This window comes from Anguilla anguilla, chromosome 9 (assembly GCF_013347855.1).
Source record: "Anguilla anguilla isolate fAngAng1 chromosome 9, fAngAng1.pri, whole genome shotgun sequence".
Lineage (NCBI taxonomy): Eukaryota > Metazoa > Chordata > Actinopteri > Anguilliformes > Anguillidae > Anguilla > Anguilla anguilla.
Genome location: NC_049209.1, coordinates 5,588,000 through 5,710,621, shown reverse-complemented (window position 1 = coordinate 5,710,621; position 122,622 = coordinate 5,588,000). Strand labels below are relative to the sequence as shown.

At 41.0% G+C, this 122,622-nt stretch overlaps 1 protein-coding gene across 1 annotated transcript; it reads right to left on the bottom strand.

Moving 5' to 3' along the window:
* Window positions 1–8,445: 8,445 nt before the first annotated feature.
* Window positions 8,446–103,497, bottom strand: LOC118235740 (double C2-like domain-containing protein beta). The gene is made up of 9 exons (XM_035433477.1): window positions 102,746–103,497; window positions 69,695–69,774; window positions 45,535–45,609; window positions 41,717–41,826; window positions 31,838–31,964; window positions 24,070–24,227; window positions 17,723–17,804; window positions 13,679–13,775; window positions 8,446–12,776 (listed from the first exon to the last, which is right to left on the bottom strand). The coding sequence occupies exons 1-9, from the start codon at window positions 103,065–103,067 to the stop codon at window positions 12,640–12,642; spliced, it is 1,188 nt and encodes a 395-aa protein (XP_035289368.1). The 5' UTR covers window positions 103,068–103,497; the 3' UTR covers window positions 8,446–12,639.
* Window positions 103,498–122,622: the final 19,125 nt, after the last annotated feature.

Genomic DNA, 122,622 nt, shown 5'->3' with positions numbered 1-122,622 from the left:
TCACCAGAGGGCGATTGACTGGTCGTTTTCCAGGGAGTCTTCTTGGGGTTGCATGGACTCGCCAAACTGGGAGTCAAGAAGATGGCCATAGTTGTCCAAGTCACCAAAGAAATCCATTACTGTGTGTTCAGCCGAAGTCGGCAGGGGGATAGAGCGGTCAGGTGTCTGTGAAGCCAGCAGTCGCTGGACAGAAGTGGCCCAGTCCATGTCCTCCAGTGTGTCCTCCTCAGTCTGAGCACCGTCTCCCCCTCCCGGTCCTGGGACTGCACCAGTCTGCTCCTCCACTGCACCGCTCGGAGTCATTTCAGCCTCGGTATCGCACTGGAATATCCTCATAGCGTCAGCCAGGGAGAGTACCTCAGGAAAGACAAAGGCGGGCCCGTCTCCAAACGCCTGCAGGCTGGGAGAGGTGGGCAGAGCACCGCGGAACTCGGATACATTTGTGCTGTCATTCTGCGGTAAATTGGCAGGGCTGGAGCCTTCTGGAGCCCGAGCTGTACCAGACGTGGTCAGGTGGGTTTGGCTGCCCGTCTGTGGGAGGAGACCTGGGCCGTTCCACAGGGACATGCCAGGGAGAACATGAAAACCAAATGGGGCATATGGGCAGTGGAGAGAAACACAGGGTGCTTGGAGATGGTTAGGCTGTAGTGGAGCACCCTGAGCCCCAGCATTCCTGGTCCTTCCCACTAGCGGAGCACCAGGAAGCAGAGGTACAAAAGGCAGATGTTGCCCATCTTTGGGCGACGTCCCCTGTGTCTGGGAGACAGTGCAGATATACTGTGGCACAGTGTAGGCTGACTGGGCCTGAAACGGGAGCTGAACCCACTGGATGAACCTGTGAGAGCTCTGCTGGTTCTGACCTGCCATGCACTGACTCTGTGGGAGAACACCGTGCTGCATGGCCTGAGGAGGCATCAGGCTCTCAGCACTGTGTGAGCCTACAAAAACCAGCCAGAAAAGCAAACAATATTGCATAGTCTTACAAAATATTTATTGATAAAGCTTATTAAAAAATTTTCCCAGAAATTTGTTCTCATGTGTTACCATGCCCAATTACATGCAATTAAATAGGTAAAATGCAAACTTACAAAGAAGATGCTCTTTTCTGTGACATAAATTATCTTTACATGGAATGCAAATTACATTATTTTACTTTGTCTCCTGAACAAAATTTAAATGTTCAAAACTTTAACAAAACATTAAGCATTACAAAGAAAATACTTTTTAAACAAAATATGTAAACAGACTCGTTGTAATTTGCAGATATCAGATCAAAATACAATGAGTGGCTCAGCTATTTAATCTGTCCATCTGAGAGAAGATCCTCACCAGGTGAAAGGAACACAGGTGACCTGCAGCTTAAGATGGCCTGGTAGTGTGAAGCTGGCAGTGGGAACCTGCGTTCACACATTGAGATGGCAAATTCATTATTTTCTGAGATTTCCTGAGACATGGTGCCTTTTTCTTATACAAATAACAAATGTCTCTGTTTTCATCCTTTTGTTTTCCTCTAAAAGTTTCCCCAACATTCTATTTTCTGTGTTCCCATGGAGAAGTTTGCATGTTTGCATTCTAAAGGATGAAGGGAAAATTCTAAGGATTCTAAATGTTTTTCACACATTTAATACATCTATTTGTGATGATAAAGTCCTGTAATTGTTGTACTGTAAGCTTAACAAGAGTTGTCCATACTTAAGGCTCTTCTTTGATTGTCAGTGCTTTCAAGTATACCTTTTTGTACTGTACAATGATATCTATTTAGCAACAACAGATTTTGGAAATTTATGAAAATAATGTATTCACTTAAACAAATTATAATTATTGTTGAAGCATGATTTGCTCACCAAAACTAATTTATTATCATTATAGCTTGCTGAAGCAGAGCGCACTGATGTCCCTTCCCAAATCTTGACCCAGTGACCTCCTGGATGTAACGCCAGGGTTTTCATAATGCTCCAAACATTACTGAGTTGCATCAGTGCAACCATGCAATCTGAGTAGTTCAGGGAGAAAAAGAACACTGTTATAGATCTAGCAAAACAGGTCTAACAAGAATCAAACTCATGTCTTTGAAGGCTGGTGCATGCTGTTACTTGCAGAGATTACCCTGCAGCCACAATGTCGGTGGTGCACTGAAGCAGCAAAGAATTGCCAGATTTATGACTTGATATGTAAATGAAACGGCTTATGCCTGATCTCATGGAAAGTTACTGGTGGTCAAAGTAGGGAGGGTCCTATTGTGGGCTAGATGGGGATTATGATAACCTGCACATATGTTATGTATATGTATACAATTTCTGTACTTCCTATCAAAAATCCTTTTTTGAGGGGGAGTGCGGATAATACAATAATATATTATTGTATTGTATAATATAAGATTGTCGTCTGTGCCTTTTTTCTGAAAGCATGTTCTATCATTACTTAGAGAAGCCATTTTTCTTGGATATGATAAATGCCTTTACTAGAATTTTCCATTAAAGAAAATACAATAGTGTTTTTTTTAAACCTGTGACAACAACCAAACCTCCTACACTGCCAGATAGTACTTTGAAAGGTTTTACTCTGACAAGGCTATATTATTTACTTTTGAAAATTTGCGGCTATGCTTTTAGGTGTTTGAAAACTCCAACTTGGAAAAACTAATTTAAACATGTTTCAAGTAACTGCTGGCTATGTAGTAATTGCGGAGCCTTTATTTTACCCCCACAATCACCCAAATCTGTGACAAAAGAAATCTGCCAAGAGGGTTTGGATTAAAACATGAAAAGTTATATCTGTATGGCCATAAATTCTCCAGTTATACTGCAACCCATAAAATATAAATAGATAAAGGATAAAATAGTAGAATGCTGAGTGATCATTACTGTCCTGATTGTGATTATATGTATACTGCTGCACCACACACACACACACACACACGCACACACGTACACACACACACACACTTACCCATTTTTAATTTCTATTTTGATATTGTTTTCTTCCCAGCTACTATCTCAGTCTATTTGTAGATCTTTCCTTTTCCTCCTAAGGATCAGAAATCAAGAACTGACATGTTTAAGTTCTTAGCCGCTTGTCACGAGGCATTAGCTGCAAGATCGGGCTTGACTTTTCATCTGAAGTTTTTTAAAATTCTTTTTTTTTCTTTTTTTAAACAACTGTGCAGGCTCATGGTAGGTTTCCTGTACTCCATCTGCTGGTAGAAAACTGTTGTTGCATGTTTTAATCTAGGAATTTTGTATGCCGCAATCAGGATCACATAACATTCTTAATTAACCTGATAAATGAATGGGCTGTTATATTTCAGGGTAACCAGCATAAATGATTTATGCAGTTCAACTGCTATAATAATTCCATCAGATGTGTTGTATCCAGTATATTTTAAAAGTAGTATTTTTGTGCAATGAACAAAAAATGCAACATAATGCTGGACCCACACTCTTAATAGTCACTAGATTACAATGAATGTAGGTCCCTAACCGGAAATTGCCCATTGCACTATAGCTTACGGCCACAGTCGTCACTGGCATGGTCCGGATTCAATCCGAGTCTGTGAGACTCATCCATGCTCCACAGTGTGATGCCTTAAAGAGATGAGCTATCCACCCACTAGTAGGGTCAATTCTTGGGTAGTTCAACCGTGGCTACTGAAGACCTTTGACTCATAGAGTGTAGTATCTTCTGCATCCTGTAATTTAATTAGTCTAATCTGTTTTTCATAACACATTTCCTGTCATAATGCCCTCCTCTGCTACGGCCTCACTGTAAGGTCCAGATACAAATCTAGGTTAGGCTCTGTGACTGAACTTTCAAAACCAATCCCAAATAGTCCCCTCATCACAACATCCACTATTCTAAATCTGTGAACACACTTTAATTCTACTCTCTATTTTTAAAGCCAAAAATAACCTCATATAGACTGTCAGCAATCTGCTACCATTACATTTACACTCAAGACAATTCAGATTTACCTGTTCAGGAATATGCAAAGCAGGTACAACAGCAGTTACAGGTAATCAGTTAGGGTTAGGGTTAGGGACTACAAAAAAACAGCTATAAGGAATGACTTACACAACCTATACGGAAATCTGAAACACCATCCCAATGCATTTCAAAGCTTTTCAATCCTTCGGTACTGAACACTGTAATCACTAGCTCTGCTTAACCTACCACTGTAGTGCCGATTTGCAAAATGATGTCAAACCAACAGTTGAAATGTATCATTTTGGTTCCTGTGATGTATTTAAGCGACTACAGTATAAGCGACAAAATGTAAGACTGTGCAAAAAAAATGCCTGGAATTCAGCCAAAAAACTGAGAAACAAAACAAACATTACTATTATCTTTGACATGCAGAGGCTTTTATTGATGATACCACAGTGCCATCCTATGTTGAAAGTTGGAATTTTTCATAGAACATGATTAGATTACAACTAATAAAAGCTGTGTACGGTGTACCCCATTGCATGTTAAAACGATATCAAGGAAATATTCTAACACATACATACATATACACACACACACACACACACACACACACACCCATATATAATTATGTTTGCCAACAGGTGTCCGTACCTTCTGCAAAGACTTCTCTTCTCAAAAAATATAAATCCTCTAATACAAAAAAGCTTTTCAAATGAGCTCTGCTGAGCATTAACCAAACTCTCAGGGAAAGAGAATATAGAGTAATAGAAGGTAAATGTTACATCTAAATCAAAATTGTATGCCACTAACACTGTTCACTGGCCCTATATATGTATGTATATATGTATGTATGTATATATATTATGGCTGTTAAGTCACTACTAAACTGCATGTATGTTGTGTAATATTGTGGAGTCTTTGCATGTCATCATGTGATGCATCGTTTTGTGCTTTTTTATGCTTTAATACTTTCTGTATGTGCTTGTTTTGTGCTATATATGCTTGCCTTATGTGCTCCATTGTTCCTTCGCATGTGCCTGCTTCTATGTTGCTCATTTCTGCTTACAAGCTCTGTGTGTCTGTTTTCATATGCTTTTAATGTTGTACTATGGCTTCTAGTCTGGTCTGTTTGTTATTATTGTGTTAACATCAGCCTGCCCAGGGACAACAGATGCAAATGAGCGATCTGGCTAAATCTGGCACATTTACATCACAGAATAGTGATGTTGATCAATGTGTATTGTCCCGGTCAAGTAAATAAATAAATGATAAAATTCCATACAAGGTAAAGTCATATAAGGTCGAATAAGTTTATCATACATTAAGACATTTGAGATTAAATTCATATGTCATAATCCATGTCACAGTTAGCAGAGGCTTTTGGTACCAATATCTCTAGTCATTATAACAGCTTTACTTCTGAAAAACATTCCCAACAAGGATTTGTAATAGGTAAGTACCTTTGTAGGATGTAAGACCATTCATCCATCCATTTTCTAACCACTTAGTCCAAGTCAGGGTCACAGAGGCAATAGAGCAAGCAGAGCAGCCCAGACATCCCTCTCCCCAGTGACTTCCCCTAACTCTCTCAGTCGTGAACAAGACCCAAAGATACCTGAACTCCCCCACCTGGGGCAGTTGCTCCCCACTCACATGAAGGGAATAAGCCGTCTTTTTCCAGGAGAGGACCTTAGCCACAGACTTGGAGGTGCTGACCCTCATCCAAACTGCATCACAGTATGATAAGACCGAAAGGACGACAGACAGCAGAGATGCCACCCCTATGACCCTAAACCAGACACACTCCATATCTCGGCTGCACCTTGAGATCCTGACCATGAATACCAGGAACAAAAGTGGAGACAGGGCACATCCTTGGCAGAGTCTGACAAGAATGTGAGCGCAGCTCTCGCTCCAAGTGCACAGGGACCGAATGGCTCACAGTAGTGACCCTGGTATCCCAAAATCTTGCAGCACCACAAGATACCTTGAGAAACATGGTTATATACCTTGTCCAAATCCACAAATGGTAAATGGACTGCATTTATATAGAGCTTTTATCCAAAGCGCTTTACAATTAATGCCTCTCATTCACCCATTCATTCACACACACACACTCAGACACACCAACGGTGAAAGGCTGCCATGCAAGGTACCAATCAGCTCGTTGGGAGCAATTAGGGGTTAGGTGTCCTGCTCAGGGACACTTCGACACGCCCAGGGTGGGGGATTGAACCGGCAACCCTCCGACTGCCAGACAACTGCTCTTACCTCCTCAGCTATGTCGCCCACACATGTAGACTGGATGAGCAAATTCCCATGCCCGCCCAAACATCTGCAAGAGGGTAAAAAGCTGTTCCGCTGTTCTGTTGTTCCGCGGCCTGGATGAAACCTGCAATGTTCCCCATTAAAGGAGTACCATGGTGATTTTCACACTTTCTCGGTTTTATGTGCTATTTGCACAAGAGGCATTGAAGAAACACAATGAGTAAAGTATTAAATATGTCCGTTCTGTATTTTTGGAGAAATATGCGTTTTAAATTTATCGTCCTATTTTCAACCGGTTGAGAAAGTTGTCAACTTGGTGCGTCACGAACACAGTAACCACTCCCCTTTCCACGCCCCGTAAACCCATGGATAACTCGAGACCCATAGTTTGCGCCGCTGGCTTACAGGCAAGACAATGCAAATATTTGACTAACGTTAGGTTCACTTAAATTAGAGTGCCTTTTAAGGACTATTAGATTATTTCTGGTTATATTCACTTTAGCTTTCATTGCCTTATGAAAGCAAACTACCTAGCTAGCTAACGTTAGCTAGCTAGGTAGTTTGCTTTCATAAGGCAATGTTACCGATAACGTTAGCTAGCTAGTTTGCTTTTATGCGGACGTTATAGTTGTGCTTTTATCTTAGCTTGGCTAGCTAGATAGCAAAAATTATAATTGGATATAAGTCAACGTCCTTACCTTAACTATCTATCGATACTTGATATACTACTAAGCTAGCTAGCTTGTGATAAGTGTCTCAAAAAGAGCACGTATCATGAGGGTAGCTATGGTAACGGGGCACGGTCTGTCAATCATAGCTAACTGACAGTTCTCATTACCACGCCCAGACGGTTCGGGGAAATTTAGGCTTAGAAAAATACGTTTTAAAGTACATTGAAATGACTGAATAATAATTTAAAAAATGCACATTTGTTTTTTTGTTGCCTAAAGACAACTGGGAAGTGTCACGTTCAACCACCATGTTACTCCTTTAATCTGTTATTTATGAAATGGAGGATACAATGATCGCAGGTAAAAGTTACCAGGGTGATACACCGACAGCTGCCAGTGCTTAACCATGCTCATTCAGTTTAACCAAAATGATTAATCACATAAAACACCCATTTTCTAACAAGCTCATCAAAACTGATGATGTGACAGGCTGGAGACAGGGGAGTGACATGTCACAAACCCCCCCTTTTTGCCAATCCCCCCCCCCCCCACTGCCCACCTTTTCTTCAGCATGTCTGATCGACTGTCTTGTCACAGTCCTGAGATGTGAGGAAAGTTGATAACAATCCAGAAGACATTGGTCCAATAGTTACCCATACTCTGTAAGAAATGGAATCGACAACATGTTGCTGCCTTTCATTTCTCACTATCCATTTCAGAGTTCACATACTCGGTAGCAAATCAGAGCTTACCTCAGGACTCCCTGTAGATTGTTGAATTTGTAAGATTACTAATGTTCTAACTCATTACACAGTATAAAAACCAAAGACATCGCAGTCAAAATATTCTGCTTTAAGTGAGAATAAGAGCAGACAATAACAAAAAGCAGTGGAATTGAAATAAGAGCAACATGACACTCTTGATCGACCTATTCCGTGACAATTCTTTCAAACACACACCTTTCAAAATGGTACCATACAGCAGGTGTCTTCAGAGCAGATAAAATGTGCTCACTAACCAGCAGGCCATGGGTTAGGTCTCTGGAGTCACATGCATTCAGCTAGTGATGATCACAGATGTAGGTTTAACACAAGAATCCCCTGTTATGAATTTCCTTGTAGTAACATGTAGGTGGTCCAGGCAGACTACAGGTGCTCCTGAGCTATAAATTAGGGAATACGCTACTGACTGAAACCTGCCTGCCTACCACTGACATGGTAACAGTGAACCATTGCTTCGGCTAGACACACCCCCATCTTAAACCCTGCCTGCCCAATTATTCCTCACCCCAAAACACCCACACACAGATGACACTGACATGGTAATAGAGAACCATTGCTTCAGCTAGACACACACATCTTATATGTATATATATATATATATATATATATATATATATATATATATATATATATACTACCCCCATCTCATAGCTTTATGCTATATTGTCAAAATATATATTTCATTCCTATTTGCAGAGCATTAGGCTACTGCAAGTCTTAGACAGTGAAGTTGATTGTAATCTACTGGCAAGTTGAAATGCAGAGAGATGGCTGTGCTTGATTTTCAAAAGCATTAATCCATTTCATTTCTTTATTTCAAAAGTTATTCTCAATGACACAAAAGATTATGGTAAATTCATGTTCCTTACATCAATGTGCATCTGGAAAGAGGCATTCACGTTATGAATACTACCACCACTAGTGATGTAGGTTGACATGTGAGCCATTAAATAACTGACAGTTCACTGGTAGGAAATGAAACCTACCAAGGTGAGTTCTCTACTTTATTGAACGCGGATTTCCAGTTTTATACAATACAAATAGCACACCATTCGCCATAGTAAAAAACACACTTTGGATATAATACTCAAACATTAAAAAAGTAAACAAAACAAAGCAAAATTCCGGTTTCTGATAGTGCATATTTGCACTTCCATTTTTGACAATAACACAACAGGACTTGAATATATAAATAATCTGAAACTGGGCACCAGTAAGCATGTGATGAAATGAAAATTAAACTTACATTCCCATAAAGTTTGATGTAAAGAGAGGGATACATGCACATAACCTCTTTACAACCTCAAATGGCTGACAATCTCCATTGAGCACAATCTTTATCCTGAACAGTGATAGCAAATTAATCATAAATACACTAAAAACAATAAACACTTTCCACATCACTTTAATAAATTAATTTAAATGGCTGGAGATCCATTAGAGCAAAAAAAAAAAAACCTCTGCACTTACCATTACTGAGTGTGCTTCCTTTTATTGTTTGGATGGATCTGATAATGGAATAAAATTTGTTTAGTCAGCTAGTTCTGCTATCGAATATTCAAGGAAATGAAGCCCAGAGAATGACAGTCACTTTCAGTAAGTCTTCTTATTCTCCCCATATCTGGACTTGGGCTCTGGCTGACTGAAACTCTGGTCACAACTATTATTGACCACAAGGTGAAAATACTTAAAACAAAATATGCACAAATTCAAAACCTTTCTTGTGCACTTCTAAGCTACTTCTACGTGACTTTTGAACAATCTAAATAAGCATGACACCAGCAGATTGTAAACTTTGACGGCCATGTTGATGGCAGACTGGCATATCTGTCACGAATTTCCATGCAGCCATCTTGTTGCCGTCCCGCTTGCCCCTACCAGAAACCGGGATCTGCTTTTTTTTCTTGCCTCTCCTCACCTGGGACAGCCTTTCACCTCAGCCTTGCACTCCTGCCTTCACCATCACACAGCACAACCACACACTGGCCATGTGTCACCAAGTGGGAGGTACTCACAATTCAAACTACAATATTGGACAATAACGTACTGACAGGAGTATAAATCTGCCAAATGAATCATTTAGATAACAAAAGCTAATATTGATTGAGGGAACTTGGTAAAGTGAGCGGTGCGAAAAATACAGTTACAAAAGAAAAGGCACGATAATTCGGCCGTTTGGTGCAAGAGTCAGGTGAAACACTGGTATACTTTATTTTCTGTTTTGGAGAACCACCAAAATATGCAATCAATTGCCTGAGTGTTGAAAAACAAAATGGAGACAGAATTTTTGACATGCAGTCACATCTCCAGTCAATACAGCAACCTGACGGGCAATGCGATAGCGTTCAGAGGTACAAAAAGTTTTCTCCTAGAAGAAAGACTGACATTCTTGTAGCATCCAGAGTAGGTTTTTTTTCACAGAAAAAACAGCAGTATCAAACATATAGCAAAGTCAGTTCATGACAAACCGAGAACATCCGCATGCATTTTTTTTTTTCATAAATATAGAGGTTGAGTACAAAGGCAAACAGATTGCAAAAAAATTCACAAACGTGGCAGCGAGAGAGAAAGCCTGCCTAGGTGAGGTGGCCTGAATGACATCTCCTGCAAGAAAGGGGCAGGGCTGAAGGAAAGGGTAGGGCAGGATAGAGTTCCTGACCACAGTGATTGGCAGAGAAGAAAAGGTTGGGCACCCAATATGCCCACTGACAAATCACCTTCTCAACAAGCAGTCTCACCACAGTCCTGGTATAAGAGAGCAGGGAAAATCTCAGGTTTTCATAAAACAAATATGACAATTCTTGGAGGTGACAAGGAAAATATAGTGAATGTCTATTATGTCCTGTGGTGTTGATACATACAGAATGAGGTTCAGGGCTCTATCTTACACCCGGCGCAAAGCGGCGCCAAGCGCAACGCAAGTGTCTTTGTGAGTTTCAGACCGACGCAGTTGTCATTTTCCCCTCCAGCGCCCACGTTGTTTAAATAGCAAATGTACTTGCACCCATCTGAGCGCCCAGAGGCGTGTTGGTCTTAAAATGAGGTGTGGTCAGGCGCATTGTTGGCGCATTGCTATCTTGAGGCAGCGGAAAGTGATTGCGCGATTGACCAACAAAAACCTGATCTTAAGTCAATGGCGCAGTATTTTACTGTTATTTACTGTTATTTTAAGGGCGCGTTATTTAGATAATACTTCTTTCACTTCACTTCGCTTTCACTTTGCGCATGAGCAGATCCGTTCTTTCCTACTACTTGGCAAATTCGCCATTATAATAGCAATCCGCCAAGGTGCAAGTGCACCTGGCTTTTAAAGGGAATGGGAGATGACACTCTGATTTGTTTATTTCATGTTATGCCCAAAACACATCTATGATTAATTAAGAGACTAAGTACAATCCCTTTGAACCTCACGCCTTACTTTGCACTCAGATTATCCGCCATTAAACTAGCAAAAGTGGATTTGGCCCGAAATGCACTTGCACCATGCGCTTTAGACCGTGCGCTTAGATCGTTAAAATATAGCCCTTAAACTTCAATTAAAAGCCAATGACGCCAAACATAAAAGATTGTAGTATATTCAATTAATGAGAGAAACTGAATTATTTATGTGATAATAAGAGTCTATCTTTCATTACAAAAGTTTACACAAGGGCCAATAAATTATTAGGCAATGGAAGTGAAAGGGTGTTGAAGAATGGAAAAAAAACTTGTGATAAATCTGTGAGCACTGTTGATGAACATTTAAAGTGCCAATTAAATTCCTTGCTTGTAACAATTTTTCCAAGTTTACAGATTATTGGATATGATAAAACAACAACAACAAAAAAAACTATCTTTAATGATCTCTTCAGACAGCAGGGTTGTTGTTGTTCCAAAGCATCACAGGAAGCCATTAACATTTTGTTTAAAGGTTATTCCCCCTTTCGCCCCATACTGTACTTACCACTTAAATGTCGATCGGCTTTTCACATACCCTGAAATGGCTAACTTTTATGGAACATTGTTTGTTAGCACAGCACTTAGGTGGACATTCTTAGAAACGTTCCCCTGAAGTGACTTGTCAATAATGCACATTCATTTGATGAACTGGCTGGGGTGTTTTACACAATACACTAGTCAGAAAAAATTTGAAACGTATAAACAACAAGATAGAACGTGATTTTTAAAAGCTTTGAAGCGGCTTGATTATTTGACCTCCAAATAGTGTGATGTGCCTATGGAATTAAAGGCCATACAAAACTAGCACAACTTAATTTCTCAGTCTTGTGTGCGTGCGTGTTCTTGCGTGCGTGTGTGTGTCTAGGTCTTTTGGGAGTGCATAAATGAGTGCTGACTCACATCCCACAACGACTTGCGTGTAAAGCTACAGATTGCGAAATTATGTCTGTTTTGTTATCTTTGTGATTTTAGATGTACTACTCACAAGCTCAGCAAGACATCAAAAATAAACTGATCTTCCCATTTTTACCCATTCATTTTAATCTAATTGTTTTTGTAGTCTTGCATTTTGATTTAGTTTTACAGAAGCATAATTTCACTTGATAATGCGCACATTTGTGGATTGTGGCAGAAAAAATGACATTATATTTTACATGGAAAGCATTGTGGGATATGCTGCCAGCACTCTCTGCTCAGAAAGTTGTTATTCTTTGATCTTGAAACACACTGAATAAATCCCCTTCCACTCTTTTCCCAGATTCATTTTCTCATTGACCCATAAGCTACATCGCGTTATGAAAATGAATCTCAAATGAAAAAATGAATTCTCATTAGAGCTCAACACCAATAACAGATACAGACAAAACCTTGAGAGAGTGAAGAGGCAGATCTGGTACCCGTCTCTAAAATGAGAATCATGAGCAGGAATGCAATTGTCAATCAAGGCTGAGCCACACCCAGATCAGGCCAGAGGGCGATTTAGCCACAAAGGTTGGGAGTAGGGGATTGGAGGTTGGGGGCTGGGGAACAGAGGTGGTGTAACGGGGGTGCCTTCAGTCACTGAACACAGATCCAGGCAGTTCATTGGTCAGTGTGTGCCAGCGCTCAATTTTTTTGTCCTTATTTTTGAGACAGTCAAACCAGTGTTTCAGCCTCTCTCCATTGGCATTAATCCCCAGGGAAACTCCGCCTGCATGGGGTAGGGGGGGAGGGAGGAGTGGATGAGACAAATTCTCAGGTGAGAAAGATATCTAATGTGGAGCATGGTTTGGCTCAAGATAAGCCTAAGGAACCTCTGGACCAGCTTTTATAATCCACGTGTCTGCACTGCTGGAGGGACACACTGGGCAGGAGGAGGTATGATAATGCATGGAACACTGACCCTCCACCACCAGGGGGATGGTGTACTCAATCCTTTCTATCCCTTTACTTTGATTAATTGGTGCTTCCCAATGTCACAGTCAACCTAAAGGCCCTCCAATCATGTGATGCAGTGGTGTGTTTCAGCTCAAATCCAGAGGGGCTGCCTTTAGAAGCTGGGCTGGTCATGAGAGAATGCTACATGTAATTAAAGAGTAATACAGACAGGGACTAACCTACGTGATACATATGACTGAGAAAGAGGAAGCCACACCCGCCTGGTTGGGGGTGGGGTGTAGGGGGATCAACATGTTCAACAGCATGTCACGCATGCCCTTGTGGCGGGTGCTTGCACAAAGAGGCAGTCCAGACAGGAAGTGTAACGTCATCTTCCTGTCAGTGGACAGACTGTGGGCAAAGGGATAGATGGAAGCTGCCTGTGTGGTTTGTGGTGGTGCAAACAGAACTGTCTGGAGAAGAGAGGCTTCATTTAAATAACCATGTAGGCATCAGCGGGGAGCAGAGGCCATACTAGGCTTGTCAACCCCTGCAATGGTTGGCTACTTTCTACCAAATGTGATATTGCATGCCCGAAAAATGCCAACTAGTATAAGTGGATGAATTGCATCTATTTTGCCAGTGGCCTTCAAAGGGGACATGATAGGGCCATGATGTAGACTACATTCACAGTCACAGGTTCACATGAGCAGACAGACACTGAAGAAAGCCCACCTATGAAGTCATTGGACTTTCCAATGTCATAATCCCACACTGTCACCTCCAGGGTCTTCTTACTGAGCTCGGCATACTTGATTTCATAGAAGAACTCCTGCAACAGGGGAGAGCCAACAAAAAACAGATCAGGGGCCAGGGAATAAAGGAATAAAGAAAAGTTCCTGGACACTGTTACTGAATTTCTTCCAAAATAACCTTGTGTTAATACAGCTAGTTTACTGTATGTAAACACAACCCCGATGCTCTGAGTGCTGTATGTTTGGTTATCTAATGGTTCAAGCAACTGCAAGAAAAACAGGCAAATTATGTGGTCTTAGCATTTGAAATCATTTGCCTGCGTAGGATAATTACATATCTAACCATATATCTCAACAATAGAGCATATAATACAGTGCTGTGGAAAAGTATTATATATACCATACATGATGTTATAGACTTTGATTAAACATATTTCCCGGAGGGCAGATTTATTAGTGACAGTATCTGACACCCAGAACTTTTAGATTATCATGATAAAGTTATAGTGTTATGAAAAAGTATTTGCCCCTTCCTGATATCCAACGTTCCTCACCTGATTCCTGGTATAGTAAGTTAGAGACCCAAGTGAAGTGACAAATGTTTCTCTTTGGGCCTTTGCGCTAACACCTCCCAGAGGTAGGTTAAGAAGGACTGGTCCGAGAATTGATCCCTGAGGGACACCACATATGACATAAAAACTCTCAGAAGTGTGCCTGCTCAGGTTAAGAGTAAAGGAATGGTCTGTAAGATAGGTCTTAAACCAGTTAAGAGCAGTGCCCGTGATACTCACCCATTTTTCTAGTTTGTCTAAGAGGATGGTGTGGTCAACAGTGTCAAAGGCACAGCAACTCCAAAGATGGGACGGACAATGCCCAAAACTAATTTTATTGGAAAAACAAACCCCCGTATCAAACTTTCCACCAGACAGAAACATAAAAAGCAAGGGGGTCTCTTATTAATATCCCACAAACTCCAATATCTACTCAAATAATATTCTCAAACTCCCCTCCTGGCTTGAGCTAGAACAGCAGTCATGGAACCCAGTACAACTACTAGTAGAATCTCCTGTTCCCTGGTAGTACTGCTAAAAAAACTGGCCAGCTTCAAAAATTCATGTATCTCATCCAAAATAGAATCTTGGCTCAAAATACATAGAATTCATAATCAAAAAATTACATTTTGCTCCTCCACCCCCATTTGGCACAACCCTGATTTGACAATCAATAAAAAACCTGTGTATTTTCCAGTGTGGAAGGTAAGAGGCATTGATTGACATTCATATGTCTTAACGCATTTAACCGTTCTTCCAACCCCAGAACACAACTCATTCCATATAACATGCTGCATAGAATGCACTGCACTCAAAAGAAACAATTTCTCATGGGACTTCCCAACACTGAAACTTGTCTACATTGCACTGAAGGATTATATGACGATCATACACAAATTTTTTAAATGCACTTGTGTTTTACAATTTTGGACTGAATTCACATCAACTCCATTCACAGTCCTAGGCCAGGTCATTCCACTTGACCCTGTATTGTGCCTGATTGGGGATCTTAGTAAGCTCAAAAGCACCATACACTCCAGTAAATTGGTACTACTCTCAATGACCATAACGAAAATAAATTCATATTACTAAACTGGAAAAACAAAAACATAATCTCTCTGATACAGGGGATATCTTGGATGTTTGACAACCTACAATTATAACAATTTACTATGACCATTATTAACCAAGCAACACAATTTCAAGAACTCATTTATCACATTCTTCAGCCTGGGAAGCATTGATGCCTGATCATTCACTATGTTCTCAATAGCTCCTTCTTTCCCCTACGGCACCATTACAGAGCTATTCTGACCCCTGCACAGACACAGACACACACACAAACACAATACTACTGCTCTCTTCTGCCTGCAATATGCTGACAGAAACCTAATTAAGAATTCAATATTATCAATATTATTATCATTTTCTCACTGTTTAACCCTTATGTCCTTGTCTGTAATTTGTTTCCAGATCCTTATATTTTGTAAGTATTTTTTGCAATTAAAAAGAGAAAATGTGACTTAAAATGTATGCTTTCCATTGAACAGAGATCCAAAAAGACACAGGTGTGTGCCCCGATGATTGTTACTCTACACTCCAGCCCACTGAGCTGAGAGAGTCCCTTCACACTGAAAGTGCTTTTAAAAGAGCTGCTTGATAAAGTTCAGCGTATCTAACTCACCCGCATGTCGGCTCACTAGAGTGACAGACGCTGGCAGGAAGTCTGTCTTCCCACGGAGTAAGGATGTGATACAGACAGTCTGTCTTGCTACAGGGACAATTCAGGTGAAATACCTCCCACAGAGATAGAAAGTGAGATAGGATGGGAGATAGGATAAAAGATAGGAAGTGAGATAGTACAGGGGATAATATAGAAGATAGGATGGCAGATAGAGAGGAGATAGTATAGTTGAGATAGGACAGGAGATAGGAGCAGAGATAGAAAGTGAGATAGGATGGTAGATAGGAGAGGAGATAGAAAGTGAGATAGGATGGTAGATAGGAGGAGATAGAAAGTGAGATAGGATGGGAGATAGGAGAGGAGACATAAAGTGAGATAGGATGGTAGATAGGAGAGGAGACAGAAAGTGAGATAGGATGGTAGATAGGAGAGGAGATAGAAAGTGAGATAGGAGAGGAGACAGTAGTTGAGATTGGACAGGAGATAGGTCAGGAGATAGAAAGTGAGGTAGGATGGTAGATAGGAGAGGAGATAGAAAGTGAGGTAGGATGAGAGATAGGAGAGGAGATAGATTATGAGATAGACAGTTAGATGGGATGGTAGATAGAAGAGGAGATAGTAAGATGTCAAGCATCTATTTTTACCATGTGATGATACAGACTGATATAGCCTTTAGCTATATAGCTTTTGGTGGTGAAATTTAATTCGTGTAAGGTATTAGGCATAATTCAATCAGACAATTTTGGTTGTGAAATTTAAACATAGCTAGTTAGCTAGTGAGGACGACAGCAAAGAGGAGTCCTAGCTAGGGTTGCAAAATTTTTGGGAATATTCAGGAGCGGAAACTTTCCATAGGAATTAATGGTAATATATGGGAATTAATGGAAATAAAAGGAAAATGTGTGAGATTTTAGGCAGCATGTACCATGTCATATGCATTTAAAAGCATACATCTTTTACCTTATCATAACCTACTAATATAAATCAAATCCCTCTAAACACGAAAAGCACCTTCAGTAATTAAAAAAAAAAAATAGCAGCTTGTTAAAATTATGGGATTTCGATTATGGATGGAATAAAAATTCCATACACGGGGGGGGGGGGGGGGGGTTTCCCATTGTGGAACACCATCTCATGACGCCTACCTTCAGTGAGCTGTAGTGCCTTTTTGCAAATTCTGCAAATAGTTTTACAGAAATTAATTTTCATTGACTTATTGTTGGTTTTTTTAATTTCAAATGACTGAAAATCACTATCAAGCTCCAATTTGATATTTGTATTGAATGATAGCCACAAGGCCAGGTATTGACCATTTATCATCAAAGAAATGCCTGCTGTTTTTCTTTTGTCTTATGAGCATACCATAATTAACCTTAGTCTGGGAGAGTACAGAGGTACAGTAGAACTACAACTAATAACAACAGGCTGGTAGATTAGTCATGGAGACACTACTATATTACGCAGAGACAGAACAGGTTTGGCCAGAGAAACCATACTGGGAGAAACAGGGAGTCCCAAGGGCATTCTGGGGAAATAAAAGGTTAGAAGATGACTGTGACTAAACCGTCTGTGTCTGGCTCTAACAGACTGTATCCTCTGGAATCATGTTTCAGCATTGCCACCACAAGGGATTGCAGCACATACAGAATGAAATGACTTTGAACAAAGTGAGAGAGGAAGAGAGGAAAATAGGAAAAGAAAACAGAAAAAAGAACAGGGAGTGAGAGAGGCAGGAAACAGAGATATAGAAGGAGATATAGAAATAGAGAGAGTGAGAGAGATACCTTACCTCATTAAACTCAGGGTTGAGAGTCTTCTTCTTGACGGCAGTCTTGTGCTTTGACTTCTTGTTTTCATCAGGTTTCAGGTACCTGCAGACATGCAGCATACAGGTCAGACTACCACAGACCCAGGGATCTCCTGGCTAATGATTCACCTTTACCTGTGCATGGCCTTCAGTCACATCATCCTTTAGTAAAAACCTGCTCTATGCAAATCCTTTAGGACATTTCTGAATTACATCAAATTAAACGTTTTGCTGATTTGAAAACATTACAATTTGAAATTCTTAAGCAGGCACTAATTAATGATTTATTGCAGTGACTAAACAGAGCATTTCAATTGCAATGAAGGGAAGACACTCTGCCGACTCAAATTTATTTTATATAGACAATATAACTTGCTCTTGTTACAGTTTAAGCAGACTGATGTAAGACTTAATCACATGTAACTAATATGTCTTTAATCTCTCAGAATTTGAAGTTTAAGCACGGGCAGCCTCCACCCTTACGACACCACAGAATGCCACAACTTCATCATCTAATTGTAAAATGCAATTTTAACCTTGACTGTGACATAATAATTACTGCTGAAGAAACTGACATGGCGACACGTTTCTGAATGCCTTTTACATGTACCGGAGGATGAAATGTGTCAAGCTCTGTTCATCTGTGAGAACGAAATTCAGACTGCAGTTCAAATGTCAGTGGCTGCTTAGCTTACAAAGTCGTAAACAAAACAGACAGCATAATTCAAACTAGGCTAGTCGCGTCTTATAGGCAACAGGCACATCTTGAACACTTCCATTAGCTCAGGGAAGTCATGAAGGGGTGAAGCTGTGCCTGATGGGGATCGACAGCAGAAATGTGGCTGACATGCCAACAGTAAAGATCAACAGGAGACAGTACAGAGCTCCCCAGAGACACGATCTACCAAAGAAAGAACAGGGACACAGCTTCCCCAACAGTCTCTCAGTCTCTCTGACCCCACCCTGCACGGGGGAAAAGTAGCCATGTTCTCTGTCCGTGGGCTGCTGGCTGGGACGAAACAGGACCGAGCCAGAAGGTTCCTGGACGTCACCAGGGAGGAGGCAGAGGATTTCTGATGACAGCACCGCAGGGTGCAGGTTTTTCTCTCATCGCGAATGATTTGTGGGAGTGAGAGAAGAAAAAAAAAAAACTGACATCCACTTATCTCCGGTCTTTGATGGATGCAACCAAATGAAAGTGTCAAATCTGGATAAAAAAACCTGTCGAACAGACACCGGAAATAGAGACTGAAGTCAAGCATCTATCTGCATGCTCTGGAGAAGATATCACTGCTCGATGTTCAGGCAGATCATAATCACTGGGCGTCTATGGCTGTTTCAGTGCCTCTATGTGGACAACCGCAGACTGACCAAAAAAAAAGACATTATACAGTGATAAGATTTTTGTCAGACTGCATTTACTTTTGGGTGCAGCTAAACAACAGACTGAAAACTGAAATCTCTGAAACGTTTTAGTCCGCACACCTATGAAATGGAAACGAGGGCTGAAAAAAGAAAGAAAAACAACTACAGGAATGTCTAATGATCTTTATTTTTTGTAGCACCACTTACAATCAAGTAATCAAGCAGAGCTTCACAGTGGGAATCAGAAAACAAGAGCTCATTTAAGCCATTGTATGAAAAACAAGAAAATTATTCCTTGACCACTTAGGTGCTCAAAAAAAAAGCGAAAAACAGTTCTATACATAGATGACGAATAGCAAATTAAGACCCTTAATGTGACCTTTCCCCCTAACACAAACAGGGGATAGGTCAGCTCTTTTAAAAGGTCACTGTGTGACTCAGGTCTACTAATTGCCAGGGTATCATTTTCAAAAACAATGTTTATGAAGGCTATTAAAATAGTACAATTCAGGGCTGTCATGGTATTCCAGACATGTGTTAACTATTTAAGCCAGCAGGAATTTACTGAAAAAATGCAACATGTCTCTCAGACCACGGCCACTGATCTGAAGTAGTCGAACTGCAGTCGCATCCAGAAAAAAAAACCTGATTTATATGGGATAGCAGCATTTCTTGACTGGTGGTCTCACCCCTATTAGCTAGCTGATGATAGCTAGCAAGCCCATATGAGCCGAAAAGTGAATTGGAATCTTATTATCCAGCTTTAAGTTGTTACTTTGTAAAATCAGACACACGGAAAATTCTCAGGTCATCATGGCCAGCCAGTCAATGTTGCCAAGCATAACTGAATTTAGCCAATAACGACAGCTGCCAAACATGACCAAAATACTGGCCAGCCACATGGTTAGCATTAGGTTAGACACCAAGGAAACACTATCTCTCTAGCACTAACCCAGCTGAAAATGCACCATTCAAGAGCCAGATCCATACACGTTTCATCCCCTCCTTCTTCTTCTATTGGCTGCATTCTTTTCAGATACCGCCCCCAAATAAACAAAAAGGTTCAGACCCAGAAACATATTTTAGAATAACAAATACAGGCAGACAAGCAAGGACTGGGCAGAAGTGCACACAGATACAAATTGCCCGTGCATCTGAGTAATGACTGAGCGCTGTTGTTTTATAATATGTTCAAGGTGAAAATCCTGCATAGTATGCCTTTAACATTGGGAGAGGTTTTTCCAAACCAAATTCCAACTTGTGCCTTGATATTCCTGTTCATGATTAAACTATCATGCTGTCACCAGCATTGCAGCTTATTAGACAGGCCTGAGCTCACTGCTTACATGAATGGCGATGAGAATAACCAAATCCTGTGAGCTCAACACACTTTCTACAAGTCCACATGGGATTCTGCTGAGCCCATAACAAGCCTACCAGTAACAACATCAACAACAACAACAATAATAATGTTATTAATATGCATTGTCCCTGACAAATTAACTAATTGAACTAAATTTAAAAGAAGACTGTATTTATATAGTACTTTTCATTTTACAAAAGGCTGAATTTCAAGACTACTCCAGACTCCGATGCTGCATTTGAGAATTGATAGGAACAGTTCTAAGCTCAGTCCAAAATCTTAAATTGCTTGTCAATATCAATTCTGGTGAATAAAAATAAACAAACCACCTGCCTACTAATAGAAACAAGCAGTCATTCTCTATAAGATAGCTATTTTTAAATTTGTTTTAATTAATCTAAAAAATATTTTGCAAAACAAAAGCAGCTGTGAAATTGCAGTCTTTGCGAATTTCTCCATGTAAAAATATGTATTGCTATTGCTATTTTGTGCAAGAATTGACTCTTCATGCCTGAAATGGACTAAAAATATATAATACAAAGGATTGTGGATTAACTTTTAGGAATTGACTCCGACCACCTCTGTTCATTCATACTTCTACAGCTGGACCTACAGAAGGGCATAACTTGTTCTGATGTCAGATCAATGTTGCATACTTTCTCTAAATCACTCTTTGATGGCCGTCTGTAAACCTGCATCTTCTCTGGTGCACGAATCCCATTTGCAGCTGTGATTACTATTCTGCATATTCCCATTATTTTTTATCTTTTTGCTAATTAAATGAACAGTGGATGAATGAGTTCTGTGTCAATTGATTAATTAGAATGACCCTTCCAATATGTAAAGTAGCCAAGGCATTTTCACATTTTCCAATTGCAAATTATTTTTTTTCTGAGTTCCCAAAGAGACGAGTACATAAATGATGTAATTAAATGGATTTTGCAATAATTTCAGTTCATTAAATGAATGCCCAAAGACAGTCCGTAATGACCTATTAAAAATGGCTAAGTCACTGATAGAAAATGCTTGTCTTACTTGTACTGGTCTTCGAATTGGACCATTTAACAATCCAAGCTGGAAGGGTCCAGGAGGTACAATGAATATTGGAGAAATAATGAGATAACATTCACAATTGTCCCAATGAATGCAAAGTTGAACCCTCGGGCAAGTCAGTAACTGCTGATGAGATTTCAATTTAAAAAGCATTTGTATTTGGACTGACACAATTCATAAATGAGGAAAATGTCACATTTCCTTTAGCCAAAACAATCTCAGCTAATGGATGCCTATTAGTTATGTAACATATTAAATAATTAAACCTGTTATATATTCTTATGTTTGAATTTCTAAGGTGCCATGATTGAGTTCCAATATTTAGAGATAAATAGCTTACGTGGTTTGAATGTAAAACAATTAAACAACTGAAAATGCATACGTCTTTAAAACCACTACATATTGACATAAACACATTCAGCTAATCATAATTGTAAAAACCAACAATTTTTATCGGACCGAAAAACAAAACTCAGCCTTATACAACAGGGATACTGAATTAGTAAAATCAGCATGGCACTGATTTCACATGGATAACATGGTCATCTTTGTATTGATGCTGTATGAAAACTAATAATTTTTGTGCAAATGAATTTGTCTGTGGACAGTGCTGACACATTGTTGACTCACGTGTGTGTGGTTGTGTGAGTAAGAATGTGTCCACTTGTACATATTTCAGTGTATGTGTCCACATCCAACACAAACATAGGAAACAAACAGCCACATTACATTAGGGCGATTGGAATGTTGGTAGATGGAAGGTTGGAACATTGAAAATATTCTGACGTTTGTTTGCTAATAAGGCAAAGGCATTACCTTTGCCTTATTAGCAAACAAACATCAGAATATTTTCAATGAAAATGAATATTTTCAAAGAAAAAAATATATATATAAAAAAGGAGAAAGTCTCATTGCTTTTGGATACTATGCAACGTGAGTAGTGCAACTCAGCCCTTGGCAAACATGGGGAGGAAATATGGTTGCAAATAAATTTTAAACTATTTGTGGGTGCTGGGGATTCATTTGCAGAAGAAGAAAAAAATAGCAAGACATCCAAATAAATTCAAACGTGTAACTGTACTGATGCTGAAGTTTTTCCTCGCACAAACCGTGACCTATAAATAAACCATAAAAGCATACTCAAACACATACACAACAGAAAACCTGAGATATTAACTGGTAACAATGAGCACTACTACTACATGGAGATCAACACTGAACTACCTGCTTCATTCAAGCCCAGTTAGAGTAAGGCAGGGACAGACTGGCTAAACTGGCTTACAACATGAGAGTGATTAGCATTTGTGTGATGAGCATAGAGCACATTCCTTTGTTAAGACCCTGCACCTGATTCTCGGTCATAAAACAAGAAAAAACTTAGGAAAATCTGTGTTTCGGAAAAGTAACAATCTGCATCAGAGTATACAGCAAATGAAACACTTAAAATGTATCGATCCAGACAGTTAGCTTGACACTCTCAGCCACGTGGCAGGTCTAAATACAAGTATGACACTTGACTCTCTGTTTGTGTGTGTGTGTGTGTGTGTGTGTGTGCACTTTTTTGGGGTTCAGTCAACACGCTGCAATTGACTGTCATAATACACATAGGGCTAGATATGAGACACGAAAAGACAACCATGAACTTATGTTACATGTTGGTGACAATGGCATAATCCATCCATCCATCCATTATCTATACCCGCTTATCCTGAGCAGGGTCGCGGGGGGTGCTGGAGCCTATCCCAGCGTGCATTTGGCGAGAGGCAGGAATACACCCTGGATAGGCCGCCAATCTATCGCAGGGCACACACACCATTCACTTACACACTGATACCTATGGGAAATTTAGGGTCACCAATTTTTGTGGATCCAATTTTGGATTTTTGTGGGAGAAAACCGGAGTACCCTGAGGAAACCCACGCGGACACGGGGAGAACATGCAAACTCCATACAGAAAGGCCCCAAGCCGAGATTCGAACCCACAACCTTCTTGCTGTGAGGCGACAGTGCTACCCACTGCACCACCGTGCCCCCCACAATGGCATAATTTGACAGATAAAAAAGAAGATGAATAGTTTCTGGCCACAATTCTGGAAGCTATGTTCTTTAAAACCTTTGCCGAGGGATTCCATGAACCTGCTAATGAATTCCAGTGCCTGAGATTCTTTTGGGATAGGATCTAAGTTGCCACAAAGGCACAAAGGCTGCAATTATAGAATAGTTTCGAGAACAGACACCGTAATTACTATCCAAGTGCGGGATATAAATCCACTGCAAATTCGTGTCTCACTGGAGATCAACAAGGTTCAACTTCTGTACTATGTGCTCTGGGCTGACACTACTATGTGCAGCCAACACTAATTTAGGAAGTTCAGGATATTTGATGGAGCGGCTATGAACTGGTTTGTTGGCTACTGGGAGAGCAAAGCAACTACAAATGCTTGACCAGGTCCAAATAAAACTGGGGTTATTCAGAGTCGAGCACGGATGATCTGAGCACTATCTAGCAATCATTGAAGTGCTAATGGGCACAGACAGCTATACTCACGTTTTGACGTAAGGGTCAGAGAAGCCATTTGCGTCCATGGCGGCCAAGTGGGCACAACGAACAATGCCCACGACCAGACCAGATTTCTGGGAGCTGTACTTGAGGGAGATCATGATGCGGCCACGCTCCTCCAAAGACTTGTCATCAGTCTTGTCAATCTGTTAGGGGGAAGGGGAGGCAGAAACAGTCAGTCAAGAGGGACGTTAGGATACCTTCCTGTGTTGGATGCCACACCCCCCTCATTTCTCACATCACTGAGTGAGAGAGAAGGAGAGGGAGAGAGAGACAGAGAGCATATGATGGGAGTGAGAGAATGAGAGAGTGAGAGATGCAAAGAGGGAAAGAGGGAACATGTGAAAGACAGATAAATCCACACGAGGGAATGCAGGTTATATACCTCTTTCAGCATTAGGATGGCAGACATGAAATACAAAATTAATCACAATCTGTGTTTTAAGGGATATGTTCACTGAAAGCCTGTTTTCGATCTTCGAGGAGAATGGAAATCCCCGATCCAATGTTTTTCTTTCTACTGCTTTTTCCTGCCGATTACATTATCACAAATTCTCCAGTGCATCCGCCAATAACAACATTGCATCTTGAAAGAGGCCAACTGCTGGCAGGATACTCGGATACACACTCAAATTGTACATAAGGAAGTGCCCACATTTTAAAAAACTTTTCAGTTGCCATTTTTGGTTTGTGTGGAAGCTACCTTGCTTGCAAGTTAATAATAGACAAAAAAAATTAACTATTGCTTTTACAGCTGTATAATCTTTGTGGGAAAACCAAACTTTGTGGGGTTATATTTCTGAAATTCATTCTCATTTCACACACAAACCCCACATAATATCATTTCATGACATGGTATTGTTTAGATTTTGATAATGCTCGTGCTCAAACTTTTGAAATGGTAAGGTGCCTGAAGGTAGTCTGGCTAGTGGCTACCTTTAAAATAATGAGCAAGCGGCAGAAAAACATCTTTTTTTGCATTGTTTGAAACCTACATACAGCAAAACTTTAGTCAGTCAGCTAGCAATCGGAACTTACATCGGACCAGGGGGTCATTGGCACACAAATTCAGTACTAACTATGGGTAAATTTCTCCCGTTACTTGAACCAGACATTACAAGCCCTTAGCTTGCTAACTAAACTAACATCTATAGATAGCAAACTGAATGTATCTTTTCACTTTGCTGTATCTATACTCAAAAAAATAAATAGTTGGATAGTGCTTGGATGCAATATTATTAAGTAGGCTGTGACAAAATTATTAGGACGTCACATTGCCTATACTTAATTGCAATCACTGTTAATAATTTTATTAAGTAAATCCAACATTTTTTTAAATAAATCCAATGATTTATGTTATGAGTCTACTTACTACAACAGCATGCAACCACTTCTCAACATTTTTTAGAGTAGTAGTGTTCTAATTTATAGTTCGATCTAGAGTTGAATTGTAGAGTTGAAAAATCAAGTAGAATTGTTGGCCTACCTGCATTGGCATAAAAGTAATGTCAAAATCGCTACACCAGTATCATATCTAAACAAACAGACATCCCGGTTTTAGATTTAAAGCACCATTATCCATCAGATATTGAAAGCAAAATTCCCTGCCGAAATGGACCATAATAGACCCTCCTGCTCTGCGATTTAGGAGACACCACTATGAGGGTGGCCTGCACCCTGCCAGTTCACGCCCATTATTTAATTTGTATGCAACCTGTGAATTTTCTACTTCCAGCTGTGTGCCACCTCTCTTTTGGCAGGACACCTCCTCTTCTCCTGATGGAACCTAACATGCTGTTCAATCCCAAACACAGTACGGCTTGCTGATAATCCCTGCGGTACTGCATGGCCACGGTCTCATGACCCCAGGTCTCCTGATTTCACACAGTGGGCTTCAAAGGGACTGTTTGGACACTGCACTGAGCTGGCAAGCATGGCACAGGAAAAAAGCAGAAACGGCACTGCGACGGGGAGATCGAGCAGATGAAAACAGCCTCTGTGCCACTCCAGAAGCAATGTTTTAGAAAACCAAGAACAAAACCGTTTGTATGGTACAGGAGTAGAAGGAATGCTCCATGAGGCAATTTCAAATATCACCACGAGATTTGGTGTACGGGGCGGGGAGTGGGGAGTGAGAGGGGGCTGCCATTCCCAACCAAATATTTTCTGGTACTCTTCAGTGGGCTGCTAGCATCTGACAGTTGCCTAAATTGCCACTGCATTTTCAGTGTGTAGGTGTGTTCAGTAGTCCTCAGAAAACTAAAAAAAAAAAAAAAGTAAACACCACAGCACTACCTATTCATCCATCAAAACAGCACAGCAACAAATAAAAAGAGCTCAGTGCTTCTGCACTTGTCATGGCTTTGAGTAGACATCAGAGGAAAACAAGTGCATGCGTGCGTGCATTCATGCGTCTGTGTAGAGTGCAGACATAAACTGGCCTTCACTAAAAAGTGAAAAGATTTTTTTCAGCCCCAGCAGAAGTTTTTTTTCTTCTTTGGCCTCATATTCTGCCACATCTACTGCCTGGTTCCATTGCAGACATAAATCCATTGTCGGGTTGGGCCACCTGCCCGCTCAACCAAAGATCAAGGTAAATTTTGCCACTGCTCTTCACGGGAAATTTATGGCCCCTTTTTCGGTTGAAAAACCAAGCAATTTGCAGACCGAAATTCCAATTTCACTGTCACCTGGTTTACCTCCGGAATCTTGACCCCCACCTCCACCCAACTGTGGCTGCATTGCAGCTAGCTATAATTGCAGACACTGATCCGTGACCCCTGTCCCGTACCCAGGAAGATATTAATTACTTCAACCATCTCTCACCTCATACAGCAGGGTTGGCAACTTGCAAGTTTGGCCTCAGGCTTGAATGTCATCATTAACATTTACGGTTTTAATACATTTATTATGAAAGGTTTTCTTTTGTTCCAAAAATGAAATAATAAAAACCATAAAACCTTCAGCGATATGGGGTGCCGCAACCCTACTTCTCAGTAGGCCTACATACATGTTTTTATACTTTTTTTGCATTCACGAACGGGGTAAAAATATTTTTAAATGATTATTGGCAAAAAAAAGAAGAAGAAAACATAGAAAGGTTTGTGCTGAGGTTGGCATTCTTTCCACCTTGGTGAGACAGCAGGTTTTCAGTGGATGGGGTTAGCTGGTATCCTTCCTAAAATTCTGCCTTCAAAGAATAAATAATAAACTGTCATTTCCTGTGGGTTCTGCTCATACAAGGAACCCTCCGTCCCTCGGTTCAGTGTTAGCACTTGCAGAGGAGAGCGTTATGGCCCTCTGATAAACTGCCATCCTGTCAAAGAAAGTATACTTTACCAGTGTTTCCTGTACATTGACTTTTTTGGCAGCCTGCCCAAATAGATTTGCCCACACCAAAAGTAAAAAAAAAAAAAAAAAGAATTATATAGACTCATCCGAACACAAAGTTTGTGGTGTTAGTAACACTGTGAGATAATAAGGTATTCTGAACACAGGGGAAGTAGTGGAGTAGTTTGTCCTTTTCTCCACAATTTATTGGTCCAATTCACATCTCATCAAAGTGTTTTTCTGTCTCTGAGAGCCAATAAGCAACCACGATCGTGAACACCGTTCATCAGGAGAAAAACTGCTGTACACGGGATGCCGGTTTCTGCAGGCAGCGGTCACCTCACCCCTCCCCCCCCCGTTTTGTTTGGAGCACCTTGAGTCTACATTTGTTGCTTATTATTTTTTCTTTTAAAACATCAAAGTGACTTACAGCTGACTGTCATTCCACTGTGAGTGCTGCCCGTTCCCTCTTCCCTCCAATGTTGCTAAGTCTTTGGGCTTCTTTTTTTAAAGTTGCTGTTTTAAAGTAATAGAGTCGGTTGCAATTTTTATGGGCTTGTTTTAGTTTGGGTACGCTTATTTATGGGCTCTTTTATTGTTTGGCGATTTGAGATAAAAAAATTAAAGGTACACTACGCAAAATACCACCGCGTTTTCGAAATAGGCCAGATCTCCCCCTCCCCTCACAGTACTAAAATACTGTGCAGATAACGTGAGCCACAAGGAGTGTGCTGCACACAATTCCCCCCCTCAACACAACCACCCCCCCCCCCCCACCCTGCCAATTCACAATCGTTTGCACCCCTCTGCAAACACACCACAAATAAACTCAACCTGTGGGAAACACTGTCTTCACTGTACATCCGACAGCCTTCCCAGCACAGAGGTTTGGATAAGCCCCGGCTATATTAGCCATCCATGGCTGGACACAGCATCCACTAACTAAGTGACTGGTAGAGAAATGCTTTACAGGCAGTGGTAATTAAACGATAAAAGAAAATGTCTACTTCTGGAGCTTGTGCAATGCATGCATGGACGGGTAATCTCCTGGCACTGGGAAAAAGCAACATTGCTGACAAGAAAATCTATTGCCTCTGTTAAGCTCTGTTTTGGTTTTTGAAAAATTCCCTTTGGCATAAGACCAAAAGAAAAAAAAAAAAAAAAAAAAATGAATCAACAGTAGAAAAAAAAAAAACTTCAACTAAGCCTGATGGTTTTATAAGCCTTTAAAAGCTTGGCAGCATAAAAGAACAGATAAAAAGAAGGAAAAGCGACTGCAGCAGATATGACAGAGACATTGCTCCTATTAGTCTTGCTCGTTTACTTTTGAATAAAAACCCTTCAAAGCACTGTCCCACAAATCAAACTCTGAGGCTTTCTTTATCGCTTTCATTTGCGCTCATTCCTCATTCGGCACTGGAACGTGGTCGATGCAAGACGGCATCGTCATACTCCAGATTGATTAAATTTGTAATGTCACATAGAATTCAGCCACTCAAAAATTCAGTCAATCTCATTTGACTAGCTGGGAAAAAATAATGTCCTATTGCCTCGGTTTAGGCAAGGTGTACTATTGCACAAAGTTGGCAATCATTACTTCATGCTTTAGTTTTTTTTTTTCGGGTGGGGGGGGGGGCATACTGTAGATAATGATTTAGTGGATTTCAGCACTGCACTTTCACCTCTTCTCAAGTATCTTTTTAATGTTTCGGATCACCTTAGTATTTCTCACTCGTCTCTTTCCAGTTATTGTCTTCTGTTCTGGGTGTCTATGTCTTTCGCCTCAATCTTAATTTTCCAGTATGACCTGTCCTCACAAAACATTTGTGTTACAAGGCATCTTATTTGCTACACTCCTGTACAAAATGGCAAATGTGCAAGAACAATAATCTACAACACTTACTGCAGTCATACAAAAATATTAGCCAGCAGATCAAACGACTGAATAATTGACACTTCAATAGATGCCAGATTATGCAGCGGTAAAAATGTCATTGTATCATAAAGCAATAAGACAAGGGGCACTATGGTTGCAGCCACAGTGTTTTTGACAGATGATGAATCGATCACAGTTACATCATGGCAGTCATTTATACATTCAGAGCTCCCATCATAAAGCTGCTAATAAACAATATCCTCTATCCATGACTCGGCTATAACCTTGAAGGATTTCTTCAGAAAGCTAAGAGAATAAATTACTCATTTTGCTTTGCTGATGTTTTATTTATGTTAGTTCGAAAATGAAAGGTCAGCTGGTTAAATAAAATAAAAGTAAATGTTACATTTAGCAGATGCTCTACAGTGCCCTCCATAATGCTTGGGCCAAAGAAACATTTTTTTTTCTTGATTTTGCTCTGTACTGTACAATTTGTAATCAAACAATTCACAATTAAAGTGTAGATTCTCCGCTTTTATTATAGGGTATTTATATACATTTTGGGTTCACCGTGTAGAAATTACAGCACTATTTATACATACCCCCCCCCATTTGAGGGCACCATAATGTTAGGGATAAATGGCTTCAAAGGTGTTTCTCATTATTCAGGTGTGTTCAATTGCTTCCTTAGGGTAGCGTGTCATACAACTCCCAGTCCCAAGCCTTTGTTCTAGGCTTTGGATTGCCTTAGGAGTCAATTATTGGTGTTTGCCAACATGAGAACCAGAGTTGTGCCAATGAAAGTCAAGAAACCCCTAATGAGGCTGAGAATTAAGAAAAAATAGGCCAAAGAGATATAGGCCAAACCTTATCCTTATCAAAATCCTTATCCTTACATATCCTAACCTCAGTAATTGCAAAGGGTCTAGTAGGCCAAGAAAGATCTCTACAGTTGATAAGCAAAGAATTCTCGCCATAACGACAAAAAATCACCAAACTCTTGTCTGACAGATCAGAAAGGCATGGATCTGTCAGCGATTACTGTAGGTAGAGGACCACAAATGTAAATTCGCTATATATTCAATTCTGGTGCATCAACTATGTTGTGCAAGGTCCCTGTTAAACTAATAAACTAAAGAACACAAACAGAACTAACAGGCTACACTGCAATATGCAGACCACTAGCCACCAAAAACAGGATTGCCAAGTTACAGTTTGCTAAAAAAGTACCAAAAAGAACCTGCAGAGTTCTGGAGAAAGGTCTTGTGGACAGATGAGACCAAGATTCACTTGTATCAATGGCAAGAGTAAAGAGTGCAGGAAAAAATGAACTCACCATCCCAGTTCCCCGACCATTGTACTACACTACTTTAATTTTTATTTCCATTAATTTAGATACACTATACCAACCACAGACAAGATTGCATTAAAGAAGGGTGCAAAGTCTTGGGCTGTGTTTCAACCACAATCTCTTGAGATTTTCAATCAGTGAGGGTCAGAGAGCACTCAGAAAACACTTGTCATGGTGTGTTGCCCACTGACCTGTGATGACCTAAGAGCAGAACAATGATTGTGTGTGAAACATCATCAACTAAAAGTAAGGCCAAAATAAGTTTATGAAACCAAAAGCTGTGTGGTGACTAAATGATTTGAACCGATCATTGCATTCAGCTGTGGATAGCCAAAACTGTATATACCAGCTCAATGGCTGACAGTTCATTGCACACCACACATGAAACCTCACTCTGCCATCACTCCTTCAAAACAAAAAAAAAAACAGACACCTTCCCTAAGAAAGTAAAAAGGTGTTTATCTCACTGGGTTGCTGAGGATACCTGAGAAAGGGCACATCCCTATGGATCCTTTCATCCCTGATAGATTTAGCTTAATTTCCCACAAGCCAGTGGAACATAAACCGAGCAAGAATGTAAAGGAGAGTGAATGTATGTCTTTTTGCAGAACAAAATCATGTCCTGCTGAGGATAAAAATCTTAGAAGTGGCTATCCATTAGTGCAGTTTTCTAGAGACCAGCTTTTAAATGATGTCTGTGTTCTGAGGACCATAGGTTAAATATAACTGCACACACATCAAGTGTTCTGGTAGGTTCAGTACAATTAAAGGAGAGCAGAAGTAAAATCCCTACATTTGTTGTATTCCCATTTCATTGATTTTTTTGTTGTTGCCATGAACATGGGAACGTGGGACTTTCTATCAGGATAACACAATAATCCTGGTTTGTATTGACATTGTCCTGTATATGTGCTGAAATTATTTGCATTATTTATTTGCTTAGCAGATGCCCTCACCTGGAGAACCTTACACAGCTTTCTGTTTAATCAAACTATCCATTTATACAGGTCTATATTTTCACGGAAGAAATTCAGGCTTCGTAACTTACTCAAAAGGTAAAACGGGTGAGACTTGAACCAACAACCTTTTAGTTACAAGCTATTGAATTTTCCCTTTCAGTTCTCATTCAGTTTCAGTTCAGATTTATTTATCAGTGATTACTCCATCACCACACCCTTCCTGCAAGGCCAGACACTTACAGGCAGCTGTTTCTCCAGGCAGTTATAGAAGTTCTTAGTTTGGTTGGGCTTGAGTTTCTTCAGCGGGATCCGAGTCTCTCCGATGAACTCATTGTGGCGGAACTTGTCCTCATCACACACTGAAATCCTGGGAGGGTGAGAGAGGAAGAAAGATGGCGGAACATACAGTGAGTAAGATAGAGGACAAGACAGAGCAGAAGTTTGATCAATTGGTTAGATATGGGAGGGGAGGAGAAAGTACAAAAAAAAAGGCTGGTGGCCTGAGAGCAATAAAGCGGTAGGATAGTGGGGTAAAGGCCACATGGGAAAGGCCAGCATGAGAGATAGACTGAAAATAAATCATTTGATAAGCAGCTGCACAAGCAGTTTGGCACTTCTGGGTTTTAGGTCCAAAGGAACATTTTTCCTTGAGCTCCTGTTCTGGTCTCCAAACCCTCTGTGTTAGCACTTTGAAATGCTCTCTGGTGAAAGGCTGAGGTCAAGGTGGGAACTGAAACACCATACACCAAACATATACACTCACTGGTACACCTGTTCAACTGCTCGTTACCGCAAATATCTAATCAGCCAATCACGCGGCAGCAACTCAATGCATTCAGGCATGTAGACATGGTCAAGACGATCTGCTGAAGTTCAAACTAAGCATCAGAATGGGGGAGGAAAGTTGATTTAAGTGACTTTGAATGTGGCATGGTTGTTGGAGCCAGACGGGCTGGTTTGAGTATTTCAAAAACTGCTGATCTACTGGAATTTTCACGCACAACCATCTCTAGGGTTTACAGAGAATGGTCTGAAAAAGAGAAAATATCCAGTGAGCGGCAGTTCTCTGGGCAAAAATGCCTTGTTGATGGCAGAGGTCAGAGGAGAATGGCCAGACTGGTTCGAGCTGATAGAAAGGCAACAGCAACTCAAATAACCCCTCGTAACAATCGAGGTACGCAGAAGAGCATCTCTGAACGCACAACACGTCGAACCTTGAAGCAGATGGGCTACAGCAGCAGAAGACAACCCAGTACTACTAAGGTGCACCTAATAAAGTGGCCAGTGAGTGTATATGGTTCCAGTGCCAAAGGCTGCGAAGAAAGACCTATTTCTCCTATAGAGACTTCAGCTCAAGTCTTACAATCTCTCAACTGCACTGACTCACCAAATCCTATGCCTTTCAGGCCATTATACGTATTACTATTATTTTTAACCACGTAAAATTTCATTTAGTTTATGAAGAGACATGATTTTGTGCAAAAGAAAAAAAACATTTAAATTGCTCCTTTGACAGAGATGTGCACTGAATAGAGTTTCCTCTTAATACATGTTCTATACAACTGAGAAATGCATAATCATTCATATAATGAAATAGATACATTTCAATCAGTAATTTTTGCATTGATTTACAGTGGTACACATTATCATCAAAATATTAATAAAATTGTTACTTTTCATTCGTAGAATGTGTTTTAATCAAAGGACTGGCCTCAAGTAAATCAAATAGTCATCTGCTGATTTGCTAATTAAATGTCCAAATTGCCCAAATATGTGATGGACAAATACATGCCTATCACAATGGTACATGTGATCAATATTCACACTAAAAAAGACCACACAAAGCTCAGCTGTGATTGGTAGAACTCATTTCCCTCTGGGCTATAATGCCAGACTTTTGTTCAATCTGCGCAACATAGATTGTCGCAGAAATGATGCACAGTACTGTCTACAATCTCAAAGCCATACATTTTATTATTCCTGCTAAAATAATATATTTTCTGGTCTGATGTGGTATTATTTATTTCCAAATTTTTCTGGAGACAAATATTCTGTATTGCACTACTGATACAACAAGACCAGGTCAAAACCTAGTATATGGCTGGACCTAACATGCTTCATCCGGCCGACCAGTGGTGTAACTTTATACCTTGGCCGACCAATGCTGTAACTTCATCACTCACTCACTCACCCAGGCACAGACATTCGCGTTTGTAGGGCTGGCCCTGCTGTTGGGGTCCAGCCAAAAATACGATATTATTTTATTACAGATTACTTTATAATCTTTTCAGAGCCAAATTCCACAGTTCAGAGCACATATTTGCTCAGCTGTAGTGAAAAAAAACTCACTTCACTGTGCTTATGTAATGATAACTGCAAATTAATGCAATTGTATCATCACATCCTCAATATTTCTCTGAATTATACGGTGCTCCTGACTTAACCTGGCCTGTTAAAGCAATACAAACAGGGACCTACGCTGCAGTTCACCATTATACTGTAGCTCAGTAGCTAACCAATATGCAGTGCTTTTCAGATTTCGATCAATGATTTTAGACTGGATTCCGAAGAGACAAAAGGAGACCACATCACGAATCTCAAGGGCAGCGTGTGTGTAGCTTTTAATCAGCATGGAAGCACATTCATTTTTCATGCTTGGTCAATGTGAAGGTCAGAAGGCAGAAAGCTTCTGAGTCATGGCCAAATTTGAAAGTGCCCTTAACACAGCAGCCGCTGGTTTCCTGGAATAAGAGGTGGAAAGTCCAGGGGTTAGTCAGTAAAAGCCCTGTCATGCGTTTCTTCCATCCATGAACTCAGCCAGCTGATTTCACTAAATAGTTCTACCTCCTGGTTGAAGACGTATGCCAATTAGCATATTTAGGATTATTGGAACAAAATACCGGGGAGGATTTTACTTTCTGAACCTGGATTTTCCATCTCTGCCTGGAACACGTGGAGCTGGGTGAAGCCCTGCCGGGCTCTGCTGGCCTTTGTGTACCATGTTTTCTTGGACTGAATCAAAGCCTTAGGCTACTTTAACCTGACATTAAGGGTGGCTTGATTTTTAAAAATATAAAACCAACAACAGGTTAAACAGTTGCTATCACTGTATTATCTGTCTCATTGCTGGATTTGGTCAAAGGTATAATGCTCTGTAACCTGACTGATGCCTCTATCAGAAAGTACTGTAGGCAGCCTGGAAGGGCCAGTGCAGAGCCAGCAGGAATGATCCAGTTATCACTCGCAGCTATCCTCGGGGCCTCCGCTTCTCCCAATGACAGGCTAAGCAGCCACTGTTCTTTCTCTCCCAGCCTGCCTGTTCCTCACTGCATGCCCAATCCGTCTCCTTTATGCACCGATGGGTGCAATGGACAGTTAAGGAAGCACGGCTACCGGATCCAGACAAGAGCCCAATGGTGTCAGTCAGTCACCTGCTCTGCAGCAGCTGGGAATCTTCAACAGCCCTCTACCAAACACTACAGGTGGAAACATGTAGTTTCCCTGAGTTTTTACCTTTTTATCAAGTTCAGTTTTATGGCCAAATGGTTAAGGTTAGCACTGGGTGTGTATTACTGATTCGGGAACCAGTGTTTTGGGATGGGGGGGGGGGGGGGGGGGGGGGGGGTCATATTTTGATCACACCTGGAGAAAAATTAGAGCCTGCTAACTAGCCGATCTATGCTTTCTGCCAGCGCTGGTCTATATGAGTTGGCTTTGTCTCGCAGGCAGAATGTATGTACAGTAAATCCTTGTCCTGTAAAGCCTCATCTCAAACATAATAATACATTGGCACTGTTACATGTGCCTTCACAATGCAATCTCTCACCCTCTGATTCAACAGAGGATTGCAGTGCTAGTCTCTGCTGCAGCAATACATATAATAAACACCACCCCCTCTTCCCCATCTCTCTGTCCAGCGTTGCTCAGACCGCGAAGAGAGGCTCTTCTTTGTGCTATCTGGTATTTTGGATAAAGCTTTGGTTAGAAAAAGGCAGTTGGCTAACAGATGGGCACGGCCAAGGGGCAGCACTGATCTGCACATGCTCCAGGAGGATTTCGTATGGTCCGAGATTGCGGAAAGTTCATTACATTTGATTAAACTGAAGTGAAGTTCCATGAGTAAAATGACTTTGTGCATGGACGCAGTACTTTAGGTATACTCCACTGGTCATATAATATGTGTGTGCTCACATAAGTAACAACAAGGCCATAGAATATATGTACTTAGTTAAATGGTGCAAACTGCATGTCCCATTAAGCAACAGGGGTCCATTCTCTTGGCAATAAGACAAAAAGTACATTTAATTAAATATGAGTTACGCCTCTCTTTGAGAAATGGCCCACACATACAGTGCACATACCCAGGCACTCAAATGCCTGTATTTCAGTCTGTTCCCCAGTTAATGGCCAATCAAATTAAGTGATTTTCACCGTGTGTCAATCTAATAAAAAAAATATGATCATTAAATGAATCAGAAGGTGCGGAGTAGGAGTTGTTCCCAAGTAACGCTGGACTACAGGTTTCTAAACTTTTCTGACAAGTTAATATGCTAGACTTCCGATCCAAAAACATTTGTTAATAAAAACATATATTTTCAAACAGTTACAGTCATATCTCAACGACTACCTGTAAATCACAGTTTTAGGATTTTCAATCGTAGCTCTCCTGCTGAACAATGACTAAACTTTGCCTGGATTTTTCAGTGACATCATGCATAACCCACAGGTACCTTTTTCCAGATACAAAAGAGATGTCTGTGCAAGGACGGAAAAGGAGGCAACTTCAATTATGCTGTCAATCTAGGACTGGAAGAAAAACATTATTGAATGATAAACAGATTTCTCTAATCTGTATTGTACAGTATAGATGGCTTTTATATTCGCAGCACTTTCCTGAAATTCCCATTTCAAAAATATGCTTATCTTTATAAAACAATTAATATGCAAATGAATCATAAATATAATCATAATGAATGAATCATAGGAGGAACTAGGGGTCACAGCAGCTACTCAAATCCCGGGCATGAGCTACCAAGCAAAAGATAATTACAATTTGTTACAAGTCAAACAGACCTGACTGGCTCTCTCTTGGGATAAGGGTATAAACCTGGCCTATTCCCTTTGTTCTTCATATAGCCTGCTCCAGTGCCAAATGTTTCTTTTTAATTAATGAATTAATGCGACTTCAATTACTGGACCAGTATGTAAAGGAACCTATTTCCATGTCCAAACTACACTCGAGTAAACACATGAATTATGCATTGCAATTTGGTTTAAAGGTTGGGCAACGAGGAGGTTCAAGTGTGCGGCCACGTAGGGTGTGTGGTGCCTACCTGATTACACAACGCCCACATGGCGGATTAAAGGACGTCTTTTCCATGCAGTGCCCGGACCAGACGGACCAGTCATTATGAGACAGCGGAGGCACTGAGGCATTGCTTGTTACTGAATTTTTTTTCCTCACTGCTCAAAAATTTCACATTCATCGTTAATTATTTATGCATTGTGAGTGCCCCTGTGGAGCTCATAGTTAAGTTTACATTGTGATGTTTACTTGTCACGCTCACGGCGCTACGGTGAAGTGGACAGTTTTGTACTGAAGGACATCGCAGAATGACTCTGGATGATGAATTTGGCTAACTAAGTGGTTGGATAAAGACTCTCTCCAAGTTGGATGCACTGCCCTGCCCCCCTGTATGTGAACACGCTTGTTATGAACAAACATAGTACACAAGCCTTCATTTGAACTTTCCACTTTACCTGCTAGATTCAAATGTAACCAGCTCAACACTTTTGGTTCTTTGCTGTGATTGATCTCTTATTACATTTCTGTTACTACCCATTCTACCTCTACTTTACACCCGGCTGGCCAGTGGAGGATGGGCTCCCCAATTCTAGTCAAGTTCCTTGTGGGAACTTATTCCCATCAGGGAGTGTTTTCTTGCCACTGCTTGAGTTATGTATCCATCATCTGAGCAAAGGAATATTTTGTGATGAAATAACTGTGACAGCAACACTACCTAGCTTTTAAAGGGATAGTTAGTTTGACATCTAGCTTGATTTCAGACTCATGATGATGTCGTCGATCGAAACAGTCCAGTCTTCGCGTCATACTGGACATGCAGCTCCTGCTAATGAGCTGCAAGTTATAATGGAAGTGAAGGGGGTAACCTTCATGCAGCTCCAAAACCACTTGGACATATTACACAGTTTACCTTTAAAACATAATCACCCAGCCGTTGTGATAATGTTGAAGTCTTCCCTATGGCGACAACCATTGAACAACTCCAGTCCAAATATGAGGGTTGAAAAAACCAGGGCAGACATAAGAATCTAAAAATCACCGGTCTGCCCGAGGATTTGGAGACCCCCACAGCTCTGACTACGTATCTCTGTAATACGTTACCAGAATGGGTGGACCTCGAAGAGGGCTGCTCTCTCAACACTGAATGAGCGCACAGATTGCTGGCTCCAATGCCAGGACTCGGCAGTCCCCCAAGGAGTGTACTGGTACACATTTAAAAATAACCAGAAAGAGAAGCTGTTTTGAGAGCAGCTATAGTAAAAATATCTGTCCGTTTCAACGGAGCCAAGCTACGGTTGTACCCGAATCTCTCGGCGACAAGGGATGGAGACGCGGGTTTGTTTCGGTATGGAAGGCCTTTGCCAGCCAAAGCATGTATTGTGGTTTTGCCTGCCCTGAAAACTTTGTTATGTACAGCAGGGAAAACTTATTATTATTACTTACTTATTATCGTTATTTGACAACCCGGAGTCTGCAAGTAGCCTACATTTATCAAAGATCTTGGGGACTTACTCACAAACTGGTGTTCAATAAAGAACTTACATGGTGATGGATGAGGTGGTCATTCTTTTAAAATTCTGCTGTTCATTGGAGGGAATATGTTTGGCCCTGACCTGAGCCCCCTTGCATTCGAGCGATGACACGGCTGTGTGTTCCTGATAATCAGGTACTCAAGGTACGGTGCAGCTCACTCCAGGGAAGCCAGCCAACTGTTCTTTTGCTATTGACATTCTCGGGGCTCCATTCTCCTTATTTCATATTTCTTTAAACAAAAAGAGTCAATCAAACAGGCGATCAGTTGGAGAGCTCCATTTATTATTGTTATTAGTATTATTATTATGGTCCCTTTGGGATTATGGAGCTCAGCAGTGCTCTCATTCTTCCTAATTACGTTCCAAATAGTTGATTTTGCTGCAATGCCTCCCATCGAATTGAACCCTTGATTCTTTGATCCAGCCTGAATGAAGAAGACTGAATTTGGCAAGGTAAAGACTGGGGCCAAAACATAAATTCTCCCTCAATAAAGACATCAAAAAAGGGGTCCCTAAGGGAAGGGGAGCGATCTGTCCTATCTGTATCTGATTCTGTCTGTTGCTGCTCTGCCGTTCCGCCTTTCATGCTCCCTTCTCTTTTATTTTCCAATCTGCTCAGATGGAATCGCTATAAAGTCAAAAGATCTGTTGGTTTGATGGTGGGAGCCAGACGTAGTAATCCTTTCTTTATCACTTTTATATCAGCACAGACATGAGAGGGATTTCAGAGCTGTGTACAGGTTTGTTGGGGCTGGCGCCAATATTCCAGTGTGTGCTGGTTCTTCAATAAAAAATTAAGCCCTCCTTGGTTACAACCACTTGGGATACTTATTTTGTTAGGTATTTATTTGCATGGATGATAGGAATTGTTCTGAAGGCAAGGTCTGCAAAGGAGATTTCTGTTTCCATGGAAACTGGCAAAGACACTCTAAAGAAAATCTCCAGCGCAAACTGCCTGTGAATCATCAGGTGGGCTCACCCTAAACAACACACAGATGCATGAAAACGCACACACACATGCTGCCACAGACACACCTGAACACACACACAACACACACCCACTATAGGTACCTGTACTCCCATTTGCACACACATATGCATGAACACACACACCTGTTGACACATGCGCACACACACACACACACAAACATCTCATACTAACGCTTCTGTGAATTTAATTTTCTTTTGTCTGTGAACTCACTTTGGAAACTAAATCAAATTATTACAGCCAAACAGTTAAAAACACATACAGTACAAAACAATCACACCGATTCTGTAGATTTTGATCATGTCAGAGAGCCAACAGCAAACTGTGATGTTTTTCATCATAGGTGGCCAAATAAGCAACAAAACCATGGCTCACTGTCTGCACAACTGTCCTCCAGACATATGTAAGCAGCCATTATCATTCACTGCTAAAAACAGTCAGTTCAGCTTGTTGTCCTGTATTATGCTCACATACTTCTCTTTGTCCTCTGAAGGGACAAAGAGAATAAAGCAATGACTAACACATTTATGACAAGTTAGATTACAGTGTAATGTCTCAATGGCAATTCAGTTTCATACTTTTTAATCTCATTTCACAGTGAAGGAAGCCTGTGCATTCCAGTCATAGTTATTGGAAACTGTTCTTCTGTATTACAAACACCTGAAACTCTTAATTACAGAGCAAGAGAGAGAGAGAGAGAGAGAGATGGAGAGAGAGAGAGAGAGAGAGAGAGAGAGAGACCCACAATCAGTGATCTGTCTGCATTGTCGGTGTTGGCGATTCCACCTGACAAGTGGTAATGGGGTCAGCAGCCGTGGCTTCCTGCTTGGTCTCTATGCAAATAAATGCAGATGCAAGAGGCACAAAACTAAAGAACCAAATCTTTTCAGACTGACTGCTTTCTGTCTGCCTCTATCTGCTTCGATTTAAAGAGCCGACTGCGTCTGGTTGACTTTGTCTCACTAGCTTCCGCCCACCCAGGTGAGAGGGAAAGGAGAGCAGAGCAATGAAGGGTCCACGTTTCTGTGGACCAGATAAGTCATTCGTTGGCCAGGCATTACAGCTCCACCCAATAATGGCTCATGAAGGCTCACCTTGGGGTCCAGAATGCATGGACAATGTTTGAAACCAGCCCAAGCCTCCTGTAGCACTAAAATGGACTTTCCTTTTTTTCCCCCCCTCATTTTACCCAGTAGGTTTTCCCAGTCACTTTCTGGACTGTGTAGCAAACACACAGTTTACTTCCCCTAGCTGGTGTGGGCTAGCGGGGGCTGTAAGGGTTCATCTCTACTACTCTGTCAGAACTTGAATGGTAGCACCTGCACAATAAAGTTACATTTTCAAAGCAACATGTCACGTCAATAGCTGTCTTGCTGACAGGGGTGGGCCTAGGGAAAATGACAATTGCAGCATCTTCCTCTGCATGCCATTTCTGAAAGCCTCTGTGTTTTGTTAAAAGCCTGTCACTGGAAAGGCTGTGTGGAGCAGTCCACAGGGCAGCCAACTCTCAACCCAAGACACATGCACTATAGAGAGGTTTTGAGACGATGACAATCATCATAATTAAAACCAGGGCACCCGTGCTAAAAAAGGTTAAGCACCCAACACCAACCAAGCTCCTCAAATGGTTTCACTTCACTCATCATTAAAGAGAGAATGACTAGTATTCAGGTAGGTAGAGAGTGTAGCAGCATGAGCATACTCTTGTAGGATGTGAATAAATGTATCTGTTGGTTTCACCTTCGTTTGACCACATGTGTGTCTCTCAATAAAAGAGGTGTAAATAGAGATGACAGTTCATGTTTTTTGTAAACAGTAACAATGGAAGAGGATGGACATCCAGGTACTTTCCTCAAATGCTCATGAAGAGTCAATGGGTGACATCACAGACACTTTGTCCATATTTCTCTACAGTCTGTGAGTGAAACACAGCTGAATTGCACATTATTTCAACTACAAACGATCGGCATTTGACACAAAGTTTGAATGAGAAAACACAGGGCCAAAGTATATTAAATAAGTTAGGAAACAGCATAGGTAGCATCGCTTTGGAATAAAGCTTGTTTAATTTGTGTGAGCTAAGGTACCCAATATTGTTTGTTGTAACTTGGCCTCATTTAGCTTTCAATACGTCTAACAGCAGGCATGTAGATTTAACAGGTTTTAATTAATGACTTATAGACAATGCTTTTTGAACAGTGAAAACATTTTTTTTTTTTAGATAATACTGTACATATAGAACAGCTGCTGAGTAATGGCCATGTGATTGAATGTAAATGTGCCAGATGGAGTACCTGAGTGTTTTTCGAACCATATCTTCATCAGTGATGCCATAGTATGTCAAGGTCTCACTCCAGACAGGGTTTAGGGTGTTGCGCAAGGTCTTTGTGCGGAGTTTGTTGGCCTGAGACAATGAAGAAAAAGAAGAAGGAAAGTCAAAAAGAAAGAAAAGAAAAAAAAGACATAGAAAGAAGAAGAGAGACAGAGATGGCTGTTACCATTTGAGTGAGTGGTATGAGAAATCACTTAGATGTGTTATTATTATTTTTTATTTTTTTTGCAATGCAACCAACGTTTAATAATACAAATACAAATGTTCAAACCGTATAAGGATGTGATGGAGCCAAAGCCCCTACCTTCTTGTGAAGATACCTCACAACCCTGTAATGCCATGCCATGTTCTAAACATAAAACACAAAAAAAGTCATAACCTCTGAAACCACAGTACAGTAGCCCAAGCTAGGACAACTGCATATTTTCTATTCTATCCCCCCACCAGAGTCACTGGCTGAATCAATCCCACGGCTCTCTGTGCCGGTAAATGATTTCACGCCAGCCTGTTCACACCACTGTGTCACTGACGCGATCGCAGGGCCACAGGCGGGCAAGGCTTCCGCAATGTCTGCTCAGTAGGAGAGATGCCTCTTGACGCATGTGGAGAGGATGGGTGAAATCAGAGTTCATAAGAAGAGAGAGTACATCCGCACACTGTTTTTCTGCTCCCAAAAGTGATTTAATGGTACAGTATAACTTTTCGACCTCAAAGGTCTTTGTCAGGTACATCAACCAGAACATGTGATTGATGTACCTGACGAAGACCTTCGAGGTCGAAATGTTGTACCATTAAATCACTTTGGGAGCTGAAAAAACTGTGTGCGGATAAACTCTCTTTTCTTACTAACTATTTTTTTATCCTGCACCTGTTGGAATATTTCGAATGTACGTGCATTCCCCCGGACTGCATCTGAAATCTGCAATGCCTGCTCAGTAGGAGAGCTGGCTCTTGACGCATGTGGAGAGGATGGGTGAAATCAGAGTTCATAAGAAGAGAGAGTACATCCGCACACTGTTTTTTCTGCTCCCAAAGTGATTCAATCGTACAGTACAACGTTTCGACCTCAAAGGTCTTCGTCAGGTACATCAACCAGAACATGTGATTGATGTACCTGACGAAGACCTTCGAGGTCGAAATGTTGTACCATTAAATCAATTTGGGAGCTGAAAAAACTGTGTGCGGATAAACTCTCTCTTCTTACTAACTATTTTTTTATCCTGCACCTGTTGGAATATTTCGAATGTACGTGCATTCCCCCGGACTGCATCTGAAATCAGAGTTCAGCCATTAAGTCCTTATGCTCCAAAGAGTTGTGTCCAAAAGGAAGCCTGAAGCAAGAAACCGACTTGCTGATTAACGACAAACTTTACAATGACTGATGTGGGCTGAATATGTCACAGAAGCACAGGGGGCAGTTCCTACACTACGGGGTTTGCCCTAAGTGGTTAATCGTTTCTGTTAGTGAAAAAGAGTGCGATACAGAAAAGTATTGTAAGGTGCTTGGTAGCAAGCTTTACTGGAATACTAGCAAGCTAAGCCAGCTGATAGCAAGTGTCTGCATATGTGGTCAGCTAAAAGCTATTATGTTTTGTTTGCAGTGAAAAAGAAGAACTGCTTCTTTTCATTAAAATATGAGGCACCGGAAGATTTGTCGTCATTCTGCGAGTGCAACATAGGCATGTCTCTTACAGCCTACATTTATATATGAATGATTATTATCACTTACTCATTACGAACACAGTTCAAAAGGAAATGATATCTCATGAAAAACAAGTTTTCAACGTATTATTGATATCAAAATGACGCCAAGTTACTGTACTACAAACAGTGTAGACTTCAAATTTGGTGTTTAGCCTATCAATTTATTCTAAATTAATTCAGATTGTAACAATATGTTGCCTAGAATGCTGAGCCAAACTAAAATATTTCTTACTCTGACAGTCTAAAATCTCACAGATATTTCATCTAGGACAATGGGCAGGCAACCTTTGTCAGCTTGTCTATTCAAACCTTTCCCGTTTGAAGACTCCTGTGTCATATGACCCAGGCGGCACCCAGACTTATTTCAAGCCCACGGAATGGTCGGGCACTCCTGGTGCTAAATTAAAGGCAAAAAGCATGCTCTTTCTTTCCATGATGGACCCAGGGCCGGCCCGTGGCATAAACGCTTTATGCGATTGTTTAGGGCCACAACCGCTAGGGGGGGGCCACACGATCACGAGGGGGGGCCACACGATCCAATGTTTATCTAAGGTAAATAACGTTATTTTCGTAATTACGGTATTCATCCCCTATCGCGGAACTAGCGGTATAAATTTTAAACGGAATGGCAACAGAACCAATGTAATGTAAGAATGATTTTACCAAGCGAACGACCCCCCAACAGCAGCCAATCCCCCCCCCCCCACCCGCTCGAACGTAGCCCACAGGTTTGGACCTAATTAAGTGTGTAAATTCACCAGAAATGTATGTCACTCATAGCCATAGCTCCTAGCCACCAGGCAACTGCCCATTGATTTCTTTCCCACGGCTCCCACTCACTCACTCACCCACGCACCCACTCACTCACTCACTCACTCACTCACTCACCCACGCACCCACTCACTCACTCACTCACTCACTCACTCACCCACGCACCCACTCACTCACTCACTCACCCACGCACCCACTCACTCACTCACTCACTCACTCACTCACCCACGCACCCACTCACTCACTCACTCACTCACTCACTCACTCACTTACTCACCCACGCACCGACTCACTCACCCACCCACCCACGCACCCACTCACTCACTCACCCACGCACCCACTCACTCACTCACTCACTCACTCACTCACTCACGGACGACCTTTGGAGATGCACCGTGGGTCTGGACGGTTTCGTGCTTGTTTTTACTTCAAGCCCTTGTTACTGCTATAGTTGCACTTGTTATTTTAATTGTTTCTCACGCATGCCATCTATAAATTAATTTAATAAATAAACATTTATTTTTAAACTCATTATTTCTTCCACTTTTTAAGTTTTTTTTTTTGTTGTGATTTTCAACAACTTTGCAGTGGCTGCTCCACAAATTCAACCAATATTTTATGTGATAAACACCCAGCCTCAGAATTCAGCAGAAAAGATCATTTCACTGCTGTTCTTTTAAAAGAATTCTTCTGAGGGGGCATGCCACCAGACTCCTCTACAGGGGGGCTATAGGCTATGCATTTCAATGCCCCCCTCACCCCCCAATATTCTAACTAAAGTTATGCCCTTGGTAGTGACAGTGAGGACAAATGCTTATGAATTACAATAAGAGACACTACAATCATTTTTGGTTTGGGAGTGGACAGACAGGGGAAGGAGCTTTTATGGCCTGGGGGGACTATACAGAGATTTTATTTATAGTCAGACCTCTTGAAATGCACCGACAAGACAAATCACCAGCAAACTACTACTTCAGGTCAGAATGGCATAAGCCAGAACAGGAGGAAGACATGAGGCACAGGTGAACAATAAACACCAGTCACACATGCATACATCAAACCACCAATTACCCAATTGAGTAATCCAACATAGAGATCAACCAAATAAACAACCAATTAATCAATAATTCAAGCCAATCAAATTATAATTACTACAATATATCCTCTTTATGGATGAGATTCAGTAAAGTCCTCAAAACATGACTGGAAGACATTTTCATATATGTACCCAGCACTTGTATGAGCCCAGCCAGAGCTAACCAGAATCATCAGCAAACATTTGATTCCACAGAAGGAAATATTTACCTTACTGGCTCCAGGCAGCAGGTGCAGTTTAACATAAGGATCTGAGAGTCCATTGTGATCCATTGGTTTGAGCCCCTGTTGGCAAAAAAAGAAAAAAAAGAAACAGGAGTTTTAATGCATTTTGGAATGTCTAAAAGAACTGTAGTGAAAATAGCAAGTGCTGGGAATATGTAGCCTGTGGTGCTGAAAAGCCCATTCACCGCTTCAATACCAAACACAGTTCACAGCTTGTGCAGTCAGACAAAGCAGCTTGCCTGCAAAACACATTGGTCTTTGAAAACCATTGTAACTCAACTCTCTCTCTCCTGACAGTTTGTCCTCTATTCCTGGCAGTGTAACCCAGTGCACACAGTACACAGAAGAGACAGGTTGAGATACATTCTTCTGCTCCACAGAAGGCTAGGTTAACATTCTTGCTGACTTCATGAAGAACAACAGGACATTTAGATGGTCTGATTTTGATATGATGCGATTCTGATAGATTGCGGTGCAGATGCATGGCATTTCTATTCTTTCTTCAATGTAATGAAATATTTTTTTTCTTGGTCAGGGAAACTCGTTGACGAAAGGTTGATCAAATTTATATCATGCTGATTTATGTCTGACTCAAATCAAATTTATAATGCTGAGAACATGAGTAAGTAATTGGCAAATCTGACCTGGCATTTTACCAAATAGTCATTAAACAAACACACACATATGCGCACCCTTGCCTGCTCACACAAACACACCCATACACACATAAAATAATATCAAGTGTAATGCAGACATCAAAATTCTTCTAAGCTTTCATTCTTGATAAATGGTTTGTTCACAGACAACCTTTAAGACATGCCAGAGGTGAATGTGCCATTGACGCAAACACTGCATGCTGTCAAACTCAAGTGTGTTTGATAATGGCATACTATACCTGCACTGATTTATTAAGTGCACAACAAAGTCAAGGGAGTACTAAAAGACAAACATTTTAAACAAAGCCTAATTATAACTTCTGGGAACACTGGCATCTGAAGAAAGAGGATGAAACACTGATTATTTTGTGCCAGCCCAAAGATACAATGCTTGAGCAAGCTTTTTACAATGCCAATTAATAGAGGTTTCAACTCTGCTGGTGGGCTTATTGGTGTCTTATCTCAATAAACAACAGACTAACAATACTAAAGTGACATGTGCTGCACCTGACCCACGCTTTGTACTTCCCACTACTCTGACACCATCTGTGAAAGGACAGGGGTGACTTACTGAGGTTTTTGCAAGCATGTGTATAGCCTCTTGCTAAGAAAATGTTGTGTTGGCCCTGGGGACTTATTTCATATTACATTTTATGTGTCATTTGCTGGCACCTGATGTCAAAACAATTTGCACTGAACTCTCATTTTGAACAATAATCCATAAAAAGATCTGCCAATGCCCAGCCTATGGTGTACCATTTCACCACTTCTATGACTGTTTTTCTCTGTTTTTCTCTGATTTCTAATGCCTGTTCCCACTAAATTGCCAATCTGGCTCTCTCAAACTTGCCACCTAATTATCCCCTGATTTAATTGGCAAAAAAAAAAAACAAATGTTATGACCCTCTGTCATGGTTTTGGCTGATACCACCATTTCTTTTCCTTCCTGCGCCTTTTCTTCAGTTATTACGGCCATTGGTTTTTTTATGTGCCTTTTCTTCAGTTATTACGGCCATTGAGTTCTCCATTTTGTTGATTGAATTATACACATGCAAATTTCTTTTTACAATTTGCACCTGTTGGCGTTCTATTTAAACCTCGAGCAAGCCGATAAGCTTTGCTTCAGTGTCACTTATGTTGCACGAGAGCCGGTAATCTATCAAGCGAGGTAAAAGGTAAAAGGTAAAAGGTAAAAGGTAAAAGGTAAAAGGTAAAAGGTAAAAGGTAAAAGGTAAAAGGTAAAAGGTAAAAGGTAAAAGGATTGAGAGTTGCGATACTGGATTGTTGTGGCTATAAAATTAGCACAACAGTCTTTAGCTAATAGGTTGTTGGTAACAAGTTAGTGCCACAACCTAAACTCAGAATTCTTTCTTTAGGGTGTTACTTTTCAGCCTCGGTTCGAGGTCTGTTTTCTTTGAGTTGCTCCGTTTTCTGCTCAGGCAGTTTTTATTTTCAGAAAGTTCATACTCCTTAAGCTTTAGTTTTTTACCCAGTACGTGGGTTGTTGAGCTTTTCTTTGGGATACTCTCCCTTAGGTGTATTGTTTTCCTTTCCGTTATTTTTCCGCTGTCCTTTTGTCTCTTGAGACTTTGTGGTTATTCTATCTTTTGGTGAATAGCTTAAAGAACCCCCCTGTTAAGTCGTGGTTGGTCTCCCAAAACCCCCACTCCCGCTCACCCCTCACCCTCTCCACCTTAGCTAATGTGTGGTGAGCGTTCTGGCGCAAAATGGCTGCCGTGCATCACCCAGGTGGGTGCTACACAATGGTCGTGGGTGAGGGGAGTTCCCACTCATCACTGTAAAGCACTTTGAGCATTCGAAAACATGCTATATAAATGCAATGATTCATTCATTCATTCCCTATCACAAATCTGAGTGCTCCAGCAGGATTGTCTTAGTCACCTGCCAATTTATACCAGGAAAAACCTGCGGTACAATCATTCATGGTCTTCACTGAACCAAATCAATCACCTTTCACAACTCCTATGTCTTGCTGTCATCAAAGATTGCAGTGGAAACGCTTTGGCATTAAACAGAGGGTGACGACTCGCCCATATCTGATACACACATCATTCTGCAGGATCTACACAGCAAGACCCAGCTTTGCTTTCACCATGGGGTCCCTCGGTGGGAAGATTGTAATATTCCTAAAGGCTAGGCCTTCTTGCAATTTATTTCCGTACAATTCAGAGAGCCTGTGCAATTGTGGCAGCAATCGGTAAATCATCATTTTTATATGTACTTATATGTACTGGTGTAGTTCCGAGACTTCGGTTAGCAAATTCAGGAAGGATTCACAGTGGGCATATCTGATAGAGAACAGACAGAATCGCATTCGCTGATTCAATAGTTACTGCAGGTTACCACAGTCAGAACTACAGAATTTGACAGCATTCAGGGCATTATTTGGAAGCATCGGCAGAGGTATGTAATAATGCCACTTCTGCCATTTGTGTCTGTGCTTTAGCAGCAGTCATTGCAGAACTATTGCAACATCACTCGCAGGGTGACGAAAAACTGCCAAAAGTATAAAAGGGGAAAAAAATGTCCGCAACATGTTCTTGGTCGGCCTTTATTGGTTTTGGCAGTCAGCCTTTTTTCATTTCAGTTTGATACCAAAGAAACAAAATAATTTTGAATCCGATGGACACTCCATGGGTTTGTGGTGGAAATTCTATCTGCATCCACCATTGGTGATAAGAGTCAAGAGACTCACAATATTCAGTTCAAGCTTTAATGTTTGCAAACAAAAGCATACATGAGAACACTCTTACCCAGTGTCCCGAGTTGCAGCTCAGGGACTTTCTTTTACCGGGGTTTGGGTCTTGTAATTTGAAGCTGATAAGCAAAAAGGCCCTCTAAAGCCCTATTCGCACGGGACTAGTATTACCAGGGGACCTCTAGTAACTTGTAATAATTGCGGAGATCGTCTGTGACCTTAATCCCGTGCGAATCTGCCATGTCCGTAATTTGTAAAGTAAAAATTCCACCGCAAATTACCTACCATATTTTGCCAAATACAGAGGTCATGTGATGATATTAGTCCCGTGCGAATCGGCATCTCAGTGATTTGGGGTTGTATTTTACTGTTACACAGAGCAGAGCCTTGACATTTTCAATCATATCCGGGGAGATAATGTCAGTAAATTCGAGTAAAATACAGACTTCGCTTATCCCATGCGAATGCGCCGCACGAAACACAGACGTGGGAGGTAATTTCTAAATCACATGAGGTCCCTAGGTAATACTAGTCCCGTGTGAGTAGGGCTTAAGACGTTGCAGCTGTGTGCATCAAGGATCTTGTGGTTGGGGGGTACAACCCTGGGTGGCTGAGGAGGGACAGACAAACACGTCCTGAGGCACACAAGGTTCTGCACCTGTTCTTCTCTCCCAACCAATTTTTCATTAATATATATATATACACAAGTATAATTTTTCTATCACAGGGGCCGGCTTCTTGCTTTGACACCCACACAATATCGAAGCTGCACTGTGTGCAGCTGTTATCATCATAGTAGCAGTAATCAAACTACATGGAATGGCTCTCTGGGTAATTCTGAGCAGAATTGTGCTTATTGATGGGGGTATTGCATCCTTCAACATATTTGTTGTGGCTGTCTACTGAAGTGCAGGCATCGATGTGTCAACTGCATGTGCATTAGTGTTTAATTGGAAGAAAATAGTATGCAGATAATGTGTATTTAAAACATAAACAATTCTACAGTCTTTTTGCAGTCATGTACCCACATGGGTAACCTGTGCCTTCTCCCACATCCATTGCTGTTCCTAGGTTACATTGACTGCCACAGACATTCATTTGTGCTTTTGTGTTTGTAGATGTAAATGTCACAAGTGCTTGCATTTCACTGTGTAAATAACAGTTCAGTTTTCTCCCCAGAGCTTCTTAATTCTCTTACCGACACTTTAGTAATCAAACTTTCAAGTCTCATTCCAGAATACCTTCAGCTACTAAGGTGAATTGCCCCCCGGTTCACACAGAGGAGGTTTCTGTTCAATACAGTTATTTTTTACTCTTGTCTGTGTGCCGCAGATTCATTCTGTTACTAATTTTTTCTGTCCTTCTAATTGCGTTGTCTACAGATTGTGCTTCAGACCTGGGTCAAATACATATTTAAAGTATTTTAATTACTTTAAAATACGTTTTTAGAAATTATTTGAAATACAGCATTTAGAAATACTAAGCATTTCAATTACAAAATGTATTTGGAAACGCATTTAAGGAGCATTTGCATGTATTTGCAATTACTTTCAAATATGTCTTTAAAAAAAAAAAAACATTTAAAATACTGAATTTTATAATCCAATTATAAAATCCAATAATAAGTGTTTGATTTAATGGAATTATTTGAAAATACTTTCACAACGTAAGACCAGTGGTGCAACATGCGCAATTGCATCAAGCTGTTGAAAGACTTGAAAAGCACTGGATATGTGGGAACATCAGCTCTGAAAGCTGAGCATTTTTTCTAATTGGAGGACAGTATTTTGATGAGAGTGCGTCAAGTGGCTGCTGACAGCAGTCCAGTTGTACCGATTTCCATTGTTAACTGGTAGCTGAATTTTATTTTATCAGTGCCTAACCTTGCAAAATATAAAAGATGAAACTGTACATATGGGTATGGAACGCTCTGACAACAGAACTAACTATTCATTCAACTGGTGCAATTGAACAAGAGGATAGCCTTGATGCTTCCTCTAAGGCACTAACATAATAAAGAAGTATTGTAAAAATTACAGGTATTGAATCTAGAGGCACTGCATTCCAACATCATTCAGATTCTTTTTTCACTCTATTTTACTATTTCCATGATTGTTAACTGTGCCTGATAACAGTATGCCAGTCTAAAAAGCAGGCTGTCCCTAAATGAGCAAAAAGAGTAGGCCCAAGCAAACTACTAATTATATTCATATTCTACCCCCCCGAGAATATTTTCTCCTGTTTATCGTTGGCAGCTCAAAGCTTGCACTCGTCTCCCCCCGGTTAATTTTTTTCTTTTTCCAGAGTGTGTATACGTCTGCAGCGCCTTTCCATCCTGTTTGCTCATTCATGTGTGGGATGAGGTTTTTTTTTTTTTTTTTTTTTTTTCTCACACTGTCAGAGAGGGCTGTGGCTTCCCCACAGGACACAGAGACCACTTGTCAGAACAACAATCATAACGAACAATCTTCCGCTCCCATACGCCATGGTTTGGTGGGGAGGGAGGGAAGAGAGGGCTGGAAGCTGGTCACCAGTGTTTCTATGAGGAAGTAGCTTTTTCTGTTTCTGCGAGTGCGTAAGTAAGCGCCGTGCTTTGTTTTTCAATCTGTTCACCAATGAAAACTGCAGGGGACACTCAACGATGACAACTTTTGGTGTTGAGCAGAAGGTGCTTCCTGCTTCAAAGGCCATCTGCTCTTAGGAGTATTCGTTCTGCCTCAAGCTCCATTTTAGAATCGCTCTGCCCGTTTCTGCTTCGCTTTAAGAACAAAAAGCACTGTCCCACCTCACATTCAAAGGTGGTTTAGGCTATGTTTACACCGCCAGGTAAGAGTGACCCAATTATGATTTTTTGCTTGCACGTGGCACAGATCAAGATTTACATTATGAGCATGTAAACAGGAAAAAAAGCACATGGGATTGGATATTTTCAGGTCTGTTTCGATCCACGTTCATATGGAAATAAATCAGAGAGGAAACTGAAATATGCCAATTGAACAGTCCTATAAATGCACAGAATTTCATGGTCATTGCGATTTGCACATTGTTTAAAATGTGATTCTCCTACTTTTTTTCACATTTTAATGACATGGGATACTAGGGATGCACTGATATGAAAATTTCTGACCAATTCTGATTCTGATTATGTGTGGGAACATCGGCTGATACCGATAACGATTGTTTGGTGGTTCTGCTTCCATAATTTTTATGAACAACAATTTAAAACCTTGCCCATCTATAAAGCACCACAACAAACATTTAATTCTAATAACATTTCTTTACATTCATCCAACTTAAAATGCATTCTTCCAACTGAAAGTGCATTCCTGAAATATCTGTTTCCCTAGACTTTTTCACGGGCCTGGTGGTACGCACTGAAATACCCCATAAGTGGCACACAGGGTGGCGCATTGACGTGGACGGATAGTGCAGCAGGCATTCTGCTATTTATATTTGCTTTCAAATTTCTGTTTGCTCTGTATATTCAAAGTTTTAAATTATCACAAGGAAAGGATAACTTAATACACTGCGTTTATTGTATTCATAAAATTGTGCCAGGGAGTTGCTGGCACTGTCCTAAAATTTCTTCTTACCGAGAAGAGTGCCTGACCAGCAAGCGTAGGAAATGTGTTACCATGGTGGCACAATTATTTTGAAAAATACCATTTTGGAAAAAATATATGGCTATATGCTGTCACTGTATTTAGATCAAACCTTTCGGCGCTGCTTGTGTCGAAAGAGCTGCGAGGGGTAACAGTGATAGATTTACTTGCAGTCACGTCTGTCCAGAATGTAAACAAGTCAGGGATTTTTCACCGAATAAAGAAATATTACAACAACCTTCAACCATACCAACACAATGCAGTAACATTAGATTGACAGCGCAAACAAGAGACATAACAGTGAAATTGCAATTCTGTGAGAAAATATTAAATATCAGAAACTTACTTTCACTTTGGTGATTAGGGATAAGAAAAGGGACTGGCCACAGTTCAGTGGGACTGACAGCAGCATAGAACACAATGAACTGTATAAGAACAGGTTCATTGATAAAACACTGCAGTGACACTTATCGTGTCAAGTTTCCCAGGCAACAACACAAAGGTTGACTCATATCCCAAGCCAAATGATTATTTATTTCCAAACAGACAGATATTTGGCGTTATCTTCAGCATTATTTTGCCTGGCAGCCCACCAGGTCTATACAATTATAGCAGAAACACTGAATATGGAAAATGAAGTGCAATTATTTTGTATCTGACAGGCAAATGAAAACCCCCTTTTGAATTATAAATAAACAATAGACTATTTTTTAGACTGACAGGACATAATCAGTTGACTATCAGTTGTTTTCAAACTATCGGCTGATGGACGCAGTATTATCGGCTGATAATGATCGGTGGCCGATTACTCTGTGGATCTTTATGCATAACCACTCTCCGCTAGTAACGTTAAATGTTTAAAAGAAATTAAATGGAGGATGAAGACTCAGGCTAGTTGATGAATAGCGAGGTTACAAGCCTGTGGGGCGAAGAGTCGGTATAGGCCAAATACAGGGAATGTTTGTTGTAGACCTACGATGCTTCAAAAAGCAATAGCTTGAATTATCATTATTGTCTCGTTTTGTGTCTATTGCAGATGGCGATATGGCTGTGGCAATGTGGTGGTTTACTTTTGTATCGGTGACCAAACCCCAGTGTATGCATGGCAGCAAGGACATGCCCTTTTTCAGGTTAGAGCAACAGCCCCTAAAAATGTTTGTGCATGTCCCTGCATGGCAGGTTATTCCATGTAAACAATGGTAACACAGGTTTTGGAGTAGATATAAACAGGATATAGGCAAAAAATCAGAACTAGGCATCAAGACCTGCAGTGTAAACGTAGCCTTAGAATGGGGATGTAAACGGCACATATTTCAGACCTTCGAATAGTAGCTGTCTGAAAAGGGCCATTACCAACTAGTTGTTTTAACTGTTAGATGTAGGATACTGCAAAAAAAAAAAAAAAAACACACATCACTATTGCAGATCACAAGATTATTACGCATTGTTTTATTTTTTTTCCAGAAAGCATGGATGCTTCTTCACTCACTGCACTGGTTAGCACATGACCTAATCTTCAATAAACTGGCAAGTTATAAGGCACATAAGACTCCGTAGTTAGCGCTGTACACACATAGATGGCAACAGTACATCGCACAGGAGTAACCTATATTTGGGCTCAACAAATGGCAGTCACAAAACCTTACACTCTCTACCATGCTTATATTCTTTGTTACCATTTCAGCTATTAAATCTGTTGTGGTTTTAGCTGGACAGCTGTCACGCTGACAGGGTTTCACCACAAAGTTAGATGCCTCTTTGCTATGATCCCTTGGCCTCAGATGTTTGGACCTTAGGTGGGTCAACAGGATAAATGTTAACATAGGCTATACGAATTTGGCAGCACACATTTTACATGTATTGTTTTCATTGAGCTTTTCGAAATCATTCCACACAGCACTCTGGCTCTGACTCTTTGCAAATTGGCCATCTTTTTTTTACTGACTGTAAGTAAAGTGAATGACAACAAGCCACCTCCACCCCCTCTGTAATTATATTACTGAGAGCAGTGGCCTAGGCAACATTTGGTAATCTTTTATTTTTAACGGGTTGAGAATTTTAAAAACAAAACAACCAAAAAAACTATTTTGATTATTTAATATTCAACAGGCATGCTCTGGAATCAACAAATCTACAAATTGTTCACATTTGCCTCTAGTTTGATCTAGTAGTGCCGGCAGATGTGTGTGTGAGAACAACAGATGGCCATTCTCTTTGATAGCACTCAATGCTCAACTTCTGAGGTCTTCTGAGCAGGTGCGTGTGTGTGTTTGCGTCAAAGCTTGTCCATGTGTGTGTCAACATGATCTGGAAGTAAAATGAGATTCACAAAAAACTGTCCAATTATATAAGTTATATATATGCATTATATGTATTATGTATTATCTCCTCCAACATGATTCATCCATTTTCACTGCCATCACAATCAGATCAATCAGCAAACTTCAATTAGTCCAAAATGCTGCAGGAAGAAACCTGATCCACACAAAATCGCATGATCACATCTCTCCAATCCTGTACGAACTATATTGGCTGTCGGTAAAATACTGTATACAATTCAAAATCATCCTGCTAACACACAGTTCACTCCATTGTTTAACTCCAGCCTATCTATGTAAGGTGACCTTGAGTGTATTAATATTCTTATTATTATTATGAATCTAAGTCATTCACTCAAGATGAAATTATCTGTATATAGCAGATATGCATGTGTGCTGCATCTCTGACAGGCTCTGGTTCGGTAAAGTGGAATTTACTGAAGATGTCCTGCATTTTCAAGACTTTTGGAATGTGGGATCTGCGGGGAAAGGTCCTTTTGTGACTGAATTAGGGCAAATTTATGTACATAGCAAGCACACAGTGTTTCAGAAACATTCTTCATGTACGGTTCCCCAGAAACAACATAAGAAACAGTACTGGTGTCTAAAATATGTCAGCAAGTCCAATTCAAGTCCAAGATAAGGAGCCAGATAAAGACCAACTGAGCTGAAAAGAACAGACGTCACCCATAAGTTGATTCTAACCAGCATAGCAACCACAGTCAAACACCTTTTCAGTCGAACAGCAACCTTTTCTCTGCAGGCATTCACGCCCACGTATCTGAATATTGAGGTTGTGAAACATTGCAGAACCTTTCATTACATTTTTTTTATTTTTTATTTCACCTTTATTTCACCAGGCAAGTCATTGAGAACAAATTCTTATTTACATTGGCGGCCTGGCAAGCGACAAAAGCCACTTAAGGGAAGGGGAGGTGGGCGATACATACATTATATCAACGAGGTTTCATCATCAACTCTGTGTTTTTTGGACTTATTTCGGGCCCACTACTTTTCTAGTCTCTGAAACAGCGTAACGACAGAGGGAGCAGAGACTCGGCCTTTTTTTCTGGGGTGGGCGGGGTGCGCCTTCTCTCTTTCACCAGGAGCAACACCCCTTGCCTCAGAGGAAGAAGGCTCCAATTTGGGGGCTGGGAGGAGCTGGACGAACACGCACGGGGCTTTAATGCTCCCCTGATTGCCGTGTTGCTCGTGAATAGGCAGTTGATCATAATTATGAAGGAAGGCGAAGCGTCTGGCGCGGGAGGCAGATGGGCACCGCGCATCACAAGATCTATGCGCCGCGTCGCGCACCTACTCATTCATACCAATTTATGACCCTCGCCGCTTCCTCCCCTTACGCTCGCCGCCTCTGGGCACTCTCTGATAAAGGAAGAAAATTGAGTTAAATCCTCTCCTGCTCTGAAATCACCCCCACCCTTCCCCCCCCTTTTTTCCTTACAACCTGCAATGCAGAACACAGGGCGGAGGAATGGTGGTCGAAATGCCGCTGTGGGGTACGGGATGTTCTTGTGGAAAACGGTAGCGCTCCCACAACTGCAGCGCTGGGTTCTGTTTAGATCCCGACTTGCTGACAATCAGCGTATGGAAGTGCATATGGACACGGTGAAATAAATTCAATTTCCAGCTGATTTTTGAGGAGCTGTGTGGCATAATGGGAACAGGCAGAACAGATTCATATCGTAAAGTTACATCAGTTGCTGATTCATTCAAACTCAGATTTGATTTGATTTGGGATATTGTGGGAGTCCTTGTGAGGAATCTCAGCCTCAAACTCAAAAGGGTGATCAGCCTACTTGGTCCATACCAAACATAAATACAGTGTGCTCAGAGAGATATGGAATTCAGTTTATGGATAGAAATAATTAGGCATATTATTTGGCCAAATCTGATTCCTGGTCTAGGATAGCCCATGTCAGCCAAAAATATTCTGTGATCAGAAGCTGAATGACCTACGGCAGTGTAACAAAGCTGAACACATGCATCCAGTACAATCTTGCATATTCAGTGTTCATACTGAATACGTGCTTGACCTGGTAACTGAGAAGTAGAATATTGCGAGGTTACTCCTCCACAGTTTCTCACAAAGGTTTCTCACAAAGGTAAGTGAGGAGGAGTGAAACATCACTCACTAATGGTGTGGATGAGGGAAAGAATAAGGAGGGTAAAGTTCCTCTTCTGTGGGGACCAGGTACCCAGGGCAAATGCGTGTGTGTTTGTGTGTGTGTGTGTGTGTGTGTATGTATAATTGGGGGAAGAGGGATTAATCTCACATGGCTGTGGCCTGCCTTAATCTCCAACATATGATGGTTGAGGAAGCAATGATAAATTGCCATGTTCAGCAGTAATGAAATATTCTGGAATGAATATGTGCAGTGCAAAAGTATTGCTATGCCCCCCATGAGCGTGTATGTCTGTGTCAATTTAGATATTGAATGCATGGATATCAGCAAATGAATAGCAACATCTCATATTGAGTGTCACATGCTGTCAATATGTATGCCCACTGGGGCAGAATTCAGAAAAATTGACACAGTAAGCAGTTGTAGTTTTTGTACATATTAAAATAGAATAAATTGTCTTGTATCATTAATGTTGCCACATTCTCATGCATGCTGACAGCACAGTTTGTTTTTAAAAAACAGGTTGATAAATTATACTGCACTAAAATTAATTCCATGTAGAAATGTGATGTGTTTCTCTCCAAACACACACACACACACACACACACACACACACACACACACACTAATGCATCCTGCAGAATAAAGGAAGATATGATTCTGTAACATACAGGGACAGTGGCCATTGCCTCTAACCCATAGTTGGAACACCGAATAGATGTGATTCTACGCAAAGAGTAGTTTTGGACAATGGAAGACTTCTCACCCTTAAATTCTACATGCTCAGGAAGCAGAAAAAATCTGATGCAGGAATTCCATATTCACTGAAACCAACCCCTTAATCACCCACAAGCACTGTACAAACCATAGCCAGTGTACACAACACCTTCATACACATGGTAACAAAACAAATTCTGACTATTTCTTGTGTATGATGGTAATTGTGCATGTGCACACACGTATATGTATTTATGTGAGTATCATTAATGCACGCACACACACGTATATGTATTTATGTGAGTATCATTAATGCACGCACACACACGTATATGTATTTATGTGAGTATCATTAATGCACGCACACACACGTATATGTATTTATGTGAGTATCATTAATGCACGCACACACACGTATATGTATTTATGTGAGTATCATTAATGCACGCACACACACGTATATGTGTTTATGTGAGTATCATTAATGCACGCAAACACACGTATATGTATTTATGTGTGTGTTCATCTGTCCCATTTATTTACCACAAAGTCTTCCTTATGGTACTGTAAGTATTTTATTTATAATGGTCTTAAAAGTATTCATACTTCATATCAATTGTATTAGTACTGAAATCAGCCTTCATCTGTTGATCAGTGACAATTTTTCAGGAATACAGATTTATTTAGTTGTCTCCACTTTCTTATTTGAATTGAAAGTCACTTGATACACTACTGTTTGCAAGCATTTGTTGGGACAGAAAGGAAATAAAAAAAATGCTGAGTTTTCTCTCCATAATTAAAGCATACACTTCACACTGCATTTTGAGCATTCTGGCTGAAATTCAGTGTGTGGGTTTGAAAGCAAAATAGGCAGGTTTTAAAAGGGGAAACGAATTAAAAGCAGGACTCAAAAAGCACTCCTACACATAGCAAAAGTTTTGGTTAAAAAGGGTGATGGTTCTTACTGACAATTTAAAGTCTGTAACTTTGACCCACTTTAAGGGGGGGGCACAGGGACTATGCCACCATAAGAGAAGCCTGAATAAAAGCAACGGAGAGACTAGTGTCATGGAAATAACTGGAAGCCAGTTTTATGACAGAGAATTCTCTCTGAATCCTGCTGAGTTTCAGAGAGACATGATGAGTGCATGTGAGTCCATCATCCATGATGAGTTCAGCGATGTGCTCCTCTAAGGTTGTCGAACGATGGATTGATATTCAAATGTTATTAGAATTGTTAAAAATAGACATTTGAGCTGGAAAGTGAACATTGAAAATGCAGTGTGTCTACTGCAGTTGTCTTTCTTTCAACTTGGGTTGTGTTAACCTCTTTGTGCAAGCCCCCTAGTGGCCAGGATGCTGGCATCCTGAGATTGCTAGACATTCAGTGCTCCTGCAATCAAACCATGAGTGGAGACAAAAAGCTCTGTATTTTAGCTTTATTAGAAGATGATACAGATAGCTATGAATAATAGCATAATTGGCATAATTGACAATTGTTTTACGTATGTAAGTGACAGTATAGGCTTTCCAATGAAGTATGACATAAGATGTATGTCTAATTTTACTTTTGGAATAGCGACTTATATCCCAGCGTGACCAAAGGTTTTGTCTCATCATCACCGCATTATGCCTTCAGCCTCTGCGATAGCAATAAAAGACACACACCAAGAACACCATAGGAAAGCTTGAAAATATGTTCCACACATCATCTATAACATCTGAGAGGAAAAACATTGACAGGTATAAAACAATAAGGGATAGTGGAGGTTTAATATACAGGAGTTGATCCCAGGTCAAGGTGTGAGGGCAGGGTAGGTTGTTGGTGAAGGGGTGAGGAGGCACATTGGATACTGAAGGAGGTCATGTCAATCGCAGGAGACTGGCCTTCTTACCTTCTTATACCTGGGGATGGGGAGCTATACTCCAGTGTGATTGGACAGCATCATGCAGTGAGGAGGAGTGCATGCAAGACAGCGAAGTCAGCAGAACGAGAGAAGGAAAAGAAAAACAAAACAGAAAACATCATTGAGGGAAATAAAAAGAAGCTCACAGAAAGACAGAAAGAGGAAGGGATGTGCAAAATAGGGGTCTATAGCCCAGCTTCCCAAGGCTGTGGGATGCAGACTAGCATGCTCATGCATACACAGAACACACAGGAAAACATGACATGACTCACAAAAGGCAACCTCGACATTCATTCACTGTAAACAACTTCAAATCCAGTCATCCTAAAATAGAGGAACATAAATGAGAACTTTGGTTGTTCATTCAAATGGTTTCACATGACCATTATATAAGTTCATCCATCCATTGTCTGTACCCACTTATCCTGGTCAGGGCCACGAGGGGTGCAGGTGTGCATTGGGGCGAGAGGCAGGAATATACCCCGGACAGGTCGCCAATCGATTGCAGGGCACCATTATATAAAAAAGCATAAAAGGCTGCATATAAAACACATTTTGAAATAAAGCCCCTTGGAATACATTTAGCAAGCTATATTGTGTTTTTGAAGTAAAAGCTACTTATTTTTTTTAAAGGTCAGTGTGAAAAATCTGCAACAATAGAGTAAATCAGGAAGTATGTAGGCACTGTGTGCAGCAAAATGTCGACAATATTATCAGATCAGCCATACATTGTCACACAAAATGACCAATAAAGGACATCAATATATTGAATCTTTATATTTGTTAAGTCTTTTGTTATATTAGGGCAATTTTTGTAAAAACAGGCAGGAATGTAACTGTGGATAGAATGTGGATTCTGAGCATATGGGTCATGGAGTCAAATCCCTATGGGAATTTTAGTGCAATGTCCTTGAGAAAGGGACGTTGAGGATATGCTGGTGTAGTCTTCTCTTTATTTTAGTCTTTGACACGTCTATGCTTACATCCTGGAGTGTTCTTGTTCTGTTCAACAGGTGAAAAGGGGGGTTTCTTCACAGTTTAAAGTATTTAAAGTATGCACTACCATAGTCTTCTGTGGTTCACCAGGTCAGGGTTAGCTGACTTGCTTCTTAACATTGTACAAAACAGTTGACTTTGACACAACCAATGTTTTTACACTATGCATCCGATCCATTTATTCTGATTTTTCAGCCTCATGATGACCAGCATTACTGGCATTATCTCAGTTGATCCAGTAATGTTCCATTCGTACTAACAGCCATAACACACGTTAAACATATTAAAGTGAATGTTTGCCTGGATGAGATCATCCGTAAAGCACATTAGCAAAAATGAATTGTTCTGAATGGCAGCAAACCAAAGTAAGACTACTTTCCACTGAATAAGAATGAATTCAACTGACGGTTTACTATTTGCATGTCATTGTCAGTATTTATCTTTCTTATGAGGATGCTTCATTATTTGTAATAAAACTTTGAAATTTAATATGTTATCTATCTTGGATGTAAAACTTCTAAATGAAGGCCATGGTCAAAAATGGAAGTATGACCCATTCCAGATATAAAGTGTAACATTTAATGATAAGACCAAAGGCAAAATAAATAATGAACATATGACAAAAAAGGTTTTAAAAAATTAATAAAAGCTTTAATTCCATAAAGGTTTATTGCATTAATATGACGCCTGGAGGTACAATCAAACATCAATTATCTAAGCTTAATATTTCATTAATGAGCTTGTTAAGTATAGAACTCAACATTTATTGTCTCAGAAGTTCCTTTCAAACGAAAAAATGCTGCCATGGAAAAACATTTCCCACTGACCCTCATTCAGGATGCTGATCTTTGTCCAGTGATTGCTAGAAAGATGCAATTCATTTTTGTGTTATTAGATTTGAGCATCATATTTACTGTTTTCAAACAGGACCATGATTATTGGTTAATTATGATTAAGAGAAATCATTGGTTAATTACAATTAAGAGAAATCCCAATGGTTTGGCCTCAGAGTTGGCTCATAATGTAGCCTGGACCTGAGAATAGAACTTACGACTGTCTTGTCTGGCCAATGACATAGCCCAAGCAAGGTCTAAATCTGCTCAGGAGATCCTTCATCACACATGACACAGACCATCTCTCTACACCAATCCAAAACCTAAACCCCCCCCCCCCCCCCAAATAACAATAAAAAGCAAAATCTTGAGGATTTCTGATGTTATTATTTCATTATGCCATTCTATATATTTATATATTTATTTGGAAGCCACTAGAGAGTTCTTTTTTTATATGCCAATAGCTGCACAACTGTCTTATCTGGGTTTCACAAAGTGGCTTGGTTGTGGATTTGCTAGGAATATGAATGCAATGTAAATGTCTGCTAGGTCTGTGTTCATGTACAGTGACATCTTAGTTCAGTCAAATGTCTGACGTGCACTCTGCTTGCCTATTCATTAATGACACTGAATGAGTGACTATGTGATGGTGGCACACGTGTAAATCATCCATGGAATCAACAAACACAGAAAGTCTGCAGAATATGTTCAAGTGATTTTTTCAATCACCCATTCAATCTTTATTTTTTATAGTGACAACTGCAAACATGGTTGCTGCACAGTGCTTCAGAAAATCAGGGAAAAAAGCGTACATTTGGATTGGAACTGAAATATGATTCCTCAACCCTTTTAAAAACCTGGAAAATAGGTAGGATTTGGAGGATAGTTCAAAGAACACAAATACACTGGGTGAAAACTGGCCAATATATTCAAGGATGACAAGTGAAATCAGGTCCCGGGATGGCCAGCTCTATGTACAAGAATGATGCTAATGAACTGTGATGATGCAGTCTATTCAGCAATCTGATTGGATCCCTGGATACAGTACAAGGTCCTCCGGACTCGTACAGCTTAAGCAGCTGCAAGAAGGACATCCGTTCCCATTATTAGTGCAAAAGTAGGGTGAACCTCAATCCTAATTTCCAAAATTGGCATTCTTATTGAAAAATGTATGGCATGGTGGTGGTCCACAAAATGAAAAACTGAGCGCTCAGCCCGTGTGTGCAATCTGTAACTGCGGTGTATCTCATCTCAGTACAGCAAACACATCAATAGGTAGGGTACTCATGCACAGTATTAGTCACATTTATATAGAATCATCATACATAAAAATGCTTTTAGCAATGCGTTAGTGTGTACTCTCTTAATCATAAGTGGCTCACCATGTCCTAGTGAAAATCTTTTCACTCCCAGGGCCCTTATAGGTCATGTTTTGAGACTGTAGCTGCTAAAAGCAGGACTTTCTATCTCATTCCTTCCTTTTATGGTCTATTAAGACAGTCCAGTGTTTTGATTGGTGCATTTAAAGGTCAAGGAGAAAATCTGTGTGTATATATAGCACTACCTGGACATTATGAACATCTCTGAGAATCCACTCATTAGATCAATGTATATTTGAAGCATATGTAGATGTAGTCGCACCAGCCAAAAGTGGGTTTATCTGCATTCATTCTGTTTTTTTAAGGTGAAATATTTAACTAATCTGGTCACACGATACACCACTTGAAAGGGTTAAAACTCATGGTTCAATTTGAAGACTCCTTTTGGAGTCTTTGGAATCCACTGTGTTTAAGCTTCTGTTACTTTTTTTCAGCAATATTTAGAGTACTCTAAATATTATTGAAACAGAATAGAAATTCCCAAGGGTCACCTTTCAGAAAAGACCAGGATTATGCTTATGCCTGTATCCAAAAAGGTTCAAAAATAGTAAACATTTCATTTTGGGTATGTCATTTTCAGGCTTTAAAAAAGGGGGCAATACATAAGGGGTTAACTCAATCCTCTGATTACTCATAGACATACTAATGATGAGAGAAAAAGACTATTCAAAGATTCAAAATAGGCAAAATGATGTATTCCTGTAAGTTAGCAATTATATGGTAATTACAGCTGTTGTTGACAAAAAAAAAACAGCACAAACCTACACAAGCTCTACAATTATGCTGCACTAAAAAAAAATGTGTCTACTATGAGGAGGATGTGAAATCGAAATGTAACTTTCCTGTCTTTCTATTGATTAAAACCTGAGTGTAAGAACAACTTTGTTCTGCTTTTGTTTTAAGAGTGCTGAACCTTTTCCGGGAATCAGTCCACTTTGGAAGTCCTTCATGGATTTCTTTTTGCCTAAATATGTAACACTATTTAATATCCCCCCCCCCCCCCCCCCCCCATCGCTTAATTCACGAAGCTCCCGCTGTGTCATTTGCCATACCTCGACCCGGGGCATATGCTAAATGCAGTGGTGTAAATGTATTTGACTCTATAGGACTGAGAGCCTGCAAAGAGTGAAATTCAGCTTTTTCAAATCAATGTTCCGAGAATATGTAGGCTTTAGAAGTGGAAAAACTTGCTGTACTCTGACTGTGTGATTTCTAGTTCACCACTATTATACTTTGGTGGCAACAACACTGACTCTCCTTGGAGGAGAGTATTATCTTTGGCCAATGAATGTTTCCTGTATACAACAAAAAAAACAAAACACATTTCTATAGCCCGCCTTTTGAACGCAAGCAGTCATCCCGTAACTCCTATTAAGACATAATGCCTTCTCATTTGTCCCTGCCATCTTCCCACGATCCTCGTCCCAGTTATTTAATTAAGTGATGGAAGAAAATAGCACGGGCTACTAAAATTAGTCAATTTATGGCCTTTTGAATTCATGGCAAATTGATTTGAACGGGCACATGTGCTGGGCCCCTGCACCAAGCACCAGGACTGAAATAGAGTTTCTCGGCATCGGAGGGTGCCGTGTCCTACGCAGGAACTGTACTGAAACTGTACCTTTTTTCCCGTCATCTACACAACTTTCACCATGGCAACTGACCCCATTGGAGATTATCAGAAAGGGCCATTGACATGAACATGCTGCATATCTCTGTGCAAGACATGAGGCATGAACTGGGGGCAGGGATCGAATTGTCGTTGAACGCAGGGGAGCGCCGTCCCCCTTGTTAACCAGCCATCCCCCTTGTTACGATAGGCAATTCTGTACAACAAAACATATTGACTCAACGAAAATAAATTTTCTTGCCTGAAAAAAACCGATGCCCTAATGTTCAATGTCATATCAGCAGCTTGGAGTTGAAGGGCGGGTGGGTGCGGGGGGGTTAAGTATAAAATGTTACTGTCTGGGATTTGCCAATTGCCAGCATGCATGCTACATGCAGTGGCCGATATCAAGTGTGCGTCAATCCCCGTTGTGATGGGTTATGCAGTGTTTCCCATTAACTAAACAGTGATGGCTGGTCACAATTAAATTCATCCCACCAGTTTCAAAATGAGGCAAAAAAATATTTTTGCTCATAATAAACATAAAAGTTTACAATGTGCTTTCTACACCATTGCTTCAGCAAAGCACTTTTCACTCGCAGCCATGTCCTAATGTGCAAGCCCTGCTTTTCAACTTAGACGAACCCATCAGTCCAGAACGCATTCTGAGGAGACAGTACTGCTTCAGTTAATTACCTATTCTCTACCAACATCGATTTGAATGTGGTTACTATGGTTTAATACATTATTTCCAACATCGAGTTAGCAAACGTGATGCCCAACCGTGATGCCCGATCTTATGCTAATAACGTGAGGGAATAATCCTGCACATATTTGCACAGTGATATTATTAACGGCTGGTCAAGTTTGATAGTAGCTGATTCTCAGAGGTAGCCTACTCTAGCTACATTTACATCTATATGAACAAAGTGGTTACAATGGTCTGTCAAGTTAAAACAACAACTACACACTTATACTGTTCTAGTCTACATTATTTCCAGCATCAATTTGGCAAAGCTATATCCTCACTGTGATTTGTGACATTATGTTGATTATGTAAATGTATTCAAAGTTGTTGAATGTTAATGAAGTTCAAATGCTATTTAAGCTGAATGTTGACACCAGATGTAGTGGGAATATCCTCCTACAGAAAAAAATATTAGAAAATAGGTATTTTTTGATGTAGAAATGATTTCCTTAATCTAATAACCAGATTAAGATTTTAGTTGAATGTGATTTATAAATCTGATGTGCCATATTTTTACTGCAACATTAGAGTGTGAATCCAAACACTTAAAATAGACTAATACAACGTGACAACTTTTACATAATTCCAAAGATGGCTCAAGTGTAGGCTCAAACATCTGAAAAGGTGATAGAACTGCATGGGTTTCAGATTTCAAAATTTCAAAATTCTTCACAGATCTAGCCTTTTAATTTTCCTCTTAGCATGAATCAGTGATACATTTAATTGTTAAAATGTACTAACATTCTCACTGTTCATTCACAACACTGTAAAATAGCACCATATTTACAGACGGTAAAGTGTACTTTATTAACTTATATTTTAGCAGGGGGACGACAGGATCCTTTGGCACAATTTTGAAGGAAAAAAAAGACCATGTTTGTGTGTGGATGCTGTGTGATTGTTGAGAAGAACGACTGACATGCATCTGATAGCCCTGCATCAGTAATCTGTCATGTGCTGTTGTCATTGGCTGCCCCACATAGATGTGCTATTGATGGTGAGCTCCCTTGTTCAGACGGCAGGAATCAATGGCTGGCTCTGAATAGCCACGACAAGCCCAGACAGACAGACCCCCACCACATGACTGACAGCTGCTATGATTGCCATTGTATTTCAGCGAACACAGTTCAATCTGCTCCCAATGCGAATGGAACAAAAGCGTATCTGTGCATTCACGTGCACGTGTGTGTACATGCGTACATGCATGCACACACACAGAGAGTTTACGTGTGCTTGTGTACTGAGATACGTACTAAACAAAAGACAAGAAATTTCCCAGATGACTGCAGTAAACATCCAGCAGTACACTGAAGACATACGCATGCACACACGCAAACACACACACACATTAACACACACAAATCCTCAGGTGCCACTCTTCATTGGATGCACAAAGACAGCCCTCCATCTTTCTGTACCTCTATCTGGTCAAAAAACAAAACACCTCATCAAGCTGACAGCCTCAGTACCTATCCTTTCTTCTCCCCAGCTCCCTGAAAACCATGTTATCTCTCTCCTCCAGGAGCCTCTGCACCTCCAAGCATTACCATCTCAGGAATCTCATCTTTCCAGAACCACTGTCATGGACTTGCCCTGGCTGCTAGAGATCACTGGAGTAATTAGGTCTCATCCAAACAGTTCAACTGAAATGCTGATGGGAAGGGCTGCGCTTGCAGACTGTGTCCTGACCCATTCAGATTGGTCGCCAAAGGGAACGCATTTCTCATGGATCTTTCCTGTCACCCTGCTTGGTTTTAGGTTGCGTGAGGTATCCCAGCAGGGGTGGGAACTTCAGGAACGTATGAAGTGCTATGTACGCACCCAAAGCTGCAGTCCTCAGTCTGCCACTGAATACTGACTGCTGTTGGAAAGCAGCAGCTACGGGGGTTGACTCGCAAGGTCCTCCAGCTAAATTCCTTCAGGGGAGAGGAGTGTCACCAGGCTGGTGCATTGCTCAGGGGGTGCATGGCATTGGAAGAAAATTACGCTGTCAAGATTTTACCATTAATTCCTGGGAATGCCCTTGTTCACTGAAGACATGATGCTTTGTTAGAAGCGCTACTGTGCTGCCAATGTCATTCACATGGAGCTTTTGTTTATTATGACAAGGGGGTGACAAGACCAGTTCCTTACCCATTATACTATACTGTCGCGTTCATATCCTTACATACAATCAGATAAGTGTTAACCCCCCCAACTGGCTGCCATTTTGGAACATCTTTAAACCCCTGTATCTGTTAGTTAAACTATGCATGATGCCATGTCTAAAATTATGTTACGAACATTTTAATACACAAAGACTGCCTGAAGGAATTATGAGGAACATTTGAAACATAAGCTCATAAAATGCCTAAATCCTGGTTGAATTTTGACGGAGAGACCCAAAAGCATTTGGTTGAACGTGCCATGCCTTTATAAGCCTGCTTTGTAAAAGGGCAATGGTAAGTCATATGGTTTATTTATGCCCAGTTATTAACCATAAACATAAAATTAATGAGATCTAATTACATACTGCACATGGCTAAGGCAACGTCATATTTTTCAGAGAACGGCCTCAGGCCCCTTCAAGAAATTAAAGACCAAATGAGACCATCTCAAATGGCCTTTCTGACCTCATCATCTGAATCACGAGTGTGCAGTCCTGGCTTTGCCTGCACCAACAGATGAGAGCAATTATTTTCCTACTGATTACCATACACCAACAAATGATTGCTGTGACAGCCTTTTATATTCGGGCGAGCCGACCTGCATTTCCATGCATTCTGGGCTTTGAGATTGGGGTGTAATCAGTGTCCAGAGCAAACCATTCGATTGCACTTTACGCCGGTGTTGTTTTTGCTTACGTACAGTAGCATTGGTGCCTGACTGCAGCATCCATGAGCCACAGAGACAAACACAAACACAAACTCACTCTACCAATATAGACTGCAATGAGGCGGATAAGGGGGCTAACAGGGAACACATGTAAAGATTTTTAAAGCCATAACGGTTACTGAATGACTGCTGTATTGAGTTGAATTGAATCCTCTGGAAACTGAGCTCGTGTACCACTCCCAGCTTTCCCTCAAACTTGTCACACCCCTGGTGAGGGGCGGAAGCCCGCTTTTGAGCTTGAGTGCAGACTGCGGGGCGGACGCTCCCCAGGACAGACCGGTTGAGTCAGAGCCGTACTCAGAGTGAACCAGACGGAAGCAGATGGTGCCAACAGCTCGAAGTCAGGGTAGATGCATTTCACGGGAAGAGGTAAAAAAAAAAAAAAAATTTTAAAGTGCGCTATTAAAGCTAGGCTCCGAGCTATGGGTACCCTTGCATGTTGAGCTGCGAAAACTTGTTTCTACAAAACCAGATCCTGCGGTGATTCATGCTGCCTGACTGAACTGCGGAGAAAAATAACCGTGTCATCTGTAAAGCCCTGGAAAAACCATCTGACGATTACGAATCTAAAATTATTGGAGCACAGAGCCTAATCAAGAAAAAAATATCTCACATTTTCTGGTTGATTTTGGTAAGCCTGATAATGGCTGGTCCTTATGTTGGCACAACTCTGGTCCTTATGTTGACAGATGCCAATAACAGACACCAAAGCCAATCAAAAGTCTAGAATCAAGACTAGGTGCTGAAAGCTCTTATATTTCCACTAAATAAGCAATTGAACACACCTGACAAGTCAGAAACACATGCGAAGCCATTTATCCCAAACATTACGGCATCCTGCAATGTGGGGGCTATGTATAACAGGTACTGTTATTTATACATGATGAAATCAGAATGTAGAAAAATGCCCTTTCATAAAAGCTGAAAATTTGCACTTTAATCACATGCACAATTTTTAATCCCAAATCTACTGAGCCAAATCTAGAAAAAAAAATATGTTTTTGCCCCAAACATTATGGAGCTATATATATATATATATATATATATATATATATATATATAGGAGCAGTATTCTTTGTTTACAAACACAGAATCTACAAGGGCTGTAAAATTCTACATAGTATGCTTTAAGACACCCTCAACAAAAATCCATGTGCAGTGGTTGCTGCTTTATTGCAAAAAAATATGTGTTACAAGCCAAGAATATATTTCACTGATCTAAAACCAAAGCCATATGCTGGAAATCCAGTGTAGTGCCGGTGAACTTTAAGCCCTGAGCATTATAAACACTGGCCGACAATGCCAACATCATCCAGATACGATGTGATATCGCCCATGTGAGCTGCCCGACGGCACACTTAAATGCAGTCATACAGATTGTCTGACATACACCGCATAACACTCATTTTCACTGATGGGTATTTACAGTGGACCATTGCTGCATATAGAAATTAGTAACTCATTGTTACTAATGCAGAAACTTTCATCAGTGTAGGCAGCTGAACACTCAAAAATATGCAGTAGAGAATATCTAAGAATTTCAGAGAGAGAAAGTATACTAAAGGAGGGCTAAGCAGCACAAGCTAAATGCATGATCACATGGCTTTTCTGTGACTACAAATTAAAATGGTACAAGCCTATACCTTAGCTTTGTTGATGGTGCAGTGGAGGGCATTGTTCTCCTGGTCGTACAGAAGGCTAAAGTCCAAGGTTCCCAGTGTAGCTGTAGAACACAAAGAGGCAGAAACTCAGAAATCAAGTTGACACCCCACACTGTTCAAAGCCAACAGGCACACCACAGAACAGACTGTTTCGGTCTTATGCTAAAAACACAAAAGATAACTGCACTACAGTTGGTTTCTACCCTTTAGGAGACCTTGTACTGTAGCTACAGGGGCTATTTCTGAACCTCTCCCTCTCAAATTAGTTTAGAAGAGAACCCAGCTGGTCTGAAAACTTTCCAGACCAATGGACCACGTGGGCCAAGGTTGCTCAGAAGCACGGAGTCATCAACGTGTAGTGTACATTCCATCTGGTGTGAAGCAGCCTTCTCCTTAGCTTCTAATTACACTTACATAATCCTTCTAATGAACCTCTGATCTGAGCCAATTAAGACTATGGGGGGTCTTAGATTATACTGTTCTTTCAGCGGATACCACAGGCTTGACATATCAGTTTAATTCATTGTTTTGCATTGCATCGGTGTGAGCTCCAAAAAGTAATTTCGTGCGATTATTATATTATTTGACAAAGTCACATGACAAAGGGAATTCCTATGTTAAAGACTAATTTCTGGCAGAAGTCTCAGTCAAGACCTTACAGTTCCTATAGCACAACAGAGCTAATGCAGTATTGAGGGATTGAGTTGGCTGGGGCAGACATGCGTGCATCGGCAACATCGGTACACAGTGCATTTATTCAGCCGTGGAACAGGGAGATGTATTAATTTATCGAATATATCGGGATGGCGGATGTGTGACTCGGGGGTGGCACTCAGGAGAGGCCTGCGCTCTGAAGGCCAGCGGAAAATTACTCTGAGATTAAAGCGGGTTTGTTTTCAAATAACTAGACTAGGGTGGGAGCCGTAACTTCAATCTTTAATACATTTGTGAGATGCCGGGCAGGGATGACAGTCAGCCATGTTCTCTGCAGAGTATCAGCTCTGCAAAATTGTTTTTCTTACCCCTACAGGGCACTGATGCTTTAGCTGGCCCATGTCAGTGTTTGGAAAAAATCAAACCCATTACTCTGCGCTATACGGTTAGTTTATATGCTCAGAAAAACAAACGTAACCCCGCTATTTTTAGTAGAAATCATGGAGAGGACACCCCAGATAAATACTTCAGTCCAATTCAGTACCCAAAACAGCTTGTACAGTAGTTATTAACGGCACTGAAAAGTGAAAAACAGACCCCCCCCCCCCCCCCCCAAACATACGCAATTGCCGCATATTGCTTTGAAAATCATTCTGAAGGGTTTTGCCTTCTGAGCACTATACTCTTGGCGGTATCTCTTTTTTTAATGTATAGCATCTCTGAGTGCATGGAAGAGATGGGACCCATCTCTTACCATGCCACCAACCCTCCCCTTACTTATGTGACACCATAGCCGTAGATTTGGGGGGGGGGGGGGGGCAGGGGATACGTCCCCCTCAATATTTAGAACACGTGCACTTGTCCCCCCCCCCCAATAAAAACATGAAAGAAGCATTTCCACCATAAATTGATGCAGAAAAGGCACAAATTGGTGCATAAAAATTCACCAGAATGCAGGAAATGAAGTGTTTGATGCTCAAAATTTCCTGGGGGAGGACCGCCAGACCCTACGCTTAATGTGCCCCCCCAATGTTCAAACGAAACCTACGCCACTGTGACACTAGCAAATGAGGTGGAACAAGTGCATTCCAGTTGTACCTAGTTATTCTGCTTGATCTTTATGTTTCTCCAGTCTGTATTATCAAACTGTCAGTCAGAAGGCTGAGGATATTAATGTTGCTGATTTTATTTTCATTTTCTTTTTTATTTCACCACGTCACTCTCACTGAGATTAAATCCATTTTGTAAAAGTGGCCTAGCAAGATAAGATGAGGTATGGGTTACACAACTAGCCTAGTAAAGGTAGTACAAACACCAAAATGTAAAATTCAAAATGAGAAATGTCAGAAACACTTGCATCCCACACAATGGAAATTTAACAGGTCTCATGATTGAGAGGTGACATCAATGGATACAATGCATAATGCATTTCTGTTTCACCTATTGCAACTGCCAGGGATATTAAAATATCACAAACATATAACCACATAGTATAAGCCATAGTTTCTCTCTCTTTCTCTCTGTGCCTCTGTATGCGTGTATGTGTGTGTGAGAGAGGGGGGGGGGGACTCAGACAGAGAGAAAGGAATGTGGTAGACAAAGGTTCAAACATTGAAATACAAATTAGACAACCTGGGTAACTGTACTTTAGCACAAGATTGGTCCTGTAAATCTCAGCACCCAACACTTCCATGCACATTACACTGGCAACACATATGTTTTTACACGCAGTAGGGAAATATTAATCATATCGGAATGTTGTATGTTAAACATTCTTTATGATATATTCATACATGTATTTAGGATCACTCCTGCTTCTGCTATATTTGCTAGTAGACCAGGCAATAGAATAGGGTTTCCGGCAGCAGGTGGTAATTGCAGGCTCTGGACCTACAATGGTTTCTGGTGCTAGTTGGAGAAGAGCTTTATGAAAAGCCATCCATGCACTGCGTGACACTAATTTGCTTCTTCTTGTAATGTAAATGCCTTTTGGTTTGTACGGTTGCTAATATTCAGGTTGCACACATTATAATCTGTGGAGAAACGGCAACAAAGAGTGTGGGAGCAAGGGAAAAGTGCTTCCACCTCCCACCAACCAAAGTCAATGAGGGATGATTATGTCAACATTATTCACACGGTCCCACCTGGGAGCACTGCAGAACAATCAACGCTCTTTGCATCTACTCCAATTAAAGTGCACCGGAGAAAACCTAATTAAAACACAATATCCCATTAGTGGTCCTCTTTCAGCCACTAGATACATCTTATGTGATCATAGCTGCTGACATCACATACATAATCTCATTTTTTTATGCCCCCCATCACCTTCTGCCCCCCAAAAAATGTCAATGTAAAATCCCCCGTTTTCCATGTAGTCACCATAGGATATTTTATGGTTACTTGTCGGACAACAGATATATATATATATACACTTACACGCACACACACAAGCAGCATGTGAAATGTCAAAACGACGATGCCCTAGAGGAAGTCCATATATGGAATTAGCTGTCATTGGGGCAATCAAACTGCCACCTCTCCCATGTGTATTATCAAAAGTAGAAATCAATTCTACTGAGCAGCTGCAATATCATGGTGTCTTGAGGACAGCAATAGAGATTAAAAACCTGGCTGCACCACCTACGTGCCGATAGGAATCCCCCAGCAGCAGCACTCCACAGTGGTACATTAGGATCGATGACTAGCTCCCGTGGGCAGAACAGAGGGAAGAACTTTTCTTCAGGAAAAACAGCCAACATTGAACTAAAAGGTGACCATTCATTTTGATCTGTAATGAAACTCCATGCAAGTTTTCAGTTTGACTGATACACAGTCAGCACTCAGATGACATGATTTTTTAAATTTATTTCTGGAGCATTCAATTCTGGTTCAGTTTGAGTCGGTTGTCATATATGCATTTTAATGGTTATTATAATGGTTTAGCAGAGATTAAAATGACATGGCTGTCAAGAAGCCAGTCTAGGTTTCTTTAGAAACAGGTTAGTGAACTGAGCGGATGCTGCTGGCTGATGGCACCCCTGATATGTACTCTTCATTGGATAGAACCTCCCTGTAGGGGCACAAACAGGCTGCATTCAATGGCCTAATTTAACCAATTAAACCTTTTGATTATAAAATGAGTAAGTCACAGACAGCCAAAACAGCAAGAAGTATTTCCCCATTCTGGAATCCCACACACTCATGGTGTTCCATACACGACCACAATGCCTTATTATCTATTTATATGAGTTAGCTGCTCTCTATAACATGAAGATAACTTGTATAAAAAGAACTGGCTACACAAGGTCTATGTTACACTTCATTTATATTACATTTATGTCCAAACTTACTTTTGTAATAAATGCACATATAATAGCAATGATCCCTCAGCCACAACCAGGCTTTGCTTGCCCACGAGATGGGATTTATAAAGTACGGTACATCGAGAAGTGGTGCTTGAGGACAAAATAAGATAAACATGTTCTAATTACCTGTCTGTGGTCTAGTACTACAAGCTTCAATCAGTTACGTTCACTGCTTAGTGCTTGAACTGGCTCTCTAGACTTTTCCCATTGTAAATACAAATGAGGAAATAGCTTATTCGAATTTGTTTCATGCACTCTATTTGTGTCTGTCAATGTTGCAATATTCCCATTCCCATATGTGTTACGTAACTGCCAAACAGCATAAAGGGCTGACCCCAAAACATCTCTGAAAAGTAAAATAAAAAATGCTAAATGTCTATTTCAGTACGTTAGACGCAACACATGGAATCCCTTTTTTCTTTTAAAATGTTGAAAATGACAATGGTTCAGAATAGTGAGAAAATGTAAAGGCGGCCAGAACATCGGGTCAAAATATCTCTGGGTCCTTGAATTATACCATAGGTGGAGAAGCTGTGTCCAGTTACACACACGTCAGGTGGGTGGTACACTAACCTGAATAGGGTTTGGACCTGGAACGGCTCAACCTGCTATGCGTTGGAAATGCTATTTCCATTTCTGGAAGGCACCTCAGGAGTGCATTAGTGGTGATTTTTTTTTAAAAGTTAACTAAGTTGTTATAATTTATTGTTTGACTCAGAGTGTACCAAAGGGTATGCTTCAGATATGGACCCTATGTAGGTTTAACAAAGAAGTCTTCAAAGAAACGACAAACCACAAAACGGGAAATAAAATGGATTTCAGTAAAATTAAATGTTTTCCTGAACAAGACTGCTGCATGCTGAATGTTGATAGACTAATAGAATATTCCTCAATTTTTCTTCCAAATGGAGAAAATATCTACCAAGATTGACAGACCTCCAGGTTCCCTCAACATATTGCGCCCTGCCTCAACATGAAATTTGGATTGGGCTTTGGGATGAATGCACTTTCATTCCTAGATCTTCTCTCCCTGTGAATGTGCACAAGGAAGGCTGCTCCGAGGAAATTCATGTCTAGCATCTGAAACCTACATCCTGCAATAATGGATATTTGGTTTGTGCTTTGATAAATCATACCTTACAAATACTGCCTTAATACTAAAATAACTTAATTTACTGTAATGGCCCCTTGCTAATGAATGATGGAGATTATGTTTCTCAGGTTAAGTCTGCTGAAGAATCCATGCTTGTCAAACAATTCAGTTGATGGGAAAATGTGTAGGTTTGGTGAGAGAACCCAGAGATAAAGAACCATGATAAATGGAAGAAACATTTTTTGAGATACTGGACAATAGCAATACTAAAACTGGCAGATACCTATTGCCTGAGGTAACTAACAACGGATGCTACCTGTGCAATAAACAAAACAACACTGGCACAACCCTGACCCTGCCTGTAGATGTACTGTTAACAACAAAGAAATCCTTCACTATAATACCGAGCTGGACCAGCTCTGTCCTGTTTCCTCCTCCTGAGCAACATGCTCCCGGCCCACATCAGGTCATATGGCCATATGAACATTTTTGAGACTGAATATAAGTGATAAGAAAAACCCACAAATATTTCAAGAGATGCTTTATACTTTCTCAACATGACTCCTGCACTACGCGTAATACAGTCCTCGATGCAACGATGTCACCGAAAGAAATAACACTTGTCATGGGTAACAGCTTCAGCATGTTTTACTATAGAAAGGGCATCGATAGTACACCAGTTTGGCGTGATGCTAACCAGGTTATGATGACACCTAGACTGGCTCAAACTGTTAAGCAGTAGTGATATTTAAGTCCCTGCAATGCAGCGGCATGCACCTTTCTTATGACAGCTGCCCCAAAAATACATGCGTTCAGACCATGGGCATGCAAATCCATTCATGCCAGTGACATGAAATCAATATACAGTGAGATGGATCAACTAAATGTCAGACTGTGGATGTGGCTGTTAGTGCTCATGTATACAAGTCATAAATCACATACACCTGCAGCTGACAAAACACAGTGTGAATTACATCACCAATCTAACAGGGCATTTTCAGGTCTACTCAGATATGCTATCCCACCAAGTGGAGGGTAAGCAAAATGCACAAATTGCTATGTATGCTTGCTAACTGATCTCACATCACACACACTCCACTTTCTAATGCTAATTAACCTCATATCAAAAGCTTTATTATGATAACAATAAATGTTATTCAGAACACCATGCATAGAAAATCTGTGGGGAATTCCACCCAGAGGGATGTAATAATTCTCTTTAGCTTCCCCTACAATAAGAAACCTTGGCCTGGATTACATTTGCAACAGTTCACTATGAAAGGGAATGTCATTGTTTTTCTTTACAAAGACAGCATGGTGAATTCCACAATCACCAAAATTAACATTACAAACTGTTTGGAATTTAAAAATAAAGAAATTATTGCAATTAATTTTGATCAAATCCAGGTCCATGTCTCCATTGTGTGTTGAGGGTAGAGCAGACACGTGGTATCAGACAACGGCAATTTCTATATGGAATAACAAATATGATGTTATAAGTTGTCACTTATAGCTTATCACTAGTATAAGCCATCTTGGATTTCGTACCTCTCCAGCCCTGCCCCTTGTCTGATTTCTTTTTAGAACTTGTGTGAAAATTAAAAAAAAAAAAGAATAAATGGCTATATAGCCAATGAATCCTGGTGCTGTGATGGAATGTGGATCTGATTAAACATAAGCCTTTTAAACCATTGACAACACAACACATAACAAAACATAAAAATACCTGACAACAGTTGCTGAGTCAGTGATGAGAGGGCAAGCTCACGTCAACACAACCATAGATTATGGCACACACAGCTAAATGAACAGTTCCAGATGACTGTTTTTCAAAAACAGCTCTGTGAAGTAAACATTATGCAGATCTGTATGAAAACAACAGGAAATTAAGACCTCTAATGTGACTGGTGATTTCACACCAGTTTGCAGTAAAACATTGTGTTTCAAGTATTTCACGATGGTATGATTAAGGTTTGTTGAAATAGGAGCAGAGATCACTGAATAAAACAGGCTTGGTTCCCCAAAAATAATTCACATACAACATTACATTACATTACAGGCATTTGGCAGACGCTCTTATCCAGAGCGACGTACAACAAAGTGTATAACCAGCATAGAAGAGCATTCAAGAAGTAAATATGATCAGTCCCGACACTGAACATTTCTGGAAACATGCTCAGCTCAATTACCTGTTGGGAAAGTTCATATAATTAGAGCACTCATTATATACCCTCTGGCAGACTTCAGGGAATTAAAAATTGATCAGATTTCCTGAAACACCCTATATGTTGGATTCCAATTATAACTCTTACAAACATGCCACCAGACCTGGGTCAAATACAAATATGTATCTGTATTTCAAAATGTAAGTAAATACATATTTGAAGTATTCTCAAATACATTTACACATGAAATACTCTGTATTTGATTTATTTTAATTCTATTAATGGGAAACCAAATTCTTTCACATATAGTATTTAAAAAATACATTCCTTTTAAATTCCTAAGAAACCAAATGCTATTTAGAGCTTTTTAAAAATACATTAAAATATCAATACAATTTTAAAATATTTTGAAATATTTCAGTGATAGACAACAGAAATGACCAAGCCAGCAAGTGGCCCTCAATGTGATCCGTCACTGCGTTTACATGCACAGTTGAAATCGATCTATATTAATAGCTCGATTTGGCCAAAGATGAGATTTAATTGGATTATTGTAGTTGTCCCAATATACATGACTCGGAAAAAATCGATTTATTGAGGTGTGTCTGACGAAGGCTTCTTATAAATCCTGCTTCCTCCAATTTTGTCACAACTTTTTTGAATAGTTCGCCATTTCGCGTTTTTCTTCCATCCATGTATTTTAGGATATTTAGCTCCTTTAGTTGCGATAGCATGACGTTGGTCTCCTCGTCCGTCCAGAAATGTGTTTTTTTCGCCATGATAAGAGGGAGGGCAAAATGAAGCTTTAGAATGTCGCCAGCAGTGTATGCACGTGAGCTCGACAATGCATTTCTCACAGAAAAGGTTGTTTGTCCCAGTAGAAGATTGAATTAAATCTTTTAAAGTTATATATTTTCTGAAACGTTATCGATTCTGCTTGGCCACAGTAGTCGCTATGTAAATTACGGAACATGCGCAGAACGCCTAGGCCAAGTTTTGGCCTATTGAAGCGTATACATGTCATAGTAAAACCCAACCGCATTATCTAGGTATGTTAATCCGACTTCGAAAAATTTGAATTAGTACGATTTCAGTCGGACTGAAAGGTCTAGTGCTTTTTTCGTTCAAGGAAAGGGACCCCAAGCCCATGTAAAAATATCTCATAACACCCCCCCCCCCCCCCTCCCCCATCAAGGTGGTCTAGAAGGGGGACTGATTGATAAGTGTTGCATTGACTGTGGGACTGATGGCTGAAGTTTGACACATACAGTAGACCTGGGAATGGCAGAAGAGATCCAACACTAAAAAGCTGAATTACATGAGGAATAACGGAGACTCATCCATGGCTTTGATCTTGCTAAAACCAGAGAACCGTTGGCTGAAATGGCTGGAGGAGCTTCGGGAGTGGTGTTCTGTTAATTGGGTGGCCTGAGAGAGCTCAACTCCATGACCTTCTAGCCGTGTGTCACTTGGCCCCTCGGCACTTCAGCACTCTAATTAAGGTTACACCCGCAGAGCCAGTCACTGTCACTGATGAGTGTGGCAATGCGTCATTATGAAGCAAACAAACGTAACCAACAATCAACATTCAAAAATAAAGAATTGCATTTTTATTCAAATGTAAAAATATAATACCTAGCTTAGAACATATATCTATTGGCACTGTCACCTACATTTTTAATTTTTATACCATGCATATATTCTACTCTAAATAATGTAAAAATGTATTTGAGTGCATAAAAAAGGAAATAACTAGTATATTTGCTAACAATATATGCCAAATAACTTGACACATATGATTACACAATGCAATTACATACTAGAATTTCTCAAGTGGGGGATGCCTGCATTCACACAAAAACAACTAAATGATGGGAGGCCAGGCAAGAAACATCACAGGGTGAAGGTGGTGCTACTGCATGGTGGATCCCCCTGGGTTGTTATTTCTGCTCTGATATGCACCAAGCACACAGAGGAGGGCTAGTGTAATAAGGAGATGCACTGAACCTGGCCGGGGCAGGACCCTGGGCAGCTCTGACTCTCTGAGGACAGCGCTGTTCTGGGTAAGCACCCAAACATAGGCTAATGCCTGTTGGGAATCCGGACCGGTACTCCATGGTTGGTGACCCCCAAGTGATCAGTTCATCTGTGGGGTGTGTTAGGGAAACATGTCAACAAACCCTGTAAGGACGGAGGATATATAGAAGTGTGCGTGCATGTGTGTGTGTGTGTGTGTACATATATACGAACACACACAACTCTGAATGAAAAAATAAATATCAGTGCATTACATGAAATATGACAAAGCGTACACTGAAGCCAGAGCAAAACGATTTATCATATGGCTGGGTTGCATCATTCATCATCTGAATATAAAGAGAGATTTATTTCTTAATATCTTCTGTGACATATTCCTTGTGTCTGGGGATATTTATGGACAAAAACGGGCAAGATTAGATGACACTATAAAAGCGCTGCCACATGCAGTACCACACTAAAGCAAATTATGATACATGAGCAGCTGAATCCTAAGAGAGGGGCAAGAGAGAGTTAAGCGCTTCTCTAAAAGCCATCAGCAAAGCGGTGTCTCATGGTCTCATGGGGGTGGAGACGTGGAGGGGGGGGGGGGGGGGGGGTGGGGTGGTTAGTAAAACTGCAAGAGTGAGCCCAGCAGCATGAAAAAGCCCTAGATTCACAGGCAGGATTAAGAGTCAAGCTGGGCATTCTGGGTGTGGCCTCAAAGCAGCAGGTGAAGTTCAGGACATCTGCTGAAATTTTACTGGTACTGTAAGCTGGCAATTCCAGGATGAAGCCAGGGAAGCATCCCACGTGACAATTGGGGAATAAAGGACAATCGCAGTGCCATCTGTTGGGATGGCAATACAACACTGGTATGTTGTCCAGAATGGCATTGTAAGCCTGTTTGTGTGCACCACTTGAAAGGACAGATGGGTGATCTGTTACTAGACTGATGCTCCTATTTAGGAGCCACTATTTACTATGGAACTACTTTCTGTCTTTCACTGGGGGAATCCAAACCATGGAGTTGACAAACAGTCATGACATTATTTTTTACTGTGTTTATGGTAATACCCATGTTCACTGTCAGTAAATCGGATGGCTTGCTCTGTTTTCTTTTTTCTGTGAGAGGTTTTAATCAAATTTTGAGGTACAGATATGTCTTAGTTTTTGCTTCTTAGTGTTTCCAAATGTGTCATTAACTTCAGTCACTTCTAAGCTATCGTAAAATAATGTCAAACAGGACAAGGCATATTGCAAGTCAGAGTGAATCTGGGCCTTGCTTTATTATTGGAAGTCCTTCCCCTTATCACGCTGGTTTTGATACCCTGTCTCACCCATTATCCCCCCCACTCCCCCCCGCCCCCATCCTACCTTACTAAAAAGAGAAGGCTTTTCCCCTCTGACAGGCCTGGTTTGCTTTGAAAACCGATTCAAAGCAAACAATTGTCCATTGTCACCAGCAAAAAAAAAACAGATAGGATGGGAAACTGGGAGAAAATAAAAAAGTTGTGCTGGAGTAGCACCTCTCCCACACCAAGGATCAGCTTTTAGAATCCCACATCCCATTGACAAAAAATGATTCTGTCACTAATGGGTTTAGAGAAAGTGATATGAACTTCACCAGACCCAGGGCTCCCTGGTGCTCTGTAATTGCACTCACTGCCAGCAAGACCTCGTTACTTTACCCTCCCACAAGCTGCCAGCCAGTACTTACCCAAATAAGTCTGAAGGGAGAAGCAAACCATATAATGAACAGGCTAATGGATGATCAGATTTATACAAACCAAACACACAATTTGTGGGCTTTGAGAGCTGCCCCTCCCAGTCTCACTTGGGCTGTTGCTTTCACCCATTAGTCACATATGCAGCATCTGTTGTTTGTTCCCCTAATACACAGTTGCTTATGGAAGCCTTTATTTGATAATCTTTGGCCTCTGTCTCACAAAGAACTGTAGATGCTCTCCTCCAAATTTCAATCTTGCGCAGACATGCCAGTGAAGCTCTCCTGACTGACTGAGAAGGTGGAGCAGCTCACATGAATAGGGGCTCTTCATAATTGTTTTTGCTTCTTTGAGAGGGGTGAAGAAGGTCAAGAGTGAGAGGTGCCTCTGAGAGCAAGGGACCAAAATACAGAGGGCTAGTAGACTAATCTTAGACAAATAATGATGTGATCTTCCACATATACTGCCCAGTATATCATACAAAATGGATAAGCAGGTCAATGAGGAAAAAGTACCACCACTTTGTCATGTGAGACACTTGTGCTATGTTTCCCCCATTGCTGATTGGTTTGCCCAACCTGTCTCAATCATGGGTACCCTGGGGAGAAACATAATTCTACTTACAATTGCCTATTTCAGTGGCAGGGAGCCATTGGTCACCTTTATCACTGAGAAGCACAGGAGTCAGAGCCGGAGGCCCCAACACGGGTCAGAGGGTACCTGCCCACCCCATAAGAGGGCCACGCTCTTCACTGGGCTACAGGTAGAGCCACAGATTGTCCAGGCACTAGACTGCCCTGCAGCACAGGATAAAAATGTCAAAGCAAAATCTTCAGAAAGAAGAACTGGAGCATGTGTAGCCTATTTTTTTTGTGTATACCAAGCTTTCAATACTGTATGTTCCAGTGCTGGAAGCTGATAATAAAAAGAAGAAAATTCTGTAAAGCTATTTTATTTATTTATTTGTTTTTTTTTTTTACTGTGGAGACTCTCATGATGCAGACCGTGTTGTTCAGCTGTGGGGCTGAATGTCAAACTCAAATCAGGCACAGTTTTCATCAGGCAGGAGAGGCAACCCACCCCTTCATCTTCTGTCTGAAACAGACATTCAAGATCTGTGTAACTGTCTATTGGGGGGGCTGGGGGGGGGGGGATAAATCTTTATGCAGCACGCATGCTGCTGAAATGAATTCACATGACAAAGAATGCGAAAAAATAAATGATATGGACAAGCCCCTGTTCCTGTCGGTTGTGCTGTCAAATGTCTGCAGAGCCTGCTTTTAACTGATTCAGCATTTTGGGGTGAGTTGGCTGTGCCTGTCTGACACTTTGTGAGTGATCCCCTCACCCCTGGAGCCAGCCTTGATTGTATTTCCTCCATGTGGACATATCTGGAATAACTCCATGCGGTTGCTAGGCTGCTACATGTAGATGGGGCTTATTCGTCAAGAAACAGTACCTATTTCGGCTGCCACACCTCACACGCTATCTTTACACAAAAGAGTAGGCTTAGAAGAGAGATGGTATAAATCAAGAATTGTCTTCAGCAACATCCCTCAGGACCAGTCTCAGTTGTCCTGGAGTGAATTACAGTATGTTGTAAGATTTGCCTTTACTGTACAAGCTCATCATAATTAGAAAGACTTAATAGATCTACTATAAAAGAGACACAAGGCTAATTATGAGATTCTTGCAGAGATTACATCATCTTCCATACCCAGGTGGGAAAGCTAGGTTAAGTAGGTACAATGCTGAAGAAGTAGAAAGAGAATGTGGAAATATTCTCCCCATTACAAAAGAGCCCACCTGATGTGTGGATGAAAAGAGGTCCAAATCCCCACAGGGTGCATTTGAGTTTTTGAAGCCTACGGTATACTTTGCCAGCAGGGCAGTATGTAATCTGCAGTTCTGATCGAATTGAAGCATCTGGTCCAGAGAAATTCATGTCTTTTCAACCCCATGGAGCCACATTCTGTTGTTTCTTGCACCATATTCCAGATCACTCCTTCCAGGCTTCCCTATGATCAGAATCTCACACAGAATTATTATTTTTTTGTCTCACAGGACTACAGTGTAGCAAAATATTCATAATTTGTGGAAAGACCTTTCATACCAGACATCTCCATGCAAATCATTTGCTTACAGTGATGTAGAATTAAAGTTTGCCATTTTTTTTCAAAAATGGCTAACATTTGTGAAAAGTAGGGCTGGCGGTATAGTACAGCCCTGTCTGCTTTGACTAAAAAACTTGACATGATGTTGCAAACAGGACTTGCAGAGAAGTTTGTGGAAACACATAATGGAGTTGCAGCAAAGTGACCAAGATGAAACCTTTCAGGCTCCCCTGCATCTGGCTGCACTTTTAAATTATTAAGGAACAGCGCTGGGTGATGAACCATATTGATGATTATCAAATGGCTTTTAAAGTGTTCTAACAATATGTATTTTTTTGGTTTTCTGTGATCATGTGATGTGTCTTTTTTCCAAGAAGCAAGGGGCGACATAGCTCAGGAGGTAAGAGCGGTTGTCTGGCAGTCGGAGGGTTGCCGGTTCGATCCCCCGTCCTGGGCGTGTCGAAGTGTCCCTGAGCAAGACACCTAACCCCTAATTGCTCCCAACGAGCTGATTGGTACCTTGACAGCCTTTCACTGTTGGTGTGTGAGTATGTGGGTGAATGAGAGGCATCAGTTGTAAAGCGCTATATAAACGCAGTCCAAATTCATTTCTCATAATTCTTTTTGGGACCATGATGTTGTGGACCAAAACCAATAACAATCAGGAGTTGACGCTATAAACTCTGTTTAGTAGTATTGTTCTTTTTTCCAAGACGCATTTACATGGTATCTGATGTTTGAATGTTTAATCCCACATCCCACAGGTATGATTAAAGGGCAAAAATCCAAAATAAAGCCAATAAGCTGTACGACAGCGATGATTGTTATCACACTTAAACCCTCCGCCCAGTTCCCAGTTGCATCCCCATGCATTGAAAACAAACACACCGAGTCCAGTGCAAAAACACACACACACACACACACATACACACAGAGCGCACATCAAAATACAATCAGCCAAAATCTAAGGTAAAAATAGGCTTTCATTGGCTAGGCGCTATCTTCCTCGCTTCATGGCAAGTATATGTCAGCTTCAGTAATTACATGTACCATTGTCAGCATATCCAAGCTGCTGAGTGATCCCAAGTTGTATATTTTCCTTCACCCCCATGTTCAGGTAATCATCCCACTTTTTATCACATAAAACCAGATGTTGGGACACAACAATTGATGTAAACTCAGACTATAACTGCAGACAAATCAAAGGATCAAACAAAATGCAGTAGTTATTATGTGATTTCACTATTTTTATTTGCAATGTGAACACTGAACAGTGTGAAATATTGAAAATGTGATAAGTAAACATGTGCAACTTGTTAGGCTACTACACAAAATATTGAAGCAAAATAAAACATTTATTTTAAATCCAGGCTTATAGGTTGATAATGAAATAGGCTGACCAGATGTCCTCTTTTTTACCAGACATTTCTTCTTTGTAGGGCCAAAAATATCCATCCAGGGATTTCGAAATTCAGAAAAATGTACGATTAAGTTTAGCGTGTTCTATAGACTGTATATGAACAAACAAATAGCCAAGTTTTATGTTCATAATGCCCATCCATCCCATCCCTATTTTTTGAAGTCCAATACATGGTTATTCTAAATTAAGTGGAAAAAAATCATATTGACGATTAGCCTATTGAATGTTTTTTTTTTTTTTTTAATTGCTTCATTTGTGTTCAGCTGGTTCAACTGATGCATTAATTAGTTTAATCAAGAACTTCAGTCAGGCTCAGTAGGAAGCTTTCTGACAGAAAATATACTCCAGCCCTCAAGGAAAATCATTTGGTTGCCATACTAAATCCAGAACTGGCTGATGTGTCAGATAAAACACCAAACTTTATAAGGCATAAATTAGAGGAAAAGGACCAAAGGCCATTGGTAGAACCCAACCCTGCTAGTTACCCCTTAGAGAGATGAAGAGAAAAAGGAGACCCCAGAAACCCCAAAAGTGACTATAGTTTCTCCATGAGACCCGGCCATTGCGAGAGAAACCGCTACTCAGTTAGAAGGGAGACAGCCAATATATGTATGTACCAGCTGTTTACCAAGCATGAATAAGCAAGACCTAATGACAGAAGTTCAAGGCAGGGCTGTTTGGGTATTGCTGTAAAGCTGCGGTCTGACAGTCAACAACTCTGCAGGGGAGGGAGGGCACAGCACGTACTGTCAAACACTTAGAGTCCTCTGACAGCCCCCATCAAGGACACAAGAAGTAAAGCTGAGATCGATAGCAAGCCAACTGAACAAAGAATGTTCATTTCAGTTTGGACTCCAAATTTAATTGAGTTAATCCGGCAGAACTGAAACAGGTCTGAAAATAGGCACTTGCATTCACTTTGTAGCCTGGGGTAATTGCTTATAATTAGATGATAAACCCAAATAAGAAGCTAAGCATTGAGAAGGAAGAAATGCACCATGTTTTTAATGCGCCATGTGCATTTAGGTATTATTTTACGGCAGTATTTACCTGGAATACCCTGTCAGCTTTTTTGTTTGTCACTCATACTGTAAATAAGAACACACATTTTTCTTCCGAGATTATAATAATAATAATTTGATGGCAGTTGAATTTGATCTTGAAATAGCTGAAATAACAGCTTTTTCCTCCATGTTGCAGTTAGTTATGTTCCTCTTGTCACAGGTAGGTGGTAGATTATTATCACTCTAAAGCCTGTGGTTGCTCAGATCTCATCATCAAAAAAAGTAGGATGATAGTTCTGTCACATGACAATCTCTGGATCCAGTGAAGCCTAAAGCATATCATCTGACACTCAGTTAAAAAAAAACACCAGAACTGTCCACCAGTGAACATCTGTACCATTTCACTGCCCTCGTGTTTGTTCTTTCGAAAAGACTACTAATTCATATTCTATACTCCATTTAGAGCTCATATAATCAGGCATATTAAAAAATCTGGGCATTGAGAATAATTGAATTGATATCTAGGTTTTGCCTGAGAATATGACACACATCAACTTCTAAAATTCTTCTACCAGCAACAAAACGTAGCAGGACAAAAATAAATATATTAAATATGACCACTAGTGGTAATTAACGGAGACCAAGCAACATGCAGCAATTATACATTTTTAACCTGTAAGGACACATTAGATGAATGGTGCAAAAATCTCTGTCCCAAAATTTGCTCATGGTATTCCCTTGTTCCCATGGTATCTTAGAGGTAAACATACATAAAAAGCCTTTCATATGCCTACTGACAACCGATTGGCTGATAGCAGCCATATTTTCTCAGATATGATCTTATCATTGTACGTATTTAGGTAAATAATCAACTTGATCGGTGATGCAATTGAGGAGTTATAGGTATTTTCATTTATTTTCCTCCTACAGTGCCAGCTTTTGGTGAAAGGCCACCAAAATTAGCAAGCTGCCTCAGAGGAAATCACTGTTTTCGTAAAAAAAAAAGAAGACCACATCCACAACTGTTTATTTTGCATATGGTGGCCATATTGTTCAACTTTTTTTGATAATTATTCCATTTTTTTAGACTCCGCAGGTTCTTTCATGCCTAATTGTGTGACGTTCAGTTTAATGGCCTAGGAGTGGTTTGCAAAAGTAGGTTATATGAATTTCAATTAACCATTGTCAAATATATGCTCTTTGAAAACCTGCATATTTACTATAGTCCTCTAATGGCCAACTGATCCCACATTTTACAAGGTAGTGCCAAGTGAAGAGGTCAATATATTGCCTATATATATATATATATATTTATATATATATATATATATATATATATATATATATATATATATATATATATATATATATATATATATAAAGTTTAATACTGATCAGCTATTGTTAAGCCTGTCAAATGGCTGCTAAAATCTGATTGGCTGAGATTTTAAAAATACATCTGTTAGTCATTGGGGAAAAATGGTAGGGTCGGAGACATACCATACAAAATGTCAGCCAGATTGGTAAGATGGTTGAAGAGTTATACGCATTTAAAGTTATTTGGTTCTAACGGAGCCACCTACTGGCTGCAAAATTTGGTGTGTTCTTCCTCAGAATCACGTGCTGTACTCGCCTGCCAAATTCTGCGACGATCAGACGTAGCGTTCAAGTTACAGCTGTTTTAGTAAGAATAGCCACGCCCACAACAGTTTATTGACATATGGTGGTCATAATGTTTAAAAAAGTCATCATTCTTTGATAATTATCGAGGTTCGAAGCCCACAGATTATTTCGAGCCTAATTTAGTACTGATAGGCTAAACGGCTCCAGACTAATTTGCAAAAGTAGGCTTTACAAAAATTTTTTTAATTTCAAATCAATAGAGAATTCACCATTTGGCCCTTTGGCCGTGGAATCAGGAGAAAAATGATTTTTTATTCTGCACCACATGGTTCCGGAGTTATGGGCTAAAATTTAAATGTTGCATTACAGCGCCACCATCTGGCCTCAAGCCATCATTGCAATAATCTGGGTAGTGGCGGGGGCGTAGGTTTTTGCTTCCCACTCTGTTTTAGAAAAGAATAATAATAAAAAAATAAATAAATAAACAGAACAAAAACAAGATGGTTCCAGCAGCTTCGCTGTTTGAACCCCGAATAAATGAATTCGAATAAGTAAATGTCTGGTACCGCGTGCATTAAGAATGAACGACAAATAAATTCAAAGAGTGCAGGTGTGCAATCTGGAAGAAATTAAAAGAACTCACAGCGTAACAAGGTGAACACTAAGGGGAGCAATAAAGTTCTGCACTGATTTGACATATTTACACCTTGCATATGAAAACTGCCACAGGAGGTAAACAGTACTGAAAATAAACTATGAAAAAAAGCATAACAAAAACAAAACACGCAAAACAAATTCCCAGATTAATTCAGAAGTGTTCGAATAACAATTTCCATCCTTGTGCCAGATTACCAATCCATCCATGCACATGTTGTGAGGTGGTAGCACCTCTCACTCATTGGTTTCTGTGGGTTAATTGTCCCTGATGAGGGGCAGGTGTGTGAGTCCTATTGTGAGGTAGTGGCACCTCACACGTATTGGCTCCTTGAGTTAATTGTCCCTGATGAGGGTCAGGTGTGGGAGTCCTATACATAGCCCCTGGATTCTGGGGTTTAGCGTAGACTCATTGTTAGATGTAGGGAGAACATCGTTCTGTGTCATGCTGTAGGTGTGTAGGGGTTTAAGAATCCGCAGAAGTTACCGCATCGATCCTATCTGCGAGATTTGACCACCATTTAGTTTCTTCTCTGAGCTGATTTTCTCTTAGCGCTGTGGAGGACATTTTCGTTTTTAGTTTACCTTTTCCGACCCGCCAGGCTGCGAGTGTCATTTTCTTTAGTAGGTTACTCCACTCTGTTTTCCTATTGGGTTTTTACTTTCTAGGTAGCTACGCTGTGGCAGTGTTTCGTTTTTAGTTTTCTGAGTCCACTGACAGAAGATTCAGTGAGTAGAGAGAGCGATTATTTAGAGCTCTTTATTTGGTGTTTCCCCTGTCCCTTTCAATCGCTTGGCGATTTTTGTGGTTACCCCTCGGGGTTAACTTTTATATCCCCTCGGTCCACAATTGCGTCCCACCTGCCACTACCTTGACAAATGTATAAGGAGAATTCAGATATTTTGTTTATTCCTTATACAAACATATACAATGCCTGTTTATTTCAACTTTTTTTTTTTTAGATCTTCTTGGATTACTTTAGTAGATTCCGAACCATTATCTGGGCCTCCCAGTTTTGTATCATCTGCATATATGACTAATGTACTTTCTATGTCTCTGTCAAAGTCATTGATATAAATGAGGAAGAGCAGTGGTCCCAACACCGATCCTTGTGGGACTCCACTTCCAACAGTTCCCTGCTCAGATAATATCCCTCCAACTTTTGCTATTGTTACATAGGTTGGTTAGCAACTGGCCAGTCAGCATATATATTTAGAATGGTGATTAAGCTTGACCCATGACTATATGTGCACGGTTTAACGCACACCTTCAGAATCATAATCGAGTGTTCATCCAGACCATAGTATAACAGCTAATAACCAGGAATGCCCATAAAGTGAAATCTTAATTTAATTCAACTCTAACAGTGTTGTGTTATCACCCCGTACAGGTTTTAGAGCAGCACTGGTGGTGCAGTGGATATGCAGTCCAAAACTTTGACTCCATATGTCCAACCGTTAACGTAACAGTTCAGTTTTCAAGCCAGCAGACCATAATGATGTCATGTTCCCCCTCTTTTATAACGGTCTGCCCTCACTAGATATTGTCTTTGAAGGCAATGCACTTGTAGGGGAACACATCTGTTTTTCTGCAGGATGATTCGTCTTCACATCTGGTCTCTAAATCAGGTTTCCAAACAATGCTATTGGCCTCAATCAGCCCATAGACTGACAGTGAGAACTGGTATTGCCAAACCTTTCGGTGTTTTTCTCTCAAACATTACTGCATGCCAAGGCCTTGTTATTTGCCCTGTTTTTCCTCCAAAATGATTCAGTACTACATGTGACAGTGGGAACCTGGATATTTTAAAGAACCATTGGAACCGTAAGCCTCTGTAATCACTGTACTTTAGTTAAATTTAGACAAACAGACTGTAAGAGTAAATGGTGGCTTCCATTCAGTGGTTAGTATTAGCAAGAAGCAGAATGGATTTAAAGGCTTACTGCATATCAGCTTGTGCTAGAAACATTACCCCTCATATGAGATTAACAGTTTGAAAAAAGCATGTTTTAAATCTATGATGACCAAATTTATTATAGCTGCCCTCTACTAATGACTTATTTGGCCTACAGGTTTCCGGTGGAACATTTCAAAAGCTAGAATGCCTTTTTGTAGACAATTTCTTTTTATAATAATCGAGATGGCTAAAAAATTATGTTTGAAAATAATTCAATATATCATTATTGCACGTGTACGTATGGCAATACTTCACAATAATTAACAACACATCTTTCAATACCATTAATTGATAACCATGTAATTATATATAACATTTTCTAATGTTTCCCCATAGGGTGTTACTTGTCCTTGAAAAAAGGCTGTTTTATTTCTCTGAAAAAAGGTGAATCGTTATCTACTTTAATGTGTAATTAAGCACCACAGTCAAACCCTTGATTAAAGCAAGTGCATTTATGCACTGAAGGTGCATATCTTCTTATAAGTACATTAATAAGATTTCCTTGCAAATGCACCCTGTCAGCCACATACAAGCATCACCAGCTGAATGGAAGAGGGTTTGCATTGTCCCGACATAGCGTACTGTATGCTGCCCATGTCAGGCGCACCTGCATCCATCTGCCTGCTGTTAATAAGTTCAAAATCTAATTCTAACATCATCATTGCAGCTTTGAGAATAAAACATTTTAATATCATAATTACAGCCCATATTACTAGCCCAAGAGATGTTTATCTGTATGCAAGGCACACACAGATTATATAGGTCTGCGTTTAGTGGTTCTGCTGGATGTCCTGAAAATACACCAGTGTGCCCTTCATATGATGCACCAGAGGAGGTTATCTGAAGTAATATGGAATAGACTAATGCTTTTGTCTTAGATTTTTTTTTTTTTCTTTGCAGGAGCATGACATTGAAAGAGTGAGTTGCATTAGATAATGAAAGGTGGTGCATTTGTGGAGTGCGACATTGAGTATTTTTGAAGTTAATCATTTTATGAAGTGTTCTGAAAATGCATAGAGCTTCATGTCCTATAACTGTCCCTCACAGCTAATTTATAACAGTGAAAAACGTTACAGTAAGTGCAGCTTTTGCAGTAAGGGGCAGGGCAGCATTTAGTATATAAATTAGACATTTCCTTTCAATTATTTATTTCAAATTCTCATCTCATCTCATTCTCATGCCTATGGGAAAACGAGTTCTGTTGTAGAGTTACATTACATTACATTACAGGCATTTGGCAGACGCTCTTATCCAGAGCGACGTACAACAAAGTGTATAACCATAACCAGGAACAAGTATGACGAAACCCCTAGAGAGAAGTACCGGTCCAAGTACAGGGAACAACCGCATAGTTCAACTTGGACCCTGATGGTTAAACTGATTAACACTAACAACGAGAACGGCAACAACGCAATCTATGGAAAAATAAAAATAAATAAAAATACAAGTAGTCGTTAAGACAGGCGCATCAACTAAGTCACCTGTGAAACAGCTGCCTAGTTACAACCCTAAGTTTAGTCATTTACAGGGGGGAAGGGAGGGATGGGGAGAGTTCCACCTTGGATAGAAGAATATGTTGATGCGCAATATCAGGCTGAACAAAAATGACAAAGGCAGTTTTAATATCTTACATATGGTATGATATTCTGCTCTTACAGTGTTTTCTGGAGTGTTATCTAGGACACTGTTTCCCGAACTTTTTCCTTCTGTGGCACACTTTCCAAATTTACAGAATGTCATGGCACACGACTCTCAAAAGCATAAAAAATAAACACCATTACCAACATAAAAATTTTTTTAAATGAATTTTTCACACGGCACACCTGACCTCGGCTGACGGCACACCAGAGTGCCGCGGCACACCGGTTGGGAAACGCTGATCTAAGAAGTAGGTGTGTTTGATTCTACACAATGCAAGCAATTTATTTATTGTAATTACTGTGCAAGAAACAGTTACTTTTTGTTACTAAGTAATTCATGTGGAGCGTGAGATTGTGTCTCATTTAACTATATATATTCCAATAAGTCCAAGCTTTGTTCCCTAAATGTAAAGCCAGCATTAGCACTACTCCTAGATGTACAAAAGGAGGGGGAGGGGGGAGTCCCAAGCTTACACCTAAGCCCAAAATCGCTCTATTATGTTTTATGGAACTACAGAGGACTCATAAATTTATATTAAATAACACTACATGCAATTGTACAGGTGCTCAGTCCACATGGAATTAGTTTTAATGTATTATGGAGCAAGAATGGATGTAATAGTAGAGGAAAATAAGCTGTTGTTTTAAAGACTAGTGTTTCTCTCATTTTCTTGTCACTGACCCATTCTTTTTTTTTGCTGTTGTCGTTTTTCCAGACAGAACGAAACATCAGGCTGTAATTTGTGACCCTGGTGGTTTCAGAAGACGACACGGGGAGAGCTGGAAATGATTGTGGATGCAGCAGCGCCCTGCACCAGCTACAGATTAAGCCTCTGCACTCCTGTCCTCATGTTCCCCCAAGGCTTAGCCGTTAGGCTGGTGAGCTGCAGATTGTTTAACCCTTTGTGTAAAAAAAGATCCAATTATGCAAAAAGATAATGCACTAAGTCATATGTAAGTCAGTGTAGTTTTGCTGTGGTTCCAGCCCTGTCAGAGAGCCGCAGTGATTAGCCATCTGAAAAGAGTTCATCTTCTTTGTGTTTTCGATTTTCTTGTGCTGTGCTCGGCCTGGCTTTGAGACAACGCTCACACAACTGAAATGGGCCAGTGGTGGTGCAGTGAGTAGCACTGTCGCCTCACAGCAAGAAGGTCGTGGGTTTGAATCTCGGCTTGGGGCCTTTATGCGTGGATTTTGCATGTTCTCCCCGTGTCTGTGTGGGTCTCTTCCGGGTACTCCGGTTTCCTCCCACAGTCCAAAGACATGCAGGTAGGCTAATTGGAGACTCTAAATTGCCCATAGGTATGAGTGTGTGTGTGCCCTGTGACAGACTGGCGGCCTGTCCAGAGTGTATTCCTGCCTCTCACCCAATGCATGCTGGGATAGGCTCCAGGCTTTTTTTCTAAAGAGCTGCTCCACCAGAAGGCACAGAAGCATATGCAGAGGGGGGCAGAGAACTGCGGGGGTCCTCTGGAGGCACTGGATTTTGGTGTGGTAGGCACTAGGGCCGAAGGTGACATTTCAGCCGGTGTCAGGTGTGGCAACACGGTCAGACTTATCTGAACTGCCATGGGCTCTGGGCCTCCTTGTGTGGTGGCAGGGACCACACTCCTACTTCAGGAGACTTCCCTGAGAGCCCTCAAAGACTTCGACCCCCCCATCACTGTCACTGACAACGGTAACCAAACACCGAAATGCTGGAGAGAGTGCCAATGCATTCACTCAGGCAGGTCACACTTTTTACATTTTTAAAATGATAGTGTTCTTCTCTGGCCTGCATTGACATCATGGCCACAGCCATTAATTCGATTAGCTTTATGGGTTTTATCAGCTGTGGGGCGACGGTTGAGGGCAACTGAGTAGGGGGTCCTGTGCTGCCAGGATTTTGTGAGCTGTTTAGTGGGAATGGGGAGCTATACTCAAGAAGCACTGGCAGAAAATAGTAGGCCATTTTGAGCTTGTTAATGGTGAGTGTGTCTTCTCTTTTCAGTGGAAAGCTTTCCTGGGATCTTCAGAAAGAGCAACTAACAAGCCTTCATTTGCCACTGGAGATTAGAGCAGGGTTTCTTCTCACCCTCTATACAATATTATCTGTTGTTACATGGAAAAACTATTTAACAGCCATTTAACTGAGGGTAATTGAGAGGCAAAATGTGTTCATAAGAAATAAAATATTAATTTGGAATGATAACCAATTAAGACTGAAATTATAATATCTGGGTTTAGCATTGTTAGAATCAAAATAAAGAAGTAGCCATTCAATAGCTTGTTTTTATTTTTATGGCTATCATTCATTTTCCAAATCACTTGTCATTATTAAAAGGAAAACCTTCTATGAACTTAAATTAAAGCAGGGACGGTTGTTACCGAATATGGGCTGTCTTCTTAATTTCTGCAGAATGGCAATGCATTAGTATGCACGCATCCTAGGTTATGCAGCATACCTTACATCACAAACAAAATTGTGTGCCAATATTTCTTTTCAGTAAACATATTTACTTATTTATCTATAATTCTGGGTCTGAGTTTGCATGTTCACCCCATGTCTGTGTGGGTTTCCTCCGGGGAATCCGGTTTCCTCCCATAGTCCAAAAACATGCAGGTATGAGGATAAGTTAGAGAGTCTAAATTGCCTCTAGGTATGAGTGTGTGAGTGAATGGTGAGTGTGCCCTGCGATAGACTGGCGAACTTTCCAGAGTGTATTCCTGCCATTCGCTCAATGCATCAATGCTACAGCACCTCCCACAACCCTGACCAGGAATAAGTGGGTATAGATAATGGATGGATGGATGGATTCTGGGATCTGAATTTTAACTAAATTTAATCATTGTTAACTTACTAATAATTAAATCCTAGTCTGTTTTAAGTAAAGCCCTACCAAACACCTTAAGGTCAAATAGTCACCGTCGTTTTATTTGAACCATATGGTAGCCCAGAGAAGACAATAAAAACAATGTTTTAAAGCAGAAAACATTCTGTAAAAATTTCCACTGGCATACAGCCTAGCTTAAACCCACAGTCCCCGTATAGCATTTTATTTTATTTTCTTTCACAAAGGACTTGTAAGCTCTAAAAGTGCAGAAATAACCTCTCACAGATTGCCCACGCAAAAGTCAGTGTCAACACATTTCTATTTTCTTTCTCCAATTTTTAAAGAAGAACCCATGTACTTAGTGACTTTTCAAGACACTTTTAGGATTAACGAGTTGTGCATATTTATGTTTGCCAAAAAAGGCCACTATACAAAACCTTCCTCAGTAAACACTACAAATACTGTAGTGTGCTGCAGCTAAGCGTGATAACGCTAACCATAAAGCACTGCCAATCAGTTTTGGCGTTTTTTTTTGGATTGGATTGGATAGTCTTTATTGTCCCCGAGGGGCAATTTGGTTTGCAAACAGTAGTCAACACAACCAATACACATCATAAATAGATAAATAAAAGACAGAAATACATATAACATACAGTAGGTGTCATTATAATAAAGTTGCAATGAGCTATAAAAGCACTAAGAGTCCATCAGTCCTTTGTTAAAGTGTGTGCAATAGCATCTAAGCCTACTGCTTGTTTAAAAACCCAACAGCCGAGGGAACAAATGGCGTATTAGCTGTCAGCAAAGAATGTATTTGAGAATTTATCACATCGCAGCAGATGTGAACCTAAGGCAACACACGTATTATCTGCTTTCAGCAGGGTATATTACTTCGTATTAAATGTACTCTTTTATATATTTTCTTTTTATGTCACGTTGTCGTTAAAAATCTATTTACAACTGACGAAAACAATGACGATGCAAACTGAAACCTGAAGCGCGTCAGTAGTAAATAGAGAAAGGTTTCCTCGAGGGTGCACAGTAGTGACATCTACTGCCAGTACACCCAAAGGTTTGTGAGTTTTGTTTGAAGGTGCACTGGAGGTGAAATATCTTAAGTCTAAGCAGTCACTCAGGCAGACTTTTTTTTTTTACAGCGTGGTTATTCACTTGTAGGCGGCAACAACTGCCACTGGCTGGCTCCAGTTTTTTTTCCTGCTTCCTATATACGTAATGATAGAGGAAGCCCTGGAGCTGAAGATCTAGCGAAAACACCAACTGAGAGCAGAGGACTTGACAGCTACAACGAGATCCTGACATGAGATCCTGACTTGTGTGTCAGTATAGATAAGGGGAGCAGAATACAGCAGGTCAGACTAATTGTTTGCAGGAAATACCCACAGGAAAACAGCAGGGGGTTGGGACAAACGGTCATCGGAAACGTACTTATCCAAGTTGAAGCAGATTAGATGGAATGCATACAATGAAAAGCACAGAAACATGAAAACCATGGAGGGAGGGAGATTGGCTTCTACACTGCCAGGGAAAACCCAGCAAAGGTACTTTCCAGGAATTCTCAAAATCCTTCCTAATTTCCATCTCTAAGCCAGCCATATGCCAGCTCATTGAAACAGACTCGGGTGGAATGTGTATGAGCGGCAAGACAAACAAACAAACAAAAAAAAAAAAACCCTGCTGATGCAAATGGCAACTAGCAAATGACTCCATTCAGCAATGGAAGGCATTAGCATTATACTCATATACAACCAGGGAGAGAGTATTTTTGTTCATTTTACATCAACGCCATGAATGCAAGACCAAAGGTAATGACCATACCCTCCGGATGGAATACGCACACGAGAACACCGTGGGATGAATAAAAATAGGCCTGGTGTTGCTTGCCTGGAGGCAAGGAGAGCAGGATATAGTACTTTCCACCGATTATCAGATGACAGCTTGCAGATAGGTCCTTAATAGGATTCTATGCCCTGGTTATGGACAGCCTGGTCACAACTGGGTTACAGTCTCATTTGCCTCCTGCACGTGGATTTAGAGTAGAGATACGGACTGCTCGTGAGGCAAGCAAAGAGAGGTCAACGTTGGTCTGTTTACTGATAGTCACAAAGCCAGGATGCAGAACGGATGTGCAGTCCCAAATAAAGGCAGAATCCTCTGGCCAGTTCAGATCCAGAGTGGCTGCCAGCGTACAGTACAATCCATGGTTGATGTCTCTCTGAAGTGCCGTTCATGCATATGTGTCCCAAGCGCACATTAGCTATGTTCCTGTTCTTAATTGCAGTCCTCACAAATACAAATATGGAAGGAAAGTGATACGTGAGTAATGCAAATTTCTTTTGGGCTGTCAAAAGAGGGATAAGATCCCCCCCCCCCCCCCCCCCCCCCCAAAGAAAGGCAACTAATTAATTCACTTTCCAAAAGCTTCAGAACAGATTAGTTTTGATTGTCCTATGCTGAGAGACTCCGTAGGTAATGAACTTTTCTATTTCAGTTAAACTCTAGGTAGGGTAAAATATATAAGAATATATTATGATGCCCCCCCCCCCCACACACACACACACCTTTTTTCATCATGGCATTTTGTCTATATTTTAATGACAAACTGAAATCTCCCAGCATGATTTTGTATAGAGATGTACACTGCCCACCGGGGGAACATTTTTCTATCAGCTTCTGTCTCCTTAGGCAAGTCATCCTAACTTCAGGACAACTTCAGAGGAAGTTTTTGAGTCTGACCCCTGAGAGGGGCTTTCATACTCGCCCCACAGCCTGACATTGCACTGAGAATGACCCATTCCTTGACATTCCCTTTGACTAGACTCCCCGCAACTTTTTTTTATGACTATGCCGGTACAACAGTTAGTGCAATTCTCAAAAGTGCAGTACAGCATCACCAAGTTTTGTGACATGAAACATTTAAAGAGAAAGCCTTTATTTCTGACAGATTTTTCCCCATCGCATGGCTTAATGTTGAAACAAAAAAAAAGTGTTGATAATTTCACATCTGGCTCTTTAGCCATTCAGAAGGAAGAATTGGTTGGGTTTCAGCAGGTCTTAGAAAGTAAAAAAAAAAATGAAATGATCCCCTTTTCACAAGAAAGGTTATCTTTCTGTTCACAAACACACTGGTTGACTGGTTGACACTGCTGGCTGGTTCTTTGTACATACCTGCAAGGCTTTGGCAATTAGATCAGAATATCATGCATAAGCTCTAAAAAAGAATTGCTTTCTTTGGATTTTTGGAGATGCCAAATTTTTCTAAAGGGAAAGTGACAAGCTGACAACCTGGATGTCACAGCAACTTGTAAATGAAACACAATTATGGAAATGCTGCATGTATAAGATAAGAAGATAATCCTTTATTAATCCCACAGCAGGGAAATTTGCAGTGTTGCAGTGTTAATTATAAACTGATTTTGATGAATAGTTCAATTTTGCAACAGTTTCTCTTTTTTTTTTGTTGGAAAATTAATGAATTAATTGATTTAATGTTTATCTGATAGGGATAGATACACAGAACATGGTAAAACAAAATGATAAATGTAATGTCAACATAAAACAAAAATGGAAGAAATCATTAGCAGTTGTGTTAAACAATAAGCATTACACCTTCCTATATGTGATAATTCAAACCAACATAATTGAGCAGTTCTTACGGTTAGAAAGTTTATAATCAGCTTGAACATGTATTTCTCTGTCCAATATGTTTCTAGAACAAATGATAATATTCATTTCATTCAGTTATTTTGGCTTGCATATTTCATTTCAGATTACTGATGGTCACCTAATATTCATTACCTCTCATGTTCAAGAAGATAATTGTTTTCAATATATTTTTACAGATGAAAATGGCTCCAAGAAGAGAAATAACAAGATAAAAGGCACAGATAAAAGTTTTAAGAATACTGTATTTCTTGTTCAAGCACAGTGTTTCCTTAATTTGTATTCCAAACTGTATGCCAAAGGCTCAAGATCATCTGTAAGATCGTGGCATCTCTATCTATATGTCTGTCCTGTTTAAGTCTGTCCCATTGTTTTTTTTTAGCTAAGAATAAACAGAAGATTAGGTTCCTTGTACGAGATGAGAATTTAGTACACTACCGAGCTGTGATTATCTGGAATATGATGTCACATAAGCTTTCAAAAACTTGATTATAAGACTCGTTGTAGCCACGACTACACTGGCCATTAATCAGACCAACCATGATACGCTCTGACCATAATTTAAAGAAGTTGTTTCCTTTTTTTTGTTTTTTTTTCATCTTTGGCAAATTTTAAATTCATTGCAGGAACAAGGAAATTAAAACATGATTCTTGCTGCTATTTACACAGACGCTGGTTTTGTTCCACCATAATTCTGGATATTTACCGAGGCATTCGAGTATCAGCACAGCCTCTTCGTCAGCGGTAGAAAAACAGTGCCACACCTGGGAGCTTGGCCTGCACCTGGGAACATCACTGAACCCAGGTCCTAAACCACTAGACTGCATTGCTGCCATCTTAAATAAACGCTTCAACAAGTGAGACATCTCGTTACCGGACCAAATCTTTCTATCAACTGTCTCTCTTGTCCTCCCACAAGCTCGATAACTTGACGTGAAATCGTTCCTTTTTTTTGTGCCACCTCCTAAAAGCATTTGCCTCCATCATGTCACATCTTGACATCCTTGGATCAATGAAATTAAATGCTGGGTTGTCCACGCGGCAGAATTCAATTTCATTCACCGTGGGTAACATGTTCTTGAGCCACCAGTCAACAAAATGTGTTTATTTTACATTCTCTAGTAACCTATTCATTTTTCTCTTTCCACCGCTTCACTGTACACTTTCACAACTCATACTGTAGACACTCACTGCCCGTGTGAGCTGTAGTCAAGTTCTGCTGCTATTCTCAGCTGAATATCTAACAATCTACCACATAATGACGCCCTGAGGACATGTGATCTAACCACTGCCTCTAAAAGCCATGTCCCTTGGCTCTGCGCACAGAATCACCCACATCCAGGCTAGGTTGTTGCATCATGGTCTACTCAATGAGTCTTCAACTGTATTTATTACCTAAAGAGCAGACACACACACATTTAAATGCATGTGTAGGAGGCAGGATTTAAATCTGCAAGAAAACGCTTGGTGTTGAACCTGATATTGTGAGTCTGAGAGAGAGAAAGAGAGAGAGACAGCTCAGTTTTTAGAGATCCTTAACAGAAGCTATGTGTGCCTTTGGACAATTCTTGTATAACCATTACACTGTTTGCACTCGCAGACAAAGACCATTCATCGTCTGATACTGAAAACACAATGGCCTCTGTCATTATTTTTCTTTGCTCTACTGTGCAAAGCAGTACTTAACCTTTGTTACAACCTGAGGTCAGAAATGACGCAGATATTAGTATTTATTTTATGATAAACAGGTAGGTCCTATCAGTTAAAAATGAATAAGTATTGGATAGTGACAAGCAAAAGTGTAAGACAAGCGTAAGTGTACGACAAGTTCAGTGTAAGCTAAATGATGAGCCACAGAAGTCTCTGTTTATAAAAGAAAAACTCCCCAAAAATTTAAATACCACACTGCATAAGCTAAATCATGAACCACATGAGTCTCTGAGTTCATAAAAGAAAAGCTCTAAAAATTTATTTTAGTATCCTAAAAATTTAAATACCACACTGCATTCAATTTATCTTTAATGGATCAATAATTTTCAACTGATTAAAACCAAGAACTGTCTCCCAGCTGCATTACACTGAAATTGGATTCAGAATTCATTCCATTTGCAAAGACCCTTTTAAATGAGAAATTATTAATAATAAAAAATGAAGATAGTTGAGAGTACAATCCATGTTTTGCCACCACGAATCCTCCTACTGATTCTAAATTACATACTTTCTGTCTTTTCTCAAAATATTCTGTTTGCTTGTGGGCTTACCAGCCTATTATTAATACAGGCACAAGCCTGCAATTTGGTTGTTTGCATCTCGCATCTCACTTAACAAACAGAAAACAATTAATTGTCTTCTCAATGCTGCTATTGCATGGTTTTTCATATCTGGCACTGGACAACATAAAATGTATTGGCTTATGAAACAGAGTGCCTCATGGGGACAGTGTTTACTGTTGCATGTGTATCACTTCAGTAACAAAAGGACTTTACAGATATTGCAACCCCAATTTTCTTCCTTTTGTCTCTCCTTGAGTCACATCTGAAACAGTGAAATCCCTATGCTTATGTATTTTTTTTTTTTTTGTAAATGTCATTCAGGGGAAATATGTAGGGAAAATAAAAAAAAATGTCAATGTGCCACTGTGAATTGGAAATATTTGCAGGAGCTTTTATTTTCTTGTCTCCTAAGGGTAGATGAAGCACAGTGTGACCAAGCCGGGCACTCGGAGTGCCAACACCTCTCTTAAGATGAACCTCACTTTTGGTTGGAAAGGACAATATCACTTTAACCTGTACATAAAGCTAACAAGCAGCATTTAGAGCTGTTGACCAAATTTTCTTCATGAATGTTTTTTTTTTATTTTTTATTTATTTTTTTATATCTTTAAAAATAACACATGAGCATCAATTAAAATAGCCAAACACTATTCTGCAGCATTGTTCTGTGCTTTCCAGGGGAAAAATTGTATTGCTTCACAGACTATGCTTGGTTGTTCTGGTCCAGTCAGTGAAGTCCATTTCTTATTTGAGTAACAGGAACTTGTAAATATATATATACATGTTGGGGAATATAAAGACAATGTTGGTATTATTATGTTGAATAACCCTAACTTAACTACCCATTAAAGTAAGCAGCCTTTTGAACTGGAAATTCAAGGCGATCACAGGCAAAAATTAACAGCAAATTCAAGGCTAATTCATGGGTAACAACATAGAAGCACTACAGTAATCATAATTTTTGAATGGGTTTTTATGAATAAACTGAAGAACTTACCTAAAGATGGGAAATAAAAGCAAGCACCACGGCTAGTTCTAGATGCAGTTACAGATTTATATGCATACAGGAGTAGATTTCAGGCTTTTTCAGATAATGGGCAGTAATCTGGCATCACAAAATGCTAGGTGTTTATTCTCCAACATGGCTAAAGAATGGATACCTGCAGAAGCATAAATACTCCCTTTATACATTAAATTCTGTGATCCACAGACTCATTTCCATTGTTTTTCCACGTAAATGCAAATGCAGGGATATAATGTAAAAGACTTTATGATTTTTGTGTTTACATTTATAATATCGCAAAATATGGGGAAAAAAAAAAAAAAACACAAAACGATGTAATATACACCCCCACTAACATTATAAGATGAGCTTATTTGAATGCTTTGCTTTTGTACATACAGAAAGGTTTTGATTTTAAAATGTCATTCGTGGACCATTCAGCACAAAGCAGAACAACATTCAGCTCAATAGAAATGCAGACAAAGTGCCTGTTGCACAACAGCGTAGCCCCCTGTATACGAGGCCGAGTGACCGACAACTAGCGAAAGCACTGCTGCAGCCACGTCTGACAGGACACCCGTGTGTGCTGGAGAGTCGCGGCACAACATCCATCAACATCAAAGCTCTCTACGCCGCACCGAACGCACACACACGGGATTAAAAGATGAAGCAACGACTTTCTAATTCGGAACTGGCCGATCCTCCGCACGCTCTCGAGCTTAACGCCGAACGCCGCCAGGCATCGATCGGGGCTGGTACCTCATCGCACAGGTGGCAACCGGTTGGTTCGGGAGGGTGGGGGGGGGGAGGTCTGCCTGTCCGTCTCCGAGCCGGCGCTGCAGCAGAGCTGTTTTCATCCATCCTCATACACCCGCAAACAAGAGCCTCTGGATCCCAAACAGGATCGCTCGGCAGAGGGGTTTACCGAGTTAGCCGATAATTTCTGTGCTAATGCACTGTGACTAAACCCTGACGGCCAATAAGGACGGTCTCACGGAGCACACCGGGAGCGGAGAGCAGAGGCTAGAATGCAACAGGAAAAAACGGCTGCTTCTCTCCCGCACAACCTTCTAATCGATGAGACCTGTGCTATCCCTCATAGCAAATACACTCATGGCATGCTAATATCAACATTATAACTGCAGAGGTTGTAATCAGGTGGTGCTTCAGATTTATTAGCGTTTAGAAGAAGCCTGAAAACTGAAAAGGCAATTCAACAATTTAACCCAAAACACCTGAATGTTGTATTTTCACTGTTTTCCTAATTAACCAGATTTTTGAACCTCAGCTATTGGGAATGGATCCAATGTATCAAATAATAATCTGACATATCTAAAATGCATCATCCTCTCCCTGAATGAAGGTGATTTCTTAGCAGCTTATTATTTGTCTTAACTGTTACTATGAAAGCTGCCCCCTCGTAAATCCTCAGGAGGGAACACTGACCAAACACAAAGACACAACGGACTCCGCAGTCGTGAGGACGGCAATTCTGCAGTTTTTTTAACCAATGATCTCAAGCAGCCGTGCCAATCCCTTGGAGCCAAATGCATCACATGCCACATCATCATATCTGGCAATCGCACACGGCAGCAGGTGGCACCATTATTATTTGCAAATGCGTAAAACCAACTTGGCCAAGCAGAGGTCTGGACCGTGACACCTGATGAAATGCAAGCGACGGTGGAGGAGGGCCATCCCCATGAACTGGCCAGCTCTTCTTCCACGTGGAGGAGATCATCACCGCAACAGTTGGCTCTCATAGTACAACAGACAGTACAGAACAATAATGAACTGGGAATGGTGTTGGGGGGGGGGGGGGGGTTACTCACTGGAATCATCGGAGTCGTATCCTTCCACGTCGGGCTCCTCTTCCTTCTTGCTGAGCGGGGGTGCGGCAGCCCCGAAGGCCCGATCCAGGTCGTCTTCATCGTGGGCCTGGTCAGAGGAGAGGCCCTCCGACTGCTGGCTGGCGGAGGAACGCAGGGAGCCAGCACGGCTGAGGGCGGGGGGAGCTGCAGGGGGGAGACCCCGCGGGTAGCGGGGGAAGTAGTCAGAGATCTGTTTTATGGGCTGGATGGGGCCAGGACAGACATCAATGGCCATGTGCTCCTGGATGCTGATGGTCGTCTTCTCGCCTTTGCGGAGTGTCATGCATGCAGCCCTTCTTCCTTGCACCCAGTGACCCAGACCCACCGCGGGAAAAAGAAGTAAATAAAAAAACAAAAAAAAAAACAAACTAAAACGTACAAGTAAACAAAACGAGAAAAGTTAAAAAATAAAATAAAATAAAATAAAAAAACCGGAAGAAGAGTGTCGAATGAATAGAAGAAAAAAAGTTCTTGGTTTCTTCTTCTACTGTAAATATGGAAACGGAGACAAGCCCCCCAGACACTGGCTCCGTCTGCTGCTACTACTCCTCTGACACCCCCCCACAAGCCAATCGTACTGGGCTACATGGAGAGACTGCACGCTCCACTGCTGCTCGCTGTAACCATGCTGTCTGCCCCGCAGTGCTGTCTGCATCCAGAGCTCTGCCGCTCAGACTCTGCCGGCGAGAGTGTGTGTGCCTGTGTGCAAGCCAAAGAGAGGGAGAGAGAGAGGGAGGGAGGGAGGGAGGGAGGGTGGGGATTAGAGGGAAGGAGGAGGAGGGACCAGCCTATGTCACTGCATAGCAACCGAGCGGTAAACAGGAACAGTCGGCACGGGTGCTTAATTATACTATTAGTCTCCTCCATCTGTCAGTGCGAGGATCCGCTCCCTCTGGTAGCATGTGACTCAGAGGCGAAGGGGGCGGGTGCGGGGTCAGACTCCAGGGCATTTTCATGCTAACCCCTCTCAGTCAAGCTCCCCTGTCATGTGCGCTCTGCTTGGCAGAGCTCCATCCACAACAGCCCGCCTTGACAGCCACTCGCGGGGAAGGTTGACAAGTGCCTTGCAGGCAGTCATACAATGACTCAAAGGAACGGGTGCATCAGTTAGCGCAGACTCTGGATGAACTGACTGGGCTGGGAGTCAGGTTCTGTGGAAGCTCGCAGCTTGCAGGCTGTTCACTGGCAGATGGACAGCGGATATTATCTCAGAAAGCAGTCGTGGTTAGAATCAAGGCTGTTTACCAGATTTTCTACTTTCCAAACTGCCATTCATGCCTGATGCGCAGAAATCCGGAACTGAGCCAGCAACGTCAACAATGCAATGTGGGCACAAAACAAGGTGCAGGTCGTGAAGAGCTACGCAATCCCTAGACCTTTTATGAGATAATGGCATCCCATGTACTAAAGATCCCCCCACTGCTTCAGCATGGGAAACCTGGCAACCTTGTGGGTCCACCTGCTTCCAGTTGGGAGTCACAATTGCTTCCACGCTGAGAAGACAATGGCAAAGATTCCACAGCACCTATCTGCTGTAGGCACATACAGGAGACAGGAATAAACAGGTCTTAATCTCTCTTGTTTGTTTCTCACTGGAGGAAAGAAAAACTGGCATAATGAAAAGTACTGTTTGTACTGCAAATAAATAAATAAAAAGAGTGGGGGGAGAGGGGGGGGTCTGGGGTGTTTCTGTGCCACAAATTGGATGTAACTGGAGAATTATGATAATGATTTTAGTGACACATTTTTCTCTGAGCTTGATGGCGATAAAATCTGTGGCTGCACCCTCCCTTCCCACCTTCTTGCTCCAGGATGGTAAGCCAGAGGTATTTAATTAGTGGGCGAGATGGGGAAACAAGACCATCTTCTCTGCCACCCACTGAATCAATAGCCATAATCAATGCTGTGCTCACTTTTTTCACACACACTGTCAGCAAAGAAAGAATTTCTTTCCTGAGTTTTTTCTGACACCTGAGTCAAATAACATGGATGTGAATTGAATTTATGCAGAATGATTCCGCTTTGTTTTCAAACTTTCAATTTTTTTTCTTTTTCCGTTTATATGAGAAAACATGTATTTTCAATTTCCAAGAGCTAATATGCTTGTGAAAAATGATGGGAACACATTATAGTGACCACAACAAGACACTAAGGATTGCTTAAGCCCTGAAAGAATCCTGGTAGATAAAATACCATTCTGCAGATCTTTGAGCTATCCATAGTACACCATATCATGATATACAATATTATACGCAATAATCCATGAAATAGGAGAGCTCCCCAGTTGTAATCAGCTGAAGCATAAATCCCTTAATCTGTGGGAGCATTTTAAGGTTGTTTGTCTCCTGCTGGGCTGCACAGAAGAGAGATGTACATGACAATAGTACACTCACCCAAGGACATGGATCTCATTTAAATGGATAACCAACAAGAAATATTCTTTATCTTTTTTTTTTTTTTTTTGGGGTGGCAGGTGGGGGGGGGGTGCTCTAGCAGTACCACCCAATACAAAAAGATAATATTCAGGGGGACCATTCCATGTTTTCCCAAAATTGGAGTTGGAGTTGGGGGTGGTGGGGCGTGTCCCTGCCACACCCCCCCCCCCCCACCATGATCTACGTCCATTCACTCACCAAAGGGCATTCCATTGAAATTATATAACTTTACAAGCAGTTTATAAGGCTTTTATGAGGACATCAAAATACATGTTAAATTATACAGACTGTCATGCCATATTAAACATTTCACATGGTCATATAGAACATGCAATTAAATATTTGTGTTGGTTGGCATGTGTTTTTTAACTTATAATTTATACTTATGAAGGTAGTTGCTATGCAGGGCTGCACCCAGGCAGATGTCTCAAATTACCAGGGTAACATGAAACATGCTATGAAGTGATTGGCTTTGAGAAGCTAACAATGCCAGGCTTATTTTTCTTTACTTGTTTGCACCTTTCACAAAAGACATGGCAAGTGGCTTTGGCGATCTCTGCTTATTATATTTCAAAATTCCAAGTTAAGTCTATAAATTTGCATTGATAGCTCAAAAAAACCCTTTCCATAAATAACAGGTACTACTACCACCAGCAGGCAATGCATTACTGGGCACAGGAACTAAATCTAAACAAAAATATAACAGACAAATATAACACCTTATTGGGGTAGACATGGCTCATTACACAAGTGGCTTGAATTATAAAGTGAGATTGACACGTGCCCCTGATAGCACTGTCCTTGGGGCTTAGAAAGCAAGTGCTGCTGTGAAAACACCTTGTGGGGGGGGGGGGGGGGGGGGGGGGGGGGGTGGTTAGGGCACCATCTGCAGGTGAAAAGGGCACAGTTTAGCCAGCCTGCAACCACAGCTGCAGGCAATTGGATACTTAAATTCAAACACTATATCTGTTCTTTCTGTAGTGAGGTCGGGGGCTGGAATGATATATGCATGTGGGAGGTGCTCTGAACGTTTGGTCCTTGTTACCATCTTCCTTGCTATTCCGTGCTTGCTATCTGGGGGTTTAGGCCTGGTTTTATTTCCTAGGTTCCTGCTCTGTTGTTTATCTTGCTTCGTTTATGCTCTTTTTTGCCATGCTGTAAAGCATCTTCGTGACAGTTTTCGGTAAAAAAGCAGAATACAAATAAAATTTATTTGACTTGATTTAATTCTTTCCTGCTCCTTTTGCTTGTATGCTATGCATAAATAAAACCTGCGCACGTTCAAGAACTAAGGACTGAGTGGTTCGTTGGGAGATCTAAGAACATCTAAGCCAGCTATAGTGCTGGCCTGTACTGGGAGAAGAGACTGCAACAGAGGTGGAAACATCCATGGAATGTAAAGTGGGAGCGAGGCAGATGGAATCACTGCTGGGGGAAGCACTGACTACTGGTAGTGTTGCAGGATAGACAGACCACCACCCTTTTTGAGTTGGCACAGGGGCGGGCAGAGGTTCGGGCTCTCCTGTGGAGTATGCTGCAGCTGAACCCGGCACGACAGTCACTGCCGACAACCCCAACGGGCAGGTACGCCGGACTGCAGACGCCACAAATGTCTTCGACGGAAGACGCGGTGGTGTACCTGGCTAATTTTGAGGGTATAGCAGCTGTCTGCGGCGGGTGGCTATCAGAGGAGTAGTCCATGCGTTTGCATCCCCCTCTCACCAGAGAAGCTCAGCAATCTGGGCTAGGAGTGCAGGCACTGTGGAAGGTCCAGCTCCCAGAGAGCTCCAACTTCCGGCATATAAGTCCTGGAAAAATGTCTGCTCGAGCAGTTGCGGGATGATACTCTACACTATGCCTTTGATTAAGTGACAGTTATTTATAGTCACGAGGTTGCGCCCTGATACCATGCACGCACACCCCTATTTTACTATAACCTATACCAATTGAGTTGTGACACTCAAACTGAGGAAGACCCTTTGTGGTCACACGGCGAGTATGTTTACTATGGGTTTGTGGAGCATTGGAGGGGGCAACACAGATATACCACCTCAACCTCCTAAAAGCTAGGAGAGAGGCGACTCCTGTTACGCTTGTCACCATAGTAACTGAGAGAGATGGGTTGCGTCTGGAGGAGACAAAACCTGCCAATTCCAACCCTTTGTGGTGACCATCTCTCTCTGATGTTCTCCCCCTGCCAGGGCGCACAAATCTTACTCACCACCATCCATATTGAAACATCTTCCGGGCTGAAGGTGCATTCTTGACCCTATAGATTGGCAGAACACAAAACAAAAACTGTGCAGACTGAATTGCGGGCTAGGTTAGAGATGGTAGCAATAGAGGAATCAACCAGTGTACGGAACAGCCCCATTGTGCTCGTGTTTAAGCGGGATGAATCTGCGCGCTTCTGTGTGGATTATCGCAAGGTGAATGATGTCCCGTGTTTCAATGCTTATCCTATGCCCTAGGGTTGATGACCTCCTGGGCCGACTAGGCGCATAAGTTATTTTTTCCACGATGATGGGATTTAACCAAGGGCTATAAGCAGATTCCCTTGTCTTCCGAGTTTAAAGAAAAAAGACCTCCTCCACTCCATACAGTTTATACCAATTCCTCACCCTTCCTTTCAGGCTGTTCAGGGTACCCCGCTACTTTCCAATGCCAGGGTGCTGTGGCTTCGCTCTGCATATGTCGTGGGCCTACTAAGATGATGCAGCCATTTATAATGACACCTGGGAGCAGCACATGAAGCATGTGGGGGTGGTGCTCAGAGTCTCAGAGGCGGTCGGGACTTACAGCCAACCCAAAGAAGTATGCAGTTGGACGGAGGGAGGTATGGTATCTGCGGTACCACTTGGGCAGTGGGCAGGTACATCCCCCCACGTAGATAAGACAGTAGCCATTGTGGCCTGCATGCAGCCCAAGACAAAAAAAAGGGGTTAGATGGTTCTTGGAACTGGTGGGTAACTACAGGAGATGTATTCCAGCTTTCTCAGAGTTGACCAAATGGGTGCCTCAGATCCGGTCCAGTGGACAAAGCACTGCCAGCAGGCATTTGAGAGGGTATTACAGGTTCTCTGTGGTGAACTTCTCCTTTATACATACATACACATCTCCCTGCTCCCCCCCCCCCCCACAGCGGGAGGCGAAGTAAAGTACAGCAGAGACCCTCTATTCAGTCCACGCTTCCCTTCAGTGGCCTCGCTGCATGCAAGATGGCAACCCGCGAGTCATACTTTGGTGTCTTGCACTATACAGCCGTTAAGGTGATCCATAGGCTGGGGGCTCAGATGGTGGTGGCTGACTCCCTCCTCTGCTTGGGGGAGGATGGCGTCGGCTGGTGGCCAGATGGTACCCTGGCCTAAGTCAGACAGTGGGGGTGTGTGGAGGGGTGGCATTGTTAGGGTTCCATCAGAGAGGCAGACAGAGAGAGCAGTTTAGCCAGCCTGCAACTGCAACTATAGGCAATAAGATTATTGCACTTTTTCTGTTCTACCTGCCGTGAGTTCAATGGATGGAATGAGAGATGCATGCAGGAGCTGCTCTAAACATCTGGTCCTTGTTACAGACCTCCCTCCTCCTTTTCTGTGCGTTTTGTGTGTTTTCTGTATAGCAATAAAACCTGTGTGCGTCCAGTAACTACTGGTTTGTGGGGAGATAAATCATCTGAACCATCTACACACCTATACTGAAGATTGGACATACTTGAATACAGAAGGAGCACAGAACGTCGTGTGACTCAAATACTTCCTAACCAGAAAGCCAGCATTGCTGCAATCATTCTCCTACAGTATATTACCCTCATTCCTTCTCAGATAAACCACCTACAGGCACAGATAAACTAAGTCAACACTCTCCAAATTGCAAAGCTACCAAACCTGCACACTACATACATAATGAACACTGCCCAACAGTAAACTAATCTTTTAACATCGCCCTCAATTTTTATTAATCGCCCTTTAATTCATAATTACGCCAAAATACAATTGCAGTTTCAATATCAGGAGTATATAAGATGTTTTCTCCCTGAACAAACTATAGGCAGAATAAGCAGCAACAAAAAAATCTTTGAATGCAAAAGCCAAAAAAAAAAAAAACACTTCTCTTAAGGATATGACTATAATAATACCTATATTAAGCAAACAAGTTTGTTCTTCCTGCAGTGCAACATGTACATGTCACATAACAGGGATTTTTCCTAGCCGGATTTTAGCAGCATGCCTTCCTCTGACAGTCAAGCATGCTAGGTTGTCAAAGTGCCAGGGAGCATACAATCTGTCTAGGAGATTCAAGTACAGTATCAGAGTCTCCTCCGATTAAACGCTAAAGTGCTAGCGAAGGTCAGAGCATAACAACAACCAAAGCACATTTCTACCCAACGGCCCTCATGAGTCTCTCTCCTTACATCTGTCAGAAACATCTGTCCAACAGCTAGGACAGGGTGCATAGGATGCTGGTCAAGTGATCCTTTACAAATTTGGCAAAGTCATCTATACATTTTAGGTGCCGGATTGTTAGATGAACCATTCCCAATTCTCTAATTGAATCAAATCACAGTATGTCCTAGGCAATTTTTTTTTTTCTTTCAAAGTAAACCCCATCAGTTAGTGAGGAGCAATTAGCCTATCTAAATGAATAACTAATCACCAGTGGGCCCTGGTATAATACTTTGAGTGAAGAAAGTCACAGAGATTGAGTGTCATTCTGGCTCTAGTTACACAATGCTATTGGAGAATTTTCCCTTTGTGCATTAGCCAAGACTTACAAGTGTTTAATAACAAGAGGCTAATTTCACTCCCCTCAGTATATATGTTACTAAGCTCATCCCCAACACAAGCAAACAAGTTCACTGGTAGAGTGTTATGAAATCTGAACTGGGTGGAAATAGGCAGTTGCTGGAAGCAGTGTGAAATGAATTGTGGGGAGAAAAGGCTGGGGCACTTTAATTAAATATTCATTTCACTCAGAACTACCAAAGAAGGCATGCTCATGTGACCAGTAAATAATGTGAAGAGACAAGAGGGCAAAGGTGACCAACACTTAGCTTTCCTGCTGTAACTGCATGCTGTAACCAGGGAAACGGATGGAAATCTATGCAAAAACAATATTGTGAATCTGGTAAATGTCAAAAGACTGTGATGATGCATTTTCTCATGGCTTCTTTGTTTTGGAATAGTCTGTCAGTTAAATCAGCAACTATCGGAACAAGTGGCTTTTCTATGGAGATTCCCACTGAGATGCATTTTCTGGAAGAATAAGTAATCTCTGAACCATGAATTAAAAAAAAAAAAAATAACCACAAACAAACTCATACTGGTTTCATAAAGCCAAGAAAAGAAAGCAGATATTTTGTGGTTAAAGTACATCCTGTCAAAGGAGTTATTGTTTGTATGTTGAAAACAATACATTTACGTTAATCAAATAACATACAAACGTCATTTTGCAATAAGCACGTATGGAATAGCATGGGACAACAAGTTAACCCACTCGATGAACAACGTAGCAGTGAGCTAGGGGTTTCAGATTTCCTGTAAAACACACTAGGGACCCTCTTCTTCCTCAATATCTATTTGACCCACTTCCTGGTCCAGGTTCTGGTAATCACCTTCCTCATCGGCCTCTTTGGCAGTGCCATCAGGCCACCACAGCTTATCCAGAATACTGCTTCTCTGCTCTGCATCACTATTCCAAAAAACAGTTGCTTGAAAAAAAAAAAAAAAGGTTTCTTCTTGGAAGTGTTGAGTTTTGACATTACATCCTGTCAAATCTGTTGTTCTGCATGAGAACTAGTGCAGAGGCATGTGCTCCACTCTGACTGTGGCCGGTCAGGCGTTTATGCAAGGGGAAATCTGCACAGACCGCGACAGTTTGGGTGTTTATGCAAGGGGAAATCCACACAGACCGTGAGTTTGGGTGTTTATGCAAGGGGAAATCCACACAGACCACGACAGATTGGGATTGGGTGTTCATACAAGAAAAAATATACACGCACTTGCAACATGTTGGGTGTTCATATGAGGATAAATGCACACAGACTGTGACAGGTAGGGCATTCGTTCATGCAAGGACAAATCTGCACAGACTGCAACAGGTTGGGTGTTTATGTGAGGGGACATCCACTCAGATTGTTTGTGTAGAACCCTAGCAGAGAGCAGCCTGACTTCATGGGAGATTACAGCTGGCTACCCAGGCAATTCTCTGGTAACTCTCAGCAAACGCTTCCGATAGGACTGGGGCAGACGAGAAGCTTCTCGTGAGAGGGTGGGGGAGGGCAGAGGGGCGTAGAATGGAGCCAGGAGAGAATGGTTGAACAAGGTCATAAGCAACACTGTTGTAGGAGGAGGGGAGGGGAGGGGAGGGGAGGGGAGGAGAAATTAACAGGTGGCTCTCAAGCCAGCAGGCTGACATCGTGTTGTATGCATATCAAATGATGACCAGCCTGTTACTTAGGGTGCAGAAGCACAAAACGGGACTTAAGACTTAATCACATTTAAGAAAATATGTAAAAAAAATCTATCTGTGACTTTGACTGAGAAGGGTTCGCCCATCTCTGCCCAACTGTGTGCTTTAATAGACTACTTTAGTGGAATTAATGCTCTAACCTGATCCTAACCTCTTGTGATGGATTCCACAGAGAGACCATTGCATTACATTCAATATCAGTGGGACTGATACTCAGAGTAAGCAATGTGTATAACAGCAGCCATTTAAAGATTATTGTAGCAACGGACATTAACTTTAAACGTGTCAAGATGAGCTCTGTTTAAATGAGATGAGACACATTCAGATTTAAGCACACATGCGCTGGTTCAGTGAGGGGTATACTTCTCAGCACGTTTGCAATGGACTAGGATTTGTCCCGATGCACTGGAGAGGTGCTCTAACATCTGGATGGCCACACATGGCTGATCGCGCTAAGACTGGCTGTTCCTTGCTGCAGGCTGTCATGCCACCAGCCATTTCGGTTGTCAGCACACGGGTCCAGGTTAAGCTCCTTTCTGGCTCTCCTTCGTGCGTGAGATTCCCCTCTAGGGACCATAATTAGAGGGCCATGTGAAATCTGTGTAATCCAAGTAACACCCACTTTAATTTGCTTCCAGTTTCTATGTTGTTGGTATTCAAGCCAAATGGAGGCCAGCCCACTGTGTTTCCTTCAAATGGATTCCCAGGATTGAGACCATATCATTTAACTCAGGCACTACTGTTCTCTGTCTCTAAATTAATGTGTAAATTGGCAGTCATCTAAATACAGTCATACAAGTGGGGGAAAAATGCGTTAGAAATAGAAAAAAACATTTTCCACCAGACATGCAGCGCATGCACAAAAATTCAATTCAATTTTATTTGTATATTCAAATTCAATTTCAAATCTGTGAAAACCAGGGAGATCAGCGCATCAGGATTCTAGGTAAATTTGGCTAGCGCACATTTACAATTGTCCCTGTTCAAGAAGGGGTTTTTGAGAGAAAATGTAAAAAAGGATTTAGCAGGAGGCACTGTGAAGCAGAAACCAATGTGGTTTTCACAGAATGGGCACTGGATGCTAGGGTGCTGGATGAGGACTGTTCAAGCACAGCCCTGCTGCCCTAAACCGGGCCCGATGAGAACGGCTCCAGGCTGCTCGTAAACGACAGGTCCTGACATGACGCGTCAGGGCATTCCCAACAGCTCAAGGCATGGCCGGTAGGAGCTGACACTGAAATATTCCTCCTGCATACTCCAGATGGGCAACCTGCAGGAGGCGAGAGACCTGCAGCTCTAGCTAGGAGAAGGGGAGGTCAGCGATGACTTCCTGTTTAAATTGAAAAAAGTTCTGGCTCCGTCTCGGTTGGACCGCCAGATTGCCATTCTGGCCAAATTTCAGACGGTAATAATAAATAAAAAAAATCTCCATGTTGAGGGAGTAGTGGGAGGGGAATAGGGTTAAGAGATTTTCCTTTCATAGCTTTGGTGAAGAAATCTCAGCTTTACACGCTGATGACTAAAATGTCTCACTTGTTGCATACATTCTCCCCCTGGGGCTGCCCTCCCCCCAACGCAGGAGAACAAAACATCCGGGAATTGTTGGAAACACAGGGCCATTAAATCTCAGCTAAGGCTTCCGTTCACTCGCTCAGAAATGCTCATTTAGATGAGCACAAATCAACACCGGTAATTAGCAGCGATTCAAGATTGCCTCAACACTGGCAAAACGACATCCTCATGATATGTTACCAGGGCCATTTGCACTGGAAATGCATGCGTGATGCCTGTTATGCATGCCATTGTTTGATGTGATCACAAACCTGGGAGCAATATTGCGTGTGAAAGTTAGGCAAAATTGTTTTGCAATTTAACGCTCTTTTGTGTTGGGATTAAAAGATACTAAGGATTATTAATGGGTTAACATCACACAAAACAGCAGCCTGTAGGTTCTCTCACACTGCAGACCACAGAACACATTAAAAAGGGTTCCATCTGACTCTCAATTTCACCTCATAGCACAGCACTGATATGACCGAGAAGTCCACCGGGAATTTCTGCGATCACACGTGTCTTAAATGGCAAGGGCGGCTGTGACTGAATGTTTACCACCCACAGCACTGTTGTAATGCTCCATTGGCAAAGGTAGCAATACAGTCACAAGCAACTGTAAAATGTGGTGCTGTACCCTCAGGACATCTGAGACTTTTCCTCCTGAACCAAAAGGACTACCACAGCATTTTGCAACGCCATGCAATACCCTCTGGTCTATGCCTAGTTTGTCAGGGGTTCATCCCACAGCCAGATAATGACCGAACACATAACTCCAGGCTATGTCAGAACCACCTTAAAAGAAAAGAACAAGACGGCAGACTGGACAAATCAGGGAATGGCCAGCACAGAGTTAAGTGTCCAGACTGAAACCCCAGAAGGGTGAAAGCAAAGCAACCTACAAGTGCAACACATTTAGGGAACTTCTGCAACAGTGTTGGGAAGATCTTTCCGAACAATATTTGATTTCCTTTGTAGAAAGAATGCCACGAGTGTGTTCAGCTGTTATATCTGCAAAAGGTGGCTACTTTGATGAGTTGAAAATTTATATTAAATTGTGTTAAACAGTACGGTTCCATGATTTCTTTTTTTTTAAATCTCCAATTGTTTATTTGTTCTATGCTTTAATTTCAGAGTACATTCAGACAACTGCATACATTTCAATAAAAACAGGGAAAATGGGGGTGTTCTAAAACTTTTGACCGGTAGTGTATATAGCCTAATCTCCTCACATCTTGCACCAAGTGACTATCCCATTAATAATCCAATTTATTTTCGAGACGAACCTGATGTTTCAGTAGTTTCTGAACGAACTTTCTTCCTTTCTAGAAGTTGCAGATTTGGTAAAGTGTTCCAGCTTGCCATTTGCATGTTACCACAATGTACCAAAAACAGGGTAATACCTGTATTACCTGAATTTTACCATTTTAACATATTTATTATTGCAAAGCTTATTTCCCATTTTGCTAAAGTTCTGTGTATTTACATATGGCTATTAGCCTTTCATTCATAATGCACATTATTAGTGCTGATGCATTAGATATTACACATAAATTGCCTCATAAATTTTTTTTGACAAGTTACCGATTTCCCTCCTGCAGTCGCATTACTGTACTGAAAACATTTGCTTGGCCAATCGATGAAAGACCTCAGGGCCTGCTGCTTCCCTTGGAGCTCCAGGGAATTATTATGTAATTTCACGCAAGCTTCCCTGCCTATCGAGAAAAACTCGCATCATTGACGTCCTCTTTTACATAGGTAGTATCCGAGAGGATTACCAAACACGACTCGCTTCTCTGTTGTGTTATTTGAATTTTGCACTGATTGAAATTCTGGGACATGCCTTTCTCTAAACTCCTAGATTGTGTCTGCAAAATATGTACTGCATAAGCATATAGCTATATAAGCATAACGTTTAGTGTATATTATTAGAAAGCCAATGCAATTAATATTCCAATAAATTAAATGATAATAATAAGAAATAAGTATCCTCCACACTATACTGTGAAAGTGTCCTAATGTTCCACCCTTGTGCGGCCTTGCTCATGCGTTGAAGGAAAATGTCAGTGGAGTTAAGCCTCCTTTTTAAAACGAAGCTGCTCACCATATTTATGAGACCAAAATTGGTGTTTACTCCTGAGGAGTCTGAATATGTCTGGCAAATAGCAGAAATAAGATTACCAAGGAAATTTTGCCTACTTGGCAGCTTTCTTTTCCAGTACGCTCTGTGTAGTCTGTGTGTAGTCTGTGCGCTGATTCAGACAAGGCCCTAGATCTCAAATTGTGATGAATCTGCAAAAAATTGCTCAGTCATTTTAAATGAAGGTTCTGTTCTGCGCTTGCTGCTTAATCCCTGAAATGGCATTTCATTTCTTTGACAAGTCTTAGAATTTTATAGTAGTGGCCTCTAGCAGTTCTGGGGGTCCAAACAAGAAAATACTTTACTGTTAAATAGCCTGATGAGAACCTAGTCAACAGCTTTAAGTCTCAATAAATTCCGTTCTTTCTATTAAAGTCATTATTGCAGGCATTCCATTTCACCTAATTATGCAGTTGCTCATGAGCCTCCATTCATCACTGATTCCAGCAATGCTGCCCAGCCCTGGCTGTGCTTTAAACTCCTCTGCTACAGGCGGAGGACTGCCTTATAGCCGCTACAATTGCCCATTCCTTCAGGATTGGTGTAGCTACCATGGCAGCTCCTAAAGTTCCCAAGGGCACACTCAAAAAATAATGGCGATAGTCATCTCCTGCTTTTGAGCGCTAGGCACAATACCAAGGGCATCAATCAAGCTCAAAACATGCATACATACATATGATTGCATGTGCTGCTAACATTTGGTATTTTCTGCTTGCTGCCAACCTGTATCTTCGCATGTCTCTGTTCATGACCAATGCTGGCATAGCCGCATGACCAGCTCCTGCTTCTGCATTAAACTGCATATTCTCTGCCAAGCTGTAGGCTGTCTACTCCCTTCTCCTTCAGAATCTGTGCTGCTACCACAACACCCCCTTAAGGCTTCAATAGCCACACTCAAATGCATGGGCAGGTGGCCATTCATTGTTTTTATATCAGGCTCAATGCTAAGGACATCATCTAAGCTCAAAATAAGCAATTCATTTGCTTGTTCTCTGTCAACATTTATTACTTGCATTAAAAAATAATAATGAATTCAGGTGGTTGCTGGGCACTGACTCTTGAAAAGTAGTATGTCCTTTTCTCATCCCAGTATCATCAGACGCCATGTATTAGCAAGTGGGATATTGAATTGGACTTCCTGATCGTTCATGGAACAGCAGGTGCTCTGCTGTACAGATAGTTTACCATCACTGTCACTATGTTAGCATGGCCGATGTCAGATCCAGGATCTCAGCTTGTACGCTGGAGGGACATCGGTATGGTCTTCCTGATCGTTCGGGAAACGGCAGGCGCTCTTCTGTAGACATAGTTTACCATCATTATCACATAATGGGGCGACATAGCTCAGGAGGTAAGACCGATTGTCTGGCAGTCGGAGGGTTGCCGGTTCAAACCCCGCCTTGAGCAAGACACCTAACCCCTAACCCCTAACTGCTCTGGCGAATGAGAGGCATCAATTGTAAAGCGCTTTGGATAAAAGCGCTATATAAATGCAGTCCATTTACCATAATGCTAGCATGGCCAGCGTCTGATCCAGGAATTCGTATTGCGATGTTGGTATGGCCTTCCGATATTACCTTCAATTACTCAGTGATGTGGTGCCTCTGTATGCAGCACAGGTAGATGGGTATGTGTAGTTTTTCATTTAGAAGTAAATGAAAAATTGCATATTGTAAAAGCAACCAAATCTTCCTCCGCTATGTATCCATTGAGGTATATTAAAATTGGACAGAAATCATTGGAGACTTGGCAAGGTGGTATCTATACACTCGGAAAAAAATTTTTTTCTAGAGATATGGAGCAAGTCCTGACTTCAAATGGCAAAATTATTCAGGAGAAAACCACGTCAGCACTAAAAGAGTGTAGGGCTGATAGTTTGCCGATTAATATCAGTGTTTGCCGAATCAGTTGGTACTACGCTCATCCTATCCTAACTCTTGAAAGTGCCACACATTCTGGAGCCAGTTTGCCTGACACAAAGAGTAAGAGTGTCAATCAGACCAGACAAGATATTATTCTTTAATTTCCTTAATTTTTTGGAAGTCTGACAAGCACCGGCAAGGCATAAAACCTGAAACTAAGCCCAAAACCAGGCAAGAAACAACACAGAATAAAATGTATTATCCATCTTTCTGGAAAGCTTGTGAATCTGTTCTTGGCCAACTCCCTGCAGCTTGTCAGCAATTACCTCTCTGCTTCAAGAGCAGATATTGGCATTCTCTCAATACAAGTAGGCAAGGCAATTTTAGGCGATTTAGGGGGAGCTATGTCTAAAACAACTGGCCAGTGGTGCAAATAGGGTACACAGGAATAACTGAGGGTGGAAATAATGTTCTAAATAAATCTGGAAGATTATGACTTCCACTCATAGCTGTGATATCAAATGCTCAAATGAGTGGAAAAGACACATTGATTGCATATAAACAGGCAAACCAAGGTGCTATGCGCATATGGTCAGAAAAGATCGAAGTGTTCAGAAGCATATATTGATCCAAATGTCGCAGGTTCAATTCTCTGGATTGGCACTACCGCTGTATCGGTATCCTTGAGCAAGGTACCGAACCTGGATTTTATACAAAAATATGCCGCTGTATAAAAGGATAAATATAATATGAAGAACTTATATTATATTCATATATACATTATATACATACAACTCACCCCAAGCAAAATAACACACTAATAAACATACAGTAATGCGATCTAACATTAATTAAAATGCATCTGCACTGGCAGAAAATGCAGCAGACTATCATAAACAGACAATCAAATCAACCCAAGGCTCGTTGGGTGACTTAAAGGTGGCAGTAATAACAGCACTGGCTGCCACTAAGTCTTTCGGAATTCTAAACTAAGCGATGGGCTTTAATGAACTGTTAAATCAATCAAACACGTAAGGAATTAACAAGGCTTGTAATTAGAGTGCTAGATAATATGTGATTACCATGTCTGTTCAGCCGTCATTAATTAGTTCTCCATCAAGGGTTATTTAGACAGGTTTGGGGATTGCTGACTGCCCTTCAGTGTGCTCAGGGTGTGCCACATAGCGTTTCCCACTCAAAGGCAAGGCAAGGCCACTGCACACCTGGGAATAATGCCTCACATCAAGAGTTTGATGAAAGAGAAACAACTGCACAAGATTTAGGGCAATTAAATGAATAGTTGGCAGTGTAGTATAGTTCCTAGCCTTGCACTTATTTATAACCAAGGTTTAACTTTTTTGGTGTCATTCTTTTGATTATAAAAGGGGCTGATTGGTACAGATGTCCATGGTTGTGTCACCATGATACTAATGACGTGCACAGAAAAGCACTATTACTAGTCTAACAAGTGTTAGAGAATACAGGCATCACAGTTTTGTTTGAACAGTTCATGTGAAAACATTGTGGTGAAATTAGATAGGCTAAGCACTTCATTCTGTGATTTTGTCTGACTTTCTTAATACTGTTCTCCTGCAATTTAAACCCTGGATATTGCTTTATATTGCTTTATTGAATTCCACTGTACCAGGCCATACACCCTGCATATTGCTACACATGATTGGTGAAGTAATAATTGGCTATTGATTAACTTTTTTTTTCAATTTATACACTGGAGTAACACACAGTGAACAAAAAAAAAGAAACACCAGTGTTAAGTCTTTACAGAGTGTTATCGCTGCTTTTTATTAAAATGGTCACTGGAGGTTGAAATTTGCAGTCAGCTGTTGCCCTTTGCTAATGATTTCTTCCTCTTGGAATTCCATGCTGACATCACATTGAATGCAGTCATTCCAGAAACCTTCTGTCCCTTGTTGACCCAGGTGGTGTAGTCTTTGTTATGATGTGCAGGGGTGAATGGACGGGTACTGCATTCATACCTATTCCTATTCAAATACAGTAAGCTCCATAACGTTTGCAGAAAAGGCACATTTTCTTTTCTTGATTTGGCTCTGCACTCACGATTTTAGATTAGTAATAAAACAATTCACATATGGTTAAAGTGCATATTCTCAGCTTGTTTTACGAGTATGCACTTTTATACACGTTGGTTTCACCACGTCGAAATTACAGCATGTTTTATAGATAAATAACCACCCCCACCACCCTACCCCGCAACATTGTATGGCACCATAATGAGACTCCAAATGATCCGCCAGTAGTGTGGCTCAAAATGGATCCCTATCTGTCTTGGCTGACATGGACGCACCTCTGGCGTGTGTAGCCTGCATGGATATAATTGTGCTTATGGCACTAGCGTATAGTTGAGTGACTACTACTCCTTAGCAAAGACTCCAGTGGTTGATTAGTAGAATCAGGTGTGTCACTGCTTGGTTGGGATGAAAGCCTGCACCCACACCGGCCCTTTCTGGATAAGATTGAGGACCCCTGGACTACAGGTTTCAGAGTTCTATGTGCATGTTGGGACCTTAGCAGAAAGTCGAAGGTGTGCAGTGGTAAGAATCAAAGAGGAATGCCAGGTTAAAGTAAATGCAAGCTTTTGTACAGTGGGTTCAATAATGGCAATATACAGTACAGTAGTGCAAAATGTAGTGTGTAGTATTTAATCAAATAAAGACACAATCATAACAAAATAGTAATAATCCTGGTTGCTCAATCTCTGTACGCCTAACAAACCAGGTTAACCTTTGTAGTAGAGCTGTGCTCTGACCTGTTCCCTTTTGAATGGCCCTCCAAGGCTCTTTAGTCCATGCACACTGTACACCATCAAAGACACAAACTTAAGGTTTACATAATGTTGATCCGGTAGTATTTTTTATCTAGTAAGTTTTTTAAAAAAAAATCAAACCCTGCTGACTCCCCTGTCAGCAAAATAAACTGTTTTCCTTTGGGGGTCTGATAGGGGGCACTCTTCTGTAAAAACCACTCTGCACAACCTTCAATAAAAGCTGAGAATCTGAACATTAATGACATGTGAATTGTTTTATTACAAATTTAAAATGGTAGAGTACAGAGCCAATTTTTTATTTTTTTTTAAACTGTCATTCTGTCGAACATTATGGAGCTCACTATATAATCGTATACTGTGGAAGAAATAAATGTAAGAGCGATAAAACCTAAAAATGGGGCATAAATGTACAGAGGCCAATCATATATAATAGCAAAATAAATCTGACAATGTTGTAAACATCAGCAGGATAAAACAGAAACACATTCACATTAGCACAGCGTCACGCCTAGTGATAATGTTGAGACTCCATTTCCCGGATGGCGATGAGACAGACAAAAGCAGCCAGCGGCCCGTGTCTCTTCGCTTCTCCACGCTCCGCTTTCCTCCTCCTCAAAGCATTCTGGGACCAGACAGATGGGAGAGACCACTGCCGGAACTGTCCAGGGGCCTGGAGCACTGGACCGTGACAGATATTAATTTAAATTCAACAAAAGTCCAGAGTGAGTGTTAAAAGGACAGTGGCCATGTGCACACGGATGCATTCCTGGGGTTTAAAAAAACAAAAAAAAAAATCCTAGCAGGGACATGGGAGTTGGGAGGCAGGAAGAGTAGACAATCGTGAATGAAGCCAAACAATGCCGTTAGTTTCCAGGTTACAAATCCTGAGGCCTCACATCCAGAAGAGAGCTAAACATAACCTGATCAAGAACAAAATGAAATGATAAAGTAATATACTGTATACATCTCACTCCCAGCTAATATGCATATTGTAAGAAGTTGTATTGTGTTATACATCTCCATATAAGCTGTGATTCTGTGTAATGTAACGTAATTGATTTAAATAGCTTTACAAGGTGGGGAGCAAACGGTGCCTTTCAGCATTCAGCCATAAGACTCCGCTGGTCGCTCAGCACTTTCTTCACTGCTGCGTATTAGAGAAAGGAGTTCCATTATGGAGTCGTGCTGTGTGGAACATGGTGTATGGGGGTGGTGCTTTCATAAGAGCAAAACTCTGCAGGGTACTTTTTTCCACTCACTGCATTGTATATGCGCCTTTGGAAAATGAGTCATGGTCAACAAAAAAAAAGAAATGCAGGTAAGCGGTCTTTAAAAAAAAAAAACATTCATTTTAACTCTCCGGTTTTCTTTTTCTCCTGAAGGGATTAGCAAAAGTTAAATGTGCCAAAGGCAAGGTTTATTTTTGTCTCAGTCGTCCAGGTGAACATGCTCATAGATTTTGGTGTGCGCCGTGTGGTCTGTGAGGCATTGGAGCGGGGCTTATTTTTTCCGGACGCAGCTGGATCACTGAATCTCCGTGGAAGCCCATCTCCGAGCCATTTGCGCAGCAATGATGAGGCCAGAGTCAGCAGGAAGCATCAGGAATCAGATGACCAACGCTAAAGTGATCTCAGAGGCAAACCCTTGGCCTTGGCCTCAAATCTGCTTGCATAAATTATTGCGTTTTACAAATTAGGCTCAGACAGATGGGAGCAGGGAAATCCCTGCCAAGGGCGTGCCCTTTTCACACCAGTATCGCATACGCAACCTGATGGCACTTCATTACTGCACACCAATCACTAACAAAACCAGGGTTTCCTTTAAGCTGAACCCCCCAAAAAGACAGCCATCAAATTGTCCTTCTGAATGAACCCCTTTGTTCTTGTGACGTGCCTTGTATGTAGACGAGAAGCTTCCCTGCATAACAACAACACTGGAATTCAGCCAGACAAAATGGCCCCCACATTTTCATGGCAGAGAGCTCCGTATACAACGACACAACCGAGGACGGCAACTTGAAAACGAAGAGACAGCTCCTCTAGAAAGTAGCGGAGATAACTTGGTAAATGAATAAGCCTACTGCAGAAGCAGTGGGAGTGGGCACGACGAGAGGAGAGATTGCTTCATTTGCAGCTGTTGAAAACAAAAGGGGTTGAGCGATCCAGAGATCATCGACGTCGCATTCTGGCGCAGATGAGTCAAAGCCACGGCATTCTCTCGAAGCTTACAGTTATCACTTGCCCAAGCCACGCGTCACGCGTGCGCTGTACGCAACTGCTTGTGCATGGATCTAAGATCAATGCAGTCAGATGAGACTGGACCTAAAGGCTTTTTGTCAGCCGAGCCTGTGAGTGTGTGTGTGTGTGTGTGTGTGTTGGGGGGATTACATCAAACACTGCAGCATACGACTAATAATCATTTTGTCAATCTAACAGATGGTGAAGCCTTCAGGTACAGGTCTCTGAAACTGCAATGACTCAAATCCTTTTGCATTGGAAACGCAGTCCATATCCAGACATCAATCTTTGCGACCTCCTATAACTCCAGGTCGAAAAGATTTTTTTTTTTTTTTTGCTATA

Coding starts and splice junctions, on each gene's coding strand:
- LOC118235740 (XM_035433477.1), bottom strand. CDS start 103,067: ATGACACTCCGCAAAGGCGAGAAGACGACCATCAGCATCCAGGAGCAC. Junction 45,610..69,694: donor GCACCATCAACAAAGCTAAG/GTATAGGCTTGT, acceptor TTTTGCCAACAG/GGGCTCAAACCAATGGATCA. Junction 12,777..13,678: donor AAAGTCCAATGACTTCATAG/GTGGGCTTTCTT, acceptor TACCCCATGCAG/GCGGAGTTTCCCTGGGGATT.